The 121,624-nt window shown below is 42.3% G+C and overlaps 3 protein-coding genes across 17 annotated transcripts; all 3 read left to right on the top strand.

Moving 5' to 3' along the window:
- Window positions 1-700: 700 nt before the first annotated feature.
- bmal2 (basic helix-loop-helix ARNT like 2) lies at window positions 701-38,003 on the top strand. 8 transcript variants are annotated; one of them, XM_045688294.1, is made up of 16 exons: window positions 701-1,416; window positions 19,883-20,009; window positions 20,460-20,513; window positions 20,626-20,667; window positions 23,944-24,101; window positions 25,898-26,070; window positions 28,763-28,880; window positions 29,555-29,704; window positions 30,034-30,283; window positions 30,614-30,720; window positions 31,197-31,347; window positions 31,498-31,565; window positions 31,673-31,787; window positions 32,567-32,657; window positions 32,758-32,869; window positions 33,134-38,003. In XM_045688294.1, the coding sequence occupies exons 1-16, from the start codon at window positions 1,359-1,361 to the stop codon at window positions 33,289-33,291; spliced, it is 1,932 nt and encodes a 643-aa protein (XP_045544250.1). In that variant the 5' UTR covers window positions 701-1,358; the 3' UTR covers window positions 33,292-38,003. The 8 variants fall into 8 exon arrangements, with proteins under 8 accessions (XP_045544250.1, XP_013980851.1, XP_013980850.1 ...); XM_014125375.2 differs by having other exon boundaries at window positions 709-1,416; window positions 31,495-31,565; XM_014125378.2 differs by having other exon boundaries at window positions 711-1,416; window positions 19,932-20,009; window positions 31,495-31,565.
- Window positions 38,004-40,886: 2,883 nt separating this feature from the next.
- On the top strand, window positions 40,887-92,794 carry ppfibp1b (PPFIA binding protein 1b). 8 transcript variants are annotated; one of them, XM_014125367.2, is made up of 29 exons: window positions 40,887-41,087; window positions 61,607-61,691; window positions 62,951-63,162; window positions 64,866-64,955; window positions 67,137-67,250; window positions 67,399-67,518; window positions 71,985-72,077; window positions 72,356-72,448; window positions 73,661-73,778; window positions 74,199-74,243; window positions 75,388-75,449; window positions 75,549-75,630; window positions 75,975-76,117; window positions 76,539-76,651; window positions 77,172-77,228; window positions 77,383-77,443; window positions 80,353-80,530; window positions 82,526-82,558; window positions 86,278-86,437; window positions 86,907-87,044; window positions 87,461-87,611; window positions 88,040-88,151; window positions 88,389-88,477; window positions 88,939-89,061; window positions 89,350-89,475; window positions 89,683-89,871; window positions 90,077-90,232; window positions 90,588-90,653; window positions 91,402-92,794. In XM_014125367.2, the coding sequence occupies exons 2-29, from the start codon at window positions 61,628-61,630 to the stop codon at window positions 91,483-91,485; spliced, it is 3,072 nt and encodes a 1,023-aa protein (XP_013980842.2). In that variant the 5' UTR covers window positions 40,887-41,087; window positions 61,607-61,627; the 3' UTR covers window positions 91,486-92,794. The 8 variants fall into 8 exon arrangements, with proteins under 8 accessions (XP_013980842.2, XP_013980843.2, XP_013980845.2 ...); XM_014125368.2 differs by lacking the exon at window positions 82,526-82,558; XM_014125370.2 differs by lacking the exon at window positions 77,172-77,228.
- Window positions 92,795-109,108: 16,314 nt separating this feature from the next.
- Window positions 109,109-118,619, top strand: endouc (endonuclease, polyU-specific C). The gene is made up of 8 exons (XM_014125366.2): window positions 109,109-109,374; window positions 109,814-109,885; window positions 110,462-110,561; window positions 111,007-111,118; window positions 111,343-111,464; window positions 112,643-112,749; window positions 117,064-117,214; window positions 117,431-118,619. The coding sequence occupies exons 1-8, from the start codon at window positions 109,364-109,366 to the stop codon at window positions 117,689-117,691; spliced, it is 936 nt and encodes a 311-aa protein (XP_013980841.1). The 5' UTR covers window positions 109,109-109,363; the 3' UTR covers window positions 117,692-118,619.
- The last annotated feature ends 3,005 nt before the right edge of the window (window positions 118,620-121,624 follow it).

A 121,624-nucleotide genomic window follows, 5' to 3' on the forward strand; every position in this document is an offset into this window, starting at 1 on the left:
GAATACCTTTGTGATATGTCCGTTTTTTATTTTTAGATATTTGCAAAACATTCTAAAAACCAGTTTTTGCTTTGTCATTATGGGGAATTGTGTGTAGATTGATGAGAAAAACAATTTAATCAGTTTTAGAATAAGGCTGTAATGTAACAAAATTTGGAAAAATTCAAGGGGTCTGAACACTTTCCGAATGCACTGTATATAGAACTAACAGTACAGTAGCAAATAGCTGTAGAGTGATATACCTTCTTTAGTTTAAATGGTACAGAAGCAAACATGTGTAGACTAATCAATCAATCACATTTATTTTATAAAGCTCTTTACAGTGCTTTATAGATACTCGGCCAAAAAAACTAAAGAGCAAGCAATGCATATGCAGAAGCACAGTGCCTAAGAAAAGCTCCTCAGAAGGCAGGAACCTATGAAGGGCAATCTTTGTTTATTTATTTCAATAATATGTCATTTTTTCCCCTTCAATAAATGTATACTTAAGTCACTTTAAACTATGATTAAACTATGATTTTGTTATTTTAAATCAGAAACATTTCCTGTAAGTTAAGTAAAAAAAAATATGGGAAACTTTTATTTAGAAATTTAGCTCATGATCACGTGACCTTAATTTCGTAATATTCACAATAGAGCTCGCCTATGGTTCGTTCAGCCATCCCTTTGAAAAAATGAATGCGGAAAGAATAGGGTTTGGAATAAACGCCGAAAATAAGGTCTGAGGTTAACACAGGTTTAGGATAGTATAGACGTTTTGTTATATGACATTTTACCGTCAGTTAACATTACCTTTATGTGATTTGTGTTTTGTATTATTACATACATTCTTCTAATTTCACAAAAAGCGACATTAGCTCATAAAGATTGTCAAAGAACAAAATGTATCGCCTAAGCCTGTGTTTACCACAATCATTAGTTTCGGTGATTATTCCCCAAAAAACTACAACGCCATTAATTTGCCTCATAGGCTTTGTCCAACGAACCATGGCAGAGTTATCGCCTATAAAAAGGCGCCATTACTATTTCTCTCTATGCCCTCTCTCACCCCGGTTTAGCAAGAAAATCCGTGAAGAGCCGTGCTTTTTTAATGGGTGATTTGAGTGCAGTGATGCCTACCATACTAAACCATCTTTGGCCAGACAGTGGATGGACGCTGTGTCTCCACTTCCGCATGTTCACGGATTTGTAGGTTACGTTGTGTCCCGATTACACCGTGTACTTTCCTTTCACGTTTTTGTGTCCCCGATCGCTCCACCCTTGGAAGAATAAATCAGTCAATTATACAACACACTCTGCCCCCCTCCTCCTTATCCACATGCATTGGAGTCTTGGGCCCCGGCGTACCGGCTCCAGCCATGTCGGCAAGGAATGCAGCGGCTGGCGGCGGTGACAGAGCGACAGGGGAACAGACAGGTAAATTACATTACACCCACTATATCTGGTAGCTTCTACTGGTGTTATTTTTTTCGGCCTGTGTCGACTCGCAAGTGATTGCCCGTTCTAAAGTGGCCGCAGAGGGGTATGGGGAACTATGCAAACGTCTCAATGATTGGCCAAAGCTCCTCTGCGCCCTATCCAAAACTAGGTCAGTAGATCAGTCGAGCAATCTTACACCACGGTATTCCTGTTGACAATGTAGCCAAATTAGGTAGCTAGGTAGCTACTATGTATCGCCGTCGAGGTTTATGAATACTGTCGGCAACTGTAGCAAGAACACACGTCTAATAATACATGTTTCCTTGAATAGCTTAGCATAGTGCGCTATAGCCTACCGTGGGTCGGGCTATGTTATTCCATAGTAGCCTATAGGCCTCTATTGTCAACGTTAGATCCGAAATCTGCTACAATTCAGACTAAGCGATAAAAAATGATGTAGGCTTATGATTTGGTTATTTTTTTTCTAAAGATACGCTGCAGCAATTAGGAAGATATGCATGTGGTTGATAAGCTAAAAGTTATAATTTTCATTTGATGGGCCTACATATAGGCCTATGTTATTAATCTTTGCAACGAAAGGCTATAGCAAAAACAATAGCCTGATATTTAGGCCATGGCCGTCGCCTAAATGGTATGGATACTTTTTGTCTTTGGTTGCTACAAATGTAGAAAATACAACCGTTTTTGGTTGCATTTTGTGTTTGTTACTTGCACTACATTGTGTGATTATCACTGCCATTATTGAAGTGTTAATTGAAGATGGCCTACTTCGTTTCAGTTACCGTTAACAAACAGTCCAAAAACGAGCGTAACATTTATATTGCAGAAAAACAACTTTTTCAATCGTTATTGTATGCCTGATGACTGGTAAAGAGAGCCTAGTGGTTGTGCAACCATAGTGCACTAGTGGCCTACATTGCCTTATACTATAGGCTATTTGTTGATAATACTTTTTTAAAACATGTATTTAGCTAAATATATTATTATATTAGGCCTAAACATAAATATGAGGCAAAGTTTTCCACATGTTTAAGCCCCTAATAGCTATGAATATACACACACAGACTGAAAAACAGCTTCTATCTCAAGGCCATCGGACTGTTAAATAGCCATCACTAACACAGAGACGCTGCTACATACAGACTCGAAACCATTGGCCACTTTAATAAATGGAACACTAGTCACTTTTAATAATGCCACTTTAGTAATGTTTACATATCTTGCATTACTCATCTCATATGTATATACTGTATTCTATCCTATTCTACTGTATCTTAGTCTATGTCGCTCTGACATTGCTCGGCCATATTTATATATTCTTAATTCCATTCCTTGACTTAGATTTGTGTGTATTAGGTATTTGTTGTGAAATTGTTAGGTATTACTTGTTAGATATTGCTGCACTGTCGGAACTATAAGGACAAGCATTTCGCTACACCCGCAATAACATCTGCTAAACACGTGTATGTGACAATACGATTTGATTTGAAATCACCAAAACAAAATACAGTTTAAGGACTAGAGAAAATAATAATAGCGTGGCCTGTATTTGAATTGTATTGACACTGTATGGTTTTTCGTCATCTGTATATTAGAAAAAATTCACTGTGTTCGATCATTTCATAAAGATGTTCCTTGTCTGTGTGTTATGGGCAGGCTGAGTGCTGAGGTGTGACAGTTATACAATAGGCCTATCTAGGTCAAACAGCAACTCTTCTAGGCCTGACTATGTTGTGCTCTTTCTCCCCTCAAGCTTGTCTCAGTAAGTCTCGTGCACTTATTTACAGAACTAAAACATTGTTTAGGCTACAAATTTCAACATTCATATGCTCTTAAACTGTAGTTTTGTTGACAAAGTTGTGTGGTGAATATGTTAGACGAAGAGAAATCTGCCGCCTTGCGTGTCAGAGTAGCCTACATATCAAGTCACATGGCGCCATTTTGCCTCCATACAATGGCTCAGAACCATAATGGATGCTTGCACACACTGCATATGCTTTATCAAACAGCTATACAACACACACACACACACACACACACACACACACACACACACACACACACACACTCACAGTCCTTGAGACATAGGGCAAGTGTCAAGCGCAAGTTAGTTTGAAATGTTGTCATCAAAACTGTCACTCTGGCTTTTTCCAGCCCAAATCCCAGGTTTGCCAATTTACCTATCTAACATCAGCTCACTTCCGCTGAGGTGGGAGGGGTGACAATATTTGAGGTGTGTTCTTAAAAACAAGGGCAAAAGTGACAATTTCATGCCGATCTAATGTGGAGTTATATAAAAAGGTCTCAACGGTAATGCAGTTGATAATGGCATGGATTTTGAGAGCAGAAGCACACAATAGTAGGGGCCGCAATGCAGGTGATTCCTATGGGTACAGGGGGAGAGAGTAATGCAGTACCCTGGAGGAGTGAAGAGAAGCAGTGAAGAGTAGGAACAGTGCTTTCAGAATGTTGAAAAGGTCCCATAATTACCAGCACCTGATTCAGAATAAACAAGCACAAGCAGTAGTAAGGGGATCGTTAGGACAGCTAAGAGGGCCTATTGGCGCCGGTTCTGTGGAAACATAGGCAGGACCACTCCTGTGGGAGAGGTATAGGGGATGATTAAGAGGATGAGTGGAATCAGAAGATATTGGGATCTCCCTGTGCTGAAAAGTGAGGAGTTTGTTGCAGTGAGAGATATGGGGAAGTCAGATGTTAGCCCAGGCATTTGTGAACGTGCACAGCTCAAATAATATGACAAAAGAGGGGCAGCGTGGGAGAGAGGGTAAGAGGAGAACATCCAGGGGTCCTGGATCAGAGCGAGATGGTGGGGGTACAATGAATGGCCCTTTTACGTTGGCTGAGACGAAGAGAGCATTAGCTAAAGTTGGGGTAACATCTCCTGGGAAGGATGATATGTGTTACATCATGATGGCTTATCTCAGTGACAAAACAATGGGGAAAGTATTGGGCCTTTACAATAAGGTGGGGCAGGAAGGGAAGCTGCCTGGAAGTTGGAAGCAGGTGGTAGTGGAAGCAGGTGGTAGTGGTGCCAATACTGAAACCTGGGAAAGACCCTACTACTCTTTCAAGCAAGCCATAGGCTGATAGTGTTGACATTTCACATATGTAAAGTTATGATAACGGAAAGGCTGACTTCCTTTCTGTAGAGTAGAGGACTAATGTCACCAGATCAAAGTGGGTTCAGGAAAGGCAGGGGAACGATGGATCCTGTACTGTGCCTTGAGTCAGTCATACGGAAGACACAGGAAAATAAGGAGGTGGTGGTAGCCGTTTTCTTTGATGTAGAGAAGGCTTATGATGTGGAAGGAAGGCCTACTTATCAAGCTTGATAACATGAGGGTTGGAGGAAGGGTTTTTAACTGGATAAAGGATTTTCTTTTCAGGCAATCAATACAAGTGAGGGTGGGGAGCTTTATGTCTGAAAGCTATGAGGTGGATAATGGTACCCCCCAGGAAAGTGTCATTAGTCCTTTGTTGTTCTCCCTTTATAATTGACAATAGATTCTCTCAGGTGAGACCTGATATGGTTTACTGATGATGGAGCACTGTGGAAGAGAGGGAGAAATATTACCCATACAGCCAGATGAGTTCAAGAAGCAATTAGGGAAGTTGAGCAGTGGTCCCTCAGGTGGGGCTTCAAGTTTTCAGTTTTTTTCTAGAAGGAAGGTTGTGGAGGAAATCTACTTGAAGTTCTATGGAAGGAATCTGGAGAGGGTGGGAGGGTTTAGGTTACTGGGGGTCTGGTTTGACGCTCAAATGATATGGGCAGAGTATATTAACAGAGTAGTTGTCAAAGGAAATAAAATATTGAATGTGATGCGTTGCTTGTCCGGAATGGAGTGGGGGGCAGATTGAATGTCATTGAAAATTATATATAGCGCTGTTAAGGTCATCCATGGATTATGGAAGTATAGCATATGGATCAGCCGCTCAGACATCTTTAAAAAAGCTAGATGTTATCCAGGCCCAAGCCATAAGAATATGTTGTGGAGCACTCAGGACCTCCCCGGTGGCAGCGATGCAGGTGGAGTTGGGAGAGATTAAAGTTAAGAAGACAACAGCTAGCCATGACATATTGGCAAATCTACAAGGACGTAAGGTCAAACAGGGTAACGTTAGTCATCTTCCCTGACTCCTGTGCAGCACTGATGAGCTTAAATTCATGTGTCTCAGAGCAGACAGGATGTATTGTATGAGGTTTTGCAGTGTTTGTATATGGTGAACAGATGGGGGTATTTGTGATGTTCCTCTGGGTACCAGCTCACGTGGGAGTAGAGGGGAATGAGGAAGTGGATATTATTGCCAAGCAGGCTCTTAAACATCCTAATGTTGCGATGGAATTGTCAATCAGTAAAGCAGAAGCCACGGGATTAATAAGAACAGTGGTTAAAATAGTACATTGAAAGTGGTGGGGAAACATCAGACTGGGAGGTGTGATTGTCAGGAGGAGATGGAGACAGTGGAACATGTTCTATTTCAGTGCCAGAAATATGTTTGAGAAAGGGATTGATTGTTATTAGATTTGGGGAGTATGGTGTTGAAGAGCCAAGCGTAAGTGAACTGCTGGGGAATTCTTCAGGGGATGTAGTATTTAATTATGTATTTCGTTTCCTTAGGGAGATGAGAATATTGGGTAGGATTTAGACATTCACTGTCTCTGGTCCACACTCCAGTCCAGTTGGTGGCGGTAATGCACCTTAAAGTTGGTTGCTAACCAGCAAATAAAATCCACAGAAGAAGAAGAAGAAGAAGAAGAAGAAGAAGAGCGGAAGCACAGCCTATCCAGCAATAACTCGCAGTGCCCATGGAAGGAGAGATGTGCCTTCTGTGCCGGTGAATGTCCTATTTATAAACATTTAAAAAATGACTGGTTTCTCCCCCATTTAGTTTAATTTGATTAAAAACCAAGCATAGCCTACTCTCCCCTTAATCAAGGTTAGTTAGGAGCATTGCATAGTTGTCTTTTTATCCTGGCCATTTATAGGCAAGTAGTCTATGAATAAAAGGGTTTTAAATGGTCTGAGTGCTTTGAAATACACTGCTCAAAAAAATAAAGGGAACACTTAAACAACACAATGTAACTCCAAGTCAATCACACTTCTGTGAAATCAAACTGTCCACTTAGGAAGCAACACTGATTGACAATAAATTTCACATGCTGTTGTGCAAATGGAATAGACAACAGGTGGAAATTATAGGCAATTAGCAAGACACCCCCAATAAAGGAGTGGTTCTGCAGGTGGGGACCACAGACCACTTCTCAGTTCCTATGCTTCCTGGCTGATGTTTTGGTCACTTTTGAATGCTGGCGGTGCTTTCACTCTAGTGGTAGCATGAGACGGAGTCTACAACCCACACAAGTGGCTCAGGTAGTGCAGCTCATCCAGGATGGCACATCAATGCGAGCTGTGGCAAGAAGGTTTGCTGTGTCTGTCAGCGTAGTGTCCAGAGCATGGAGGCGCTACCAGGACACAGGGCAGTACATCAGGAGACGTGGAGGAGGCCGTAGGAGGGCAACAACCCAGCAGCAGGACCGCTACCTCCGCCTTTGTGCTAGGAGGAGCAGGAGAAGCACTGCCAGAGCTCTGCAAAATGACCTCCAGCAGGCCACAAATGTGCATGTGTCTGCTCAAACAGTCAGAAACAGACTCCATGAGGATGGTATGAGGGCCCGACGTCCACAGGTGGGGGTTGTGCTTACAGCCCAACACCGTGCAGGACGTTTGGCATTTGCCAGAGAACACCAAGATTGGCAAATTCGCCACTGGCGCCCTGTGCTCTTCACAGATGAAAGCAGGTTCACACTGAGCACGTGACAGAGTCTGGAGACGCCGTGGAGAACGTTCTGCTGCCTGCAACATCCTCCAGCATGACCGGTTTGGCGGTGGGTCAGTCATGGTGTGGCGTGGCATTTCTTTGGGGGGCCGCACAGCCCTCCATGTGCTCGCCAGAGGTAGCCTGACTGCCATTAGGTACCGAGATGAGATCCTCAGACCCCTTGTGAGACCATATGCTTGTGCGGTTGGCCCTGGGTTCCTCCTAATGCAAGACAATGCTAGACCTCATGTGGCTGGAGTGTGTCAGCAGTTCCTGCAGGAGGAAGGCATTGATGCTATGGACTGGCCCGTCCCTGTTCCCCAGACCTGAATCCAATTGAGCACATCTGGGACATCATGTCTCGCTCCATCCACCAACGCCACGTTGCACCACTGACTGTCCAGGAGTTGGCGGATGCTTTAGTCCAGGTCTGGGAGGAGATCCCTCAGGAGACCATCCACAACCTCATCAGGAGCATGCCCAGGCGTTGTAGGGAGGTCATACAGGCACGTGGAGGCCACACACACTACTGAGCCTCATTTTGACTTGTTTTAAGGACATTACATCAAAGTTGGATCAGCCTGTAGTGTGGTTTTCCACTTTAATTTTGAGTGTGACTCCAAATCCAGACCTCCATGGGTTGATAAATTGGATTTCCATTGATTATTTTTGTGTGATTTTTGTTGTCAGTACATTCAACTATGTAAAGAAAAAAGTATTTAATAAGATTATTTATTTCATTCAGATCTAGGATGTGTTTTTTAAGTGTTCCCTTTATTTTTTTGAGCAGTATTCTTTTGGTCATGTAGTGTATGTGGACATCTGCTCGTCGAACATCTCATTCCAAAATCATGGGCATTAATATGGAGTTGATCCCCCTTTGCTGCTATAACAGCCTCCACTCTTCTGGGGAGGCTTTCCACTAGATGTTGGAACATTGCTGCAGGGACTTGCTTCCATTCAGCTACGAGCATTAGTGAGGTCAGGCACTGATGTTGGGCGATTAGGCCTCGCTCGCAGTTGCCATTCCAATTCATCCCAAAGGTGTTCGATGGGGTTGAGGTCAGGGCTCTGTGCAGGCCAGTCAAGTTCTTCCACACCAATCGCGACAAACCATTTCTGTATGGACCTCGCTTTGTGCACGGGGGCATTGTCATGCTGAAACAGGAAAGGGACTTTACCAAACTGTTGCAACAAAGTTGGAAGCACAGAATCGGTTAGAATGTCATTGTATGCTGTAGCGTTAAGATTAACCTTCAATGGAAGTAAGGGGCCTAAACCATTAAAAACAGCCCCAGACCATTATTCCTCCTCTAGCTAACTTTACAGTTGGCACTATACATTTGGGCAGGTAGCGTTCTCCTGGCGTCCGCCAAACCCAGATTCGTCCGTCGGACTGCCAGATGGTGAAGCATAATTCATCACTCCAGAGAACACATTTCCACTACTCCAGAGTCCACTGGTGGTTAGCTTTACACCTCTCCAGCTGACACTTTGCATTGCGTATGGGGATCTTTGGCTTATGTCAGGCTGCTCGGAAATGGAAACCCACTTCGTGAAGCTCTCGATGAACAGTTATGTTGCTGAGGTTACTTCCAGAGGCAGTTTGAAACTCTGTAGTGAGTATTGCAACAGAAGACAGACGATTTTTATGCGCTGTAGCACTCGGCTGTCCTGTTTTTGCTCCTAAATTTTTCCACTTCACAATAACAGCACTTAAAGTTGATCGGGGATACTCTAGCAATGATGTGTTGGAAAGGTAGCATCCTATGATGGTGCCACGTTGAAAGTCACTGAGCTCTTCAGTAAGGCCATTCTACTGCCAATGTTTGTCTATGGAGATTGCATGGCTGTGTGCTCAACTTTATCTACCTGTCAGCAACAGGTGTGGCAGAAATAGACATCAACTAATTTGAAGAGGTGTCAACATACTTTTATATGTGTGAGATAGAGAGATATATATATTTGAGTTTGTGCTCTCATGCTTTATGCACAATTCACGTACCTGCATACTTAATTTTGCTTGTTTAAGTAGGCTATCATCCCCATTTTCAAAGAGAGCCGCTTGTCTGATTTACAAATAGAATGCCATATCAACTGCCGATTTGTATTTTTTTTAAATTTTTATTGAGAATCTGCCTCACACATTGGCAACAATTGACAGGAGCCTAGTATTTTGTATAAAATATGTTAATTCGTCAGTGCCTTGAATTGAAAATATATTTAAATCTATAACATATACACCTATGCCTACCTCCATACTTAATTTAGCTCGTTCATGTGTCCATCTCCAAAGAGTGCCTCTCATCCAGTTACCAAAGATGCACTCTTCCAAATGTATTGATTTTAGAAGTGCGTTGAGACGAAGGACAGGCTAGGCTCGTTGAAGCCTATTACAACATTGATTGCCAACACTCCAAACATTGGCTATTGCGCAAACTGGAATGTTTTTTTCTCTGCTGTTACTTGTTACTGTAGCCTATGTTATTTAATAAACTGTAGTATCAATCCACAATGGACCAGGAGGAGAATATTCTGTGCCCCCAGCCGAATTGGTTGACGACAATGCAAAGACTGTCAATAACCGAGAGAACTTGAGACATACGCATGCATTGTTAAGCCATGGGACAAGTTGATTGATCAGTGAGTGGCCAAGCCCTCATCACATCTACAACTTGTTTAGTAATCAAAACCCATCCCTTTCCCCCCACCGCCAGCTATTTCCCTTATAATACTGGCTGTGAAAATAGCAATAATATTTCTGACAGCCCCGCACCTAGAGCGCCAGTGCTTAGATTTACCATTGTTAGGTTTGTTAAAATAGACCCTGTAATCTTTAGACAAAGTTAAAACTACCCTCTGTCAATAGCTGGTCAGATGGTAAAGGAAGGTATTGTCTTCATAGCCTTACAAAGGCATAATGACAAGGAATACAACTGTGGGTATAAACACAGACTATCTAAGACCTTGGTCGTGTGAATAACTGTGGCTAAAAAAAGCTTTTGGTTACGTGACGATTAACCTTTTAATAAAAGTAAGTCAAGGGAATTGGGGTGTTTTGCAATTCTTTGTCTCTGGCTATCCATGAAAGCTATGGTATCGTTTTTATACACTCTTGCCCCATAGATGGAAACAGAGGGCGGTCAGGGTCAAAAAGTGCATGTTCTAACTTGGCGAGTCTGATATGTTTCTCCTGCCAAGTCTAACGACAGTGGCTTCAGGAAGGCTATATAAAGAGATCAGAATGGTGATCCCTAATGAACACCCCCAGCGTGCCTCCGACTGACCTCAGCCAATGACGTCGTCATATAAAAATCTAATATTATTACTCATTTGTTTAAGGCACATTCTAGTTTTGATGCTTCTAAACTCGTCGTATTGATTAGTGATCCCCATGATCTATAGCCATGTTTATCAAGACCCAGGTCAAGACACTGTATTCAGGTTTTCATGTGTGTCACACCTTGATTGCTCCTGAAGCATATAGCGAGGACGATTCCCCATGGCAACTGTCTATATTGCAGTGCAAGACTTGTGAGACGAATAGCTAAATAATGATAGACTTGCAATTGATATAAGTCATTGTAAACTGGGTGGTTCGAGCTCTGAATGCTGATTGGCTGACAGCCGTGCTATATTAGACTATAGAACCACATTTATTTTTACTGCTCTAATTATGTTGATAACCAGTTTATAATAGCAATAAGGCACCTTGGGTTTGTGATATATGGCAAATATACATTGCGTCGTGCTAATGAACAGCCCTGAGCCCTTATATTGGCCATATACCACACCTCCTCAAGCCTTATTGCTTAATTAGACCACCCTTGTAGGCCTACACTGTTTTCACATTAACACATTTTACCTGCATGTAGATGGTTACTACACCTAATCTATTTGGGCACTGTTTTTGACCCCCATTTAGTGGATATACTTGTTTTTGCTGCTTAGGAACCTGGCTAATAATTAAATACAGAAAAGCAGTGGAAAGGTTCAAAGTTCTGTAACGTGGGAGTAATGCTATTTCCCCTGGAAAGAACCTTGGCCTTGCATTAAACTTCACACTCGGGACACACTCGCCAACAGCCAGTGAAATAGCAGGGCTCCAAATTCAAAACAACAAAAATCTCAATTAAAATTTCTCAAACATAAAACTATTATATCCCATTTTAAAGATGCACTTCTCGTTAATCCAACCACAGTGTCCGATTTCAAAAAGGCTTCACCGCAAAAGCATAACATTAGATTATGTTAGGACAGTGCTAGACAAGAAAAACCACAGCCATTTTCCAAGCAAGGAGAGGTGTCACAAAAACCAGAAATACAGCTAAAATTAATCACTAACCTTTGATGATCTTCATCAAATGGCACTCATAGGACTTCATGTTACACAATACATGTCTGTTTTGCTCGATAGAGTTCATATTTATATCCAAAACCCCCATTTTACATTGGCATGTAATGTTCAGAAATGTTTTGCCTCCCAAAACTTCCGGCGAATGAGCACATCAATTTACAGAAATACTCATCATAAACGTTGATAAAATATCCAACTGTTATTCAAAGAATTATAGATGCACTTCTCCTTAATGCAACCACTGTCAGATTTCAAAAAAGTTTTCCTGCGAAAGCACACTTTGCAATAATCTGAGCACAGCGCTCAGACATCAAAACAAGCCACACAGATACCCGCCATTTTGTAGTCAACAGAAGTCACAAATAACATTATAAATATTCACTTACCTTTGATCTTAATCGGAATGCACTCCCAGGTATCCCAGTTCCACAATAAATGTTTGTTTTGTTTCAATAAAGTCCATATTTGTCAAAATACCTCCTTTTTGTTTGCGCGTTCAGTCCAGCATTCCAAATGCACTGTGCTCGTGCAGTAAGTTCAGACGATAAGTCAAAAAAGTTATTACAGTTCGTAGAAACATGTTGAACGATGTATAGCATCAATCTTTAGGATGTTTTTATCATAAATCTTCAATAATGGAATTGTTGGAATATTGTCTCCAGAAATGAAAGGGAACACACCTAACTCTCATGGGTGTGTGCCTGTCTGAGCTCATGTCATTTTTCTAAGTCATCTGATTCCAATGGCTCTTATTCTCTCCCCAATCACAGTAGAAGCATGAAACAACGTTCTGAAGACTGTTGACATCTAGTGGAAGCCTTAGGAAGTGCAAAATGTCCCCACAGACACTGTATACTGGATAGGCAATCACTTGAAAAACTACAAACCTCAGATTTCCCACTTCCTGGTTGGATTTCTTCTCAGGTTTTTGCCTGCCATCTGAGTTCTGTTATACTCACAGACATCATTGAAACAGTTTTAGAAACTATCCTACCTTCTGGGCCTGAGTAGCAGGCAGTTTACTACGGGCACACTTTTCATCCGGACGTCAAAATACTGCCCCCTACCCCGATGAAGTTAAGTCCCAGTGAGGTCAAATTGATTATCCTGTTTTACAGTACCAGTCGAAAGATTGGGCACATCTACTCATTCAAGGCTTTTTCTTTATTTGTACTATTTTCTACTTTGTAGAATAATAGTGAAGACATCACAACTATGAAATAATATGTGGAATCATATAGTAACCAAAAAAGTTTTAAACAAATCAAAATATATTTGAGATTATTCAAAGTAGCCACCCTCTGCCTTGGCACACTCTTGGCATTCTCTCAACCAGCTTCATACGGAATGCTTTTCCAACAGTCTTGAAGGAGTTATGCTGAACACTTGTTGGCTGCTTTTCCTTCGGTCCAACTCATCCCAAACCATCTCAATTGGGTTGAGGTCGGTTGATTGTGGAGGCCAGATCATCTGATGCAGCGCTCCATCACTCTCCTTCTTGGTCAAATAGCCCTTACGCAGCCAGGAGGTGTGTTTTGGGTCATTGTTCTGTTGAAAAACAAATGATAGTCCCACTAAGCGCAAACCACATGGGTTGGCGTATCGCTGCAGAATGCTGTGAAAGCCATGCTGGTTAAGCACCCCCAGATCATCACACCTCCTCCATGCTTCACGGTGGGAACCACACATGCGGAGATCATCCGTTCACCTACTCTGCATCTCACAAAGACACTCGGTTGGAACAAAAAATCTCAAATTTGGACTCATCGGACCAAAGGACAGATTTCCACCGGTCTAATGTCCATTGCTCGTGTTTCTTGGCTGAAGCAAGTCTCTTTTTCTTATTGATGTCCTTTTAGTAGTGGTTTCTTTGCAGCAATTCGACCATGAAGGCCTGATTCGCGCAGTCTCCTCTGAACAGTTGATGTTGAGATGTGTCTTTCACTTGAACTCTGTGAAGCATTTATTTGGGCTGCAGTCTGAGGTGCAGATAACTCTAATGAACTTATCCTTTGCAGCAGAGAACTCTGGATCCTCATGAGACAGTGTCATCATAGCGCTCGGTGGTTTTTGCGACTGCACTTGAAGAAACTATCAAAGATCTTGACATTTTCCGCATTGACTGACCTTCATGTCTTAAAGTAATGATGGACTGTTTCTCTTTGCTTATTTGAGCTGTTCTTGCCATTAAGCCATAAAATGGACTTGGTCTTTTACCAAAATATACCACCCCACCTTGTCACAACACAAATGATTGGTTCAAACGCATTAAGATGGGGAAAACATCCACAAATGAACTTTTATCAAGCCACACCTGTTAATTGAAATGCATTCCAGGTGACTACCTCGTGATGCTGGTTGAGAGAATGCCAATAGTGTGCAAAGCTGTCATCAAGGCTACTTTGAAGATTCTCAAATATATATTTTGATTTGTTTAACACTATTTTTGGTTACTTCCTGATTCCATATGCGTTATTTCATAGTTTTGATGTCTTCACTATTATTCTACAATGTAGAAAGTAGTAAAAAATAAAGAAAAACCCTTGAATGAGTAGGTGTGTCTGAACTTTTGACTGGTAGTGTGTGTGTTTATTTCGGCCTCGTGTTATCAGAGTGCGCAGAGACGTCATTGAGTGTTTCCAGCATAGTGCTCAGCTGTGCGCTCTGGTTTGTTATTTTTGATTAAAACAACCAATCTTCGTTAAATATAAATACCAAAATGTTTTTTTGCATGGATTCCGCGACACGGGTAACTTTTAACAGCTAAGACCGCCATTTCTTGTCCTGGAGTCCCGCTTAACTGATAGGTTGATGTCTGCTTGACAGAGCCGCTAAGCTGCTAGCTATCAAGCTAACAAAGTTAGTCCAAGATGAGTTTTACAATGTAGCCCTCTTTGTCTGGATAAGTTAATGAACGGTTCCAGGGTTGCAGAAGCTGTATTTACTATACTATTTTTTGGCGACAAAATGGATCACTCAGTTCCAATGCGGCAATTCTTTGCATGCCAAGGATTAAAGGCTTGTGGTGTCTTCCTTGATCACGAAGGTCGCCAGCCTACGTAAAGACATTCAACAAGCACAGCACTTACACAAATGACTGATTGGATGAGAGAAAATTATAATAAAAAGATTAGGGGGGCTGTTTTGTTAGACTATAGTGCGGCTTTTTACATTAACGAGCATAGTCGAATGCTGGAAAAACGTGTTATGGCTTCATCCCCTGCTTTATTGTGGATAAAGAGTTACCTGTCTAACAGAACACAGTGTGTTCTTTAATGGAAGGCACTCCAACATAATCCAGGTAGAATCAGGAATTCCCCAGGGCAGCTGTCTAGGCCCCTTTTTTTCAATCTTTACTAACCACATGCCACTGGCCTTGAGTAAAGCCAGTATGGCTATGTATGCGGATGACTCAACACTATACGTCAGCTGCTACAGCGACTGAAATGACTGCAACACTTAACAAGGATTTGCAGTTCATTTTAGAATGGGTGGCAAGGAGTAATTTGTCCTAAGTATTTCTAAAATGAAAAGCATTGTATTTGGGACAAACCCTTCACTAAGCCCTAAACCTCAACTAAATCTTGTAAAAAAAATGTTTTTAAAAATGGAAATTGAGCAAATTAAAGTGACTATACTGCTTGGAGTAACCCTGGATTGTAAACTGTAATGGTCAAAACATATTGATACAACAGTAGCTAAAATTGGGAGAAGTCTGTCCATAATAAATGACTAGCACATAGCTCAGACACCCATGCATACCCCACAAGACATGCCACCAGAGGTCTCTTCACACTCCCCAAGTGCGGAACAAACTATGGAAGGCGCACTGTACTACATAGAGCCATGACTACATGGAACTCTATTCCCCATTAGGTGACTGATGCAAGCAGTAGAATCAGATTGTAAAAATCTGTTAAAAATGCACCTTATTGAACAGCAGGGACTGAAGCAACAAACATGCATACACACACGTGATAACATACACACTATACACACACACATGGATTTTGTGTTGTAGATATGTGGTTGTGGAGTAAGGGCCTGAGAGGACACACTTAGTGTGTTGTGAAATCTGTTATGAGATGTAATGTTTTTCATTTTGCCAGACCCCAGGAAGAGTAGCTGCTGCCTTATTTGGAAGAGTAGCTTTCAGACGGTTTTGGTGGTAAGGCATTTTGGCCTGTCTGGTGACATCACTAGGTGTTAAATTACCTTTTTTACATTTTAGTAATTTAGCAGATGCTCTTATCCAGAGTGACTTACAGGAGCTATTAGGGTTAAGTGTTGTTCTCAAGGGCACATCGACAGATTTTTCACCTAGTCTGCTAATGGATTTGAACCAGCGACCTTTCGGTTACTGGCCCAAAATCCGGAAACTTCCAAGTGATTCCATACATTGAAACTAGTTCAGTGGAGTTTGCTCACTCCCCCTTGTTCTCTCCATGTAGTGCTGTACTGAAAAGACAGCAAAAATGAGTCACGTGACGTTGCTGGATGCAGGCCTCACTCTACTCTCTTGCCAGTAAATTCGTGATTCAGGAATCTGCAAAGTGTGGAAAAATTTCTGCTCCGAACTTCAGCTTGCCTCCAGAAATAAATGTGTGCCCGAACAACCCAAAAAACCTCAACCAAGTCCAAAAGCCGAAAATCCGTCGCCCTCAAAGACATCACAAAATGTTGTCATAATATATGCATATACTGGGAAGCATGCAGATGCCTTTAAGGTCAATGGCATCATGAACTTTACCAAGTACCAGGACATTTTAGCCCAAAACCTGGTTGCTTCTGCTAGGAAGCTAAAACTGGGCCGCAATTGAATCTTCCAGCAAGACAAGAACCCCAAGCACACATCAAAATCCACAAAAATGGTTAATTGACCACAAAATCTCAGTCTCCGGACCTGAACCCCATTGAAAACCTGTGGTTTGAGTAGAAGAGGGCAGTCCATAAGCGCAGGAAGGATATCAAGGATCTGGAAAGATTCCGTATAGAGGAATGTTCTAAGATCCCTCCCAATGTGTTCTCCAATCTTATAAAACATTTTAGATAATGTCATTATCCTTGCAAGGGGAAGGTGCTGGAGTATTGAAAACAGGGTATCCAATCATTCCAATCATTTTTATTACTTGTTAAACAATATCTTTCTCTGAGCAATTGTATTAGTATAAAATATACCTTTTTGCGCATACAATACAGCTCAGTATTAGTATTTTTTTGTTGAGGTAACAGCACCTTGGTATTCCCATCCCAACCTGGTCTCGGAGCATTTCGTCCTATTCTGTATATAAATCTAAGATTAACCATTTAGAATAAAATGTTATGAGTTACAATTAGTATTAAATGTTACGTATTTGAAAAACGTACAATATGTCATGAAATTTACAAATGTACTATATGTTACGAATTCCAGATAGGTGGCTAGCATTAGCTAGCTGGATAAAGTTAGCTAGGCTAGGAGTTAAAGTCAAGGTTAGTGGAAGGGTTAGCTAACATGCTATGTACATTAGTTGCAAAATATCTAAAAATAAGTAAGTAGTTGAAAAGCTGCTAATTAGCATAAATACTAAAGTTGTCCGTGACGATATTTGAAATCGCAACCATTCGGTTGCTAGACGTTGGTGTTATACACCCACCCCGACCAACCACCTTACTTTCATTTTTGCCTTAACCATTTGTTGTTGTAACTTGATGGGGGTGTAGAGTGCCAGTCTAGTGGTATTTCAAGCCCTTTAGTTCCCACCTCTTCATAGGAAATGTTCATATGGTATGTGTAACATTTAAAAAAATAAAATAAAGTAGTTCTGTCTGCTTCTGTAGTTGAATTATGCATTGTACTATGTACCTGTTTGCATGTATAGATTTGCTCACTTGATCTTTTGACATATGCAATTAAAAAGAAGCCTGGTGTGTGTGCGCGTGCGCTCACCATTCACACGGGTGGTGGCTTGATTACCGAAACGTTTGTGTTTTGCTTTCTCACCTTTCTATTCATGCATTTTTCTGTGCAATTTTTTATTTATTTATTTATTTAACCTTTATTTAACCAGGTAGGCAAGTTCTCATTTACAATTGCGACCTGGCCAAGATAAAGCAAAGAAGTTCGACACATACAACAACACAGAGTTACACATGGAGTAAAACAAACATGCAGTCAATAATACAGTAGAAAAATAAGTCTATATGCAATGTGAGCAAATGAGGTGAGATAAGGGAGGTAAAGGCAAAAAAGGCCATGGTGGCAGAGTAAATACAATATAGCAAGTAAAACACTGGAATGGTAGATTTGTAGTGGAAGAAAGTGCAAAGGAGCTAAATAAATAAATACAGTAGGGGAAGAGGTAGTTGTATGGGCTAAATTATAGATGGGCTATGTACAGGTGCAGTGATCTGTGAGCTGCTCTGACAGCTGGTGCTTAAAGCTAGTGAGGGCGATAAGTGTTTCCAGTTTGAGATTTTTGTAGTTCGTTCCAGTCATTGGCAGCAGAGAACTGGAAGGAGAGGCGGCCAAAGGAGGAATTGGCTTTGGGGGTGACCAGAGAGAGATACCTGCTGGAGCGTGTGCTACAGGTGGGTGCTGCTATGGTGACCAGTGAGCTGAGATAAGGGGGGCTTTACCTAGCAGGGTCTTGTAGATGACCTGGAGCCAGTGGGTTTGGCGACGAGTATGAAGCGAGGGCCAGCCAACGAGAGCGTACAGGTCGCAGTGGTGAGTAGTGTATATGGGGCTTTGGTGACAAAATGGATGGCACTGTGATAGATTGCATCCAGTTTATTGAGTAGGGTATTGGAGGCTATTTTGTAAATGACATCGCCGAAGTTGAGGATTGGTAGGATGGTCAGTTTTACGAGGGTATGTTTGGCAGCATGAGTGAAGGATGCTTTGTTGCGAAATAGGAAGCCAATTCTTGATTTAACTTTGGATTGGAGATGTTTGATGTGAGTCTGGAAGGAGAGCTTACAGTCAAACCAGACACCCTAGGTATTTGTAGTTGTCCACATATTCTAAGTCAGAACCGGCGGGCAGGTGAAGGCAGCGATCGGTTGAAGAGCATGCATTTAGTTTAATTAATTTTTGGTAATTAACTTTTGGCCATTATGTTGTCCAAATTAACATCTATTTTTTGCATTCAAGCTTCTGTTTTGGATTTATTCCTATTTTTTTCACCGTGTACGTGTCACCTCTTCCAGTATTCCAAATGTCATACCTACGCACCTGGAACAGATACTGTTTTGTATAAGCTTAAACATACCTTCAAATATAAGCATTTCATTATAATGTCAAATAACTGCAAAGTGACTATTACAAAAGAGGGTTTTAGATTCATAAGGCATCAATTAATCTCTCACCCTGCTACAACTGAATGTCCTTCTTCCTGTGTGACATCAACCTAGTTCTCATGTGAGTGAGCCCTGGACAGTAGGTTATGTGAGTGCAGGAAACTGATTCGGAACGAGCGTGAGTTAGTGAATGAATGAGATGGAGGGGTGCGTGTGGCCTGAACATCGTCCCCTATCCAAAGCCCGGCAATCCCTCTACAGATCTTCAGTGGCAAGAGCAGGATTAAACATCAGATTTGGTAATGGGGTTATTTGGGTCTGTGGAACAGGCACTGTGTAATAAATAGGGGACAGGGACAGGAGCTACGCTTGGCCTATCCTGTGTTATTGTCCCCTGGCCTGGACCTATCATGAGTCATGACCAGACACACGTGCACACTCATGCACAGTGCCCAGTGAGCAGGTTAGGCTCCGGTCTTTTACATTTGTCATTTTGCAAGACTCTTATCTAGAGCAACATGGAGTTAGTGCATTTATCTTAAGGGAGCTAGGTGTGCCAACCACATATCACAGTTATAGTAAGTAAAACCGTTCCTCAATAAAACAACTGTCAGCAAAGTCGGTGCTAGTGAGGAAAGACAGATGGGAGTGTTAGCGCACGAAAGGCACAGCTGTTTTTTTTCCCCCACGTCGGAGTGTCTTAAAGAGCCCTTTGCCAAACATCCTCTTAAATAGGCTACAACAAGCCTAAATAAAATGAAAATATACTACTAGTACTGAGATATAGCTTACATCTGTTGGTAAATTCACGTTTTTTTTTGGTTCGTTTTGAACGAAAATGTAGGACTGTCCATTTCCAGCCTGGATGACCAACACAGTTGTTCACCTACTGCTCTTAGGATTGTTTACTCAGATCTTTAATCCATTGTTAATGGATACTGTGTAAATGTGTGTTGATTGTAGGGGATGTGTTGGTGGAGGAAAACCAAAGCCATTCTGTCTCTCTGCCCAGCTTGATGACCCCCACCTCAGCCGCTGGCATGACCTCAGGAATGGAACTGCCCCGGAAACGCAAGGGAAGCATGGACATGTAAGTGTGTGTGATTTAAAAAATATATATATCTCTGCCATTATCACATCCATCTCTTACAAGATTATTGGACACCATTTTCATTTAGTAAATAAAATTACAGTACAAAATTTTACAAATTGGTTAGTGTGTGGTGTTTGCGCTTTATGTGCCTGCTTGCGTCTTTTTTTTTTTCTTCCCCTGGAGGGTTGATACCTCTCACTGTTTGGATTTACTGTGCATGTGGGTGTTTGAGTGAGAGACATGAGAAAAAAACAGTAAAAGCACAGCACCCTTAATTATCGATGCATCGTGCAAACAACATCTTAACAGCATCTCCAGAGTCCAGACTGAAGTCGGGAGGACTTATGTTCGGTATCAGCCAGGCTAACTAGGCAGTGCAATTGACTTTTTAAAACGGAAGATGTAATTGGTTTTGAGTTTAAATAGAAGCATGCACTTTGTTCCCAGGGAAATCAAATCGGCCTCCAGTCTGGTTGCAGATATGAAAGATGAAGAAGACCGGTACCGTTCAACGACTCTCAGGGCTCTGAGCGCTCTATTCAACACACACTATTAATCCACTAGACTGTAGATGTGATTTGATTTGAATCTACTCTCTGTATCTCTCTTATAGGTCTGAAGGGGAGGACTCTCAGGCTAAAATCAAATGCTTCAGGTATCTGGGTTATTCATTGACCACAAACTGGCAACTTTGTTGGTGTTATGTGAGTTTAAATAAGATAGTATATTCACCTTATACATATAACCTCCAAGTAATTATCATGTAATAGGCTAGTAAATACATGCAGTTATGGATGGAAAATACAATATGGCTATGTGGGTGAAATACAGTATATCTAAAAACTTGGTGAATGAACTACAACCAAGGTTTACAGTGCCTTCAGAAATGATTCTCTCCCCTTGACTTTTCCACGTTTTCTTGTTACAGCCTGAATTTAAAATGGATTAAATTGAGATTTGTTGTCACTGGCGTACACACAGTACCCTATAATGACAAATTGGAACTATGTTAAAAAAATTACAAAATAAAAATTATTAAACATTTCAAAATGAAATGTCTTGAGTCAGTGAGCATTCAACCCCTTTGCTTAAAGCTGAGTCAGTAAATATTCAACCCCTTTGCTTAAAGCTGCAGTATGTAACTTTTTGGGCGACGTGACCAAATTCAATTAGAAATGTGAGTTATAGATCTTACATTCTCATTGAAAGAAAGTCTAAGAAGCGGCATATTTGTTCTATGTCCGCTATTTCTATTCTTCCCATTCTTGAGTTTCGTTTTGGTTCTTTTACTTTCGGTTTTGTACACCAGCTTCCTAACAGCTGAAAATACAATATTTGTGGTTATGGAAAATATTGTACAATGACTCTACATTATACTTGCTTCTTTTGTCTCAAACTCAAATTAGCCGAACTATTTGAATTTTAGCAACCCGGAAATGGCGGAGCGATTTCTGCATAGTGCACCTTTTGAATAAGTCACATAATAAGTTGCATGGATACCTGTGTGCAATACCTGTGTGCAATAATAGAGTTAAACATGATTTTTGAATGACTATCTGTAAGGTCCCTTGGTCAAGCAGTGAATTTCAAACACATATTCAACCACAAAGTCCAGGGAGGTTTTCCAATGCCTTGCAGAGAAGGGTACCTATTGGTACATTTAAAAAAATTACACTTTGGATGGTGTATCAATACACCCAGTCACTACAAAGATACAGGCTTCCTTCCTAAGTCAGTTATCTGAGAGGAAGGACACCGTTAAGGGATTTCACCATGAGGCCAATAGTGACTTTAAGACAGTTTGAGTTTAATGGCTGTGATGGGAGAGAACTGAGGACGGATCAACATTCAAATCAAACTTTATTTGTCACATGCGCCGAATACAAGTGTAGACCTTACCGTGAAATGTTTACTTACAAGCCCTTAACCAACAGTGCAGCTCAAGAAAGAGTTAAGAAAATATTTACCAAATAAACTAAAGTAAAAAGTAACTACAGCCCCGTCGTTAATGGGGGCATGTTCGGCTCACCCTTTCCTCTAGTCTACGATCAGCTCCTTTGTCTTGCTCACATTGAGGGAGAGGTTGTTGTCCTGGCACCACACTGCCAGGTCTCTGACCTCCTCCCTATAGGCGGTCTCATCGTTGTCTCTGATCAGCCCTACCACTGTTGTGTCATCAGCAAACTTAATGATGGTGTTGGAGTCGTGCTTGGCCACGCAGTCGTGGTTGAACTGGGAGTACAGGAGGGGACTAAGTACACACCCCTGAGGAGCCCCAGTATTGAGGATCAGCGTGGCAGACATGTTGTAGACTACCCTTACCACCTTGGGGTGGCCCGTCAGGATGTCCAGGATCCAGTTGCAGAGGGAGGTGTTTAGTCCCAGGATCCTGAGTTTATGATGAGCTTTGTGGGCACTATGGTGTTGAACGCTGAGCTGTAGTCAATGAACAGCATTCTCACATATGTGTTCCTTTTGTCCAGGTGGGAAAAGGCAGTGTGGAGTGCAGTAGAGATTGCTTCATCTGTGGATCTGTTGGGACGGTATGCGAATTGGAGTGGGTCTAGGGTATCTGGGAGCATGCTGTTGATGTGAGCCATGACCAGCCTTTCAAAGCACTTCATGGTTACTGACGTGAGGGCCACGGGGCACTAATCATTTAGGTAGGTTATGTTCGATTCCTTGGGCACAGGGACTATGGTGGTCTGCTTGGAACATGTAGGTATTACAGACTCGGTCAGAGAGAGGTTGAAAATGTTAGTGAAGACACTTGCCGGTTGTTCCTTGCATGCATTGAGTACACGTCCTGGTAATCAGTCTGGCCCCGCGGCTTTGTGAATGTTGACCTGTTTAAATGTCTTGCTCACATCGGCTGCCAAGAGCGTTATCGCACAGTCGTCCAGAACAGCTGGTGCTCCCATGCATGCTTCATTGTTGCTTGCCTCGAAGCGAGCCTACAAGGCATTTTTGCTCATCTGGTAGGCTCGCGTCACTGGGCGTTTGGGTTTCCCATTGTAGTTACTCCAAAATATGAACTTAATTGACAGAGTGAAAAGAAGGAAGCCTGTACAGAATAAATATATTTCAAAACATGAATCCTGTTTGCAACAAGGCACTAAAGTAATACTGCAAAAAATGAGGCAAAGCAATTAACTTTTTGTCCTGAATAGAAAGCGTTATGTTTGAGGCAAATACAACACATTACTGAGTACCACACTCCACATTTTCAAGCATAGTGGTGGCTGCATCATGTTATGGGTATGCTTGTAATCGTAAAGGACTGGGGGGTTTTTCACGATAAAAAACAAACAGAATGGCACCTAAACACAGTCAAGCCTAGAGGAAAACCTGCTTCAGTCTGCTTTCCATCAGACACTGGGAGATTAATTCAACTTTCAGCAGGACAATAACTTAAGTTGCTTACTAGGAAGATGGTGAATGTTCCTGAGTGGCCGAGTTACAGTTTTGTCTTAAATCTATGGCAAAACCTGAAAATGGTTGTCTAGCAATGATCAACAACCAATTTGACAGAACTTGAAGAATTTTGGAAAGAATAATTGGAGAATGTTGTAGGTGTGGATAGATCTTAGACTTACCCAGAAAGACTCGCAGCTGTAATCGCTGCCAAAGGTGCTTCTACAAAATATTGACTCGGGTGTGAATACTTATGTAAAATCTGATATTTCTGCATTTCATTTTCAATACATTTGCAAAAATGTCTGAACATGTTTTCACTTTGTCGTTATGGGGTATTGTGTGTAGATGTAACAAAACATGGAATAAGTCAAGGGGTATGAATAATGTAAGTGGATAATGTTAGGTTGAATTTTGAGAACACAATCCCATAAAGCCAGACCAAGAAGTGTGGAGGTGTCATGAGAGAAAATGGGTTCACCACATCTGGTGTCATTGAGTGTCCATCTCTCTCCAGGGAACCTCACAGCCAGATCGAGAAGCGGCGGCGGGACAAGATGAACAACCTGATCGACGAGCTGTCAGCCATGATTCCCACCTGTAACCCCATGTCCCGCAAGCTGGACAAACTCACCGTGCTCAGGATGGCTGTACAGCACCTCAAATCCCTCAAAGGTAGCCTACTGTACAGTTGGTTGGCCTGCTCACCCACTTAACTTCCCTGGGCTAGGTCCCACCCTAGTCAACAGCCAGTGGAATCGCATGGCGCGAAATACAAATGCCTCAAAAATGCTATAACTTCAATTTCTCAAACATATGACTATTTTACAACATTTTAAAGACAAGACTCTCGTTAATCTAACCACATTGTCGGATTTCAAAAAGGCTTTACAGCGAAAGCAAAACATTAGGTTATGTCAGGAGAGTACCCTGCCAAAAATAATCACACAGCCATTTTCAAAGCAAGCATATATGTCACAAAAACCAAAACCACAGCTAAATGCAGCACTAACCTTTGATCTTCATCAGATGACACTCCTAGGACATTATGTTATACAATACATGCATGTTTTGTTCAATCAAGTTCATATTTATATCAAAAAACTGCTTTTTACATTGGCATGTGATGTTCAGAACTAGCATACCCACCGAAAACTTCCTGTAAATTTACAAAATTACTCACGATAAACGTTCACAAAATACATAACAATTATTTTAAGAATTATAGATACAGAACTCCTTTATGCAATCGCGGTGTCAGATTTTAAAATAGCTTTTCGGCGAAAGCACATTTTGCAATATTCTGAGTACATGGCCCGGCCATCACGGCTAGCTATTTTGACACCCACCAAGTTTGGGGCTCACCAAACTCAGAATTACTATTAGAAAAATTGGATTACCTTTGCTGTTCTTCGTCAGAATGCACTCCCAGGACTTCTACTTCAACAACAAATGTTGTTTTGGTTCCAAATAATCCATAGTTATATTCAAATAGCTCCGTTTTGTTCGTGCGTTCAGGTCACTATCCGAAGGGTGACGCGCGAGCGCATTTCGTGACAAAAAATCCATTACCGTACTTCGAAGCATGTCAAACGCTGTTTAATATCAATTTTTATGCTATTTTTCTCGTAAAATAACGATAATATTCCAACCGGGCGACGTTGTATTCATTCAAAGGCTGAAATATTTTTTTTTAGAATTCTCATGAACGCGCAGTGTCACTGTCCCCAGGCTGACCACTGACAAATTCTCCTGCTGCTCTTGCCCAGAGACTGCAGACACCCCATTCCACTTTCTGGCGCCTTCTGAGAGCCAATGGAAGCCTTAGAAAATGTCACGTTACAGCAGAGATGCTGTATTTTTGATAGAGATGCAACAGAAGGACAACATTGTCAGACAGGGCACTTCCTGTATGGAATCTTCTCAGGTTTTGGCCTGCCATATGAGTTCTGTTATACTACAGACACCATTCAAACAGTTTTAGAAACTTTAGTGTTTTCTATCCAAATCTACTAATTATATGCATATTCTCGTTTCTGGGCAAGAGTAGTAACCAGTTTAAATCGGGTACGTTTTTTATCCGTCCGTGCAAATACTGCCCCCTAGCCCCAACAGGTTAAGTCTACCTCATATTTGTAAAGTATTAAGTAATGTGAGTTAATACTGTACTAATACAAGGTAATACTTTATTTATACTAATACTTTCTTAGGAGACATGGTGATAGTTTAACCACCAACTGTCACCTTGTCTTAGATGGTTTCGGGTCATTTTAAGTCGCAAATTGTTAAGTATATTGTACATTGTATTAACTGTAAACCTGATATTATTTTTATGAAGAAAAGCCCAAGTATATTTTTTTCTTCTTTGGCAATGGCTCCTAAATATCACACACATTAATATATTGCTTTAATGCCACTTGACAGAAACAAGAAATCCTCTGTCCTCTCTGACCTCTGTTATACTTACCCAGGTTCCACCTGTTCCTTTGCTGAAGCCAATTATAAGCCTTCATTCCTCCCTGATGACGAGCTCAAACACCTCATTCTCAAGGCTGCAGACGGGTTCCTGTTCGTAGTGGGCTGTGATCGTGGAAAAATAGTCTTTGTCTCAGAGTCCATCAACAAGACACTGAATTACAGCCAGGTGAGAAATCTCACCACTACACACTTTATTAACATTTTCAAAAGATTCACACAGTTTCTGTTACAGAATAATAGTTCTGATGTTCTTTGTTAGCAATTTTTAGGTTGCATTGGAACAACGTTAGGTTATGATTTACTTTGACTACATATACATAATTCATTTATTACATATATAAGCATTTCATTAATGTGTTAGAACAGGTCCCAACCGCATTGTGTAAGGGAAAATCAATGAACGACGTGGAAGATATGTTGGAGTGGAACTGACCTTCCATGGAGTTGCATTATTTTTCAGAGAACACAGAGCCCTGAGTTGATTACATTATAGCCATGGTATAAAAGTGAAACACATTTGCCGGTAGACATGTGTTCAACATCCACTGAAGTAGCTAGATAGCTACAGTAGTTGACGTGGTAACCAAACAGACTTGATAGTGTAGCTAACCAAGCCATCAGTCGTAGCTTGCCATTATGAGAATCAAATTCAACAATGCCCCCAAAAAAGTATATTTGTCTTTTGCTTTCAAAAGCAGCTCAAACATAAAACATGTCTCAAATAACTATAGCCATTGAGTTCTGCTGTTCAAATATACTGTGCGTTATAGGAAATTATGCACGCTCTAGAATGCACTTCAAATCAATCAGAAACAAGTATTCATTAATGCCAGGGTATAGTAAAGGTTAATGAAATATATCCATAGCATACATTCGTGTCAAGCAATGCAATAGCTCATATTTCTGTATCTTAATAGATGCATCATTGCAATGACAGCATTTTGTCATCATTATGGCTGTTCTCAAAAGTGCGCTTTTATCATACCAGTGTTGGTGAATATGCCAAAAGTTTAAACCCACGTTTTGATGATGATATATAGCCTGAACTACCCCCATTTCCCCCACCAGGCAGTATAGGCCTGTGACTTACCAGAGTGGCAAACTGCGCAGTTAATTACCATGAAGTGCTAAACTATAAATGGGAAAATAGATTTGACTTTACATTGACTGCAGTGCATTCGGAAAGTATTCAGACCTATTGACTTTTTCCACGTTTTGTTAAGTTACAGCCTTATTCTAAAATGGATAAAATGTATTTTTTCCCGTTAGCAATCTACACACAATACCCCATAAAGACAAAGCGAAATCAGGTTTTTAGAAAGTTTTGCAAATGTATTTAAAAATAAAAACATATACCTTTTTTTTTTACAGACCCAACTTCATTATAGTCAACCTGTGGGGAAACTCAATTGATTGGACATTATTTGGAAAGGCACACACCTGTCTATATAAGGTCCCACAGTTGACAGTACATGTCAGATAAAAAAATCAAGCTATGTGGTCAAAGGAATTGTTTGTAGAGATCTGAGACAGGATTATGTCGAGGCACAGATCTGGGGAAGGATACCAAAACATTTCAGCAGCATTGAAGGTCCCCGAGAATACAGTGGCCTCCATCATTAAATGGAAGAAGTTTGGAACCACCAAGACTCTTCCTAGAGCTGACCGCCTGGCTAAATCTGAGCAATTGGGGGAGAAGGGCCTTGGTCAGGGAGGTGACCAAGAACCCGATTGTCACTCTGACAGAGCTCCAGAGTTCCTCTGTGGAGATGGGAGAACCTTCCAGAAGGACAACCATCGCTGCAGCACTCCACTAATAAGGCCTTTTATGGTAGTGGCCAGACGGAAGCCACTCCTCAGTAGAAGGCACATGACAGCCTGCTTGGAGTTTACCAAAGGAATCTGACCATGAGAAACAAGATTCTCTGGTCTGAAACCCATATTTAACTCTTTGGCCTGAATGCCAAGCGTCACGTCTGGAGGAAATCTGGCACCATCCCTACAGTGAAGCATGGTGGTGGCAGCATCATGCTTTGGTGATGTTTTTCAGCGGCAGGTACTGGGAGACTAGTCGGGATTGAGGCAAAGATGAACGGAGCAAAGTACAGAGATCCTTTATGAAAACCTGCTCCAGAGCACTCAGGACCTCAGACTGGGGCGAAGGTTCACCTTCCAACAGGACAACGCCCCTAAGAACACAGCCAAGACAATGCAAGAGTGGCTTCGGGACAAGTCTCTGAATGTCCTTTAGTGGCCCAGCCATAGCCTGGACTTGAACCTGATCAAACATTTCTGGAGAGACCTGAAAATAAATGTGAGGTATTGTGTGTAGATTGATGAGGGGGAAAAGCTATTTAATACATTTTAGATTAAGGCTGTAACAAAATGTGGAAAAAGGCCAGGGGTATGAATACTTTCCAAATTAACTTTAGATCCTTCGTGTGTGTTTTATAGACCAGTATTACCAACTTAATTGTGATGTGGAGGAGGGCTGTCAATGAAATACAAAAGTTATGACCCTCAACTACAGTATTTAATCTGTAAAATGTACCCTGAGGGTTCAACCATGTAGGGATTTTCATGCACCATTCACCTCAGTGAGAGGAAGAAGGTAAGTCACAGACCCATACTGGCCAGTGGGGGAAATGGGGCTGGTACAGGCTAAATATCAGCATCATTTTCAGAATGTGGTTTGTCCTTTTGGCATATTCACTTACGCTGGTAATGCGGTTAGGACCTGTTATAACACATTAATGAAATGCTTAAAGATATGTAATGAATGTGTTATGGAGATGTAGTCAAAGTAAGTCATTACTTATTATCAGCAAGTGGAGTTGATTGGTTGTTTTTGTTTACAGACGGAACTGATTGGACAGAGTCTCTTTGACTACATTCACCCAAAGGACATGGGGAAAGTAAAGGAGCAGCTCTCAGCTTCTGAGTTATACCCCCGCGAGCGACTAATAGATGCCAAAAGTAAGTATGTGTGACTCTCAGCTGTGTGTGGGGACAGGGTGTGCAAAGTAAGGTGTGTGTGTGTGTGTATATATTTTCCATAAGGAAAATGTTGACCACAGGAATGCTGAAATGACAGTGGTAGGAGACTGGGTGGTTTCCATAAAAAAGTAGAGCAGTGTTACACCCTAACACATTGGGGTCCTCCCCCCAGGAAGTGAGTCAGCAGCCAGTGAAGGAAAGCTCTCAGGAGTGGAGTTTACCTTGGCCCATACCATGGAGAACACTGCACTGTGTGAGTGGGTCAGTTGGATGATTGTCTGAGGAGTGGGCAGGACCTTTTGGAGCAGTGTTGTACTCATGCCTGACAGTTGTAGTGGAAAACATCAATTTCTGAGAATGCTGTTTTGACATTGAAAATACCTGTATTATTACTTGCAGTGATGAATAGTCTCAGCTGATCTATCGTGTGTGTGTCTACACTATGTTCTGCTAACTGTATGTCATTCTGGATAAGAGCTTCTGCTAAATTACAAAAATGTACAAATGTAAATGTGAGGGGAATTGCGTTGGTATTGTGTGTGAGTGTGACTGAATCTCCACTGTGTGTCTGAGTGTGTGTGCGTCCGCATGCCTGTGTCTTACTCACTCTACTGTGTGTATGCCTCTGTCTAATTGGCCTTTCTTCTCCACAGCGGGCCTGCAGGTCCAGGCTGACCTCCCGGTCGGAGCAGCTCGGCTGTGTCCGGGCGCGCGACGCTCCTTCTTCTGCCGCATGAAGTACCACAAGATCTCGGTCAAACAGGAGGACAAGGAATTCCAGCCCAGCACATCGAAAAAGAAAGGTAGGGGAAAAGTCTGTCCCCATTTATAAAGTATGGTCTTCATAAATGTGATGGACATTTGGAACCTGTCTGTATAACATTGAGAGAATATTCTCCCCTCTTTAATGTGGATTGGTGTGAAGGAAAATAGTTTCCCATCTGTTCCTTAAGTGTGTGTTTGTATAAGGCAGGACTGCCCTTTTTTTCATAATAAAACATAAAGTGAAATGTATTCTCTGGATTGGAGTAGCTGCTAAACAATGAATGTAAATGTGTTCATTAAGATTTAACTGTAATGGAAAAACAAATGGATGTAAAATGTCTACGTGTTTCGCTGTCCCCCCATGTAGAGTCTGAGAAGTACTGCACTGTCCACTGCACAGGCTACATTCGCAGCTGGCCCACCAGTCAGCTGGGGGAGGAGGGGGGTGAGGGGGAGGCTGACAAGGACAGCTCTCACTTCAGCTGCCTGGTGGCCGTGGGCCGTGTCCACCCCCACGCCGCCTCTCTTGTCAACGGGGTCAACGAGGTCCTGGTCAAAGCAACGGAGTTCGTCACGCGCTACGCCATGGATGGCAAGTTCACCTTCGTCGACCAACGGTGATTGTTTTCCTCACTTTTTGATTTAATGTTTAGTTTCTCATTACACTCAATGGGAAGGGGTTTGTCCTCTTGGTCTACAAGCACTGGATGGCAAATACTGGATAATGTAATTATCCCATGAGACCCATGACAGTGTGGATGTGGTGTCTCTAGAGTCTGGGTCACTGACTCATATCACTCAGGCTCGAGTTGCCTTGAATTGAAGAACTGCACAAATTTGTGCATATCAGACTGACCTCTTCATAACCACATTGGCTCCACTGAAGAAGAAATGACTAGAAATCACATGATTACTAACAATATGTTCAACACCTCTACTCCTTACAGAGCCACCACTGTCCTAGGATACTTACCCCAGGAGCTGCTTGGAACGTCATGCTACGAATACTTCCATCAACATGACTTGCCACATTTAGCAGAACGACATCGAAAAGGTAGGATCTCGTTAGTTCAGCCAGTGGTTGATTACCAAACTAGTTTATGCTGTCGCTTGCACCATGCCTTTCCTGTTACCAACCCGAGAGACGAGAAACATTCAAAGTCTTCCCTAGAATTCCTAGAATGTGGAATCAAATCATAACCCAGAAGCAAAGAGCCAGAGGCTAGCCACAACCCACCAGTAGGGCCCCAAATCACTACATGGGAGAAATGGTCCTAGTTTTGAGCCATGTTGCTACACAACTTCAATGTTTTTCCTAGTTTCAGAATTTCCCAAATTTTTCCCCCCATTGTTTTCCTCCGGTATTCCTCTGAAATGGTCATCAAAAATGAAAAAGAAAAACATTCCTATTTGCATGCCATAAGCAGCTTTTATGCTATTATTACTCTTGTTCTAACCATACCTAGATGTTAAATGGAATAAAGAATATCTATCTCCTCCAACTTAAACTTTCACACCTTTTCCTTTCAGTGCTGCGGAGTAAAGAGAAAATAGAGACAAATTGCTACAAATTCAAAACGAAACATGGCTCTTTTGTCACACTACAAAGTCGGATGTTTAGTTTCATAAATCCCTGGACCAAAGAAGTAGAATACATAGTGTCAACCAATACTGTCATATCGTAAGTACAAATCTTCTCCTCCTTAGGATCATCACTGATCTTTCTGTACTGTCGTTGTAGCTTTGTGACACTGTGTAATTCAACCTTTTTTCTCAAAACTCTTTCTCAAAATGGTTCTCATGTGTCCACATTCTCTCACGTCTCCAGCAGTGACCAATGTCCAACAGACAGATCTGGAGACAAAGCAGAACAGTCAACTAATTCCAAGGCTTCTGAAGGTTAGTTGAGATGTCAACTTGAAAAAGCTGACGATTGGTGTTATATAAGCATTGAGGTCTATAGCTAAATAGACCTAACCTGTGGCTAATGAATGTTTTCCTCCTAGACGATGGCAATAAGTCTCTTCCCATCATCCCGGGGATCTCCTGTGCTTCCACTACCATGATCTATGCAGGGAGCATCGGGACCCAGATCGCTAATGAGCTGCTGGACTACAACAGGTGGGTGATGGGGTGGGGTGTGGTAGCCTATCAGTGAAGACGGACATGTGGCAGAGAAAGGGGAGGAGGATGTGTGTGTGTGTGTGTGTGTGTACATTACCAGTCAAAAGTTTGGGTTTTGCAAAGCTGTCATCAAGGCAAAGGGTGGCTACTTTGAAAAATCTAAAATATGTTTTGATTTGGTTAACACCTTTTTGGTTACTACATGATTCCATTTGTGTTATTTCATAGTTTTGATGTCTTACCTATTCTACATTGTAGAAAATAGTAAAAATAAAGAATAACCATGGAAAGACCATGTGTCCAAACTTTTTACTGGCACTGTCATTTATTTATATGTTTATTATTAACGTTCCAATATAACTATTTTATGTACAACCGGTATGCTTCCCTGTCTCATTTGGGGAATCGTGTCAGCTCCTAAAAGACATTTCTATCTGCAACGTTCAGTGCTTGGCACCCTCTTGACAAGATCCTGGTGAAACTTTTCAAACTGCAATAAGCTGTCAAAAATTCTCAAACACTCTCTTGAGAAGTTGCAGGTGTGAAAGACGCACAAGTTTGGACCCGCGCCTGGAGATGTCAAAATATGTTCTTTAATTTATATCACTATGAATTAGGTATGCTGTTCAAGCTATGCTTGAATGTGCTCAATGATATTGTTGGTACCTCACTGGATATATTCTGTTTGGCATTGTTGTCACTGTACCAAAGCAGTAAACAAGCTCAGAAATGCCTGAGGTGTGATTGTTGTGATCAGTTTAATCTGTCTGTTTTAGGATGAACTCGTCCCCATCCAGCGGTAATGTCAGCCCCTTCACTGTGCTGAAGGACAAGTCTCCTCTGCAACTTACACTGTCCAGCAGCAACGTAAGTCTCTAGTGTGTGTGTGTGCACAGTCTCTGTGTGTGTGTGTGTGTGTGTTCATGTATGTATTGCTTTAACTTTTTTCTTCCCCTGTCTCATTGAGGTGCCAAATGGAGAGGTGGCAGACCTGGAGATGCCAGGGAAGTCCAGTTTAGAGGAAGGAGAACAACAAGAACACAAAAGACCACAATTCCCTGCAGGAGAATCACTCATGGGTACAACATCACATCTCATCCCTTTAGCCCATTACAATCTTGACTAGTTTAGAATTTGTCCTTTGTGATACTGAACAGAGTTTTTGATGATGGTACTCTTCTTGCTGAAGATACATTGTTCAGTCGTAGATGATGTGGTTCTGTGACTGGTTTGTAATCCTCTCTCTCTTCCTTGCTCTCTTTCTCTCCCTCACACACTCTTTCTGACTCTTTCTTTTTCTCTGACCATCTTTCTCTCTCTCTTCCCTCTCTCTGCTCCCCCAGTGGAAACTTCCCAGCTGGATATGGAGAATATGATGGACCCTGGCCTGGGAGGCCTTAGTAATGACGAGGCGGCCATGGCAGTGATAATGAGCCTGCTGGAGACGGACGCCGACCTGGGCGAGGCCGTGGTCATGGATGAGATCAACTGGTCCCTCTGAACTGGTCCCTCTGTCTCATCTCTACTGAAACTCTCCACGTCTCACTAAAATTGACTGCACTGATCTCTCTGAAACATGCCACAGCTCACTGAAATTCGCAGCCTCTCTGAAATGCCCCCCCCCTTAGCTCTCTGAAACACACTACAGCTCTCCATAACTCGACCCAAACACAGCATTTCCCTCAGTACAGTTTTCTCTCTCACCAGATATCGGCTCCCTTTTTAAAACATATTTTTATTTATTTATTAGTTGTTTTAGTTTTTTTCCACATAAGCTGTGTAATCTTCAGGTGGCTGTTTTCATTTTTTTTTTTTTAAGACAATGCGATCGATTGGCGATAAGGGACAACAGCTCTCCACCACTTTCAGTAGGAGGAAGAGAAGAGTCTGAGGCTGTGCCTACAAAGCCTTTCAGGTGGCCATTTTGACTGTTCTTGGCGGCTAATTGTCCGTATCTGCTTTCCTCAGACCTACAGATCACGTTCCCCTGCTCAGACGTTGCATGCGTCTACCAATTATTGCGTGCCAAGTCATCGGCTGTGTCATCGACTGACCGATTACTATAACATATGATGTGGTTAGCTGATACGTACAATTCTTATCCAGGGGTTATAAGATCTGGCATGCATCAGCTACGCCTGGGCAGAGGAACGCGCCCACAGCCCCTCCCCATCTCTGGAGTGGCCTTAGGAGGCGTGGCCTATTTGAGCAGCAGCCATTTTGTGTCCCCACATGTCACATCCTGTAAGACTATGGCTGAATCCCAAATCACTCCCTTCACCCCTTGACCCTCCATTTGCGCTTTCACGTGTGCCTCCGCCATATGCACAAGTGTCCCAAAGCAGAGGGAGAGATTAGACAGCCAAGCAAACAAGGTTGCAGGCTTTAGAGCGAAGTGCTATCCCGACACGCTCCGCGATATGTTTTGAGTTTCCGCAAATATTTTTATTTGAATATACAAGTAGTTGAATATTGGAATGCATTTGGCAATACACTTGGAAAGTATTGGCATGTATTTGAAAATAACCAGTATTTATACAAATATTTAAATACTCCCATGCTTTTGAACCCAGGTCTGTTTGGTCCTAGGTTTATTTTAAATCATATATTTGGAAGTAACCATTTGAAAATACTTATGCTTAAATAGTAGGCTATTTTATAGGAAATCATTTGAAAATACTTCTAATAGAAGTAGTTGATTTGGCACCACATTATTTGAAAATGATTAAATACACATTTCTGGTCGACATTGAGAGTCACTGATAGTCCGCTATCAATGCGCCACTTCGAGATTTTCCCACCATCAGAGGAACTGGGTGGGTGGGTGCGGGTCACGGCCTAACCACCAACTCTCTGGCACACAGCATTTGGACCGACGTGTGAAGACCTGGTATGGATAAATGCCACGTTCATCCACCATGTTGACACAGTCTTAAAAACAGAAATGGAGGTTTAAGGGAATAGACTTAAATTCTATTATTAAAGTAGAGATGTATCAAATACCTTATATCAAAGTGTACAGTTTATAAATGATCTCTGAATCAGGGATCACTCAGGGAGCAACAGAACAGAAACCACCCCTCATTCCTCCATTTCATGTTTATTCAATCTTTTAAATTTTTTTTATCACTTGTAGCAGTGTTTATTTCTCAGGCTATATATCAAAAACCTATAGTACGTGGCAGTACAGACGTTGGTGTTGTTGTAAAGTGATTTTGTTTTTCGGCTTTATGACGCCCATGCTTTGACTTAATTTCATGTGTCATAATGCACTGATAGACAACAGTCTTATACAGCTCGTTCAGGAGGTGCTACTTCAGAGGTCAACCGAGTAGTTTGTGGTGTGTGGATTCTTTAAGGGACTACTATGCAGAGTGAACATTCCAGAACATCAATATACATCTCTGTCTCTCGCTTACTGTTCAAACCAGGGGTTGTAACCATAATTATTTTTCGTTACATTCCACTGTTCCGACCAGCAAAATAAAGTTCTGAACCGGTTCAAAACCCCTAAAAAAATAATGGTTTATATCATTCCTTTCTCTTCCTTTTTAAACTTCTTTAGCTCAACATTAAATGACTTCACCAATCCGTGTGGATGGAGCAGCTTGCTATGGAGTGGGCAAGCTGTGATAGATGTTTACATGCATTGGGCACAAGATGTGACTGAAATTTTGCAGGTGGGGAGAGAGCGAGCAAGAGGGTGGAGGAGACTTGGCTTGAAGTGCTGGGTATTTTGTTATGACATGCATTATCTGAATTAGGATCACAGCATTATACTTGTGGAGGAGCAGATTCAATGAAGGAACTTTGAATGTCTTTGAACTTCCAAGAGTTGGCTTAACTTTGGACCAGAAGCTTGTGTGTGTGCAGAGCGTCACCAGAATTAAAATAAAAACACATTTGACCTTTTTGTAGTTATTAAAGCCAACTTGAAACATGATAAGTATAGTATCCTAGTATTGTGTAAGTTTATCCATTCTTCTCAAATAAAAAAATCTATCTCCCTAATTTCGGAGTAATCACACTCAATGTCAGTAGGCTAATAGCCTATGCTTCAGACGGCGAGAGATAGGTAGCCTACACACACTGGCAAAGATTTTCAGCTGGCAGGCAGACACTGGAATAAGTTTCTGAGTGACAGAGTGAGGGCTTTGCATAGGCGCTTTTTTTTTGTGGGACTGAGAAAAAAATGCCCCAAATGTAAAAGAACAAATGAACCAGTTCCCTTGCTTCAAAAATAACGGTTCTGTTCCGGAACAGTATAGATCACTTTCGTTCCCAGTTCTGATTCTGTTCCTCAATTGTTGTTATTTTCCAGTCTTTGGTTTTGTTCCCTGAACCTGTTCCAACTCCTAGTCACAACCTAACCTGTCTGGCAAACAAGTTTGCTCAGAGGTTATAAATTAATGGGCATGCTGCCAAAATGGCAATATGATATGAAGCATGATTTGAGAATTTAAGTGGGTTGTCATCAAACAATATGGATTCCATAGCCAATTACTTTTTTTGTGATCAAATACACATGGACAAAGAAACAAGTAACAAGACCTGGACAAGACAAAAATTGCCAACTACTTTATTTGGAGTTGCCCATTTTACCATTGCCCCACCAAACTATAAGAAGCTAGATAAGCATGCTTTTTAAATGTGGTGGCTCGAGGTCATGTCAGTAAGCCCATCACCTGCCATCTATGGTCACACTGATTGGTCTATGGTCACCATGCTTTGAATGAATAATGGTTTTGTGGCAGCCTTATGTGAGGTAAGACTAAAGTCCTGAAATGTCTTTAAAATGATGCTATTTAAACTCCAATGCCTGTGTGCATACTGCTGTTTTAGCCCATCCCGCCACAGTCGTCACTTTTTAAAGTCTGTTCACGTTTTGTGCCAGTAATGATTTTGGTTCGGTTCTGAGGGTGGGATGGATGGAGGTGTATTGTGAGTTCTGAAGAACACTGTCTCTGGAGCTCCACTTTTGCTTCAATACTGAGGGAGGCACCAATCCCACTAGGACCCCCACTACCTGTCTGTGTCTGAAGTGCCTCATGCCGTTTCTGCATGGATACCTGAGAAGTGTATATTACAAACCATCAGTCCCACCTTACCTCTCAACACATTAAATGGTATGGCATTTCCCCTAGCGACTGTTTATTGGATCATGGGATTAATCAGAAGTATGAAACACGATTGGTGGCTGGATTTGACGTGCCAATCACGAGCCTGATCACAGATGATGGCATTCAACAAGCAAGCTGTGAAAGCATGTGCCATAGATACAGGCTGGTCCTATAAAAGGAAAAAAGCTGTATGATTTTGGTTTGTTTTAAGAAATGTTTTTCTTCTAATATCATTGTACTGTATTTGTGAATGCCCTGAGTTGTGAAACCGTTAGTGTACGTTTGTACAGTTGGACTGCTGCCCACCCTATTGTCATTGTGTGGTGGCATTGAGTGGAAGTCGAGTACTGTTCTGTACTTTGGTTAGAGTCAACCTCAACTGTCCCTGTCCCAGTTTGAAGTACTGAACATTATCCAAGGTATAGTTAGATTTAGTTGGGGTTTTTTTTGGTTCCTTTTATGTCCCACTCAGTTGATCTTATTGCATGCAGCTGCTTTTGTATCCTTTTTTTTTGTTTTTTAATACATTTTTTGTGTTTGCCTTATAAGACAAACTAGAGTATGAGACAGACCGGTGTGTGTGTGTGTAGGCGTGTGAATGAGTAACCATAAACCGTTATCTGTGGACTGATAAGGCTTCAGAAACTGTTTCCCAGACTAATGCTGTTTCCCAATTGATGCGGATGCCCTAGAATCTAGATATACCACAAACCAATGTTTTATAGTGCTTGTGGCACAGGGATCCCAGTTGGCCACTGTTAGCCTGTTAGCCTTGCCTTTTAGCCTATCCACACACAAGCAAGGCCCTTCTTTACCTGTGGGCTCAGAGAAGAGCTGTTTGTTAGCAGGGGAGGCTAGTCAGTGACACATTCACATTTACAGCTTCAAAATCACCTGTCCTGTTTTTTTAATATACTGGATTTGTTACTGTTAGTATCTGTTTTGTTTGTTTGTTTTATTAGTGGGCTTAAGAAGCACTTAAAGATTCATGGCGTTATTGCTGCTTCAACAGGTCTGGTTTATGGCAGAGAAGTTGTCTCTAAGCTGTCTTGTGAAAAAAAGGTTATTCTTAATAAACATTAGTTTCCTTTTACTTCACAGTGGTGTTTCGGTTATGCACACATGCACAGTCTGCGCACACACATGTGCACTTCATATTAAATCAATGTTTCCTGTCTGTACAAATGTCCTCTTTCAATCCATAGCCTTACTGCGACACCTTCCCTGTAGAGCTCATAATGAGATCACTCATGACTACAGCTTTTGGTAATTATATTTAGATCAACCCTGTCCTCTCCTCCTTTTTGCCCCCCTGCTAGGAGAATTACATTTCCATCATTTTACAAATGTGATACCACTTGGGTAAGTGTGATTAAGTGTGCCCATGGTAAGCTGGTGTAACTTTCTGTTTTCATAAAGCATCTCAGAGTAGGAGTGCTGTTTAAGGATCAGTTTTGCTTTTCAGATCCTAATAATTAAGACTGGGGGAACCTGATTATATGTCAGCGCTCCTACTCTAAGACGCTTTGTGAATATGGGTTGTGGTGTGTACATAGTCGGCACTGTGGAGGGTCCATTCTGTTGATGTGACAGGCTGCATCTCTACCCTGCAGGAGAGGAACTACCTATGTCACAGAGCTCTGTGAGTGGTTTAGGTAAGAATTCTAGCTATGTCATTTCAAAATATTTATTTTTTGTTAATTAAGTTAAATATAAAATGTCTCTTGTTCACGAATGATAGCAATCAGAAACTGACCATAAACAAAGGACATTCAACTTAAAAGCAAGAAAAGCAATCTACTGTATTACACATTGAACCTCTTAAGAAATCCATTTAACTTTTTTGGGACAAAAGTAGGAACTAGTATCTGAGAATGACAGGGAAAGATAAGCTTCTGTTAGTCTAGCTGCCATTGTTTTTGCCATTTTCTATAACTCTATGGAACTCTGTCTTTGTGACATACAGTACAAATGTTTAAACCAAGAAACAGCCACTTTGAAAGAGTTTTTAAAACCGTTACAAATACAGCTTAATCTATATAATTTTACGTTATTGATTGATTAGAGTTAAACTACAAAATGATATCTAATCTTTTCATTTCAAAATATTTATCTCTTTTCTTTGGTTGTGCATTTGTGATAGAAAGTTTATGAATGTGTGCCCAGGTGGACTGATCACTCTGCATGAGTTCCGGAGATACTTCTGTAATGGAACTGGGGGCAATGAGTCAGCTACGCTGAGCAGATATTCACCACCTTGGAAAGTAACAGGGTAGGCACCAAAAATGTACTTTTCTTATCTTTAAACAAACTTTTTTTCCTTTGTCTTTTCAGTCTTCTCAATACTTTTTTCAATGTTAGCCATCCTCAGAACAGACAGCAGCTCTGTATTGCTGCACTGTTATTTGCATAATTCTTTACAAAATACTGGCAATACTTTACATTTTGTTACTCTGCTACCGTTGTAGTATCACTAACTATTATCTAACAAAATTGTACTAATATATTGTCAGTACAGGTAACTGCATAGTAGTAGAATTAAGCCTTTTTTACACAAGTGGAATAGGGATCAGGTATAAGGGCAAATTAAGGCAAAGTGTTACCAGAATATGTAATACTGTGTGAGAGACTGACGATCTGTGGTTATGCACAGGGTGGGGTTGTTGGTTTACAGGAGTATGTGACAGCCATCAGTATGCTGATTTGAAGTTACCCCAGTAGAGAGACATTATATTTCATTATGTCATCCCAAGGGGTACTGCAGGTGCAATGCATTATGAGGATGAAAATTGAACAATGTTACTGTTCTTTGCCTTGCTCAAATGTCTTTGCTCAAGATCAAATCCCTTCTCAGGGGAATTCAATATAATTGAATCATTAGTGGGATTTGTGTGGGTGCCATGGGAGGCTGGGAACCTACTGGCACTGCGTTGCACTGGCACTTGCCCTAGCTGCATTTGTAGCAGATGTTACTATGCTTGTTATTCACTAGATGGTGCTAAATGTCAAATTTCACAAAGTATATGGTCTCTGATTACACAGGCTGTGTACAAGATGAGTGTGGCAGCCTTGTTCCCCATGCCTAACCCACTTACAGCTGTGGAGCGCACCAACTGAATATTTGTAAGATTAGATATAGACAACAATGTTAAGGATCACACAGGAACCATTTCAAAACACAGGTAATCCTAATGTAAGGTTACAAAACCTCCAGCATCCCAGGCAGCTGGTTAGCTATTGCTGCAGTTCCTCTACCTCTATTCTAATTATCCAGCCCTGCCTTGAACTGTATTTTCTGGGATTTGTGATTGTAACTACATCTTGTGAGTGTGCAGCCAATACAAGGCTGTAAACATATGATGTTGATCATTCTATTTTCTTCCATAACATTGAGTTTTATTTAGCTATCAGCCTGGAGAAGTTCATCGTGGGGGCCCTGGATGATGAGTGGATCAGGGAGATGCTGGAGTGTGACCCCGACACTGAGTGTGGAAAGGATGGCGTTTGAGTAAAGACAGACAGAGAGGTGATGTGGATGGATCCAGACCTTAATTTCATTCTCTCCTTGATGTCAGCTGATGCACTGAACTGGGACATATGGGCTGGGACAATCTCTGGAATCTAGCTATCTGTGCAACGTTTCAACAGTTTCCAAGGGCCAAGACTATCAGTGTTTTTATGTGTTACAGATCTTGAAAGCAATACTGTAGCCGACTTCCATTCCTAAACAAAATACCATTCTATTAACAAGGTCTAAGATGTTTTTTCCCCCTTATTGTACAAGAAAGGCAATAGAACACTGGAAATTTGAAAAAAGTAATTATGAAATACATTTTCCAGACCACTTCACTTAGGCTACGTGTGTGCCCCCTACAGACCACATAGGGCTTGCTTTTTAAAATTGATTGGCAGGCACGTCCCAAACTCTGAAAAGATCACAGAGAAGTTCCTCTTGCCAAACCAATCCAGTCGGGAGCGGGGCGGGATGTGCCTGCCTGCGATGACGTTTCCACTTTCCAACTTCCCATTGTCCCGTTTCCGACATGGCGTAGAGAAGAGGCAACGCAGCGGGCTGGCATTGGAGCGGAAAAGTTGATCAAGTACAGGGATTTCGTTATTTCAGTAGGTGGATATATAAACAGTTGGAAGTTATAACTGGGATTCAAGCAAAGTTTCGGTAAGTGCGACATTTATGCAGATGTTTTGTATCCATCTAATTCAGTCACAGTGAGTAGCGGCTGCTGTGATTTGGCAACAATGACAATGTTGACAGTCGTAATGTTACTTTTATCCAACTCATTCTAATATTAGAACTTGTAATGACATACTATTGCAATGTTAGTTTTGCACATTGAGTTCTTTGCAAGGAAACTTGACAGCTTTTATTTTGTTCCAGTGAATGAGTGTAGCCTACGTACGTCAAATTAGTAAAAAAAAAAAGTGAAATTGTATAGGAATTAAACCCTAACAGATAGCATGTAGCCAGCAACGTGGCTTCTCACTTTAATCTACAGCAGGGGTCTTCAACCTTTTCTTGCCCAGGGACCCCAATCATATGTTAACAAAAACAAAATCTCACGTCCTGTCAGATGAATGATAATGGCAAGGAGAAGTAATCAACATTTAAAAAATTATATAATTTAGTTTTGACCTCCCCACGTTGTTGGAAGAGGAAGTATAACTCGATTTCAGGGATTTTCAACTAAATATAGCTGCGGGACGATTTATTTTTTTCTTCTTGAGCGATGGTCAGGGGGCCCAGTCTGGTCTCATTCTGTCTGTTAATCTGAGACACTCGATTTAGTATGATATGTTACTTTTCGTATGGTATGTATTAATTTGTGGATGTCATCAACCTTATATTTATTTCGGATTGGACGTTAAATGGGTGTCCTGACTCTCTGTGGTCACTAAAGATTCCATTTATCGTAAGAGTAAGGGTGTTAACCCCTGTGTCCTCGCTAAATTCCCAATCTGGCCCTCATACCGTCAATCAACTAATCATCCCCAGTCTAGAATTGGCTCATTCATCCTGGTAAAATAAGGGTTATTTATTATTTTTAAATATGTTACTAATTACAATTTGTATTATATGTTAGGAATTAGCGAAACGTACAATATGTTACAAATCTGAAAAATGTACTATATGTTAAGAATTTGCAAAATGTATGATTTGTTACAATTCTAACTAGGTGACTAATGTTAGCTAGCTGGACATTCGCGTTATACGCCCACCCATCCACCCCGACCAACCACCCAACTTTTGTTTTTGCCTTAAATAACCATATGTCTTATGTAACCATACCAAACATAACATACTTTTGGTCATGTAGTGTATGTGGACACCTGCTCGTTGAACATTTCATTCCAAAATCAAGGGCATTAATATGGAGTTGGTCACCCCCTTTTCTGCTATAACAGCCTCCACTCTTCTGGGAAGGCTTTCCACTAGATGTTGGAACATTGCTGCGGGGACTTCCTTCCATTAAGCCACAAGCATTAGGGAGGTCAGACACTGATGTTGGGTGATTAAGCCTGGCTCGCAGTCGCGTTCCAATTCATCCCAAAGGTGTTTGATGGGGTTGAGATCAGGGCTCTGTGCAGGCAAGTCAAGTTCTTCCACACCAATCTCGACAAACCATTTCTGTATGGACCTCGCTTTGTGCATGGGGGCATTGTCATGCTGAAACAGGAAAGGGCCTTTCCCAAACTGTTGCCACAAAGTTGGAAGCACAGAATTGCCTAGAATGTCATATGCTGTAGCGTTAAGATTTCCCTTCACTGGAACGAAGGAGCCTAAACCATTAAAAACAGCTCCAGACCATTATTCTTCCTCCACCAAACTTTACAGTTGGCACTATGCATTTGGGCAGGTTGCGTTCTTCTGGCATTTGCCAAACCCAGATTCGTTCGTTGGACTGCCTGATGGGAAACGTGATTCATCACTTCAGAGAACACATTTCCACTGCTCCAGAGTCCAATGGAGGCCAGCTTTACACCAGTCCAGCCGACGCTTGGCAGTGTGCATGGTAATCTTAGACTTGTGTATGGCAGCTCGGCCATGGAAACCCATTTCACGACACACCCGACGAACAGTTATTGTGCTGACGTTGCTTCCAGAGACCGTTTGGAACTCGGTAGTGAGTATTGCAACCGAGGACAGACTATTTTTACTCGCTACGCACTTCAGCACTCGGTGGCAAACTGACTTGTTGGAAAGGTGGCATCCTATGACATTGCCATGTTGAAAGTCACTGAGCTCTTCAGTAAGGCCAAGCAAAGAACTTGGGTCGCCAATTAAAATCACCTGTGGGCCAAATCCGGCCTGTGGGCCGCCAATTGATGAAACCTGTTCTATAGGCTATTAGTTAGAAAGGTACTGTAACTCCAAACCACATTTTCGCTAAGAGCAGCTGTTTAGCTAGTTAAACAATGGTTAGCCCTGTGCTAGCAAAAATGTATGTCCAAGTCAAGAAAGCCTTTACACGGGTGCTTTTTCAAAGCCTATGTCAGATACTCCAGTGAGTATAATTGGCGCCAATGAGTGTAACTTGCTCAATATTAGGACTTGAAAAATAAAGTTGACATAATTTGACAGATTATCTCCTCTGTTAATACTGTAGGTATGTAATTCAAAGTTTGTTCGGTTGCTAGCAATATTCATAAAAACATGGGGGGACCAATCCATATTTTAGCGGACCAACTGCAGTACCTCCGCGGGCCCCAGGGGGCATACCCCTGATCTACAGACAGCTGTGATGCTTTCAAACACTTGCTTCCATTCATCAATATGTTACCGATTTCGCAACAGTTGTTCAAACAGCAGCATTTTAACAGATGGCCACGAATGTTCTCACCTAGATTCAGGTTGATTCATTCTTTTCGCTAAGCTTATAAGGTAGAATTTATTTTGATCCACACACTAGTTGAGTCAACTGTTATATACATATATACATATTTTGTTCTATTTCTTTAGCGCAGGGCTCTCCAACCCTATTCCTGGAGCGCAACCCTCCTGTAGGTTTTCGCTCCAACCCTAATCTAGCACACCTGATTTTAATAATTTGCTGGTTGATTAGCTGAATGAGATTAGTTACAGCTGGTTGGATTGAAAACCTACATGAGGGTAGCTCTCCAGGAACAGGGTTGGCGAGCCCTGCTCTAACGTCTTCTGTTAGTGTATATTTCTGCATGAGCTGTTCGATGGAGAATGCTTCTCAAAAGGAGGCTACTGCAGCAAATAGCCAAATAGACTTCAAGATGACGACAATTATAATTTTGCCCCTTTTTCAGAGCACTGCTCTCCTCCTGTCTTTTCCATAAATGTGCTGCTACACTGTTTCAAATGTCAGGGAACCCCTTGAGCTCATTTGTCAGAGCTTGCTCTCCTCTCCACTGCACAATAGCAAATATATGCTAAGTGGGATCCTTGGGACATCCCTAACTTTAATCCGTACCTTAACCATTTTAAATGTCAACTTCAATGGGGTGATGTCAGAGCTGGACGTCACCCCATTGCAAGGATCCCATTTAGACTTTTCCGATAGCAAATATCTTTCAGTGAAATGGAAGTGAATGGTAAAATCAGTTTGACTGTTCAATGGAATCATTGGTATGTTCCCTTATCAGGCATATGTTTAATGTCTTTTTTGTTGAGTGGCATTTTTTATTTATTTTATTTTACCTTTATTTAACCAGGTAGGCCAGTTTAGAACAAGTTCTCATTTACAACTGTGACCTGGCCAAGACAAAAACAACAGAGTTACACATGAGATAAGCAAACATAGTCAATAACACAATAGAAAATCTGTATACAGTGTGTGCAAATGAAGTAAGGAGGGAAGGCAATAAATAGGCCATAGTAGCAAAGTAATTACAATTTAACAATTAACACTGGAGTGATGGATGTGCAGATGAGGATGTGCAAGTAGAAATACTGGTGTGCAAAAGAGCAGAAAAAAGACAAATATGGGGATGAGGTAGGTCGTTGGTTGGATGGGCTATTTACAGATGGGCTGTGAACAGCTGCAGCGATCTGACAGCCGATGCTTGAAGTTAGTGAGGGAGATATAAGTCCCCAACTTCAGTGATTTTTGCAATTCGTTCCAGTCATTGGCAGCAGAGAACTGGAAGGAAAGGCGGCCAAAGAGGTGTTGGCTTTGGGGATGACCAGTGAAATATACCTGCTGGAGCGCGTGCTACGGGTGGGTGCTATGGTGACCAGTGAGCTGAGATAAGGCGGAGCTTTACCAAGCAAAGATTTATAGATGACCTGGAGCCAGTGGGTTTGGCGACGAATATGTAGCGAAGACCAGCCAATGAGAGCATACATGTCGCAATGGTGGGTAGTATATGGGGCTTTGGTGACATTAAATAGCAGGGCTCTAAATTAACATTTTGGGAGTGAGTCTGATCTGCTCTAGAGAGGTCCAAATTGGAATGCAAATGTTTCTTCCTATTTGTGCTGTTGGAATGCTTAAGCACCGAAGCTGAATAACTGCTTCTCTTACGTTCACTCAGGTGTATAGTAGAGGTCGACCGATTAATCGGAATGGCCAAATAATTAGGGCCGAATTCAAGGGTTCATAACAATCGGTAATCGGCATTTTTGGACACCGATCATGGCCGATTACATTGCACTCCACGAGGAGTGGAGAACGTATCTTATAAAAAACAATCAATCTTAACATAATCACTAGTTAACTACACATGGTTGATATTACTAGTTTATCCTGCGTTGCATATAATCGATGCGGTGCCTGTTAATTTATCATTGAATCATAGCCTTCTTCGCCAAACGGGTGATTTTACAAGCGCATTTGCGAAAGAAGCACTGTCGTTGCACCAATGTGTACCTAACCAAAAACATCAACGCCTTTCTTAAAATCAATACACAAGTATATATTTTTAATCCTGCATATTTAGTTAATAACAAAGACAGCCAACTAAGCCAAACGGGATGATTTAACAAAAGCGCATTTGCGAAAAAAGCAGATTTGTTGCACGAATGTACCTAACCATAAACATCAATGCCTTTCTTAAAATCAATATACAGAAGTATATTTTATTAAACCTGCATATTTAGTTAAAAGAAATCCAGGTTAGCAGGCAATATTAAACTAGGGAAATTGTCACTTCTCTTGCGTTCATTGCACGCAGAGTCAGGGTATATGCAACAGTTTGGGCCGCCTGGCTCGTCGCGAACTAATTTGCCTGAATTTTACGTAATTATGACATAACATTGAAGGTTGTGCAATGTAACAGGAATATTTAGACTTATGGATGCCACCCGTGAGATAAAATACGGAACGATTCCTTATTTCACTGAAAGAATAAACGTTTTGTTTTCGAAATGATAGTTTCCAGATTTGACCATATAATTGACCTAAGGCTCGTATTTCTGTGTTATGTTATAATTAAGTATATTATTTGATAGAGCAGTCTAACTGAGCGGTGGTAGGCAGCAGCAGGCTCGTAAGCATTCATTCAAACAGCACTTTCATGCGTTTGCCAGCAGCTCTTTGCTGTGCTTCAAGCATTGAGCTGTTAATGACTTCAAGCCTATCAACTCCCGAGCTAGTTAGCGGGGTGCGCGCTAATAGCGTTTCAATCGGTGATGTCACTCGCTTTGAGACCTTGAAGTAGTTGTTCCCCTTGCTATGCAAGGGCCGCGGCTTTTGTGGAGCGATGGGTAACGATGCTTCGAGGTTAGCTGTTGTCGATGTGTTCCTGGTTCGAGCCCAGGTAGGGGCGAGGAGAGGGACGGAAGCTATACTGTTACACTGGCAATACTTAAGTGCCTAAAAGAACATCCAATAGTCAAAGGTATATGAAATACAAATGTTATAGAGAGAAATGGTCCTATAATAACTACAACCTAAAACTTCTTACCTGGTAATATTGAAGATTCATGTTAAAAGGAACCACCAGCTTTCATATGTTCTCATTTTTTATTTATTTTATTTCACCTTTATTTAACCAGGTAGGCTAGTTGAGAACAAGTTCTCATTTGCAACTGCGACCTGGCCAAGATAAAGCATAGCAATTCGACACATACAACAACACAGAGTTACACATGGAATAAACAAAACATACAGTAGAACAAAAGAAAACAAAAAGTCTATGTACATTGAGTGCAAATGAGGTAAGTTAAGGCAATAAATAGGCCATGGTGGCGAAGTAATTACAACATAGCAATTAAACACTGGAATGGTAGATGTGCAGAAGATGAATGTGCAAGTAGAGATACTGGGGTGCAAAGGAGCAAGATAAATAAATACAGTATGGGGATGAGGTAGGTAGGTGGCCCATCTGTAAACAGCCCATCTAAGTACAAGTGCAGTGATCTGACAGCTGGTGCTTAAAGCTAGTGAGGAAGATGGGAATCTCCAGCTTCAGAGATTTTTGCAGTTCGTTCCAGTCATTGGCAGCAGAGAACTGGAAGGAAAGACGACCAAAGGAGGAATTGGCTTTGGGGGTGACCAGTGAGATATACCTGCTGGAGCGCGTGCTACCAGTTTTCTGTTCTGAGCAAGGAACTTAAACGTTAGCTTTTTTACATGGCACATATTGTATTTTTACTTTCTTCTCCAACACTTTGTTTTTGCATTATTTAAACCGAATTGAACATGTTAGGTTATTTATTTGAGGCTAAATAGGTTTTATTGATGTATTATATTAAGTTAAAATAAGTGTTCATTCAGCATTGTTGTAATTGTCATTATTACAAATGAATAAATACATTAAAAAAATCTGCCGATTTAATCGGTATCGGCTTTTTCTGGCCCTCCAATAATCGGTATCGGCGTTGATAAATCAGAATCGGTCGACCTCTAGTGTATAGTCTGAGTAACGTTAGAATGTGAGGTTTATTTTATTTATTTATTTTATTTCACCTTTATTTAACCAGGTAGGCAAGTTGAGAACAAGTTCTCATTTACAATTGCGACCTGGCCAAGATAAAGCAAAGCAGTTCGACAACATACAACAACAGAGTTCCACATGGAGTAAAACAAATATATAGTCAATAATACAGTAGAAAAATACGTCTATGTACGATGTGAGCAAATGAGGTGAGATAAGGGAGGTAAAGGCAAAAAAGTCCATGGTAGCAAAGTAAATACAATATAGCAAGTAAAACACTGGAATGGTAGATTTGCAGTGTAAGAAAGTGCAAAGTAGAAATATAAATAATGGGGTGCAAAGGAGCAAAATAAATACAGTAGGGGAAGAGGTAGTTGTTTTGGGCTAAATTATAGATGGGCTATGTACAGATGCAGTGATCTGTGAGCTGCTCTGACAGCTGGTGCTTATAGCTAGTGAGGGAGATAAGTGTTTCTAGTTTCAGAGATTTTTGTAGTTCATTCCAGTTATTGGCAGCAGAGAACTGGAAAGAGAGAGAGCCAAAGGAGGAATTGGCTTTGGGGGTGACCAGAGAGATATACCTGCTGGAGCGCATGCTACAGGTGGGTGCTGCTATGGTGACCAGTGAGCGGAGATAAGGGGGGACTTTACCTAGCAGGGTCTTGTAGATGACCTGGAGCCAGTGGGTTTGGCGACGATTATGACGCGAAGGCCAGCCAACGAGAGCGTACAGGTCGCAGTGGTGGGTAGTATATGGGGCTTTGGTGACAAAACGGATGGCACTGTGATAGACTGCATCCAGTTTGTTGAGTAGGGTATTGGAGGCTATTTTGTAAATGACATCGCTGAAGTCGAGGATCGGTAAGATGGTCAGTTTTACTAGGGTATATTTGGCAGCATGAGTGAAGGATGCTTTGTTGCGAAATAGGAAGCCAATTCTTGATTTAATTTTGGATTGGAGATGATTGATGTGAGTCTGAAAGGAGAGTTTAGTCTAACCAGACACCTAGGTATTTATAGTTGTCGACATATTCTAAGTCAGAACCGTCCAGAGTAGTGATGCAGGACAGGCGGGCAGGTGCAGGCAGCGATCGGTTATGCTATCTGAAAGAATAGCAATAGCCTAAGTCCTCCAACCAACTGAACAAGGCATGCATGTAGTGAAAGACGTTTAACTCCATAAAAAAATGTGTTCAGATGCTTGTCATCACATTCAAACTTTTAATCTTAGCTCACAGCAGCCTCAAATTTTCTCGGATACATTATATATATTTTTTGTGGCTCCTGTATTGTTGCCTGACTACCCAGTCCCTGCTCCGGCTAAACGATACGCAACTGCCACAGACGCTAGTTTCTTCTCCGCGATGAGTCTGGATCTGAGTTTCTACCCACGGATTTCTAGAAAGCAAACACATTCTAACTGTTCTGATTGGACCCAGAAATCGATGGGTTGGGCCAGAGCCAGAACACACGTGGGTAAAGCAGTGTTTTGACACTTCGTTGGCTTTGATACTCTGATTAGAAATGATCCAATCACTGATGACTTTTTGTACATCACCACAATCGACTTCAACAATGACAGTCGGGCTGAGTAGCAGATCAGCAGAAGTATTCAGTTCAAGTCATCAGGCAACCTGTCTTGCACCATGTGCATATGAAAATTCCATAGAGATTGAGTATTTTCACAGTTAACGAAGCATATACATACATACATACATACATGCATACATACATACAGTTGAAGTCGGAAGTTTACATACACCTTAGCCAAATACATTTAAACTCAGTTTTTCACCATTTCTGAAGCTTAATCCTAGTAAAAATTCCCTGTTTTAGGTCAGTTAGGATCACCACTTTATTTTAAGAATATGAAATGTCAGAATAATAGTAGAGAATGATTTATTTCAGCTTTTATTTTTCATCACATTCCCAGTGGGTCAGAAGTTTACATACACTCAATTAGTATTTGGTAGCAATGTCTTAAAATTGTTTAACTTGGGTCAAACGTTTCAGGTAGACTCCCACAAGCTTCCCACAATAAGTTGGGTGAATTTTGGCCCGTTCCTCCTGATAGAGCTGGTGTAACTGAGTCAGGTTTGTAGGCCTCCTTGCTCGCACACGCTTTTTCAGTTCTGCCCACACATTTTCTATGCCATGGAGGTCAGGGCTTTGTGATGGCCACTCCAATACCTTGACTTTGTTGTCCTTGAGCCATTTTGCCACAACTTTGGAAGTATGCTTGGGGTCATTGTCCATTTGGAAGACCCATTTGCGACCAAGCTTTAACTTCCTGAGTGATGTCTTGAGATGTTGCTTCAATATATCCACAGAATTTTCTTTCCTCATGATGCCATCTATTTTGTGAAGTGCACCAGTCCCTCCTGCAGCAAAGCACCCCCACAACATGATGCTGCCACCCACGTGCTTCACGGTTTGGATGGTGTTCTTCGGCTTGTAATCCTCCCCCTTTTTCCTTCAAACATAACGATGGTCATTATGGCCAAACAATTCTACTTTTGTTTCATCAGACCAGAGGACATTTCTCCAAAAAGTACAATCTTTGTCCCCATGTGCAGTTGCAGACTGTAGTCTGGCTTTTTTATGGCGGGTTTGGAGCAGTGGCTTCTTCCTTGCTGAGCCGCCTTTCAGGTTATGTCAATATAGGACTCGGTTTACTGTGGATATAGATACTTTTGTACTTGTTTCCTCCAGCATCTCCACAAGGTCCTTTGCTATTGTTCTGGGATTGATTTGCACTTTTCACAACAAAATATGTTCATCTCTAGGAGACAGAACGCGTCTCCTTCCTGAGCAGTATAACGGCTGCGTGGTCCCGTGGTGTTTATACTTGCGGACTATTGTTTGTACAGATGAACGTGGTACCTTCAGGCGTTTTGGAAATTGTTCCTAAGGATGAACCAGACTTGAGGTCTACAATTATTTTCCTGAGGTCTTGGCCGATTTGTTTTGATTTCCCCATGATTTTAAGCAAAGAGGCACTGAGTTTCAAGGTAGGCCTTGAAATACATCCACAGGTACACCTCCAATTGACTCAAATGATGTCAATTAGCGTATCATAAGCTTCTAAAGCCATGACATTTTCTGGAATTTTCCAAGCTATTTAAAGGCACAGTCAACTTAGTTTGCAAACTTCTGACCCCCTGGAATTGTGATGCAGTGAAATAATCTGCCTGTAAACAATTGTTGGAACAATTACGTTTCATGCACAAAGTAGATGTCCTAACCGACTTGCCAAAACTATAGTTTGTTAAGAAGAAATTTGTGGAGTGGTTGAAAAACTAGTTTTAATGACTCCAACCTAAGTGTATGTAAACTTCCGACTTCAACTGTATATGTATGTATGGATGTATGTATGGATGGATGGATGGATGGATGGACGAAGGCCCCTTTAGCCATCTCTCTTTTCTTATAGTTGTGTGGGGTATAACATTTGTGATATATTTTGCCATCTCACCCAGACCCAGGTTTGAAATAGCTGGGGGCTATTTCAGATCAGCCAGTGTCCCAGAGGCTGCCTGCCCTGGATGGCTCAAATGCATCTCCTGCCTGGGGAATAGCAATGCCTTGATCATATGCAGGTGGGAATAGCTCTGGACAGCTCTGAATGTGAGGACAGCACGTGTAAATTAGGGATGGAAATTATTTCACTACTATTAGAATAATATCATTTTTGGGGGGTTCGGGATATCCGGATAGTCAATGCATGTGTTTTTAAAGATATTCGATTTTTTTTCTACTTCAATGGGGACTTGTTCACGCAGTCAACTGTTCTTGTTTCCTCACACACAGGTGGGGAGGGGCGCGAGAGAAGCAGGGGTCAGTGTGTCTGACATCTAGGGGAGGGTGAAAGTAGCCAAACCGACTCGTGCAAGTTAGACAAAATAGGCAACAACAAAAAATATGAATACTCTTGCAAGTAATTTAATACTAATGTTTCTTTGGCTATTAGAATAACTGTGCCTATCCTTAGTGTAAATAGCAACATGTTGGCATACTGGCACTGTGTTTGTTGCACGTACATTGGCATATAGAAATGGGGCACTTATAATAGAGAGCAATATAATAGATTTTTTGGGGAACCAAACTTACAGTAGAAAAACATCACTAGACCGCAGCGAATACTGCTGTACGAGACGGTACTGAATAGCAAGAGATATTACATTTACATTTTTTTACATTTTAGTCATTTAGCAGACGCTCTTATCCAGAGCGACTTACAGTAGTGAATGCATACATTTCATAATTATTTTCTCCGTACTGTTCCCCCGTGGGAATCGAACCCACAACCCTGGCGTTGCAAACACCATGCTCTACCAACTGAGCCACACGGCATGAGCTAAATAACTTTTGTGACTGAAAAGATCCAGGTAACCTCCAGTGCTCTGTCACTTAGCAATGTTATTACCTTCTGTCCTTCACCCTCAGTACAGCAGTCTGGCGTTGCTATTTCCTGTGCTGGGGAGTGCATTACGCCTTGGAGCTAAGAGGAGAATATTATAGAGTAAGAAAGCAAGGCTCAGAATTGGTCAAAAAGTCTGCGTGTTCAGTGTCGTTAACTGGGGAAAGGTGTTTAGTCAAGGCATATGAGTCAACTCGAGATCAAATCCTAAAAGGGAAGCAAGTCTTTCTACAACTCTTTAAATGACATCTTCGGTAGATCCAGCACTGGCTGAATCAGAGGTTTGTATGTTTATGAGTATCTTTAGATTTGCATTTATTTTATTGTCAACTGGATAAACATTACTGTCCTTCACTGGCTGTCTGATGCTACACATAGGAATTGGTGCCAACATCGTAAAGTCCTCTTTCCTATACAGAGCACTTTACTGCCAGAGAAACAATGCATCGCAACCCGTCTCAGCTCGATCTCTTGGAAGTCAGAGCCAGAGTTGCATGGCTGCCATAAATGCTTCTTTTCTTCCCCAGATGAGTGGCCCTCAGGACAGTGTTTTTCTGCAGCATGTACCAGGAGATGGGTTTCTCTCTGTTAGGCAGGCAGGCAGAGTTCAGCGTATGTCAGGGTTGTGTTCATCAGGGCACACAGCGGAAAACGTTTTAAAACATTTCTCAACTGAAATGAAAATGAGCATTTCTTATTGGACAAGTCCAAGTTGTCCCTCTCTTTTTCAGTCCATTTTCTTCTGTTTGGTGCCTGATTAAATATGACCTGGGACTAGCGTAGTGCTCTGTGCTGTGCAGAGGATGGGTTGTGATGCTTTCTCAGCCTGAAGAGCCCAAAACTGATGGATCTGAAAAGCCATTAGTGAGAGTCTCTCTCCCTTCTTTCCCTTGAGCTCATTACTCTGCCCCAGTGGATTGCATGCCAGAAGTTTCCTCTTGAGGACAAGAGTGTTTGTGAGTGACTGTTGAATAATGTTTTTACTCAGTAGAGTACTGTAGGTCTGAAAAGCATATTCAGTCAGACAGCTGCCATTACTGTGCAGTGTGTTGTGGCTTGGTATTGTCATTGTGATTTCTTGCACACGTTCTTAGTCTTTGTAAGCTTGTCAGTTCAAAACCCTTTCAGCGTCAACAATAGCTGATTGTGTCTTCTTGCACTTAGTAGAAGTGGCGCTTATGGAACACACAGAGACTTGATGTGCGTGGCAGGGTTTCCATTAGGAAAAAGTGGTGCCGTACAACATGCCCGGGAAGCAACCAATAAAACTTCATTTTCAAACATTTGCCAACATGCAATACAGTACCAGTCAAAAGTTTGGACAAACCTATTCATTCAAGGGTTTTTCTTCATTTTTACTATTTTCTACTTTGTGGAATGATAGTGAAAACATCAACTATGAAATAACTCTTTAAAGTTGCCACCCTCAAATGCTGAGCACTTGGTGGATACGTTTCCTTCACTCTGCAGTCCAACTCTTCCCAAACCATCTCAATTGGGTTGAGGTCTGGTGATTGTGGTGGCCAGGTCATCTGATGCAGCACTCAGTTACTCTCCTTCTTGGTAAAATAGCCCTTACACAGCCTGAAGGTGTGTTTTGGGTCATTTTCCTGTTGAAAAACAAATGATGGTGCCCCTAAGTGCAAACCAGATGGGATGGCGTATCACTGCAGAATGCTGTGGTAGCTATGATTGTTAAGTGTCCCCTGAATTCTAAATAAATCACTGACAGTGTCACCAGCAAAGCACCCCTACACCATCGCTGCTCCTCCTCCATGCTTCACAGTGGAAACCACACATGCGGAGATCATCCGTCCATTGCTCGCGTTTCTTGGCCCAAGCAAGTCTCTTCTTATTGGTGTAGTGGTTTCTTTGCAACAATTCGACCATGAAGGCCTGATTCACGTAGTCTCCTCTGAACAGTTGATGTGTCTGTTACTTGAACTCTGTGAAGCATTTATTTGGGCTGCAATTTCTGAGGCTGGTCACTCTAATGAACTTCACCTCTGCAGCAGAGGTAACTCTGGGTCTTCCTTTCCTGTGGCGGTCCTCATGAGAGCCAATTTCATCATAGCGTTTGATGGTTTTTGCAACTGCACTAGAAGAAACTTTAAAAGTTTTGAAAATGTTACACATTGACTGACCTTCATGTCTTAAAGTAATGATGGATTGTTTCTCTAATTTGAGCTGTTCTTGCCATAATATGGACTTGGTATTTTACCAAATAGGGCTATCATCTGTATGCCCCCCCCCTACCTTGTCACAACACAACTGATTAGCTCAAACGCATTAAGAAGGAAAGAAATTCCATAAATTAACTTTTAACAAGGCACACCTGTTAATTGAAATGCTTTCCAGGTGACTACCTCATGAAACTGGTTGAGAGAATGCCAAGCGTGTGCAAAACTGTCACCAAGGCAAAGGGTGGCGACTGAATAATCTCACATAAAATATATTTGGATTTATTTAACACGTTTTGGTTACTACATGATTCCATGTGTTAGTTTTTATGTCATCACTATTATTCTACAATGTAGAAAATAGTAAAAATAAAAACTTGAATGAGTAGGTGTGTCCAAACTTTTGACTGGTAGTCTACACTGAGTGTACAAAACACAAAGCTCCTTCCATGACATACACAAGCTATCATCCGTTATTGGTTTCACTTGACAAATAACGTTTGTCACATGCGCCACGTCACGTGTAAAACTGAAAGCTCGATCTACCACTTTTAACCACGGAAAGAGGTCTGGAGATATGGCTGAATGTGTAAACATTGTAGTTATTTGCTCCGCAAGGCAATCAAACAAGCCAAATGCCGATACAGGGACAAGGTGGAGTTGCAATTCAACGGCTCAGACACATGACGTATGTGGCAGGGTCTACAGGAAATCACTGACTACAAAAACAGCCACGTCACAGATACCGACATCACGCTTCCAGACACACTAAACACCTTCTTTGCCCGCTTTGAGGATAATACAGTGCCACCGTTGTGGATCGCTAACAAAGACTGCATCCCCCTCTCCTCCTCAGTGGCTGAGTAAAACATTTAAACTTGTTAACCCTCGCATGGTTGCTGGCCCAGGCAGCATCCCTAGCCGCGTCCTCAGAGCATGCGCAGACCAGCTGGCTGGTGAGTTTCCAGACCTATTTAATCGCTCCCTATCCCAGTCTGTTGTCCCCACATGCTTCAAGATGGTTACCGTTGTTCCTGTACCCAAGAAGGCAAAGAGAACTGAACTAAATGACTACCGCCCCGTGTCATCATGAAGTGCTTTGAGAGGCTTGTCAAGGATCATACCACCGCCACCTTACCGGCCACCCTAGACCCACTTCAGTTTGCATACCACCCCAACAGGTCCACAGATGACGCAATCGCCATCTCACTGCACACTGCCCTATCCCATCTGAACAAAAATAATACATATGTAAGAGTGCTGTTCATTGACTACAGCTCAGCATTCAACACCATAGTACCCTCCAAGCTCATCATCAAGCTGGAGGCCCTGGGTCTCAACCCCTCCTTGTGCAACTGGGTCCTGAACTTTCTGACGGGCCGCCCACAGGTGGTGAAGGTAGGAAACATCTACACTTCGCTGACCCTCAACACTGGGGCCCCACAAGGTTGTGTGCTCAGCCCTCTCCTGTACTCCCTGTTCACCCACGACTCCGTGGCCATGCACGCCTCCAACTCAATCATCAAGTTTGCAGTCGTCACAACAGTAGTGGACTTGATCACCAACCATGACGAGACAGCCTACAGGGAGGAGGTGAGGCCACTCGGAGTGTAGTGTCAGGAAAATAACCTCACTCAATGTCAACAAAACAAAGGAGATGACCGTGGACTTCAGGAAACAGCAGAGGGAGCAACCCCCTATCCACATCGATGGGACAGTAGTGGAGAAGGTGGAAAGTTTTAAGTTCCTCGGGGTACACATCAGACACTGAAATGGTCCACCCACACAAAGACTTGTGGTGAAGAAGGTGGTCTGCACAACACATCACCGGGGGTAAACTACCTGCCCTCCGTGACACCTATAGCAGCCGACGTCACAGGAAGGCCGAAAAGATTAGCAAGGACAACAACCACCCGAGCCACTGCCTGTTCACACCGCTATCATCCAGAAGGCGAGGTCAGTATAGGTGCATCAAAGCTGGGACCGAGAGACTGAAAAACAGCTTCTATCTCAAGGTCATCAGACTGTTAAACAGCCATCACTAACTCAGTGATTTGGCTGCTGCCTACACTGAGACCCAATCACTGGACACTTTAGTAAATGGATCACTAGTCACTTTAAACAGTGCCACTTTTAAATAATGCCACTTTAATAATGTTTACATATCTTGCATTACTCATCACGTGTATACTGTATTTTATACCATCTACTGCACCTTGCCTATGCCACTCGGCCATCGCTCATCCATATACTTATATGTACATATTCTCATTCACCCCTTTAGATTTGTGTGTATTAGGTAGTTGTTGGGGAATTGTTAGATTACTTGTTAGATATTACTGCACTGTTGGAACTAGAAGCACAAGCATTTCACTACACTCTCATTAACATCTGCTAACCATGTGTATGTGACCAATAAAATTTGATTTGAATACAACAGGTGTAGATAGACCTTATCTTGAAATCCTTACTTACGAGCCCTTAACCAACAGTTTTTTTTAAAGTAATACAAATTAGCGAAATAAAGGAAAAATAGTAACACAATAAAATAACAACTAGTCTATATACAAGGGGTACCTATACCGAGTCAATGTGCTGTGATACGGGTTAGTTATTAACATGTATGTCGGGGTAAAGTGATTATACATACAGTGCATTTGGAAAGTATTCAGACCCCTTCCCTTTTTACACATTTTATTACGTTACATCCTTATTCTAAAATGTATTAAATAATATTTTTTCCTCATCAATCTACACACACTACCCCATAATGACAAAGCCCAAAAATGTTTTTTAGAAATTTTAGCAAATTACAAATAAAACGGATACCTTATTTACATAAGTATTCAGACCCATTGCTGTGGGACTCGAAATTGAGATCATGTGCTTCCTGTTTACCTTGACCATCCTTGATGTTTCTACAACTTTTGCTGCAGGAGGGACTGGTGCACTTCACAAAATAGATGGCTTCATGAGGAAGGAAAATTCTGTGGATATATTGAAGCAACATCTCAAGACATCAGTCAGGAAGTTAAAGCTTGGTTGCAAATCGGTCTTCCAAATGGACAATGATCCCAAGCATAGTTGTGGCAAAATGGCTTAAGGCCACAAAGTCAAGGTATTGGAGTGGCCATCACAAAGCCCTGACCTCAATGGCATAAATTTGTGGGCAGAAGTGAAAAAGCGTGTGCGAGCAAGGAGGCCTACAAACCTGACTCAGTTACACCAGCTCTGTCGGGAGGATGGGCCAAAATTCACCCAATTTACTATGGGAAGCTTGTAGAAGGCTACTCGACACGTTTGACCTGCTCCTCTGCTCCTCACTCTCCTTCATATCTCATAGTGGGAATGGGGCCTAATAGCATATTTCCCTTGACCTTGAAGAGTTCATGGTCTTTTTTGTATTGTGCTGAGTCAAGTGCAGTCTACTGTGGCGAGTGAAAAAGACAAAATAAAATACTTTTTTTAGCTGATTTTTGCCGTGAGTCAAGTCTGTTTCAATCTCCAATCTCTCTCTGTAATCTTTAAAGCTTTGAACGTTTTGCAGCTAACATAAGTGAAGATGCAACTTTTTAGAAAGAAAAGTGACTGACTTTTGTTGTGCTTTATGACAGTTTTGTGTCACTGATGTTCATTGTCTTGGTGACATGATTAGGCTAGTTCTATTTTTCGTCATGAGTTTTGGAATATTTTTTTCCTTTTTAAATGACTTCAAACGTGGGCCTGATACAAATCCAAACTATTTAGAAAAACGACTGCTTCTGAAAGTTACTAAATAAAGATTTACTAGGAACTCTGGAATTACATTTCTGGGACAGAGAAAAGATAAAAGGGTGTTAGCAACTCTTGAAAGTGTTTAACAGAAATCCTTTGAATGACTTTAAAATGACTGATTAGCCCCAAATTATGTATGGAAACCTTTTGGGGGGTAGCATTAGCAAAGCACACATTTTTGTGCTCTTCTGATAATGGCAGCTAAATACTAATTTACTTAACACAGCTCTTTAAGTTAGTGTGAAGTTAATTTCAGGCCTTCTCTCAAAAACCTAGGCAGAGATTTTTGGTTGTTCGCTACTATAGCCTAAATCATCTCAACAAAATCTCTAATTTACACAATTTGCTGAAGATATGAATGACTCATAAATCATCTGATAACGATAATACAACATTGTAGGTGTTTTCAACAGCATTTTCAACACTGTAGCAGGGAAAATCCTGATGCATTCATTGTATGTGTTTTCCATAAGGAAGATGTTGACCACAGGAATGCTGAAATGACAGTGGTAGGTGGCTGGGTGGTTTCCATAAAAGTAGAACAGTGTTACGCCCTAACACATTGGGGTCCTCCCCCCAGGAAGTGAGTCAGCAGCCAGTGAAGGAAAGCTCTCAGGAGTGGAGTTTTTCTTGGCCCATACCATGGAGAACACTGCACTGTGTGAGTGTGTCAGTGGGAAGGGTAAAGGGGATACTTAGTCAGTTTTACAACTGAATGCATTCAACTGAAATGTGTCTTCCGCATTTAACCCAACCCCTCTGAATCAGAGAGGTGTGGGGGGCAGCCTTAATCGACCGTGATTGTCTGAGAAGCAGGCAGAACCTTATGGACTCAAATTGGAAAGCAGTGTCGTACTCATGCAAGACTGTTGTAGCTCAAAACATAAATTCTATGAGAATGTAGTTTTGGCATAGAAAAGGTCTGTATTGTTAGTGATGAAGAGTCTCTGTGTGTGTGTGTGCCTTTTGATCAGGAAGCTAGACTGAGAGAATGGCCATGCTGTGCTTTTTGGGCCTTTCTCCAAGCTAGGGCCCAGAAGATGTTTCCTCACTGGTCTCCAAAACAAAGTGTCCAGTGTCCATAGCGGTGGCTCACTCACTGTGCCAATAAGTGGGGTAAATGGCTTAATTATTATTCTAAATGTGTGTCCAATGACCCACGCCTGACAGGGTAACCTAGGGAACACAGGAAGGGCTTAACATTGGCCAACATTTCACCTTAAGCACAAGAAGGAGATCATATTTCTCGTTTGGATGTTAATTTGGGTGGATAGATTATGAAATGACAGGCTTATCAACACAGCTCCTTATTGAGGTGTACAGTCAGGAGCTGCTGCTGGGGCTTTAGGACTGCTCTGGATTTACTACATGGCTGCTCAAAAGCTGTTCAGATGTTTGATACAACTGAATCCAAAGATATCTGGCTATTTGTGTTTTCCAAAAGAGAACCTTTAACTATGCACAACATTATTTTTACAACATGATTCTGTTCCAGAATGCCCTGCACTTATTTTCTTTATACTTTTTATTATTTCCAGTTCCTTGTTTTGCAGCCCTTGTATACACACAGAGCCACTGTAATACTGTAGCTTATTTATGACGACTGACGTTTACGGTGTTGTGGAGACAAGTCCATGTGAAATACAGACTATTTACAGAATACAGATCTATGAATGACATTTCTCTAAGATGATGATGCTCCATTTGTCACGTCTCCTCCATGATATGACGTTATTAACTGTAAGTCTACACTCGCATATTTCTGTCTCCTCAACAGTTGTCTACTTAGTGTAAACTATTCTACCCAACCATGTGTTTTCATGACCGGCTATGTTGTCAGCAGCCATGTATGACTAAGAGGAATCCTTTAAGTTCTAATAGTATTCTTCTTGTTGCTACCATGTTGTCATTTGGTGTTGCTACCATGCTGTGTTGTCTTAAGTCTCTATGTAGTGTTGTGGTGTCTCTCTTGTTGTGATAATAAATATATATATATATTATTATTTTTATCCCAGCCCCCATCCCCGCAGGAGGCCTTTTGGTAGGCCATCATTGTAAATAATAATTTGTTCTTAACTGACTTGCCTAGTTAAATAAAAATAGCCAAAACCTAGCCATGTTTTTTTATGTTCTTGCGCATTCTGGTTCTTAGCAATCTCTTAGAATGGCGCTTGTGTCAGCAACCCAGTAATTATATTTTCCTGTGAAACACTGACGATAAGAAAGTGTTGCATATTTCTTAGCAGGAATTTCCTCCCCTCACTTCCTACCTTTTCAAACTCCATAGAGTTTGTTTTTTAAATGTATTTATTTATTCTTTTTATTTTTTTGAAGACTTCAAAATCTCTTAAGCTCTTGCTCTAGTGATGTGGAGATTACGTCTAAGTAATAAGGTGTAAGTAGACCTACAAGCCTATACCTATGGCCAGCAGTTTTTCCTGAGCTTTCACGAGAATTTTCAATCCCAATGATAATAACTAACAATCAATAAGCTTTGACCAATCTCCGAGGTTTGTAAGACCCTGGGTTTAATAATAATTAGGCAAAGACTCAGCTTATGCAAAAGGTCCGTAAAGTTTATTCACGAGAACGTTCTGAATACAAAATACAAAGAACATGTCATTTTATAACTCACTCCCTCCCTACTTACGTGCATTAACTACACACAAACAGTAGATGGCCTACGCACATACATACACACGAACAGTAGGTGGGATGTATCCTTTCCAATAGTTCTCACCACTGTTTATCACTACCAAGCTGGCAGTTCCATTCCCCCGAGATTAGAGGGACCTTGATGGGACTCCCTTTCCTGCCGTAAGTTTCTCAGAGTTCTAGCCAGGTCAGGTCATACACAGTTTAATTGTTCTCGGTATTTTCTTAGTCACACACATTTCTACTTGTCTCGACCAAACCTTATTAGACTGAGTTTATCATTCTAATTCATTATACATGTTACAGAATCTAATTATTACTAATAGTTACATTTGTCTAATTATTCGTTATATATGTTACATAATGTCATAATTACGTTTCAGGGTGGAATTGTTTAGTCATTACCTTTAGACATATAAATTCCCTTATCACCTGACCACGGCTCAGTTGGTAAGAGCATGGCACTAGTAATGCCACGGTCATGGGTTCCATTCCACAGGGATCACATACAAAAAATGTATGCACTCACTGCAAAGTAAGTCAATCAGTGGAGGCTGCTGAGGGAAGAACGTCTCAAATGGAATGGCATCAAACACCTGGAAACCATATGTTTATAGTATTTGATTCAATTCCACTGATTCCACTCCAGTCATTTACCATGAGCCCTTCCTCCCCATTTAAGGTGCCACCAACCTGTGAAGTCAATAAGTGGCATGTATTGCCAAACCCTAGTGGGTCAGGAAAAACTCCTAGCCCTTAATTACATATAGCTTAATGGTTCATTGTCCCTTTTCTTTCTCCCAGGGTGCCCACTGAGTGTTGAAGATGATGTCTGATGCCAGTGACATGTTGGCAGCAGCCTTGGAGCAGATGGATGGGATAATAGCAGGTAAGAATATCTGTCTGTCACTGCTGTGTTGGCATGCTGAAGAACAATGACTGATCTCTCAGTGGCGCAACACTATCGGAGTTGGATAGTTAGACCTGGGACTGTGTTAACAAAGAGTCTGAGTAGTAGTGCTGATTCGGGATCAGTTTGGCCTTTTGGATCATAATGAATAAGATTATATGGAGGGGTCGGAGAGCTGATCCTAGAGCAGCACTCTTCCTCTGAGACACTTGATACATACAGAAATTAATTTACAGTACAATATGCCTTTCTCAATGCTCACTGAAGGATTAATGGTCATACCTGGCCCAACCAGTGTAGCTCTGCAACACACATTTCAAGAGGCAGAAGAACATTTTTAGACTGACTAATTAACTGTGAATACCAGATCATTATGATGATCACACTCTCAGGCTAGTTTGAGCAAGTACTATCCCCTCATGTCTGTATCCCTAATGTTAACTGTTTTTGATGATCATGTTTTCAGGCAAGAACTGCTATGTCAGGCCATTCCCTAAAGTTTTTTTCTTCAAGAAGTGGACATTTCCCATTGTGGTTTGATAGATGAATTCAACACGTGGCAGTTAAATGTATTACTGTAGCTGATGGGGATAAATGTGAAGCCCATCTCAGTACTTCAGTATGGCTGTATTAGTACAGTAATGTTAATGCACAGAGTCAGCATGGACAAGCTTTAAGGCTAATCTTATTTTATGCATTGGGTTAATTATAGGCCTGACATTTCAGTTAACTGTCCGATCACATGATGTCTACGTTTCCCAAGTAACTCTAGCCTTTCTTCTGTCCTCATTCAAGCTCTTTCTCTCTGTCTTGCTCTCTCTCTCTTGTTCTCTTTCTCTTTCTGTCTCTCTTTCTGTCTCTGTCTCTCTTTCGCTATCCCACTCTTTCTCTGGCCTGTAGCTGTGTTTCCCTGTAGAGTTTCGTGTGTAAATTAGCTAGATTTCCTCACTTGTCGTGTCGGCTAGTTCCTGTAATGAGGAGCAGTGACGTAATGGTATAACCGAGAGTTATTTTCACTCTACTCTAGAAATGCAGGGCTGTTGTGAACCTGTTATACATTGCACAGAATGTCCTCTTTCTTGGGCTAAAATACAACATAGTCATTTGATGAAGTTATAACATTTAATAGACCTTATAAATGACTGAACTTCTTTCATGGGGAGGCTAACTGCAAATAGAGCATCTTTCTCCATCTTTAAAGTATGGAAACTGTTTAATTGAGTGTTCCCCCCCCCCAGGTTCCAAGGCTATGGACTACTCTAACGGGCTGTTTGACTGCCAGTCGCCCACCTCTCCCTTCATGGGCAGCCTGCGGGCGCTGAACCTGCTGGAGGACCTCCGGGGCGTGCTGGAGCTGATGGACACAGAGGAGAGGGAGGGCCTGCGCTGCCAGATCCCTGACGCCACCGCAGACAGCCTGGTGGACTGGCTGCAGCAGGGACACCTGATGGTGAGACCAGTCAAAAGTATTGCACTATATAAGGAATAGGGGGCTGTTTCAGATGCATCCACCCATGATGTTGATGATACATCTCTGTGGTTGAATGTGCTGTATCACAGTGTGGGGACTGCAAAGTCTTCCTGGTTTCGCTGGTGCTAAAATGTACTTTATCTAGCACCTTCTCAAAGCCATGTGTATGAAATCCTTTGTCACATCTAGTGATTAGGGAGAGACACACAAATCTGTGATGAGAGGACTAAGAGAATGTCAGACGTACTGTAAACCGACATGTTGCATTCATTTAAAGTTCATGTTCAGCTCCAATGACATCCCTCATCACATTAGTCTCCACAGCGGTGTCGTGTTACGGCTGGTGTTTGTCCAGACATGTCACGGAATGTGTAAATATAGGCCTGCTGTTGCTGTGTGGTGATTTACGGTGTGATAAGGTTAGATCCACAAAGGGGACCTCTGTTGTTGTGGTGTCCCTCCTGTTATTCCCTCCTGTGTCACTGCAACAACAACATGCCTGAGACTCGTCTGGTGGGGAATCTGGGATGGTACGTTGAGCTCTACTGCTATTTAAAGGAGAAGTATGTTATGAGGGGATACATTATCACAGACATTTCCTGGTCAGTTTTAGCAGCAGAGTAGTAATATATAAACTCTCTAAATGTTGGTTGGGGTTGAAGCTCCATTGGGCAGCCAGAGGATCTTGCTCTAGAGCAACAAGCCAGCACACCCTTATCAAAGGCAACTGGTAAAAACGTTGATTCTTTGTGCTGACTAATAGTATATGAATGATTAAGCCTATAATCTCTTCGTTCCATTCTGTGTTGCAGCTGTTTTACAGCAGAAATGTTTCTGGAACACTGAGTTCAAACTAACTATGTGAAGCCCATCTGGCCATTTACCTGATCGTCTTGTTCGCAGTTCTTCAGCCTGTCCTTGCTTTGAATGTTACAAGAACACCTCTAATATGAGGCTCCAATCTCCGGGAACAGGTCCTCGGAATTTACAAAGCAAACATCTCCCTGAACTCTTAGAGTATGCTGTAGTCAGTATTCTCCTGGAAATGGGAGATAAAAGCCAGGGTTTGTGACAGACCGCTGTGAGAAACAACCCACTGATGTGGTGGGAACCAACTGCTTGCTGCAGAGACCACTGGGATCTAGGATCTGGGCCAGGGAAATGCCAGAGCCTGTGTGTACACCAGTAACTCTCAGCTGAAACCCACTCTGTGTGTACGTTAGTCTCTTCAACCATTTAAGGTGTTGCAGGCAAAGGAAAGGGCAAATGCAACATCAATCACACAAAGCTGTCACTCGAAAGACTCTTGTGCGATTTGTTGTCTGATAATTGTCTGTGTTTAAGGCACTTCAAATATGCCGTGTTCACCCTATGACAAACTCCAGAGTACCGCAGTGACCAATGGTGCCACAGCACCGCTCTTTAGCGTGATCTGACTGGATCTTGACACATTAAGCACTGAGCATGTCATAAAGCTTTACCAGTATAATAGAGGCTTCATCTCAGAACCCAAAACCACCTCGTGTCCACGCTGTCCAGCTACTCATAACTTGATGAACATTTATGTTTTAACAGTCTATCACAAAATACTATTGGAGGCTGTATGTTAACACTCACAGACAAATCCCAAGAGCTACTCTTTCACTGACTCTTAATGTTGTCTTCTCTGTGCCTGCCTGCAGTCCAATGGTCACCACATCTCCATGGGTGGGGACCTCTACCAGGAGAGACTGTCTCGGCTGGAGGGTGACAAGGAATCCCTGGTGCTTCAGGTACTGTACACAACAACATGTCATAGTTAGTAGCCATCTTTCCCAGGCAGCATTAATGGCTCATTTAAGGGCGTTACAACAAAACTGATTGTCAGTAAGTTACCTTTTTATTGTAATGAACTTAGCTTTGTCCCAGAACTGATTTTACTTAAAATAGCCAATTTACAATTATGTTTGGCATGACAATGACCATAACCTCCTAACCTGCTACCAAAACCTGCGGGCTCTCCTTCACCGCAACCAACGTGAGTAAAACATTTAAACGTGTTAACCCTCGCAAGGCTGCCGGCCCAGATGGCATCCCTAGCCGCGTCCTCAGAGCATGCGCAGACCAGCTGGCTGGTGTGTTTATGGACATATTCAATCAATCCCTATCACAGTCTGCTGTTCCCACATGCTTCAAGAGGGCCACCATTGTTCCTGTTCCCAAGAAATCAAAGGTAACTGAGCTAAATGACTATCGGCCCGTAGCACAACCTTCTGTCATCATGAAGTGCTTTGAGAGACTAGTCAAGGATCATATCACCTCCACCCTACCTGACACCCTAGACCCACTCCAATTTGCTTACCGCCCCAATAGGTCCACAGACGATGCAAACGCCATCACACTGCACACTGCCCTAACCCATCTGGACAAGAGGAATACCTATGTAAGAATGCTGTTCATCGATTACAGCTCAGCATTTAACGCCATAGTACCCTCAAAACTCGTCATTAAGCTTGAGACCCTGGGTCTCGACCCCGCCCTGTGCAACTGGGTCCTGGACTTTCTGACGGGACGCCCCCAGGTGGTGAGGGTAGGAAACAACATCTCCACCCCGCTGATCCTCAACACTGGGGCCCCACAAGGGTGCATTCTCAGCCCTCTCCTGTACTCCCTGTTCACCAATGACTGCATGGCCATGCACGCCTCCAACTCAATCATCAAGTTTGCAGACGAAACTACAGTGGTAGGCTTGATTACCAACAACGACGAGACGGCCTACAGGGAGGAGGTGAGGGCCCTGGGAGTGTGGTGTCAGGAAAATAACCTCTCACTCAACATCAACAAAACAAAGGAAATGATCGTGGACTTCAGGAAACAGCAGAGGGAGCACCCCCCATCCACATCGACGGGACAGTAGTGGAGAAGGTGGAAAGTTTTAAGTCCCTCTGAGTACACAGCACGGACAAACTGAAATGGTCCACCCACACAGACAGCGTGGTGAAGAAGGCGCAACAGCGCCTCTTCAACCTCAGGAGGCTGAAGAAATTTGGCTTGTCACCAAAAACACTCACAAACTTTCACAGATGCACAATCGAGAGCATCCTGTCGGGCTGTAATCACCGCTTGGTACGGCAGCTGCTCCGACCACGACTGTAAGGCTCTCCGGAGGGTAGTGAGGTCTGTACAACGCATCACCGCGGGCAAACTTCCTGCCCTCCAGGACACCTACACCACCCGATGTCACAGGAAGGCCAAAAAGGTCATCAAGGACAACAACCACCCGAGCCGCTGCCTGTTCACCCCTTTATCATACAGAAGGCGAGGTCAGTACAGGTGCATCAAAGCTGGGACCGAGAGACTGAAAAACAGCTTCTATCTCAAGGCCATCAGACTGTTAAACAGCCATCACTAACATTGAGTGGCTGCTGCCTACATACTGACTCATCTCTAGCCACTTTAATAATTAGAAATTGGATGTAATAAATGTATCACTAGTCACTTTAAACAACGCCACTTTATATCATGTTTACATACCCTACAATACTCATCTCATATGTATATACTGTACTCCATACCATCTATTACATCTTGCCTGTGCCGTTCGGCCGTAGCTCATCCATATATTTATATGTACATATTCTTATTCATTCCTTTACACTTGTGTGTGTATAAGGTTGTTGTGAAATTGTTAGATTACATGTTAGATATTACTGCACGGTCAGAACTAGAAGCACAAGCATTTCACTACACTCTCATTAACATCTGCTAACCATGTGTATGTGACCAATAAAGTTTGATTTGAGGAATTGACTATACAGCACATACACATATCTGGGACCAGGCTTTAATGAACTTGGTGTAGTAACTCAACTTCATTACTATGCACCATAGTTATGTTAATGTTAATATTGTAATTACTCTCTTACTACACAGGTATAAGAGCAACTTAGTCTTACCCATGTGTTCCTGTGCAGGTGAGTGTGTTGACAGACCAGGTGGAGGCGCAGGGGGAGAAGATAAGGGACTTGGACATGTGTTTGGATGAGCACCGGGAGAAACTGAACGCCACTGAGGAGATGCTGCAACAGGTCAGTTTGGAGGAGAACGGCCCCTGAACATGGGGCTCTGTTGAAGTTATGTTATTGTCACCACTGCTGAACAGCAAAACCAAGCAAGCAAGGCAAGCTCTGTGCGTGTGTGTTGACTATATTTAGTCTGTGTTTTGTGGTTTCACAGGAGCTCCTGTGCAGAACGGCTCTGGAGACTCAGAAACAGGACCTGATGGCTGAGGTGTCCAACCTGAAGCTGAACTCATCTGAGACGGACAGACTGCACTTTGACTTCAGCGACAATGAGGTATGGAATGGGAGGCCTCTGCTTTAGGATTGATTCTTCTTGCAGTCTTTCTCTCTTTCTCTCTCACTCACACACACACACACACACACACACACACACACACACACACACACACACACACACACACACACACACACACACACACCCTTTCTTGCTGCCTGAAAACTGTGTGGGGAGGGGAGGCTTATGTCATCATGTGTTCAAAGCCACAGTGTGTTGGGGCAAGTAAAGAGACTGTTCAATGCCAAGAGAATGCCAGTTACCATGGCCAGGGGCACTGGAATTGTGCCTTGTTTGAAAATATGCATGAGTTGCTCTTACACAAATGTCTGGCATTTGGGTTTTGATAATGGGGAAATGTGTAGATTTGACTTACCTCTGGATGTGTGGTGGCCAACAAAGACCAAAAAGGTTGTTCATATCTTGTTTACACGGCAGTTCGGAGCAAAGCAGAACAGCTCTGGGATTTCTACTGTCCCTGTAAGGTAGTCGCTCATCACATTTATTCTTATTTCACCTTTATTTAACCAGGTAGGCAAGTTGAGAACAAGTTCTCATTTACAGTTGCGACCTAGCCAAGATAAAGCAAAGCAGTTTGACACATACAACACAGAGTTACACATGGAGTAAAACAAACATACAGTCAATAATACAGTAGAAAATAAGTCTATATACAATGTGAGCAAATGAGGTGAGAAGGGAGGTAAAGGCAAAAAAAGGCCATGGTGGCGAAGTAAATACAATATAGCAAGTTAAACACTGGAATGGTAGATTTGCAGTGTAAGAAAGTGCAAAGTAGAAATATAAATAATGGGGTGCAAAGGAGCAAAATAAATACAGTAGGGGAAGAAGTAGTTGTTTTGGGCTAAATTATAGATGGGCTATGTACAGGTGCAGTAATCTGTGAGCTGCTCTGACAGCTGGTGCTTATAGCTAGTGAGGGCGATAAGTGTTTCCAGTTTCAGAGATTTTTGTAGTTCGTTCCAGTCATTGGCAGCAGAGAACTGGAAGGAGAGAGCGCCAAAGGAGGAATTGGCTTTGGGGGTGACCAGAGAGATATACTTGCTGAAGCGTGTGCTACAGGTGGGTGCTGCTATGGTGACCAGTGAGCTGAGATAAAGGGGGACTTTACTTAGCAGGGTCTTGTAGATGACCTGGAGCCAGTGGGTTTGGCGACGAGTATGAAGTGAGGGCCAGCCGACGAGAGCGTACAGGTCGCAGTGGTGGGTAGTGTATGGGGCTTTGGTGACAAAACGGATGGCACTGTGATAGAGTGCATCCAATTTATTGAGTAGGGTATTGGAGGCAATTTTGTAAATGACATCGCTGAAGTCGAGGATCGGTAGGATGGTCAGTTTTACGAGGGTATGTTTGGCAGCATGAGTGAAGGATGCTTTGTTGCGAAATAGGAAGCCAATTCTAGATTTAACTTTGGATTGGAGATGTTTGAGTGAGTCTGGAAGGAGAGTTTACAGTCTAACCAGACACCTAGGTATTTGTATTTGTCCACATATTCTAAGTCAGAGCCGTCCAGAGTAGTGATGCTCGATGGGCGGGCAGGTGCAGGCAGCGATCGGTTGAAGAGCATGCATTTAGTTTTACTTGTATTTAAGAGCAGTTGGAGGCCACGGAAGGAGAGTTGTTAGGCATTGAAGCTCGTCTGGAGGGTTGTTAACACAGTGTCCAAAGAAGGGCCAGAAGTATACAGAATGGTGTCGTCTGCGTAGAGGTGGATCAGAGGCTCACCAGCAGCAAGAGCGACATCATTGATGTATACAGAAAAGAGAGTCGGCCCAAGAATTGAACCCTGTGGCACGGCGCCCCCAGAGACTGCCAGAGTTCCGGACAACAGGCCCTCCGATTTGACACACTGAACTCTATCAGAGAAGTAGCTGGTGAACTAGGCGAGGCAATCATTTGAGAAACCAAGGCTATTGAGTCTGCCGATGAGGATGTGGTGATTGACAGAGTCGAAAGCCTTGGCCAGGTCAATGACTACGGCTGCACAGTATTGTTTCTTATCGATGGCGGTTAAGATATTGTTTAGGACCTTGAGCGTGGCTGAGGTGCACCCATGACCAGCTCTGAAACCAGATTGCATAGCGGAGAAGGTACGGTGGGATTCGAAATGGTCAGTAATCTGTTTGTTGACTTGGCTTTCGAAGACCTTAGAAAGGCAGGGTAGGATAGATATAGGTCTGTAGCAGTTTGGGTCAAGAATGTCCCCCCCCCTTTGAAGAGGGGGATGACCGCAGCTGCTTTCCAATCTTTGGGAATCTCAGACGACACGAGAGGTTGGAACTGGAAGGAGGTGCTCTTATTTTCCATGGACTTTAGTGTCCCAGAACTTTTTTGAGTTTGTGTTGCAGGAAGCAAATTTCTGCTTGATAAAGCTAGCCTTGGCTTTTCTAACTGCCTGTGTATATTGGTTTCTAACTTCCCTGAAAAGTTGCATATCACGGGGACTGTTCGATGCTAATGCAGAACGCCACAGGATGTTTTTGTGTTGGTTAAGGGCAGTCAGGTCTGGAGAGAACCAAGGGCTATGTCTGTTCCTGGTTCAACATTTCTTGAATGGGGCATGCTTATTTAAGATGGTGAGGAAGGTATTTAAAAAAAATAACCAGGCATCCTCTACTGACGGGATGAGGTCACTATCCTTCCAGGATACCCGGGCCAGGTCGATTAGAAAGGCCTGCTCACTGAAGTGTTTCAGGGAACGTTTGACAGTGATGAATGGAGGTCGTTTGACCGCTGACCCATTACGGATGCAGGCAATGAGGCAGTGATCGCTGAGATCTTGGTTGAAAACAGCAGAGGTGTATTTAGAGGGCAAGTTGGTTAGGATGATATCTATGAGAGTGCCCGTGTTTACGGCTTTGGGGTGGTACCTGGTAGGTTCATTGATAATTTGTGTGAGATTGAGGGCATCAAGCTTAGATTGTAGGATGGCTGGGGTGTTAAGTATGTCCCAGTTTTGGTCACCTAGCAGCATGAGCTCTGAAGATAGATGGGGGGCAATCAGTTCACATATGGTGTCCAGAGCACAGCTGGTGGCAGAGGGTGGTCTATAGCAGGCGGCAATGGTGAGAGACTTGTTTTTAGAGAGCTGGATTTTTAAAAGGTGAAGTTCAAATTGTTTGGGTACAGACCTGGGTAGTAGGACAGAAATCTGCAGGCTATGTCTGCAGTAGATTGCAACACCGCCCCCTTTGGCCGTTATATCTTGTCTGAAAATGTTGTAGTTAGGGATGGAGATTTCAGAGTTTTTGGTGGGGTTCCTAAGTCAGGATTCAGACACGGCTAGGACATCCGGGTTGGCAGAGTGCGCTAAAGCAGTGAATAAAACAAACTTAGGGAGGAGGCTTCTAATGTTAACATGCATGAAACCAAGGCTATTACGGTTACAGAAGTCATCAAAAGAGAGCGCCTGGGGAATAGGAGTGGAGCTAGGCACTGCAGGGCCTGGATTCACCTCTACATCGCCAGAGGAGGAGTAGGATAAGGGTACAGCTAAAAGCTATGAGAATTGGTTGTCTAGGACGTCCTGAATAGAGAGTAAAAGGAGCAGGTTTCTGGGGGCGATAAAATAGCTTCAAGGTATAATGTACAGACAAAGGTATGGTAGGATGTGAATACAGTGGAGGTAAACCTAAGCATTGAGTGATGATGAGAGAGATATTGTCTCTAGAAACATCATTGAAACCAGAAGATGTCATCGCATGTGTGGGTGGTGGAACTGAGAGGTTGGATAAGGTATAATGAGCAGGGCTAGAGGCTCTACAGTGAAATAAGCCAATAAACACTAACCAGAAAAGCAATGGACAAGGCATATTGACATTAAGGAGAGGCATGCTTAGCCGAGTGATCATAAGGGTCCAGTGAGTAGTGAGGTTGGTTGGGGTCACGGCGATTCAGACAGCTAGCCAGGCCATGGGTTGCAAGCTGGCAGAAGATGGTCTGTTTTTAGCCACCTCGTGCGTTTCCGTCGGTAGATTAGTGGGGTTCCGTGTGGTAGAGGGGACCAATCCAATTGGCAAAATAGTTATAGTGGCCCAAGAAAATTGTCCGATAGACCTATGATATGGTCTCCGTGGGGATCAGTAGTTGGCCTTGGAGTATGTGGGAGAACGTTCTGTATTGGCTTATTTTGATAAGAAAAAGCAAAGCTGCACACTCGAATCACTCCGATGTGATATGTCTAATAAGCGGACAGCTAAGCTGCCTTCTTCAGGGTTCAAAATATTTATTTTGATCAAATGAAAACCATGGCCAAGTTTTGACGTATCTTAAGTAGCGCATGAGGAACAAGCAGTCTTACCATTTAGTTTATCAAGCCATCGGGGTGACTGTTGTAGGACTCCTTTTACTTTTGAGAAATTCTCTGATTGAACAAGCATGTTGTATGCAGCTTCCCTCCTTCCCCAGTACACTGTGGGTAATGCGGTCTTTCTCTCCCCTATCAGGACATGGTTCTGGAGATGAATGAACTGAGGTACAGAGTGACTGAGATGGAGAGTGAAAGACTACAGTATGAGAAGAAACTGAAATCCACTAAGGTGAGTTATCATGTGGTCCTGTGGAGTAAGCTTACCTATACTGCAATATGTAAGCATGAATGATTCATTCTGCGAAAAGAAATCTACCTCCAGAAGGAAAACTTTTCCCTATAGCCTAAATTTCTTCTTTACACATATATCCTCTCTTCTTTCTTTGACTATTTTTCAAATCTTGAGTGTCCCCTTCTCCTCCTCCTCCCCCTTTTGCTGTCTTTTCTTTCATAACATCTCTTTTTCTCTCTCTTTCCTTGGCTTACCTCTTCCTCCACCGCTACTAGTCATTAATGGCCAAGCTTTCTAGCCTGAAAATCAAAGTGGGCCAGATGCAGTATGAGAAACAGAGGAAGGAAAACAAACTGCAGGCCCTGAAGGTTGGCTTCTCCCAGGGTTTCTGCTTGTTGCCATCTGATATGGGGTTTTGGCCTTGTTTTTGTGTGTTCAGTTTTTTTTAGTTTTTACATATTTCTAGCCAAGATTAAAGGTGTGTTAGCAGAAAAAGACAAACTCAACTGACTTATCATAGAAAACAATCGAATTTTCCAAATGGTTAAATTGATGTGCTTTTTTTGGTGCCGGTAGGAAAAGCTAAGCACTTATACATACAAATTTAAACATATCCTGAAATACACCACTTCCTTTAGGTGACATCCACAAGACACCAATTTAAGCATATAGCACATTTAATGTAAACCACAGGTATGTCTTCATTTTGGCCTTTTGTGACCTCTTTTGGAAGTCTGTTTTGCAGTTTCTTTCATTTTTTTCCTCCCTCCCTCTTTCTTATGGATGAAATGTACTTTCTCTGTTTTGTTTTGAAATAATTCCTGCTTGATGTTCTATCCCATGACATTTTGACACTAGCCAGGTCCCAGATCTGTTTGTTGTTTTGCCAACACCTGTGGTCAATGGATTTGGCAAGACAGCACAAACAGGCCTGCAACCAGGCTATTAAGACACTACCATGTAAAATGGCTCCTCCCACACTTGATGAGACATCAACCACCCCAGACTCCCGCACTGACCCCCACATCCCCACCTCCTCCCTTAGTCACACCTGTTCTGGGTGTGTGTGTGTATTATTGTCTCTGCCTGTCAAGTCAGCATCTGAATGTTTGTGTTGTGGTTTGTTTGTGATGGTGGGTGTTTGGTAAGGATGGCGGTGGGAGAGGGGGCGTTAAGTCAGTGGCCATGTTCCTGGCTGACTACATTGCAGAAGCCTGCCAGATCTCACAACACCTGGATAAGTGGTTAACATATCGGTTAACCACACCATAGTTATTGGGTGCGTTCCTCTGCCCAGGTGTTGCTGATGCATGCCAGAATTTACATCAGCTAACCACGTATGTTATAGCAATCTGGTGACTGACGGCACAGTCGATGACATGGCACACAACCATTGGTTGATGCAATGCAACGTCAAAGCAGGGGAACACGACCATTCTCTTGCTCGACTGCGCAGTTGATGACGTGGCACACAACCATTTGTTGATGCAATGCTGCAGTACGTCTGCAATGTAGTTGGCCTGGAATGCAACCAGTGTTTTTGTGAGGATGTCGCTGACTAACTGTTGTGTGTTGAGCAGGAGGAGCTGGCAATGCTGAGGAGGCATCTGGAGGGAAGAGACAGAGAGCTGAGGAGGTTACACGACGAGACTGGGTTCAGAGGCATCACACCGGTTGGAATGGACAGTGGAGACAGAGGTGAGATCATGGGCCGCAGTTGACTTTTTCTCTGTCTCTGTCTTTACTCAATGGGCCGGTTTCCCGGACACAGATTAGGCCTAGTTCTAGACTAAAAAGTATGCCCAATGGAGATTCTCCATTGGACTCGGCTAAATCTGTGTCTGGGGAAACCCACCCTGTAAGACACATGTACCAGTTCCATTAAGCAAAGATAACATTTTGGTCACACTTTACTGAAAGCAGACCGGTATAATGCGTTATAAGCATATATGAGCATTTGTCTTATTATTATGCTTATAATATATTATGTCTCTGAAATTGCAGTTTGTCATAACTTGTAACCAATCAACATGATTTAAAAGAATACAGTCTTGATAGAAGTCGTGATGAAACTGAAGTCTTCAGAAACTGAAGCCAGTAATTGTTTGTCCTGTTTAGTCTCTCACCCAGATGAAACTCTTAAATTGAGGCTGAAAGAGAAACGTAAGGTTATGCGTTTTATCAATGCTTGTATTTATTATTATTTGCTCTTGCACATCTGTCCCCTGTTTGCATGTATGGGCATGAATGACCCATCTGAACTCTGCTTGTCCATAACCCATTGGAAAGCTATTTAATACAGTGGATATACTCTGTGAAATCATTTTATCAGTTCAGCCACCGATATTTTAGAACTCAAATAAGAGAATGAAAAGATGATATCAGTCGTTTGTATTGCAGAAAGGTTGGCCTTTATGTACTGTAAGAATGGTAAAGTTAGTTTACTTAATGGAAATATCTTAAAGGTGCAATCTGTTAGTTCTCTGTCCTCCATGGCAACTAGATGAAGTTCAAACGTAAACGTGTAAAATGCAACCTATACACAACAACAAGAAATATGTTGTTGAAATGTATTCACCTGCTCTTCTTTGGTATTGTGATTGCAACGGTCCCAAAAGCTCTCTACACAACATATTGATTACAATGTAAATCGAATTTATGGATTGTGCCTTTAAGACTGCCCTAGGGATTTATAAATATATACGATGATAGACCGTCTACATGTCAAAACGTCCCTTCCTCTCATCTGTAATGGTATAGATGCCCGCTCGCTCACTGTTCAGTCTGTTCTCCCATCTTCCTGCTTTCTCCTTCAACCAACACCTCCTTTTACCACAGACCTCTCCTCCTCACCCTTTCCTTACCCTTCTCTCCTCTCACCACTTGCTCTCTCCATCAACACCCAGCGTGCTGTCTGCTAACCCTCATCGTCAGACCATCACCGTTGTCATCCTCATGTCTTTATTGTGACAGCTATAGAAAAGCGCATTGACATAGTTTTACCCACCAAGTCGAAATCCTTCACCTCAACGTTCCCTCAACTGTTAGATGTGGTGCTCTTTTCACTGTGAGGCTAGGAAGTAGTTAGACTACATGGCTAGGGAGTCACAATGTCCCCCAGGAGGACTCCCTGACTGTTTAGATAGTACTGTTGGATACTAATATATATTGACAACTCTCTAAATAGATGTACTGTTGTACCATAGATCACTATGGATGAGTTAGTCAGAGAACCCCAGACATAGCTTTGCCCAGAGTTGACCCAGCTGTATATTCTCTGGCTAAAATCCATTTCTTTACCCTTCAGATGTGGAAGTGCAGAGAATGAAAAAAGCAGTGGAATCACTGATGGCAGCCAATGAGGAGAAGGTACAGTAAACTACAGTTGACCCCACGTCCCTCTATCTCATGATTCTCAGATGGTTCGTTTTTTCAAGTTTGATCTTTGTGACCCCTCTGCACCTGTAGGATCGTAAGATTGAGGAGTTGAGGCAGTCGCTGCTGCACTACAAGAAGGTCCAGGACAGGAGTTCAATGCAAGGGGAGAAAGGTGTGAGAAACCATGTTTTATCTCTCAAACAATGTGCTATTACCATGTTCTATTTCTAGGCGAGAAACACTCTTGTTATGATACTGTAGTTTGTTTGTTCAAGATCAAAGAAGTAACTACAAACGATGCTGAGTGACCTTGTGAATGATCAGTCAGATGCAGTTTAATGTTAGCAGTGATTTGTAAGAGCAGATAGAAATGTTCTTGAGGTAAATATTTTAAGAATTTGAACGTCAAAGCCTCATATCAGGCAGTGGGCTCCAATAGAATGGCCAACTCTGAACTCTCTCTCTGGGCTACATAAATATCTGCCTGATAAAAATAACTTTCATATTCCATTCCAGAGAGAACCCAAGACGGCGAGAGTGACGAGAGTAACAGCGACAGCTCCCTCTCCATGATGTCAACGACAACCGCCCTGGTTGCCATGGAGTCGGAGAGGCACGCTCTAGCCGGAGACGAAGTTGCAGGGAAAAGCCCAGACGCGGTACAAGATGACATGTCATAACTACTTAGCTTCATGCATAGAAATATATTGACTAGAACGGGTCAAGGCCCTCTGATCACAGAACAGATTATATTTCTATGAATGAATGTTTCATCCTCAGAAAACCTCAAAGCCTTCAGATGTCCTCCAACCAATAAAACTGCCAGTTACACATTTTTGAACGAGGTGTTGAGTCACTGTCACTTCGTCAAATTAGGTTGATAACGTTCAGTATCACTTTGCAGTGACACTTTGGATGGTTGTCTGTTTTGAAAAATGACAAGCACCATCTTTACTGCTCGTTACCCTTAATCTACTAAATTGTGACAACACAGACACGAGGAAGGTAAACTCTGGCATTTTTGGCGGTTGTATAAAACTAAATGTTCTTTCCCGTTTGGTCCTCTGCTTCATTGTGAAGCTGGAGATGCACTATGGAGTTACTGAAGTGTCTTCGCCCACACCCAGCCCTTCAGTCCAGTCAGCATGCGATCCAAAAAGGGGGCCAGAGCTGGACCAACCTGAACCAGAGAGGTGAGCTGAACTAGAGATAATAATGTTCTAGAATCCTTGAAACAACAGGCTTTGTCTAAACCTCTGGGACAATTTCCAAATTTCTTCCAGAACAACATTGGTGTCTGTCCAGTGCTGGGGTGTTTTCGCTAGGAACCAAACAGGAACAGATCTACCTGAATATCTCCAATTCTTACTTTAGTAAACTTTTGTTTTTGCTATGGTGTAGACCTACTTCCTGAAATGAGACCGGCCTTGGAAAAGGTCAATATCTAGGCGAGCTACTATGCTTCATCTCGCCCTTAGCATGATAAATGCGGCATAATTGATGACATGTCGACACCACAAGGTCCAATGTGTCTCACAAATGTGTATATATCAGCTTGAATGACTAATAAGGCTTCCTTGGACAAATATTTATAGCCTCCACACCCAGGTTTGACCACAGCCAGTGTACAGTATAGGTGCAGCAGACTGCTCGCAGCTTGTCCATGTTAGCATCGGGTTAGCATCCCAACACTTGTCTGTTTATCCCCTGCAGCGAGGCAGGGGGCCAGGAAGAGTCACAGCAGGCCCCCCTTTCATGTGATACTCCACAGTGAGTATGTCTATGGTGTGAGGCTGCATGTCATATCCTGTCGCTTTATGCTTCAAGGTTCTGTCAGAATTCCTTCCTCCCAAAGGTCAGCGGTTCAGTACATATGTTGGCCAGATGTTGTTAATGTTCACTGTGATGAGCTTTGTCATTTCAGGACCCTGGATAGCCCCAATTCAGGGAGTCAGGACAACTTGTATGTCAGCAACAGCGAAAAGGTAAAGAGATTTCTGATGAATTCTAAAGTCCTCAGTGAATTTCATCACTAACACTCCATCCCATCATATCATCTGTGCCAGATTACATTGGTGATGGACGAAAAGCCAACAGTCTTTTCTCTGTGGTCTTCTTTCCAAATTTCAGTCACACTTTTTTGCTCATCCTCTCTTTATCATTCTTTATATTCTCTTCCTCTATCATTCTTTATATTCTCTTCCTCTTTGTCTCTTCCATCTTGTTAGAAAGCCTCCTGAAGGTTAGCATCCTCAGTAAGGCTAATGTTTATGAGTGTGTGTGTGTGTAGGGATGGACATGTGTACTGGAACGGACGACAAAGCTTGATCTTTAACTTCTATGGGCTACGTGGGATGCTGGCCCATGTTGACTCCAATGCTTCCCACAGTTGTGTCAAGTTGGCTGGATGTCCTTCTTGATACACATGGGAAAATGTTGAGCATGAAAAACCCAGCAGCATTGCAGTTCTTGACACAATCAAACCGGTGCACCTGGCACCAACATTCAAAGGCACTTCAATCTTGTCTTGCACATTCACCCTCAATGTCACACGTACACAATCCATGTCTCAAGGCTTAAAAATCCTTCTTTAACCTGTCTCCTCCCCTTCATCTACACTGATTTGAAGTGGATTTAACATGTGACCTCTAAGGGATCATAGCTTTCACCTGGATTCACCTGGTCAGTCTATGTCATGGAAAGAGCAGGTGTTGCTAATGTTTTGGACACTCTGTGTAAATGCCTATAAAAACTTATATCTAAATGATGGGATACACACGCTACATTCCTTGCCAAATGATGACAGTTTTATCACACATTCAAAATGGACTGGTTGATTGAAATAGGAAATATGTGTTCCAAAAAGAGCTGCAGTTATGAAATACTTTTGTCCCGTCTATTTTCCGCTTAAGCTACTTTGCGAACTGCTAGTGCTATATAGAATTTGTTAGCTTAGGCCCCTCAAACTCAATTCTGGACCTCGAAGCCAGTTTCACTGCATTGTTTTATTGTTCCTCTCTAATCAGGGACTGATTTAGACCTGGGACACCAGGTGCTTGCAATTAATTATCGGGTAGAACGGAAAACCAGCAGGCTCTGGACCTTGTAGGATGCGTGTTAAATACCCCTGGCCTAGGTTATAATCCACCTAAACATAGACAGGATCCACACTGAAAATATGCAAAAACATTAGTTTGATCATTTTCATCAGAATCATTAAGCATATGCATACTCCCCAAACATAAAATGGGTGTCTTGACTGGAAATAAGAGCGTCGTGTCTGCTAAATTAACAAAACAAGGCTATGCCATTGTACAGCCATAGGCTTCTACAAGCTATCGCCAATACTTAATTTATTTCATTTTATTTTATTGAATATCCAAAACATACAATATACTTGCAGTGAAGCCGCTCAACAACTGCACCATGCCAGTCATCCAACAGATTCTCATTCAGAGCGACACACAGAAGCATCCAGGGTCAATGCCCTGCTCAATGGCACGTCGACAGATCTCCCACAAGGACAAAAACAGGGACCCGACTCCTCCAAGATCCCCCCACAGTTCCCCAAGAGCTACCCATCAACCATCCAAGACCCCTCCCACAGTCGTTGCCCCCCCCCCAAGAAAAAAATACAAATAATTCCATTCCCCACCCCCAATGCACCAATAACCAAGAAAATGAACTAAATAGAGAAAAAGACAAAACAGAAAACAATGCAAATAAACAAAGGACAACTAAAATCATAACAGCAAGGCCAACTGTATATGTTTGAGTGCATGTCTGGCACTATTTGTGTGTGTGTGTGTGTGTACAAACACCTGAATGGCATCAGCCTCAGGCAAACCGGCATTAGCTGTAAAACACTGCCTTTCAGTATCATTCAAACTTTTTATTATGTTTTATTTTTACTTTATTTTTTATACTTTTATCTTTGACCATCATTCTATCCCCCGCCCAGCAACTCCTCTCCCACTTGTCTCCAATTCCACATCCCTTCCCTCAGCCCACCCCACCCATCTCTGTTCATCTCCACTACTGAGGTTACTGCCTTTTGGAAGATTGTGTTGCACAATGTTATATAACCAGTTGATATTACGGTTTCAATAAATGAATCTTAAATGGCACTTGCTTTTTTATTGACTGAATATACAGTATATGGGGCAATTAGGATGTGTTATCTGTAATGGTTATGATACATTAGGCATTGTTCCGATCTGTTGGGGCGGGAGGTAGCCTAGTGGTTGGAGTGTTGGACTAGTAAGGTTGCAGGATCAAATCCCCGAGCTGACAAGGTAAACATCTGTCGTTCTGCCCCTGAACAAGGCAGTTAACCCACTGTTCCTAGGCCGTCATTGTAAATAAGAATTTGTTCTTAACTGACTTGCCTAGTTAAATAAATGATTTAAAAAATATATATAGACAGGCAAGTGAAATTCCATTGCGTGTAAAAAATTAAATAAATATTTATTCATTTGAATACTTGAAATAAAATCAGAGTACTCTCGAACAGTAAACTTTTTTTATTCCCATCCGTGTGTGTGTCACCTTGATTTCGTTGCATGCATTGGGTTGCCTTTTATCACATTCAATTGAAATGTATGAGTTCTTTACGCTTTAAGCCAACTCTGCACTGTCTGGTATTTTCAAATCCAATTTCCCATAGTTTGTTTTATGTTCGTGCGTGTGTGATATGACATGGTTCTGGCGTTGTGTGCACTGATTTAGCAGATAGCGGCTAATTTTGAAGAATAATTTGACTTGCAGTGATTGTCATGTGTTTGTTTTTACCTTCCTTAGTTGAATGCACTGATTGTAATTGGCTCTGGATAAGAGCGTCTGCTAAATGACTAAAATGTAAATTTGATGTCAGCTCTTTTCTGCTACTGTTCAGAATAAGGCTGTGGAGGAGATCAGTAAGATCAGCGAGCGCCCGCCCAAGTCTCCCTCTTCGTCTCACCCCGTGACCACGGAGGATGACCGCTTCGGTAACAAGAAGGCTCGCTCCTCCTTCGGCCGTGGCTTCTTCAAGATCAAGGGAGGCAAGAGGACAGCCAGCACCCCTAACCTGGGTAAGAGAGGGTGGATGGATGGCCTGGTGTGGGTGGATGGGCTCTGGGTCTCAGGTGGAAGCTTTGTGGTAACAGATCCCATATTCACAAAGTGTATCAGACTACGAGTGCTGATCTAGGATCAGGTCCTCCCCGTTCGTATGATCTAAAAGGCCAAACTGATCCTAGTTTAGCACTCCTACTCTGAGATGCTTTATGAATAAGGCCCAGATACTGTGTAACACTGATACTCACTGGTTCCTGCCTGCTAACTCTGCTTCTTTTGGGCTCTTTTGACTTGTATGATGTGGTATCTTGTGCATTTTGACCAATTCATGTTAGGTATGATTAGATTTGTGAGATGGTAGTCTTTTTTATTTATTATTTTATAAAAAAAATACTCTTCATTAACAAAAGTATGTGGACACTTGCTCGTCGAACATCTCATTCCAAAATCATGGGCATTAATATGGAGTTGGTCCCCTCTTTGCTGCCAGAACAGCCTCCACTCTTCTGATAAGGCTTTCCACTAGATGTTGGAACATTGCTGTGGGGACTTGCTTCCATTCAGCCACAAGAGCATTAGTGAGGTTGGGCACTGATGTTGGGCGATTAGGCCTGGCTCAGTCTGCATTCCAATTCAGTCGGCGTTTGATGGAGTTGAGGTCAGGGCTCTGTATGGACCTCTTTGTGCACAGGGGCATTGTCATGCTGAAACAGGAAAAGGCCTTCCCCAAACTGTTGCCACAAAGTTGGAAGCACAGAATTGTCTAGAATGTCATTGTATGCTATAGCATTAAGATTACCCTTCACTGGAATGAAGGAGCAAAACCATTAAAAACAGCCCCAGACCATTATTCCTCCTCCACCAAACTTTACAGTTGGCACTATGCATTAGGGCAGGTAGCGTTCTCCTGGCATCCTCAAAGTCCAGATTCGTCCGTCGGACTGCCAGATGGTGAAGCGTGATTCATCACTCCAGAGAACGCGTTTCCACTGCTCTGGAGTCCAATGGCGGCAAGCTTTACACCACTCCAGCCGACGCTTGGCATTGCGCATGTGATCTTAGGCTTGTGTGTGGCTGCTCGGCCATGGAAACCCATTTCATGAAGCTCCCGACGAACAGTTCTTGTGCTGACATTGCTTCCAGAGGCAGTTTGGAACTCGGTAGTGATTGTTGCAACCAAGGACAGACGTTTTTTTCGCGCTTCAGTGATCCTATTCTGTAAGCTTGTGTGGCCTACCACTTAGCGTCTGAGCCGTTATTTCTCCTAGACATTTTCACTTCACAATAACAGCACTTCCAGTTGACCGGGGCAGCTCTAGCAGGGCAGACATTTGACGAACTGACTTGTTGGAAAGATGATGTCTTATGACGGTGCCACATTGAAAGTCATTGAGCTCCTCAGTAAGGCTATTCTACTGCCAATGTTCGTCTATGGAGATTGCATGGCTGTGTGCTAGATTTGATACACCGGTCAGCAATGGGTGTGGCTGAAATAGCCAAATCCGCTAATTTGAAGGGATGTCCACATACTTTTGTGTATATATAGTGTATATATATTTTAGGAGTTTCTGCCACTTAATTCAGACAGTAAGGAACTTAGAGGGGTAGACAGGCAAGTGAGAGAAATGGTGGAAAGGGTGTTGTATGTGACGTGCTGGGGAATGTTACCATTACAGCGCTGCACAGCCTTTTGGTTTATTCTGAAGTCTGAGCGGCTCTTAACAAAGAGCTTGGTTTTTCTATGCAGCATTTAATGTTTATTTTAATTTTTTTATGTTCCCCAAAACCACACCCATAGTTAAAATGCATACCATAATGACTAGTCCCAGAAACTTCTCCCGGTCTAATTATGAAAATGTTGCCTACTGTGTTATGTATGTATCTTATCTGTCTCCTCCTCCTACCATTATACTATGAATCTCCCCTGTTGTTTTTTCCCTTCGGTAACCTTTGACCTCTGTCTTGTTCCTCTCGTGTCATGTGTCTGCTTTGTGTAACACATTGTGAAGATCGCAGCCGGAGTGCGAGTGCGCCTATGCTAGGTACAGTATAATGGAGCCATCATGTCCTCAGGGCAAGGCAGGGCAGCAGTATGGCCTCCCTGGGGGAATTACCACTACTGGATATGACCCTTGACCTCATTCCCTCCGTCCTCTTCCTTCCCAAACCCTCTCAACCAACTCCTCAACCAACGGTTGAATTTCTACTTTCACCTAACTCACAAATGTTATGTGAGCTGAACTGTCTTTTGCAATTCAATTTCATAAATCATGATTCTCCCCAGACTTAGTTTAAAAAAATGTACAATTTCTTTCTTTCTTGGGTGACCGCTCTATATGGAATATGAGTTGAAGGTGACTTTACATATTCCATAAGCATGCTCGTGTTGATAGAGATGTAAGGGTAGGAATTTATATTCTTATATATATAATTCATGATTAACCCAAGTCTTATGCTAGGTCTTGGTGGTGACCTCGTTATTTCAAGACTTAATGAAGCATGCTCATGTAGATATAACTTGGGAGTTCACACACAGGTTTGAATTTCCACTCTAAACATTAGACATTTGAAAAGAGGTTACATGGCAAGGCATTATCGTTGCTGCTATTTTGGTATATAATTCTACAGTAGCTACAGTAGACATCCTCACATGCAACCACACCCATGTTACCAGCAATTGTTCCGAGGCAAACAGCTTTGCAACATGGCTGGATAACATCAAAGATCGGAGCCTTTTTTTGTATGTTTTGTTCTGTGTGTCGGCAAACTGCATGTATATGATCATTTCTGTTCATACTCCCCTCGGAACAAACCATATCCCGGTTTTATAACCAAATGTCACCTGCAATGACGTTCCCTGATAGTCTTCATGAAGGTCATTTCTTTACTTGAATGTTATGTTCTTCCTGATATTTTGGCTCTTATCAGTTGATCTGCTGTTCACTACTCCTGAAAGCAAAATTCAACTCCAAATATTCAAATAACCTTTTTCCTAAACCCACCAAACACAGTTAAATCCTGATTATGTTGTGGTTTCCTAACTTGGACCACCTCACTCTCCCATGTACAGGTTGAGTTCAGTGAAGTGTCATGCTTGCTGTAACCAGAAGCCTAGTGAGTCTCATTTAGGAATGTGTGTGTGCATGAATTACACTCTTTAGCTCCCGAGTGGTGCAGTGGTCTAAGGCACTGCATCTCCGTGCTAGAGGCGGTTCAATTCCAGGCTGTATCACAACCGGTGATGCACAATTGACCCAGCGTCGTCCGGGTTAGGGGAGGGTTTGACCTGGGGGAGGCCGTCATTGTAAAAAAAAATAATAAAATATTAACTTCTATGGGCTAGGTGGGACGTTTGCGTCCCACCCTAGTCAACAGCCAGTGGAATCGCGTGGCGCGAAATACAAATACCTAAAAAAATGCTATCATTTCAATTTCTCAAACATATGACTATTTTACAACATTTTAAAGACAAGACTCTCGTTAATCTAACCACATTGTCGGATTTCAAAAAGGCTTTACAGCGAAAGCAAAACATTAGATTATGTCAGGGGAGTACCCTGCCAAACATAATCACACAGCCATTTTCAAAGCAAGCATATATGTCACAAAACCCAAAACCACAGCTAAATGCAGCACTAACCTTTGATCTTCATCAGATGACACTCCTAGGACATTATGTTATACAATACATGCATGTTTTGTTCAATCAAGTTCATATTTATATAAAAAAACAGCTTTTTACATTAGCATGTGATGTTCAGAACTAGCATACCCACTGAAAACTTCCGGTGAATTTACTAAATTACTCATGATAAACGTTGACAAAATACATAACAATTACTTTAAGAATTATAGATACAGAACTCCTTTATGCAAACGATATGTCAGATTTTAAAATAGCTTTTCGGCGAAAGCACATTTTGCAATATTCTGAGTACATAGCTCGGCCATCACAGGCTAGCTAATTTGACACCCACCAAGTCTGGGGCTCACTAAACTCAGAATTACTATTAGAAAAATTGGATTAGCCTTTGCTGTTCTTCATCAGAATGCACTCCCAGGACTTTTACTTCAACAACAAATGTTGTTTTGGTTCCAAATAAACCGTAGTTATATCCAGATACCACCGTTTTGTTAGTGCGTTCAGGACACTATCCGAAATTCGAAATATTCCATTACCGTACTTAGAAGCATGTCAAACGCTGTTTAAAATCATTTTTTATGTTATTTTTCTTGTAAAATAGCGATAATATTCCAACCGGGCAACGTTGTATTCATTCAAAGGCTGAAAGATTTTTTTTTTGAGAAGTCTCATGAACGCGCATCTCAGTCTCACTGTCCCCAGGCTGACCACTCACAAACAGAGCTGCTGTACTTTGCTCAGAGACAGCAGACACCCCATTCCACTTTCTGGCGCCTTCTGAGAGCCAATGGAAGCCTTAGAAAGTGTCACGTTACAGCACAGATGCTGTATTTTCGATAGATGCAACAGAAGGACAACAAATTGTCAGACAGGGCACTTCCTGTATGGAATCTTCTCAGGTTTTGGCCTGCCATATGAGTTCTGTTATACTCACAGACACCATTCTAACAGTTTTAGGAACTTTAGAATGTTTTCTATCCAAATCTAGTAATTATATACATATTCTCGTTTCTGGGCAAGAGTAGTAGTAACCAGTTTAAATCGGTTACGTTTTTTATCCGGCCGTGAAAATACTGCCCCCTAGCCCCAACAGGTTAACTGACTTGCCTAGTTAAATAAATGTTCAATAAATAAACACTGTTCAAGATTTAGGATGCCTCCAATATCTCTTCAAGTATAATATTGACATTTGAATTGTATGCGTGTTTTGTCTATACACCAGTGCACAACTAGTCTTTGACTGCAACTAAAATAAAATAACTCTTTAGTGCTTCAGGAGTCTCCACTCCATTGCATGCAGACATTAACAGACCAGATTCAAATCAAAGTTTATTTGTCACGTGCTGATACAACAAGTGTAGACCTTACCGTGAAATGCTTACTTACAAGCCCTTAACCAACAGTGCAGTTCAAGAATTAGTTAAGAAAATATTTACCAAAAAACTAAAGTAAAAAGTAACACAATAACGAGCCTATATACATGGGGCACCGGTACTGAGTCTATGTGCGGGGGTATAGGTTAGTTGAGGTCATTTGTACATGTAGGTAGGGGTGAAGTGGCTATGCATAGATAATAAACGGTGAGTAGCATTGTCTGGGTATTAGTGTTATACCATCCCTATGATTTCTCTGTCTGGGAGTTGTGTGGTTGGCTATAGGGTGTTTCTGGGCCACAGCCTCTGGCCCTGAGATGCAGATATCTGTGCATGGCTGCATCTGAAATGGCATCCAATTCCCTACAGGTGAGGAATCTTTGACCGGTTTTTCACAGCAGGAAAGTAATCCTGCAGCAACAGTAAATGTGAATTATTTGGACTATAATGAATGGATAATTTTGTAGGGGTCGATACATTTTTATTTGGGGCAAATCAAGTCTAACATTTTAAAGTGAAAATTACACATTTTAGAATCCTTTTTAAACCTACAAGTTTGCATTTCCTGCTGTGCAGAACATTTATACAACAGGAAGATCAATTTAAGATCCTACACCTGATTTATATTGCACTACTTTTGACCAGTGCCAAAAGGGTGCCATTTTGGATGCACCCCATGGCTGTCACCATGGTGACATGGCGGTGCTGATGTCCTGTTGTCATTGCTGATGTCCTGTTTCTACAGCTGAGACTGAGCGAGAGGAGGGCACTGACCATCTGGACCTGGCCGGTCTACCCCAAAGGTCAGCCAACAGCGACAGCACCAACACACTGACAAGTGTAACCTCCACTACATCCCCCGAGTGCAAGAAGAAGTCCAGGGGAATCAAGGGGCTCTTTGGAAAGTAAGTGTTAAAGTTGTTTGGTACAGAACTCTTGATGACACTGTCCTGTAAGACATCAATATTGAGATTTGGGTGCCTGGGTCATATTCATTAGGCACCAAAACAGAAGGAAACTGACTGAAACTGGGAGGGAATACTTGAACTTGTTCAATACAAAATGCTTATTTTTTGGTTTTCTGTTGCAAAACATTTTGCTACGGTGTGCCCTAATGAATACAACCCTGGTCAATATTGATCTGATTTAAAACTCTTAATTACGTCTTGACTAATCAAAAAACTAAGCTTGCAATATAAGGAAGAGAAACATGTTTTGTGTGTTCTTTTATAATAATTTAACAAATGCTTTCAGCTATGGTAACCCCACCAGAACCATGGTACATTAGTTTGGAGTCATAAGTGCTTAGCTTTCAACCATGACCAGACTTGAATTTAAATGATGTATTTAACATTTTTGTAAAAAAAATTTAAGGCTGAGGAGAAGTCAGTCCACCACGTTCAACCTGGATGACAACCTATCAGAGGCAGTCGAGTTCAAGAGAGGCGGAGTCCGAGCCACAGCAGGTCCCAGACTGGGCTGGTCCCGTGACCTACAGAGATTACCCAAGAAGTTAGTGTGCACCATGATTTCACCTTGAATTAATGAGAAACAACAAGTTGGTGTGCTCAGTGCACTCCCCTTGAGCACTGAGAAACATCATGTGCGTCACTTGGCTTTCCTTTAGCTTTCTGTGTGCTGAAATACACAGAGGAAAAACAATGCTATAAATGACTTTCTCTTACACTACTCTTATCCAATCATGTAGCCTGGTCCCAGATTTGTTGGTGCTCTCTTGCCAACTCCTACAGGCATAGAGAGCCTAGCCAGATCTGGCGCCAGGCTATGTGATGAAAAGGAAGTTGAATCTAAACTAGTCCGGTTTTGCGCCCTACCATGGTCAAGTCATTGTTAGAAGGCAATACTGTGTTCCTTTATGAACGGGTGACCCACATTAAGCCAGCATGTCGTCATTCTTTCGCTCGTAGTGACCTGGACACCCCGTTTGCCCGCTGGTCCAAGGATCAGGTGTGTGACTGGCTGCAGGAGCAGGGGCTGGGGCTCTACCTGAACATGGCCCGCGTGTGGATCTCTTCTGGACAGACTCTGCTGCAGGGTTCACAGCAGGACCTAGAGAAGGTGAGCACTGAGCAGGAGAGATTGTATCTCAATGAGACTAACCTGTATGAATAAAAACACTTGGACTCTGCAGTACAACCAGATGTCATTTGTATTGATCCCCTATGAGGCAATTCGCCCCATTAGGTTTGTGGTTGATGCTACCCGGGTGTAAAACATCTATTCATTCTACTGTACATTAAGGACCTTAAATATGTGTCAAATAATCCTGTAAGGGATGGGTCACTAAGGGTGACTTTACACATAAATGAAAATATTATTAATTCAGCACTTTGTTAACCAAGGCACTGCCTCTCTTTATACTCTGTGGCCAAAAATACTGTACTCTATGACCGGAGAAAGTGGATGGAACTAATCCTCTGTTCTGTCCTGGGGGTGTGGCTCTGGGTGGTTGTTATCTCTCTCTGTGTGTGTGTGTGTGTGTTTAGGAGCTGGGCATTAAACACCCGCTGCACAGGAAGAAGCTCCAGCTGGCCCTGCAGGCCCTGGGCTCTGAGGAGGATGACAACAAGGGCAAACTGGACTACAACTGGGTGACCAGTGAGTAGATGAACTGCCAGTATGGGAGTCATGGTTTATACTGGGGTTTTACTATGCTTAACATCTCATGTTGTCAATTATATGGTGGGTGTTTCAAATTAATTGTAATCCAATAAACAAGTTCTGAATTTGATTCAAGTTTTCTCGAGATGTACGTTTTGGTTTATTTGATTTCTAATGTGGAAATTGACTGGCAGGTTGACAGATTTCTCCCCCCCCCCTCATCTCCCCCCATAGGGTGGCTGGATGACATTGGCCTGCCTCAGTATAAGACCCAGTTTGATGAGGGGAGGGTGGATGGCCGCATGCTGCACTACATGACAGTAGTGAGTGTCGAAGAGAGAGACACACGCACACACTGACTCTCCTGTCCTCAGGCCATGCATGGATAGGCCTGATCAGATTCAGAGCCATAGATTAAGATACTGTATGGCTCTAGGCCTAATGATCACACTGCCAGTTCACATTAAGCTGAACAGACTGTATAGCATGGACTACAGAGTGTGGTTAGTAACACTGGAAAAGGCCTAGTCTCACCCTCTGTGGATACAATGACTACACAATGGCTTGAAACAAGACGGCAAGAACAAACACTAGCCTCATACCACACTACTATTAGTACAATCAAATAGAATCTCGTCAGATTGTCGGACCTTACCTGCTGGGAAAGTTTTTTTCTTTGCGAATGGTAAAATCCTCACTAACTCAATGTAGGAGTCCTCCTGCTAACTATTTCCATCTGACCTGACACTCTTTTTAACATTCTTGCTCCTGTGTCCTCTGTCAGGATGACCTGCTATCTCTGAAGGTGGGCAGTGTGCTCCACCACCTCAGCATCAAGAGAGCCATTCAGGTGCTGCGCCTCAACAACTACGAGCCCAACTGCCTGCGCCGACGGCCCTCCGACGAGGTAGGTCCACTGGTTGTTTTCATTAGGCCCCAAATAGAAGAAAACGGGCACATTTTTGCTTTCTGTTGCAAATGTTTTAAATAGTTTTCCAGTGTGTGCCCTAATGAAGACCACCCTGGTTCCAGAAATACATGAACACTAGTCAATGCTACTGTACCATCCACTTTTTGTTGTGTCCTCCTTCTCCACTTCTTCAAGCTAAACAAGTATTTAACAATTATTGGCGCACAATCATTTGGTCTGTTGATAAACACCATTATTTTCTCTCTCTGTCTCCTGATTGGTCAGAACAACATCACCCCGGCAGAGATCTCCCAGTGGACCAATCACAGAGTGATGGAGTGGCTGAGATCAGTGGACCTGGCAGAGTACGCCCCCAACCTGAGGGGCAGCGGCGTTCACGGGGGACTCATGGTGAGAGAGAATTATCAGAGAGCCTATGATCCGGGGTGGCCCACAGTGGTCTTGGTAAAATAAGACCAACGTTTTTTGTTGTTTTTGAAAAATGACTAAACGGCTAAAACCAGTTGGAGACTACATAGAAATGAAAATGGGGTTTTATCTTAGAATGGGATGCGTCTCAACCTAGCTCACATCTTACAATGTTCCCTCTTCCCCCAGGTGCTGGAGCCACGGTTCAATGTGGAGACCATGGCCCTGCTGCTGAACATTCCCCCCAACAAGACCTTGCTGCGGAGGCACCTGGCCACCCACTTCAACCTGCTAGTAGGCTCTGAGGCCCAGGGGCTCAAACAGGATTGTCTGGAGAATCCCGACTACACCCTGCTCACCGCCACCGCCAAGGTCAAGGTAGGGGTCAAAAGTAATGCACAATATAGGGAATAGGGCGCATTTTGAACGCAACCATGGTTTTGGGTAGGGGTAAGGAGTGATGGAGAAGGGGAAGACGTGTGTTTGGGTGTGGCAAGATTGTTTTCATGTGTTTGACACTGGTTTTGGTTATGAGCTGTAGTCTCAATTTATAATAATTTGAGAAATAATCTGTTCCCACCAGCCGAGGAAGATGTCGTTCGGGAGCTTCGGCAGCCTGAGGAAGAAGAGGCAGGATGACAGTGAGGAGTATGTCTGCCCCATGGACGTGGAGATGCCAAAGGGACGTAGCTTCCAGAAAGGCTATGAGCTTCAGCTCTACGAGGACGACATTGACCGGGTAAACTTTAGTCTGGTACTAAGTCTGTTTGTGCTGTCTTGCTAACTCCTATGGTCATTGTCAGACCAAGCATTTTGGCAAAGCATTTCTCTGTAAAGGTTGCATGGTGCACAGTACACACTTAATATGTTCTCCAAGTAATTAGTAAGTCATCTCATCAATACTAAGATTCAACCTCCACCTTTTAGATTGTTCTCTACACGATGTTTCCAGTCTGCCTGTATTACATACAGACCTTTTTGGTCGTTCGCTGCCGTGACAGGAGATGGCAGCACTGCCTAGTTTCTATATTCACTCAGAGCAGCTGCACAGACAGGTCATCTTAGTAATGGTGGAGTCATATCTGTTATTGCAGATGGAGGACTCAGAGGGAACTGTGAGGCAGATCGGAGCTTTCTCCGAGGGCATCCAAAATTTGACGGTAAGAAGGAATCTTTTTTTCTTTCTGTTTTAACTGTGCTTAAGTGTTATGTTTATGTTTTGTGGATAACAATATTTAGGGTATAAGCATTACGGTGCCTTCAGGAAGTATTCATACCACTTGATGTATTACAAAAGATTTTACAGCCTGAATTCAAAATTGGTGAAAAAATGTTTTTTCATCTACACACACTACCCCATAATGCCAAAGTGAAAACATGTTTTTATTTTAGCAAATATATTGAAAATGAAATACAGATATCTCATTTACATAAGTATTCACACCCCTATGCTATGACATTCCAAATTGAGCTTCGGTGCATCCGTTTGATCATCCTTGAGATGTCACTAGGACTTGGTTGGAGTCCACCTGTGGCCAATTCAGTTGTTTGGACAGGATTTAGAAAGAAACACACCTCTCTAGATAAGGTCCCGCAGTTGTCAGAGCAGAAAATATACCATGAAGTCCAAGGAACTAGAATTGTGACGAGGCATATTTCATTTTCAATACATTTGCAAACATTCAAAAAAAAATTAAGAACTTTGTCATTATTGAGTATTGTGTGTAAATGGGTGAGCGAAAAGCATCTATTAAATCAATTTTAAATTGTGGAATAAGTCTAGGGGTATGAATACTTTCTGAAGGCACGGTATAAATATATAAGGCATTTGTGACATAAATATAGGTTCTTACATTTCTTCTCCAGTATTAATTTCTTATTTCATGCATTGTGTCCTTGTGTTTCCAGAGCATGCTGAAAGACGATGAATTTTTCAAAGAGATCTCCAACTCACCCAACCCCAGCATAACAGATGACGATTCCAACATGTGACGCTGACCGTCGCCATGTGACCCTGTTCCCTAGTGCCGTTGTGAACGAAACAGTCTCCACTAGCAGACCAGGATTCAAATACTATTTGAAATCATTTCAAATGCTTCAGCTGTGCTTGTTTGAGCTTGCCTGTTGGAATACAATGGGAAGAGAAAAGTCAGCCCATCTAGCACTCCAGGCAGGCTAAAGCAAACGCTCAACGGATTTCAACCCGGGTCCTCCACCAGCACACACTCCAGACTCCACCGTAACCCCTACAACCCTCGCAGAGCAAGCACCAGATCTCCTTTTAGTATTTTAGATGAGGTATAAAAAAAAATCTATATTTTAAAGAAATTCAAGACCATGTCTGATGTCATGTGAACTGACACCCTCCTCTGTTTTTGTAAGGTGTCAATCCATTTTAACTGACCTATTGGGAGAGGATTTATTTCAGAGCAATACGCCACCATAGTTTGCCTACCAGCTGGATACTGGAGACATTTGTAATCCTTGTTTGTATACTGGACATCTTTCTGTGGAATTAAGTATTAAAGTGAGCCATATCAATATCTGATACTTTTTTACAGTAACATGTACTGTAGGACTATTGCAAAATCTAATATATAATTTTAAAGAATATGTTTGGCTTTTGAACGAAGTTACTGTCTGTAGAAAAATAATGGTGTATGCTGTGCAGATTTGCCCAAGTTAAGTGGTATGCCCATAAAAAAGTTGATAAGGTTTATGCAGAAAACCAGACTATTAGCTGCATAATTTCTATACTTTCAACATATCGCGCCATATCCTAGACACTCCCGGTAATGGTGTTTCTTTGCATGCATTGGCACCGATACTGTATGTATTTTAGTACAATACACAGTTCAATGCAAATGGTTCCTGTTAAGTGTCATCATTGCATATTATTGAAGCCTTTCTTGTAGCCAAAATGTTGTACACCTGCCAACAGAAGACAGACTTTGTTTTATCATTGTACTGAGAACTATTCTTAAACATTGCCAAATAGCATAGTTATTTTCCGAGTATTGTAGCTAGCCTGGGTGCCTGTCTGTTTCTGCTCTCGTGCCAACTCTTATGGAATTGTCATGCCAAACATATTGTTTGGAGTGAAGAGGAGTTGACAAGAGAGTAGGAAGTGACTGGCACCCAGGCTACATTGTAGCATGTTGAGAGAGCTGAAGCAATGCAAGAATGTCTCAAAAGCAAAGATACTATTATGGAACGCCCTAACCACATGACAAGAAAGTGTATACTGTGTACTGGTTGAGGTTTTACCCATTTCTAAGGTTAATAAAGTAATTTAAACCAAGTGATGTCTTTCAATGCTCAAGTAGGAGGCTTGGAAATGTAGAACATGAAGTGTATAGGTAATTTTTGCTCTGCAGTGCAGATTCAATACCATTTAAAAGCATCCATGTTCGTACAGACCCTTATTTTTGTCAACACCAAGCAAATAAAGGGATACTTGACAGTCACAGACCATTGCGTAGTTAGTAGTTGCCCAAATTGAGCAACTGTGTAGCCTACCCATTGTGTGCACTTTAAATTAAAGGTTTGACAAGCCATTATTTATTTATTAAAAGTAATATACATTAGGGGCAGGTGCATTGCTCCTCCAGTTCTGTTCAGGCAGAAGTAAAGTATGCTGCTCATGTGAAACCATAACTGAGCCACCTCATTCACAGCTGGCTGCTATTGATGTAGTCTGAACAATGTGTTTTGCATGGAAATCATCTTGATCTTACAGCATGATATATTGGTGCTGAGCTGAACCTTGGATACTGGATACCTTGGATAATGAAGGAATGACTAGAGGTTTCATTGAAGAAAAATAACACTACTCATCTAAGGGTCTTGTACTTGGTTTTAGTATTTTTGATTGTCTTTTAAATTTTGGCTCTAATGGGGGAAACACTTTTTCATTAGCTTGTCATGACGTTGCCCTCTTTGGGTTTTCTATGCACCATCCCCCTACCTCTGTCTCCCACACCGAGGCTCTGTGAGAGCAGTCGTAAATTCCTAAAAATAATGTCCTGCCTCATGGCCACAGTATGGAGACAGAGTGGGTTTCATAGAAAGAACCAAGGAGTTCTTCCACCTCACAGGACTGGAGAACCGAATGACATTTATGTTCTGGAGAAGGTATAAAAGATCGGTGAAGAATCCAGCTACGAACTGGTCCGTTTGGTACAATTTTGTGAAGCTCATGAGAGACAATACGGCCACATTACCATGGCACTGTTTATATAATAGCCTCAGTTGTGAGACTTACATCTGATGGTTGTATAAAAATGAATGAATAAGGATAAAGCAATTGGGAATATGTTGGGATGCTTGTAAGATGTTCATGTGAGAGAATTGTATTTTTGTTTAAAGTTTCACCAAGTCATCGGCACGCCCCCATGAACAGACGGGACCTGGCGTCATGAGACAGCCTTTTTCTGTTATTCCGAATATAACCCCCACCCAGGGTTTCTATCACCAGACCAGATTACCTCGATAACGAGAGGGCCAAGGTTTGACCATGTATTCCTCTTTCTGAACGTTAACCATACCACGTGGTTAAACTCTTAGACTATTGATACCGACAGAATAAGAACAAGTCTTTGATATTAATTAATAGTCTGCAGCTAGGAATTCGGTATCATTGCACGCGAAGACCGACGAAACATCTGTCCTATAACGACATTAATGAATGTCACTTTGAAATATCCATTCAAACCGAGAGAGAGAGAGAGAACACGAGGACAAACTCTCCAACAGAATGAACTTTTCAACAAAGATCCCGACGACACACTGAGCGTAAATATATACACTGCTCAAAAAAATAAAGGGAACACGTAAACAACACAATGTAACTCCAAGTCAATCACACTTCTGTGAAATCAAACTGTCCACTTAGGAAGCAACACTGATTGACAAATTTCACATGCTGTTGTGCAAATGGAATAGACAACAGGTGGAAATTATAGGCAATTAGCAAGACACCCCCAATAAAGGAGTGGTTCTGCAGGTGGGGACCACAGACCACTTCTCAGTTCCTATGCTTCCTGGCTGATGTTTTGGTCACTTTTGAATGCTGGCGGTGCTTTCACTCTAGTGGTAGCATGAGACGGAGTCTACAACCCACACAAGTGGCTCAGGTAGTGCAGCTCATCCAGGATGGCACATCAATGCGAGCTGTGGCAAGAAGGTTTGCTGTGTCTGTCAGCGTAGTGTCCAGAGCATGGAGGCGCTACCAGGAGACAGGCCAGTACATCAGGAGACGTGGAGGAGGCCGTAGGAGGGAAACAACCCAGCAGCAGGACCGCTACCTCCGCCTTTGTGCAAGGAGGAGCAGGAGGAGCACTGCCAGAGCCCTGCAAAATGACCTCCAGCAGGCCACAAATGTGCATGTGTCTGCTCAAACAGTCAGAAACAGACTCCATGAGGATGGTATGAGGGGCCGACGTCCACAGGTGGGGGGTTGTGCTTACAGCCCAACACCGTGCAGGACGTTTGGCATTTGCCAGAGAACACCAAGATTGGCAAATTCGCCACTGGCGCCCTGTGCTCTTCACAGATGAAAGCAGGTTCACACTGAGCACGTGACAGAGTCTGGAGAGCCGTGGAGAACGTTCTGCTGCCTGCAACATCCTCCAGCATGACCGGTTTGGCGGTGGGTCAGTCATGGTGTGGGGTGGCATTTCTTTGGGGAGCCGCACAGCCCTCCATGTGCTCGCCAGAGGTAGCCTGACTGCCATTAGGTACCGAGATGAGATCCTCAGACCCCTTGTGAGACCATATGCTGTTGCGGTTGGCCCTGGGTTCCTCAAAATGCAAGACAATGCTAGACCTCATGTGGCTGGAGTGTGTCAGCAGTTCCTGCAAGAGGAAGGCATTGATGCTATGGACTGGCCCGCCCGTTCCCCAGACCTGAATCCAATTGAGCACATCTGGGACATCGTGTCTCGCTCCATCCACCAACGCCACGTTGCACCACAGACTGTCCAGGAGTTGGCGGATGCTTTAGTCCAGGTCTGGGAGGAGATCCCTCAGGAGACCATCCGCCACCTCATTAGGAGCATGCCCAGGTGTTGTAGGGAGGTCATACAGGCACGTGGAGGCCACACACACTACTGAGCCTCATTTTGACTTGTTTTAAGGACATTACATCAAAGTTGGATCAGCCTGTAGTGTGGTTTTCCACTTTAATTTTGAGTGTGACTCCAAATCCAGACCTCCATGGGTTGATAAATTGGATTTCCATTAATTATTTTTGTGTAATTTTGTTGTCAGCACATTCAACTATGTAAAGAAAAAAGTATTTAATAAGATTATTTCTTTCATTCAGATCTAGGATGTGTTGTTTAAGTGTTCCCTTTATTTTTTTGAGCAGTATATATTGATTGCAATTGTTCCCGAATGAGTGAGTGTTCATGTGCAAAGGTTAGCATTTCAATTGTTATAATTATCAACTCTTATCAACCCTTTTGTCTAACAAGCCGCCATGCCGGTTTAGCCCACTAGGGCACATTTCTCTATCATTTCTTGTAACGATATCTACTGTTTGGTATGCATTTCTGTGAATTACTTAGTTAGTAAATAAATGATTTTAAGAGAATTGATGTATGGATGACTCATAGTGAAGATTGGGTTCGTGCAGATAACCAAAAATTTACGACGTTTGGAATGAGACTGACGAGGTAAACTAATACATCATTAATCAGAAGACGCCTAGATCAGATATGATATCTGAAAGTTATATTAGGAAAATTATAACTTTGTAATCTGAATATTTTCCTTGATGCCCCGACTTCCTAGTTAATTACAGTTACACGATTAATCAGTTTAATTGCGTAATAGTAATTACAGAGAGTTATTTGATAAATATGTCTTCAGTTTTAATGATGCCAAAGACATGACAAGCTCTACAGTCGTGGCCAAAAGTTTTGAATGACACAAATATACATTTTCATAGTCTGCTGCCTCAGTTTGTATGATGGCAATTTGCATATACTCCAGAATGTTATGAAGAGTGATCAGATGAATTGCAAAGTCCCTCTTTGCCTTGCAAATTAACTGAATCCCCAAAAAACCTTTCCACTGCATTTCAGCCCTGCCACAAAAGGACCAGCTGACATCATGTCAGTGATTCTCTCATTAACACAGGGTTGAGTGTTGACGAGGACAAGGCTGGAGATCACTCTGTCATGCTGATTGAGTTTGAATAACAGACTGGAAGCTTCAAAGGAAGGATGGTGCTTGGAATCATTGTTCTTCCTCTGTCAAACATGGTTACCTGCAAGGAAACATGTGCCGTCATCATTGCTTTGCACAAAAACGGCTTCACAGGCTTGGATATTGCTGCCAGTAAGATTGCACCTAAATCAACCATTTATCGGATCATCAAGAACTTCAAGGAGAGCGGTTCAATTGTTGTGAAGAAGGCTTCAGGGCGCCCAAGAAAGTCCAGCAAGCGCCAGGACCATATCCTAAAGTTGATTCAGCTGCGGGATCGGGGCACCACCAGTACAGAGCTTGCTCAGGAATGGCAGCAGGCAGGTGTGAGAGCATCTGCACGCACAGTGAGGCGAAGACTTTTGGAGAGATGGCCTAGTGTCAAGAAGGGCAGCAAAGAAGCCACTGCTCTCCAGGAAAAATATCAGGGACAGACTGATATTCTGCAAAAAATACAGGGATTGGACTGCTGAGGACTGGGGTAAAGTCATTTTCTGTGATGAATCCCCTTTCCGATTATTTGGGGCATACAGAAAAAAGCTTGTCCAGAGAAGACAAGGTGAGCGCTACCATCAGTCCTGAATAAAGAATGGTACCAACACATCCTTCGAGAACAAATTTTCCCAACCATCCAGGAACAGTTTGGTGATGAACAATGCCTTTTCCAGCATGATCGAGCACCTTGCCATAAGGCAAAAGTGATAACTAAGTGGCTCGGGGAACAAAACATCGATTTTTTGGGTCCATGGCCAGGAAACTCCCCAGACTTTAATCCCATTGAGAACTTGTGGTCAATCCTCAAGAGGCGGATGGACAAACAAAAACCCACAAATTCTGACAAACTCCAAGAATTGATTATGCAAGAATGGGCTGCCATCAGTCAGGATGTGGCCCAGAAGTTAATTGACAGCATGCCAGGGCGGATTGCAGACGTCTTGAAAAAGAACGGTCAACACTGCAAATATTGACTCTTTTCATCAACTTCATGTAATTGTCAATAAAAGCCTTTGACGCTTGTGAAATGCTTGTAATTATACTTCAGTACTCCATAGTAACATCTGACAAAAATATCTAAAGACGACAAGCAGCAAACTTTGTGGAAATTAATATTTGTGTCATTCTCAAAATATTTGGCCACGACTGTAGACTAAAAAGTTTGCTCTAGGTTAAATTTGAGATTTTAGATTTCAGTAGAATAGATTGATGATTGCTACCAACATGGGCCTGGGAAACTCAGGAGCTGAGGAGATCCTGAGGCAGAGGGACATCAAGTCTGAGGTTTTGTCCCGGGCATCTCTCTATGCAGCCCGCCAGCTGAGGAACTCCCTGGGTTTCCAGAACCCCCAGAACCAGCTGCAACCCAGCCTGGGCACCCCCAATGACATCTTCCTGGTCCAGTTAATATTTTCCTGCATAGAGCGGGGTCTCTACAACTGTATTGTCACCATCAAGATGACCAAACAGCAGAGCCTATTGCTGGGGGGGAACTGGCTCTGGGGCCTGATGGGGGGATCCTTTTATTTTTTTATTTCACCTTTATGCCTCCCTGTGGCTCAGTTGGTAGAGCATGGTGTTTGCAATGGTGTTTGCAACGCCAGGGTTGTGGGTTCGATTCCCACGGGGGGCCAGTACGGGAAAAAATAAATAAAATAAATGTATGAGATGAAATGTATGCATTCACTACTGTAAGTCGCTCTGGATAAGAGCGTCTGCTAAATTACTAAAATGTAAAATGTAAATTTAACCAGGTAGGCCAGTTGAGAACAAGTTCTCGTTTACAACTGTGACCTGGACAAGGTAAAGCAAAGCAGTGAGACAAAAACAACACAGTTACACATGGGATAAACAAACGTACAGTCAATAAATCAATAGAAAAATCTATGTAGTGTGTGCAAATGTAGAAGATTAGGGCAATAAATAGGCCATAGAAGTGACATAATTGCAATTTAGCATTAACACTGGAGTGATAGATGTGCAGATGATGATGTGCAAGTAGAGATACTGGGGTGCAAAATAACAAGAACATAAATAATATGGGGATGGGGTAGTTGGGTGTGCTATTTACAGATTCGCTGTGTACAAGTACTGCTCTGACAGCTGATGCTTAAAGTTAGAGAGGGAGATACAAGACTCCAGCTTCAGTGATTTTTGCAATTCGTTCCAGTCATTGGCAGCAGAGAACTGGAAGGAAAGGCGGCCAAAGGAAGTGTTGGCTTTGGGGATGACCAGTGAGCTAAGGCTGGGCTTTACCTAGCAAAGACTTATAGATGACCTGGAGCCAGTGGGTTTGGCAACGTATGTAGCAAGGGCCAGCCAACGAGAACATACAGGTCGCAGTGGTGGGTAGTATATGGGGCTTTGGTGACAAAACGGATGGCACTGTGATAGACTACATCCAATTTGCTGAGTAGAGTGTTGGAGGCTATTTTGTAAATGACATCCCAGAAGTCAAGGATCGGTAGGATGGTCAGTTTTACGAGGGTATGTTTGGCAGCATGAGTGAAGGAGGCTTTGTTGCGAAATAGGAAGCCGATTCTTGATTTAATTTTGGATTGGAGATGCTTAATGTAAGTCTGGAAGGAGAGTTTACAGTCTAACCAGGCACCTAGGTATTTGTAGTTGTCCACATATTCTAAGTCAGAACCGGCCAGAGTAGTGATGCTAGTCAGGCGGGCGGTGTGGGCAGCAATCGGAAGAAAAGCATGCATTTAGTTTTACATGCATTTAAAAGCAGTTGGAGGCCACTGAAGGAGTGTTGCATGGCATTGAAGCTTGTTTGGAGGTTTGTTAGCACAGTGTCCAAAGAAGGTCCAGATGTATACAGAATGGTGTCATCTGCGTAGAGGTGGATCAGAGAATCACCAGCAGCAAGATCGACATCATTGATATATAAAGAGAAAAGAGTCGGCCTGAGAATTGAACCTTGTGGCACCCCCATAGAGATAAGAATGCGGTGATTGTCAGTCGAAAGTATTGGCCAGGTCGATGAAGACGGCTGCACAGTACTGTCTTTTATCGATGGTGGTAATGATATCGTTTAGGACCTTGAGCGTGGCTGAGGTGCACCCGTGACCAGCTCGGAAACCAGATTGCATAGTGGAGAAGGTACGGTGGGATTCGAAATTGTTGGTGATCTGTTTGTTCACTTGGCTTTCGAAGATTTTAGAAAGGCATGGCAGGATGGATATAGGTCTATAACAGTTTGGGTCTAGAGTGTCTCCCCCTTTGAAGAGGGATGACCGCGGCAGCTTTCCAATCTTTGGGGATCTCAGACAATACGAAAGAGAGGTTGAACAGGCTAGTAATAGGGGTTGTAAATATTTTGGCTGATCATTTTAGAAAGAGAGGGTCCAGATTGTCTAGTCCAGCTGATTTGTAGGGATCCAGATTTTGCATCTCTTTCAGAACATCAGCTGTCTGGATTTGGGTGAAGGAGAAGCGGAGGTGGCTTGGGCAAATTGCTGCAGGGGGTGCAGAGCTGTTGGCCGGGGTAGGGGTAGCCAGGTGGAAAGCATGGCCAGCCGTTGAAAAATTCTTATTGAAATTCTCGATTATCGTAGATTTATCGGTGGTGACAGTGTTTCCTAGCCTTAGTGCAGTGGGCAGCTGGAAGGAGGTGCTCTTATTCTCCATGGACTTTACAGTGTCCCAAAACTTTTTGGAATTAGTGCTACAGGATGCAAATTTCTGTTTGAAAAAGCTAGCCTTAGCTTTCCTAACTGACTGTGTATATTGGTTCCTGATTTCCCTGAAAAGTTACATATCGCAGGGGCTATTCGATGCTAATGCAGAACGCCACAGGATGTTGTTGTGCTGGTCAAGGGCAGTCAAGTCTGGGGTGATCCAAGGGCTATATCTGTTCTTAGTTCTACATTTTTTTAAATGGGCATGCGTATTTAAGATGGTGAGGAAAGCACTTTTAAAGAGCATCCAGGCATCCTCTACTGACGGGATGAGGTCAATATCCTTCCAGGATACCCGGGCCAGGTTGATTAGAAAGGCTTGCTCGCTGAAGTGTTTTAGGGAGCGTTTGACAGTGATGAGGGGTGGTTGTTTGACTGGGGACCCATTACAGACACAGGCAATGAGGCAGTGATCTCTGAGATCCTGGTTGAAGACAGCAGAGGTGTATTTAGAGGGCAAGTTGGTCAGAATGATATCTAAGAGGGTGCCCATGGTAACGGATTTAGGGTTGTACCTGGTAGGTTCCTTGATAATTTGTGTGAGATTGAGGGCATCTAGCTTAGATTGTAGGACGTCCAGGGTGTTAACCATATCCCAGTTAACAGTATGAACTATGAAGATAGATGGGGGGCAATCAATTCACATATGGTGTCCAGGGCACAGCTGTGGGCTGAGGGGGGTCTATAACGAGCAGCAACGGTGAGAGACTTGTTTCTGGAAAGGTGGATTTTTAAAAGTATAAGCTCGAATTGTTTGGGCACAGACCTGGATAGTATGACAGAACTCTGCAGGCTATCTCTGCAGTAGATTGCAACTCCGCACCTTTTGGCAGTTCTATCTTGTTGGAAGATGTTGTAGTTGGGGATGGAAATGTCAGGATTTTTGGTGGCCTTCCTAAGCCAGGACTCCGACACGGCTAGGACATCAGGGTTGGCGGAGTGTGCTAAAGCAGTGAATAAAACAAACTTAGGGAGGAGACTTATGATGTTAACAGGCATGAACCCAAGGCTTTTACGGTTACAGAAGTCAACAAATGAGAGCACCTGGGGAATGGGAGTGGTGCTGGGGGCTGCCTAGTCCAGTTCCCAGTGTAGACCTGGCAGCTGTCAGACCAGGCAAGGTCCATGCTTTCAGAGGCCTGGTTGAAGGCTGAGAGGCTGGGGAGGAGCACCAGGGAAAGGGTGGCTATGTGTTTATGTAGAGGGGTGTTTGTTTGTTCTGGGGTTTTGGTTAATGTTCTATGTTAGTATATATCTATGTTCTAGTTTAGTCTTTCTATTTCTATGTTTAGTTGATGGGGTTGACCTTCAATTGGAAGCAGCTGCTCTTCATTGCTTCTAATTGAAGGTGTTATTTAAGAGGGGTGTTTTTGTCATGGGATTTTGTGGGAAGTTGTTTTTGCACTGCTAGGGTTAGCCTGCAAAACTGTTTAGCTGTCGTTCGTTTTGTTATTTTTGTTAAGTGTTCAAGTTTATTAAAATAAAACGTTAAAATGAGCACTCAACCCGCTGCACCTTAGTCTACTTCATACGACGGCCGTTACAGAACTTCCCACCACCAACGGATCAAGCAGCGGGCCCAGGAGGAGCAAGGATCCTCGGCAACAATCAGGCCTCTGCACAGCCCAGTTCGCCCTGTGCCAGCACTCCGCTCGTCCAGAGCTTCCGGAGACAGTGCCTCGTCCAGAGCTTCTGGCAACAGTGCCTCGTCCAGAGCTTCCGGCGACAGTGCCCCGTCCAGAGCTTCCGGCGACAGTGCCCCATCCAGAGCTTCCGGCGACAGTGCCCCATAGAGAGACGGCCCACAGTCCGGAGCCGAGAGAGACGGCCCACAGTCCGGAGCCGAGAGAGACGGCCCACAGTCCGGAGCCGAGAGAGACGGCCCACAGTCCGGAGCCGAGAGAGACGGCCCACAGTCCGGAGCCGAGAGAGACGCCCTACAGTCCGGAACCGGCGCAGCGAGAGTCGCCCTACAGTCCGGAATCGGCGCAGCCAGAGTCGCCCTTCAGCCCGAGGTCTCCAGCGATGCGCATCAGCTTGAGGTCTCCAACAACGCACATCAGCCCGAGGTCTTCAGTGATGCGCCATAGCCCAGAGACTTCGGGAAGGGTAACATTTAATAATTATTTAGCGGGGGTGGACAGGTTAGGTGGGGGAGTAAGGCCGGAGCCTGAGCCACCTCCATAGTAGGTGGGTTGGGGAGGGGGGGTGTAGCACAAGAACCGTCAGTGACGGTGGCCACCCTCCCTTCCCTCCCTTTAGTTTGGGATTTTTTTGGGGGGGGGGGTTATTTTTGTGTTTTTTGTTTAGGTGCATCCGGGGTCTGGGGGGTACTGTCATGTTCTGACCAGTAAAGGGGTTATTTGTTATTGTAGTTTGGTCAGGACGTGGCAGAGGGTGTTTGTTTTATGTGGTTCGGGGTTTGTTGGGCTATGTGTTAATGTAGAGGGGTGTTTTAGAGTGTTCCGGATTTTGGTTAATGTTCTATGTTAGTATATTTCTATATTCTAGTTTAGTCTTTGTATTTCTATGTTTAGTTGATGGGGTTGACCTTCAATTGGAAGCAGCTGCTCTTCATTGCTTCTAATTGAAGGTCTTATTTAAGAGGGGTGTTTTTGTCAAGGGATTTTGTGGGAAGTTTTTGCACTGCTAGGGTTAGCCTGCAAAACTGTTTAGCTGTCGTTCGTTTTGTTAAGTGTTCAAGTTTATTAAAATAAAACGTTAAAATGAGCACTCAACCCACTGCGCCTTGGTCTACTTCATACGACGGCCATTGTTACAGCATGGACAAGAGAGATGTAGGGAATGTTTACATTAGATTTATGCAGGAGCAGTCTGATCGTGCCTTTGACCGATGCTAACATGTACCATAAGTAACTATTCTTCCTTTTGTTATCTCATTTGAAATACTTTGGATAAAATGTATATTAAAATGTTTCAACAGAAAAACAGACGTTTAACATTGATTTATTAAATTAATGTTTGAGTGGTCTGTCCTCTCATTTATTTAATTTGGCAATAGTGGAATGCAAGGGCTAAGGATAAAAATGTCAATGACCAGGATTTATACCTGTATTGTAATTTAGTGGTGGAGATCAGGCATTTGGCTTGCATTTGAACAGTTGTTGACTATTTAATTTACTGTAGTTGATGTGTTATTATTATTCAATTCACTTGTAATATGATCTGATTCAATGTATGATGTCCCTACTTTGTACAGAATACATTAAAGCTGCAATAAGTCACTTTTTGGGCAACCTGAAATAAAATAAAATTGTATATGTCACACCCGCCGAATACAACAGGTGTAGAGCTTACTGTGAATTGCTTACTTACAAGCCCTTAACCAACAATTCAGTTTTAAGAAATAAGAGTTAAGAAAATATTTACTAAATAAACTAAAGTAAAAAATAATACAATTATAATTTTTAAAAATATAACAATTATGAAGCTACATTACCGGTCAAAAGTTTTAGAACACCTACTCACTCGGGGGTTTTTCTTTATTTTTACAATTTTTTTTACATTGCAGAATAATGGTGAAGACATCAAAACTATGAAATCATGTAGTAATCAAAAAAGTGTCAGTGTATATATTTAAGATTCTTCAAATAGCCACGCTTTGCCTTGATGACAACTTTGCACACTCTTGCCATTTTCTCAACCAGCTTCATGAGGTAGTCACCTGGAATGCATTTCAATTAACAGGTGTGCCTTAAAAGTTCATTTGTGGAATTTCTTTCCTTAATGCATTTGTGCCAATCAGTTGTGACAAGGTAGTGGGGGTATACAGAAGATAGCCCTACTTGGTAAAAGACCAAGTCCATATTATGGCAAGAACAGCTCAAATAAGCAAAGAGAAACGACAGTCCATCATTACTTTAAGACATGAAGGTCAGACAACACGGAACATTTCAAGAACTTTGAAAGTTTCTTCAAGTGCAAAAACTATAAAGCGCTATGATGAAACTGGCTCTCATGAGGTCGCCACAGGAAAAGAAGACCCAGAGTTACCTCTGCTGCAGAGGATAAGTTCATTAGAATTACCAGCCTCAGAAATTGCAGCCCAAATAAATGCTCCACAGAGTTCAAGTAGACACATCTCAACATCAACTGTTCAGACGAGGCTGTGCGAATCAGACCTTCATGGTCGATTTGCTGCAAAGAAACCACTACCAAAGGACACCAATAAGAAGAATATACTTCCTTGGTCCAAGAAACATTAGACAAGTGGAAATTTGTCCTTTGGTCTGGAGTCCAAATTGGAGACTTTTGATTCCCACCGCGTCATTGTGAGACGTCGTGTGGGTGAATGGATGATCTCTGCATGTGTATTTCCCACCGTAAAGCATGGAGGAGGAGGTGTGATGGTGTGGGGGTGCTTTGCTGATGACACTAATTTATTTAGAATTCAAGGCACACTTAACCAGCATGGCTACCACAGCAATCCCATCTGATTTGGGCTTAGTGGGACTATCATTTGTTTTTCAACCGGACAATGACCCAGCACAACTTCAGACCCTGTAAGGGCTATTTTACCAAGAAGGAGAGAGATTGAGAAGGAGTGCTAAATCTGATGACCTGGCCTCCACAATCTCCTGACCTCAACTAAATTGAGATGGTTTGGGATGAGTCGGACCGCAGAGAGAAGGAAAAGCAACCAACAAATGCTCAGCATATGTGGGAACGCCTTTAAGACTGTTGGAAAAGCATTCCAAGTGAAGCTGGTTGAGAGAATGCCAAGAGTGTGCAAAGCTGTCATCAAGGCAAAGGGTGGCTATTTGAAGAATCTGAAATATATATTTTGATTTGTTTAACACTTTCTTGGTTACTACATGATTCCATATGTGTCATTTCATATTTTTGATGTCTTCACCATTACTCTACAATGTAGAAAATAGTCAAAATGAAATGAGTAGCTGTTATTAAGCTTTTGACCGGTATTGTATGTACAGGGGGTGTCACGGCTGTTTGAAGGAGCGGACCAAGATGCAGCGTGTTCGTAGTTCCACATATTTATTAAAAGTGAAACTGAATGCAATACACTGAAATACTTGAAAATACAAAACAACAAACCGTGACGCAGAGAGGACAACACACTACTCAAAAGACAATAACCCACAAACCACAATGAGAAATCCCCCTACTTAAATATGATCTCTAATCAGAGGCAATGAGGATCAGCTGCCTCCAATTAGAGATCAACCCCAAACAATCCCAACATAGAAATAGACAAACTAGAAGCTAAACATAGAAATAGAAAACATAGATTAGCCCAAAAACACCCCCTGTCATGCCCTGCCCTACACTACTATAGAAAATGACATCTTACTAGGGTCAAGACGTGACAGGGGGTAATGGTACCGAGTCAATGTGCGGGTGTACAGGTTATTCGAGGTAATTTGTAGGTACGGTTGAAGTGACTATGCATAGATAATAAACAGCGAATAGCAGCAGTGTAAAAACAAAGGGGGGTATCAATGCAAATAGTCCGGGTGCCCATTTGATTAATTGTTCAGCCTTCTTATGGCATGGGGGTAGCTCTGGTACCTCTTGCCGTACGGTAGCAGAGAGAACAGTCCATGACTTGGTTGACTAGAGTCTTTGACCATTTTTTGGACCTTCCTCTGACACAGCCTAGTATATAGGTCCTGGATGACAGGAAGCTTGGCCCAAGTGATGAACTGGGCCGTACACACTACCCTCTGTAGCGCCTTATGGTCGGATGCTGAGCAGTTGCCATACCAGAAGGAGATGCAACCGGTCAGGATGCTCTCGATGGTGCAGCTGTTGAACTTTTTGAGGATCTGGGGACCCATGCCAAATCGTTTCAGTCGCCTGAGGGGGGAAAGGTGTTGCTGTGCCCTCTTCACAACTTTCTTGGTGTGTTTGGACCATGATAGTTTGTTGGTGAGGTGGACACCAAGGAACTTGAAACTCTCGACCCGCTCCACTACAGCGTGTTCGGCCCTCCTTTTCCTGTAGTCCATGATCATCTCCTTTGCCTTGCTCATCTTGAGGGAGAGGTTGTTGTCCAGGCACCACACTGCCAGGTCTCTGACTCCTCCCTATAGGTTGTCTCATCGTTGTCGGTGATCAGGTCTACCACCGTTGTGTCGTCAGCAAACTTAATGATGGTGCTGGAGTCGTGATTGGCCACGCAGTCGTGGGTGAACAGGGACTAAGCACGCACCCCTGAGGGGCCCCCGTGTTGAGGATCAGTGTGGCAGATGTTGTTGCCTACCCTTACCACCTGGGGGCGGCCCGTCAGGAAGTCCAGGATCCAGTTTCAGAGGGAGATGTTTTGTCCCAGGGTCCTTAGCTTAGTGATGAGCTTTGTGGGCACTATGGTGTTGAATGCTGAGCTGTAGGCAATGAACAGCATTCTCACATAGGTGTTCCTTTTGTCCAAGTGGGAAAGGGCCGTGTGGAGTGCGATTGAGATTGTGTCATCTGTGGAACTGTTGGGGTGGTATGCGAGTTGGAGTGGGTCTAGGGTTTCCAGGATGATGGTGTTGATGTGAGCCATGACCAGCCTTTCAAAGCACTTCACAGCTACCGACATGAGTGTTACGGGGCGGTAGTCATTTAGGAAGGTTACCTTCACTTTCTTGGGCGCAGGGACTATGGTGGTCTGTTTGAAATATGTAGGAATTACAGATTCGGTCAGGGAGAGGTTGAAAATGTCAGTGAAGACACTTGCCAGCTGGTCCACGCATGCTCTGAGTACATGTAATGGTAATCCGTCTGGCCCCGCGGCCTTGTGAATGCTGACCTGTTTAAAAGTCTTGCTCACATCGCCTACGGAGAGCGTAATCAAACAGTCATCCGGAACAGTTGGTGCTCTCATGCATGTTTCAGTTTTGCTTGCCTCGAAGCGAGCATAGAAGGCATTTAGCCCGTCTGGTAGGCTCACATAACTGGGCAGCTCACGTCTGTGTTTCCCTTTATAGTCCGTAATAGTTTTCAAGTCCTGCCACATCCGACGATCGTCAGAGCCGGTGTAGTAGGATTCAATCTTAGTCCTGTATTGACGCTTTGCCTGTTTGATGTTTGTCGGAGGGCATTGCGGGATTTCTTATAAGCATCCAGATTAGTGTCCCGCTCCTTGAAAGCAGCAGCTCTAGCCTTTCGCTCGGTGCGGATGTTGCCTGTAATCCATGGCTTCTGGTTGGGATATGTACGTACGCTCACTGTCGGGATGACGTCGTTGAAGCACTTATTGATGAAGTCGGTGACTGAGGTGGTATACTCCTCGATGCCATTGGATGAATCCTGGAACATATTCCAGTCTGTACTAGCACAGTCCTGTAGCATAGCATCCGCGTCATCTGACCAGTTCTGTAGTCAGCGAGTCACTGGTGCTTCCTGCTTTAGTTTTTGCTTGTAGGCAGGAATCAGGAGGATAGAATTATGGTCAGATTTTCCAAATGGAGGGCGAGAGTTGTACGCGTCTCTGTGTGTGGAGTAAAGATGGTCTAGAGTTTTTTTCCTCTGGTTGCACATGTGATATGCTGGTAGAAATTAGGTCTAAAGGATTTAAGTTTGCCTGCACTAACACTTAACGATCGTACCCTTTTTTTCAATTTTCGCCTAAAATGACACCCAAATGTATCTGTCTGTAGCTCAGGACCTGAAGCAAGGATATGCATATCTATTTGAAAGGAAACACCTTGAAGTTTGTGGAAATGTGAAATTAATGTAGGAGAATATAACACATTAGATCTGGTAAAAGATAATACATAATAATGTTCTTTTTTGTTCCATCATCTTTGAAATTCAAGAGAAATACCATAATGTATTATTGCAGTTTAGGCGCAATTTAGATTTTGGCCACTAGATGATAGCAGTGTGTTTGCAAAGTTTCAGATTGATCCAGTGAAGCATGGCAATACTGGACAATATTTTGTATCAAGTCTTCCCAAATGTGCTGAATTGATCAATTGATACATTTCAACTACGTAACTATAGAGAACATACAAAAATGATATGGTAATACAAAATTGAAGTTTAAACAGTCCCAGAAATGTCATACATGATGGATCATTAGCTTATACATCTAGATGGCCCGGGCAGGATGGGTGTGGAGCCAGAGACAGCAGGGGTTCAAACTGTAGAACCCAGTTCCTATATTTGAATATAAAAATAGATTTTTATCAAACAAAACTATGCTACGTTTTACCTCTGGTGCCCCCAGGATGACAGATCAGAGCTCAGAACTCTCCTCAAACAATAGCATGGTATTTTTTACTGTAGTAGCTACTGTAAATTGGACAGTGCAGTTAGATTCACGAGAATTTAAGCTTTCTGCCCATATAAGACATGTCTATGTCCTGGAAAGTTTGCTGTTACTTACAACTGTCATGCTAATCACATTAGCGTACGTTAGCTCAACTGTCCCGGTAAAGGGACTCCCATCCTGTGGAGGTTTTAAAGTCCCTGGCCACTACGAGCGCTGTTTTTGCGTCTTTTACCTTTTTGGTTTTGTACACCAGCTTCAAACAGTTGAACATAATATATTTTTGGTTATGGTAAAGATATTTCACAGCGCTTTAGATGGTACACTATAACGTTAGTTGCTTGTTTTGTCACATACACTGAAATTAGGCGAACAATTCGAAGTTTAGCAACCAGGAAATGGCGGAGCGATTTCTGGATAGGGCATCTTTAAGAGACCTGTTATTTGAATAAAAATGAATGACCAGTCCGCCAAAATAATTAGCTGTTGTGACGATTTTCGACAGAAATGCAAGTTTGCTTTGGGTAGCCTTCTTACTATCACAGCCATTTGCTACACAGTTTGTTCCTCTATGCGCACGCGCGGTTTGTGACGATGTATTTTTTGTCAACTGTATATACAGTGTTTCGGGTGGAGTGGCAGAGTTATTGTTGCAATCGTTCAAGACAACTTTGAACACAGCATACCTTTGGACCTCGAAAATTGTAAACTACCAAAGCCTACATTTGGAGGTACTATGGCACCACGGTAAGATAACGTTTTATTTTACATAAAGGTTTACATAAAGGTTTTTACTCTGAAACTTTAGAATCACAGCATAATTTACACTGCATTGATTTAAAAACATCACTGACTGAACCATGTCTGAACAAGTTGAGAATTTTGCCTGTGTTTGCACTCTGTTCTGTTCTCCATTGCGTAATTTATGAAGAATGTTGTAATGTTGTTATGTGTGTTATTGCCATAGAGTAGTGAGAAAAGTCCAAAACATGCACTACATGCATAACCAACATCTTTCAATAGTGATTGTCAATAGTTTATGGATTGACCATGGAGTCAATCAGTTCGTTATTTTTTTTACTTTTTTTTTTACTTTTTCGATTTATTAAAGGAATTGCGTGCATCCATGTTTTAAAACCTTTCTATGGAAATCTGTTACCATAATATTATGTTGTGTAATCTACAGGTCTGCTCTGCTTGGCTGTGGATTCCTTGTCATTTTGCTGGCAGTGGTGTTCCCCCCTCTGGATGCAGCAAGGTATATCAATCACTGGAGATGACGTTTGCTCACTCTACTGTTCATCTGTGTTTTTGATAATCTAGCACATAATCCAGTCCAATGTAGCCTTTAGTTTAAACCACCCGATTTCATTGCATTTACTGTTATTATTGTATGAATGTGGATATTCCTAAAATATTCACGAGATATTCTGTATTATACAATAATAACAGAAATCAAAATAATTAAAAGCAAATCCAATGAATAGACAAACAATACTGGTTCATGACTACTTTCAAGAGTCGGCGTTTTTACAAATGTACAAATAATACATAGTATTTTAATAGTGCTTTTCTCAGACACCAAAATGCTTTTACAATAGGCAATTTTAAGGAAAACAAAACAAACCTGGGGTAGAGTAAAGATCACAGTTCACTCAGTGCTTCATTCAGAATCATGATGGGTTCAACATGGATTTAAAAGCCTTAATAACTATTCTTTACATGGACATTACTGATCTGGTTATTACAATATTTCTATACTTGATTATTATATACTTCTAACATAATTATTACACTTTATTATAAAACATGTTTTGCTCTCCTGTTGTTGTAGTAAGGCAATAAACCAAGAGTTGTCAGACCTCTTCAATGAGCTCTGGAAGCTGGATGTGAACCGCATGAAGCCTGGGACTGACTATACCATCTCTGTGCAGGTGGGACATTTTTTTAAATTTTTTTTAATTTCACCTTTATTTAACCAGGTAGGCAAGTTGAGAACAAGTTCTCATTTACAATTGCGACCTGACTAGGGCCCCCATGACTAGAGTTTTCCCTGACCACCTTACCTGACACACATTCCATTATTAGTTACAGGCTATAATTAGGAGCTGGACAGGAACAAACTCCTGGCCCTAATTTACCCCTCATAAGTAGGCCTCCTGTACAGGAAAACCCCTGAAATGTCCCTCCTAAAATGGCCTGTTCAGGAAAAATTCCTGTCCCTACTAAAATACCACTCCCTAAGATGTAGGCTTGCTCAAGAAAAACTCCTGTCCTTATACTGAAATACGTCTCATAAGAAGAAAACCTAGCATATGTTATTTTGACATGAGAGAAATGTTTAGTTGTTGGTGTATCTGTATGTGTCGTCCACTCCAGGGCAAAGCTGGCTATGTCTCTCAAGGCAGTAACCATGCCAGGGACCATGCCTCATCGCCTCTCTTCTCCAATGTCAATGAGAACAAACTGAAGACCATTACTACCTTCTCCCGTAAGTATCTGTGACCACATCAAAATTGGCAAACAAATTGTTATAGACTATATGAACTGAATTTAGTAGTGAACTGAAGTAGTCTCAAATAGACTACACTTGTTAGTGTTTTTCTGAGACTTTAGAATTACTTAATTACTTTCTGTTAGTTTCAAATGCCTTTCTAATGGCTTTCTGTGACTTTAAATCTCTTCTTTGATGTCTTCAACGACATTCTGCTGCAGGCTTCATGAAGCTCCTGGACAACTATGAGAGGTCAACAGGCGTGGCAGAGCATGTCAGCCGAGAGGAGGTCACAGAGAACAATCTCTTCCTGGATGCCGTTCTGAACACAGAGGTCATGAAGGTACAGCAGAACACGTCACCTTGTCACCTAAATTGCCTACAATTGGTATAGTGGTCCTGTGTGGCTCAGTTGTTATGAGCTTGGCTGAGGTTCACTTCAGAAGTATTGTATTATTTTCGCCGATTTCATATCGATACTGTGACTTCCAAGTATCGATTTGTAAAAACAAATAAAACATGTTTTGAACACTTTTTTCTCAAAAACTCTCTCTTCAAATCAATTCAAATTCGATTGGTTACATACACATGTTTAGCAGATGTTATTGCGGGTGTAGCGAAATGCTTGTGCTTCTAGCTCCAACAGTGCAGTAATATCTAACAAGGAATATCTAAAAATTACACAACTTATACCAATACACACAAATCTAGTAAAGGAATGAAATTAAGAATATAAAAATATATGGACGAGCAACGTCAGAGCGGCATAGAATAAGATACAGTAGAATAGTATAGGATACAGTATATACATATGAGATGGGTAATGCAAAATATGTAGACATTATTACTTGTTCTTCTGCAGCAGACATATAGTGAGCAATATGTTTGGAACATCGGATCACAATAAAATTGCAGTATCAAATTGCAATACATATAGAATTGTGATACATAAAGAATTGTGATACAGAATCGCAATACAAATCATATCGGCACCAAAGTATTGTGAGGTCCCTGGCAATTCCCAGCCCTAAGCTATATGCATAAGTGCTTTTGGGTTTGCCTGAAAATAGTGTTTGTGAGTGGACTCCCATGCTCTACTCAAGGTCAGTAGCTACTCTGAAACCAAACTCCAGAGGGAGTATTGGCTCTTCCTGTCACGCTCTGTTCTTGGATGCTCATGGCCACGATGTTAGGAGAAAAACACAGGGAACAATGCAGTACATCTAAAACATCTGGGGAGTCTTGGCACGCTGTCTTGGCTGGGGCCTCTTTCTCAAATAAAAACCTTACAGCCTGTGGGGACACATGTTCAAAATGTGTTTAATACAACTTATCATTTTGAGATGAACATTTCTAAGAAAATTATAACAGGCAAGTAAAACACAATTTCTGTCAAATTGTGTTTTACCCTCTTATGCATGAGACTATTAGTCATTTCGACATCTGACATTGACAATATGGACAGAGAGGAGTTTGGTGTGTGCCACCTGGTGAATTTATTTATGTATGTTTTTCCCACAGCGTGCCCACAGGTATCTGGTTAGCAAGGGCCACTCCCAATCAGACCTGAGGACGTTCAAGCGTCAGCTGTACACCATCTGGTTCGACCTCTACTACAGAAGTGGAAGGTAAGAATTGGGGAGTATTCATTAGTGCACATCATAGTGAAACATTTTGCAAAAGAAAACATGTTGCAATTGTTACTAGTTGCTAGTTCTGCAATAAACAACATACTATCAAAGGAATGCACAAAGGATAATTAAATATGACATGGTACACAGTGAACAAGTGCTCATGGCAAACAGAATGTCAAAAAGCAAATAATTTGTCAAAGGAGAGAAGACGAGTTCTGACATTTCACATATGCATTAAGATAACAATTAAAGAATTCACATAATCTACAGGGTTTCAAACGTTCATCAAACAACCCAAACTCACTTTTGCTGCAATCATGTCCATCCCGGAAACTTGTGTTGAACGCAGGATTTGTTCAGCTAACACTCTTTATTTGAAACACAGTGTCCCAGGAGAAAGTGTAGACATTCATCTGCACTGATCTGAACTGGGAAGTCTCCAAATACATCAAGGTTTTTGTAAGGAACGGTGTTGGGGAGTAGTGAACTACATGTATTTCAACTAGTAATTCTTCTACATTTTGCAGTAGCTTGGTGGTAGATGAACTAAATTCAAATCTTGTTTTCAGTAGTTACATTTCTGCCTTGTAGTAGTGGAGTTAACAACTGGAACTACACACTACGTTTTTTGAAGGCAAAAATGTCCTTTATTTTTTGGTGTGAAACCTACCTTATTCTCACTTGAACTATAGTTTTTGTGTTTAATAGGCTAAATTACACATTCTGTTAACATCTGACTTCAGAGTGATCTGTTCTTGCAATTTGTAGTCTAAGACATTTTAGATTTCAGATATGATATTTTACCACAAAGTAGTTTGGATGTAGTGAACAACTTTTTTCAGAGTAACTTTAAATAAAATAAAATACAATTTTATTGATTACATATACGTGTTTTGCAGATGCTATTGTGGGTGTGGTGAAATGCTTGTGTTTCTAGCTCCAACAGTGCAGTAATATCTAACAAGTAATATCTAACAATTTCACAACAATACACACAATACACACAAATCCAGAGTAAAGGAATGGAATTAAGAATATATAAATATATGGACGAGCAATGTTGGAGCGGCATGGACTAAGATACAGTATAATAGAATAGAATACAGTATATACATATGAGATGAGTAATGCAAAATATGTAAACATTCTTAAAGCGACCAGTGTTCCATTATTAAAGTGGCCAGTGATTTCAAGTCTATGTATAGAGGGCAGCTTCCTCTAAGGTGCTACTGATGGCTATTTAACAGTCTGATGGCCTTGAGATAGAAGCTGTTTTTCAGTCTCTTGGTCCCAGCTTTGATGCACCTGTTCTGATGCTCGCCTTCTGGATGATAGCAGGGTGAACAGGCAGTGGCTTGGGTGGTTGTTGTCCTTGATGATCATTCTAGCCTTCCTGTGACATTGGGTGCTGTAGGTGTCCTGGAGGGTAAGTAGTTTGATCCGGTGATGCGATGGGCAGACTGCACCACCCTCTGGAGAGCCCTGCGGTTGTGGGCGGTGCAGTTTCCGTACCAGGCGGTGATACAGCCTGACAGAATGCTCTCAATTGTGCATCTGTAAAAGTTTGTGAGGATTTTAGGTGCCAAGCCAAATTTCTTCAGCATCCTGAGTTTGAGTTCTTCACCACACTGTCTGTGTGGGTGGACCATTTCAGTTTGTCAGTGATGCAAAGGAACTTGAAGCTTTCCACCTTCTCCACTGCGGTCCCGTCGATGTAGATAGTGGGGTGCTCCCTGTGCTGTTTCCTGAAGTCCACGAATCAGCTCCTTTGTTTTGTCGACGTTGAGTGAGAGATTTTTTTTCTGGCACCATACTTCCAGGGCCCTCACCTCCTCCCTGTAGGCTATCTCGTCATTGTTAGTAATCAGGCCTACTACTGTTGTGTCGTCTGCAAACAGGAGGGGGCTGAGCACACACCCTTGTGGGGCCCCTGTGTTGAAGTTCAGTGAAGTGGAGGTGTTGTTTCCTACCTTCACCACCTGGGGATGGCCCATCAGGAAGTCCAGGACCTAGTTGCACAGGGCGGGGTTGAGACTCAGGACTCCGAGCTTAATGATGAGCTTGGAGGGTACTATATGGTTGAATGCTGAGCTATAGTCAATGAACAGCATTCTTACATAGTTATTCCTCTTGTCCAGATGGGATAGGGCAGTGTGCAGTGCGATGGCGATTGCATCGTCTGTGGTTATATTGGGCGGTAAGTAAATTGAAGTGTGTCAGGTAAGGTAGAGGTGATATGATCCTTGACTAGTCTCTCAAAGCACTTCATGATGACAGAAGTGAGTGCTACAGGGCGATAGTCATTTAGTTCAGTTACCTTTGATTTCTTGGGTACAGAAACAATGGTGGGCATCTTGAAGCATGTGGGGACAGCAGACTGGGATAGGGAGAGATTGAATATGTCCATAAACATTCTAGCCAGCTGGTCTGTGCATGCTCTGAGGACGCGGCTAGGGATGCCATCTGGGCCAGCAGCTTTGCGAGGGTTAACACACTTAAATGTCTTACTCACCTCGGCCATGGAGAAGGAGAGCCCACAGTCCTTGGTAGCGTGCTGCGTCGGTGGCACTGTGTTATCCTCAAAGCGGGCGAAGAAGGTGTTTAGCTTGTCCGGAAGCAAGATGTCTGTGTCCGCGACGGTTAAGTAAACTATGTTTTTTTAAGGGTAGCTTTGGTGTAGCTTAACTTCTTCCAGTGTGAAGTAATTAGTAGCTTCGTAAACTATATTTTCAGAGTAGCTTCCCCAACACTGGTAATGAATAGGGTGTTTTCCCCGTAGCAGGGCCTATCATCAATGAATATGCTAGGATATTCTACACACAACAGACTGAAGACGGAACACACACTCACATCATTAGCTAAGAGTTTCTATTGGACAAATTCAGGTAGGTCCCTTCCCGTTCCATGTTAGAAACGTTTTGCAACTGAATCGGCATAATGAATTCACCCCCAGGCGATCCAGCGCGAGGGAGAGAGGAGGGTTTTATTTATATTATACAACTTTCCCCAGGCCTTTATAGCCTATTGAATATATAGCACAGTTAATAATATGTTTTGTGATAATTGCACTGTGATTTAATGTTGTGGGGTAATTAAATAAATAAAAAAATAACATTGTTAAATATCATTTCGGTTTGGGATTTTTGTTAATGTTAAGGATCCCAATTTTGTTTAACAATTTTAACATTTAAATGTTCACACCCCTATACTATACTGTACTTGACTATACTCTTTTGTACTGTACTGTAGCCTACTGTACTGAACTTTACTGTACTTTACTGTACTGTACAGGACTGTACTCTGCTATCCAAACTTGTGAAACATAGACATCTATGGTTGGTTTAGATTTTGTCTGGTCCGGACTGACCAAATTTGGTATTGTTTGGGTGCGGAGCTCGTTAGAATAAGTGTGCTTTGCAAGTGTTCATTTTTACATTTACAGTTACATTTTGGTTATTTAGCAGACGCACTTATCCAGAGCAACTTACATTCAACTTTCATTCAACTAAGGTAGATAAATAACCACATATTAGGTTCATAGCAAGTAAAACATTTCTGTAACCGTTACTGAGAATGTTGTTGTAGTTGAAGTGTTCTGTTGGTTTTGACAGAAGACTTTTAAAGCTTTTAAAAAGGCTAAAGTAAGCGCAAGTGAAAGATGGGGAGAGTAATAAATATTCCATACTGCAATCTTTAGTTATAGAAATGATTCTTACTTTAATTGGAAATAACTATTTTGAATGTGATATAATGCTTTCTTCGTTGACATGTAGATACATTATATACAGTTGAAATTTGTCCATAGAAACAATTACACCCTGAAAATACGTATTTTCAACATCCGGAAAGTACATATTTCAACTTTCATTAAGAACCGAAAATGAACCAGATTTTAACATCCAGAAAATGTGTATTTTAGACATTTTTTCAACTTAATTTTGCTCACTAGATCCTACATGTGTTGATTTGTAGTGAAGAGTCAGGTAATAAGCCACTTTTTACATTGTCCACCACTGAGGAAACGTTCTGATATTGCTCTATGATACATAGTGGGTCCTTATCTAATTATATATTTAATGACCTGTTTATTGGTGTAATTCCAGCTCACCAGTATTTTTTCTATGTCCAGAAGATGTGGTCCATATCCTGTCACTTGTTCACTGCTTCTCTCCAGCAGTTCGGCTGTTTGTTGAGGAACATTTTGACCACAATTTCTGGAGTTTGAAATAACATTGGAATTGCGGCCACATTTTTGTTTGTTACTTTGTGTGAAATGTGTCTTATCCCAGACTGTTGTTCATTTGACAGTAAGGACTCGTGCGGATTTGAGCATGTGTTTGTTGGAGAGACTAAATTCGGAAATGAGATTGCTGGTTTCCATAACTGGGTCCAGTTCTATCTGCAGGAGAAGAGCAGGAATTTGGACTACAAGGGATACAAAGCCAGGGACCATGACATAGTAAGAGTCCTAGCAGCCCTTTTCAAACATGTAACATTGATCAAAATTACCTTTACTTTGACAGGATATCAAAACCTTCACTTTCACTGCAGCTTTAAACATGTCGAACACATGTCAAATTTGCCTGTTCCCAACCAACACAGACCAATTTTATGAATTTACTTTTGTCTAACAAAGATGTCCCCCACTCTTTCTCACTTACTCACACACGCACAGCCTGACCAAGATGACCACGTCCTGAACCTCCAGTTCAGCTGGCACGGTTTGGTGAAGCCGGTGGGCAGTGCCTTCGTGGGGGCCAGTCCGGAGTTTGAGATGGCCCTCTACACCATCATCTTCCTCGCCAACACACATCGGAGCACCACAGTGGTGGTCAACATTGACGAATGTCAGCTGGAGGTGGTGGTGGTCAGGCACGGGCGCTCCATTGGGACGGCCTACCCCAAACTGCTTAGCAGCAACAACAGGCACCTGTAGTTGGAGGCATCAAACACACGCACACAAGCATAGATTTATGAATAAGACTATGCACACACACACACACACACACACACACACACACACACACACACACACACACACACACACACACACACACACACACACACACACACACACACACACACACACACACACACACACACACACACACTGTTTTGGACTGGGCATTTAACCAGGCCAGTTTGCTTCACAATTAGGCCTACGTCACATAACCTTTCTTTAGCTGACTGCACTGTGTAATCTCTCTGCACAACAGGAACAAACATAAATGGACACATCTGATACTCAGGGCATACATGTGTAAGATATAAAACCATGGACTTGTGTTGTAAAGTCTGATGTTTTCCTACAAGTTGAAAAGTTAAGGTAAAGAACATGTTTCAGAAGAAGAAAGAAAGTTTAACTCGCTGTCTGATTTCAACAGCACAACAGCAGTGAGTCATTGTAATGGAAACTGCACATGTCGTGCCTCATTTAAATAAACCATTTATATCATTTGTTTATAAGCCATGTCATAGTCTAAATTAAGCATTCTGTAAATATGGCCCTTCCCAACATGCACTGCCCATCTGGACACCTGCTTGGCCAATGTGTAGGGTTTTATAAGTGCTTATGTCAAGGCACAATAATTATTTCAATACAAGTCATTCTACCATTTTCCAAATGCGCTCATGCAACGAGTAGCCCATACTGTAATAAAATGTGCATTACCGAGTCAAACGTTGGTCAATGTATTATTGCATTCTCTATATGTGCAGTCATGATCAGCCAGTTATGAATAGGCTAGCCTACTTATGCCATTGGTTAGTATATGCTACTATTACATTTTTCTGTCATTTACCCTTTAAAGTAACTGTCCAGTGTTTCCTGATTTCTATTAAATATGACCTATAATTCATTACAATATGAGTGTAATAGTTTTCCTTCCAACAAATGGTAATTAAGTATGTTGAAAATCAGCTTTTCTGTGTTGGAATGGTGTGGACTTACCACAACAAAAGAATGGGCACTTACTGGTTATTAACAATATTCATACAAGTAGACTGTTGATTGGCCAGCTCATCCTCCTCAAGATGACATCCTCTATGATGAAAAGGCATTTTTAAAACATCTGTTTGAGGTGAGGTTTTTGAAGTGTTTTTTTTTTCTCTCCAATTTATGCTTTGGCCAAAAACATGAATATACAACATTATCTGGGTATGAGTTAACCAGTGTTGACCCGTCATTCAGGCAGAGCCCCACCTGTTTTCAGCCCCACCTGTTTTCAGCCTCACCTGTTTTCAGCCCTACCTGTTTAGCAAAAAATATATATCAAATGTTGTATTCTTTTTTGTTGTCTGTTTTCCATGTTATTTTGGCATTAATACGTGTCACATATCAGTTTGAAAACAATGTAAAAGTTAATTAAGCCGCATTCAAACATGGTCTCTTTTTCGCTTTCTTGAGTGAGGTGTTTCAGCCTAGCTCAGTGCTTTTAAAAATGTTTTATTTCACCTTTATTTAACCAGGTAGGCCAGTTGAGAACAAGTTCTCATTTACAACTGCGACCTGACCAAGATAAAGCAAAGCAGTGCAACAAAAACAACAACACAGAGTTACACATGGGATAAACAAACAAGTCAATAACACAATGGAAAAATCTGTATACAGTGTGTGCAAATGGACAAGTTCTACAATCAGTTGGTGCGAATACTTGGCCATGAAGCGGTCTCCATTGATGGGTATGATGAAAGAGATGATCAAACAGGAGGCAATAAATAGGCCAATAGTGGCGAAGTAATTACAATTTATCAATTTACACTGGAGTGATATATGTGCAGATGAGGATGTGCAAGTAGAAATACTGGTGTGCAAAAGAGCAGAAAAACAAATATGGGGATGAGGTAGGAAGTTGGTTGGATGGGCTATTTACAAATGGGCTGTGTACAGCTGCAGCGATCGGAAAGCTGCTCTGACAGCTGACGCTTAAAGTTAGTGAGGGTAATTTTAGGAAGACAGGGTCCTGATTGTCTAGCCCAGCTGATTTGTAGGGATTCAGATTTTGCAGCTCTTTCAGAACATCAGCTGTCTGGATTTGGCTTGGGCCAGTTGCTGCGGGGGGTGCAGAGCTGTTGGCTGGGGTTGGGGTTGCCAGGTGGAAAGCAAGGCCAGCCGTAGAGAAATACTTATTGAAATTCTCGATTATCGTGGATTTATCAGTGGTAACAGTGTTTCCTAGTCTCAGTCCAGTGGGCAGCTGGGAGGAGGTACTCTTATTCTTTACAGTGTCCCATGGACTTTACAGTGTCCCAAAACTTTTTGGAATTAGTGCTGCAGGTTGCAAATTTCTGTTTGAAAAAGCTAGCCTTTGCTTTCCTAACTGACTGTGTGTATTGGTTCCTGACTTCCCTGAAAAGTTGCATATCGCGGGGACTATTCGATGCTAGTGCCGTATGCCACAGGGTGTTTCTGTGCTGGTCAAGGGCAGTCAAGTCTGGAGTGAACCAAAGGCTATATCTGTTCTTAGTTCAACATTTTTTGAACGGGGCATGCTTATTTAAGATGGTGAGGAAAGCACATTTAAAGAACAACCAGGCATCCTCTACTGACGGGATGAGGTCAATATCCTTCCAGGATACCCGGGCCAGGTTGATTACAAAGACCTGCTCTCAGAAGTGTTTTAGGGAGCGTTTGACAGTGATGAGGGGTGGTTGTTTGACCGGGGACCCATAACGGACGTCAGGCAATGAGGGAGTGATCGCTGAGATCCTGGTTGAAAACAGCAGAGGTGTATTTAGAGGGCAAATTGGTCAGGATTATATCTACGAGGGTGCCCATGTTTACGGATTTGGGGTTGTACCTGGTAGGTTCTTTGATAATTTGTGTGGGATTGAGGGCATCTAGCTTAGATTGTAGGACGGCCGGGGTGTTAAGTATATCCCGATTTAGGTCACCTAGCAATATGAACTCTGACGATAGATGGGGGGCAATCAATTCACATATGGTGTGCTGCTTTCTGTGGTGGTGGGGCAGCCAGTGGAAAATAACAAGTGTAGGAGATGGTAATGTTCTCTAGTTGCGCTGTGATTGGCTCAGTGTTCTGTCACTCATGGTGAAACTACGTCACCAAAAAATCTACAGGGAGAACTCGAAAATTCAAGCCCCTTGGGTGCTGCCATAGATTTACATTAGAAGTGCCCATCCAAGAAGGCTCAAGGTCATTGGCCATAGATAAAATGACATCAAATATCATTATACCTACCGTAGCTATCTACCGTAGCTACTTTCAAAATCTTAGCTAGCAAGCTAGACAAACAATCATCACCATGAATCAAGTCGACAATCTACTGGCAAATCCTTTTCATTCCTTGTCATATGAAGCAAAATTACAGATAAAACGCATCGGTGCTCATCGGCCATTGGACATAAACATTACATAACACGTTGGAAATGGCAAATTCAACAATGAGTGGTTTGGAAGGAATCAGTGGCTAATTGAAAGCATTGCAAAGCAATCACTAGCCTGCTATTCAGTGGAGAGGGTGTGTGGTCCAATTCTTGGTTTAAAGGTCTCTTTTCCAAGCTTAAAAGGATAAACATTCACATGCAACACCATGGGCCAGGAAAGGTTGAATACATTGGCCATGCTGTCAATCCAGCATGACTTCTGCCGCGTTAAAAACAACAGAAAACTCGGAACTGGGAAATCTCAAACTTCAGTGAGTTCAAGACAACTGGGAACTCTGAAAAAAAACTGGCTTCGACTGGGAAAATGCATTTTGAATGTTCATCCAACTTGGAATTCCATGTCAAAAACTCAGGCCTCTTTCCAGAGTCCCGACCTGAAGATCACTGACATCATGATCCGACCTCGTTTTTTTCAGAGTTCCCAGTTGTCTTGAAAGCACCATAAATCCAGAGATTGCCAGA

The sequence above is a fragment of the Salmo salar genome, chromosome ssa10, assembly GCF_905237065.1.
Source record: "Salmo salar chromosome ssa10, Ssal_v3.1, whole genome shotgun sequence".
In the NCBI taxonomy this organism is placed as follows: domain Eukaryota; kingdom Metazoa; phylum Chordata; class Actinopteri; order Salmoniformes; family Salmonidae; genus Salmo; species Salmo salar.

Excerpts from the sequence above, each read along its gene's own strand:
- bmal2 (XM_014125375.2), top strand. The coding sequence starts at position 1,359 with ATGTCGGCAAGGAATGCAGCGGCTGGCGGCGGTGACAGAGCGACAGGG. Across the intron at positions 20,668-23,943 it reads GCTAAAATCAAATGCTTCAG|GGAACCTCACAGCCAGATCG; the intron begins GTATCTGGGTTA and ends ATCTCTCTCCAG. Across the intron at positions 32,658-32,757 it reads TTACACTGTCCAGCAGCAAC|GTGCCAAATGGAGAGGTGGC; the intron begins GTAAGTCTCTAG and ends TGTCTCATTGAG.
- endouc (XM_014125366.2), top strand. Across the intron at positions 111,119-111,342 it reads GACCATTACTACCTTCTCCC|GCTTCATGAAGCTCCTGGAC; the intron begins GTAAGTATCTGT and ends ATTCTGCTGCAG. Across the intron at positions 112,750-117,063 it reads CTCTACTACAGAAGTGGAAG|TAAGGACTCGTGCGGATTTG; the intron begins GTAAGAATTGGG and ends TTCATTTGACAG.
- ppfibp1b (XM_014125367.2), top strand. The coding sequence starts at position 61,628 with ATGATGTCTGATGCCAGTGACATGTTGGCAGCAGCCTTGGAGCAGATG. Across the intron at positions 61,692-62,950 it reads GATGGATGGGATAATAGCAG|GTTCCAAGGCTATGGACTAC; the intron begins GTAAGAATATCT and ends CCCCCCCCCCAG. Across the intron at positions 82,559-86,277 it reads TGCGAGTGCGCCTATGCTAG|CTGAGACTGAGCGAGAGGAG; the intron begins GTACAGTATAAT and ends CTGTTTCTACAG.